The 144,179-nt window shown below is 40.5% G+C and overlaps 8 protein-coding genes across 9 annotated transcripts; 4 read left to right on the forward strand and 4 right to left on the reverse strand.

The window, feature by feature from the left end:
- Nucleotides 1-2,022: 2,022 nt before the first annotated feature.
- Nucleotides 2,023-18,550, forward strand: thrap3b (thyroid hormone receptor associated protein 3b). 2 transcript variants are annotated; one of them, XM_034124274.1, is made up of 11 exons: nucleotides 2,023-2,393; nucleotides 7,328-7,482; nucleotides 10,142-10,990; nucleotides 11,605-12,222; nucleotides 12,544-12,707; nucleotides 12,852-12,963; nucleotides 13,548-13,623; nucleotides 14,236-14,411; nucleotides 15,170-15,461; nucleotides 15,881-16,030; nucleotides 17,124-18,550. In XM_034124274.1, the coding sequence occupies exons 2-11, from the start codon at nucleotides 7,361-7,363 to the stop codon at nucleotides 17,442-17,444; spliced, it is 2,880 nt and encodes a 959-aa protein (XP_033980165.1). In that variant the 5' UTR covers nucleotides 2,023-2,393; nucleotides 7,328-7,360; the 3' UTR covers nucleotides 17,445-18,550. The 2 variants fall into 2 exon arrangements, with proteins under 2 accessions (XP_033980165.1, XP_033980166.1); XM_034124275.1 differs by having other exon boundaries at nucleotides 7,333-7,482.
- A 1,722-nt stretch (nucleotides 18,551-20,272) lies between these two features.
- On the reverse strand, nucleotides 20,273-27,779 carry eva1bb (eva-1 homolog Bb (C. elegans)). Its single transcript, XM_034125447.1, has 3 exons — nucleotides 27,324-27,779; nucleotides 23,080-23,220; nucleotides 20,273-21,764 (listed from the first exon to the last, which is right to left on the reverse strand). Exons 2-3 carry the CDS (start codon nucleotides 23,144-23,146, stop codon nucleotides 21,334-21,336), a joined length of 498 nt encoding a protein of 165 aa, XP_033981338.1. The 5' UTR covers nucleotides 23,147-23,220; nucleotides 27,324-27,779; the 3' UTR covers nucleotides 20,273-21,333.
- A 2,230-nt stretch (nucleotides 27,780-30,009) lies between these two features.
- Nucleotides 30,010-32,500, reverse strand: lsm10 (LSM10, U7 small nuclear RNA associated). The gene is made up of 2 exons (XM_034125474.1): nucleotides 32,258-32,500; nucleotides 30,010-31,279 (listed from the first exon to the last, which is right to left on the reverse strand). The coding sequence occupies exon 2, from the start codon at nucleotides 31,239-31,241 to the stop codon at nucleotides 30,819-30,821; it is 423 nt and encodes a 140-aa protein (XP_033981365.1). The 5' UTR covers nucleotides 31,242-31,279; nucleotides 32,258-32,500; the 3' UTR covers nucleotides 30,010-30,818.
- A 1,401-nt stretch (nucleotides 32,501-33,901) lies between these two features.
- On the reverse strand, nucleotides 33,902-39,273 carry oscp1a (organic solute carrier partner 1a). The gene is made up of 11 exons (XM_034125473.1): nucleotides 39,162-39,273; nucleotides 38,369-38,523; nucleotides 37,577-37,744; nucleotides 37,319-37,399; nucleotides 37,106-37,209; nucleotides 35,980-36,108; nucleotides 35,833-35,887; nucleotides 35,358-35,503; nucleotides 35,216-35,276; nucleotides 34,142-34,425; nucleotides 33,902-34,013 (listed from the first exon to the last, which is right to left on the reverse strand). Exons 1-10 carry the CDS (start codon nucleotides 39,271-39,273, stop codon nucleotides 34,306-34,308), a joined length of 1,131 nt encoding a protein of 376 aa, XP_033981364.1. The 3' UTR covers nucleotides 33,902-34,013; nucleotides 34,142-34,305.
- A 1,367-nt stretch (nucleotides 39,274-40,640) lies between these two features.
- Nucleotides 40,641-46,233, forward strand: LOC117477772 (basic proline-rich protein-like; the record flags this gene model as incomplete). The annotated part of the gene is made up of 2 exons (XM_034124520.1): nucleotides 40,641-40,675; nucleotides 44,004-46,233. Coding segments are annotated over exons 1-2 (2,265 nt in total), but the record flags the coding sequence as incomplete, so codon positions are not given.
- Nucleotides 46,234-49,490: 3,257 nt separating this feature from the next.
- On the forward strand, nucleotides 49,491-58,965 carry si:dkey-206d17.12 (uncharacterized protein LOC563108 homolog). Its single transcript, XM_034125455.1, has 6 exons — nucleotides 49,491-49,591; nucleotides 51,526-52,067; nucleotides 55,470-55,609; nucleotides 56,754-56,988; nucleotides 57,149-57,249; nucleotides 57,379-58,965. Exons 2-6 carry the CDS (start codon nucleotides 51,550-51,552, stop codon nucleotides 58,260-58,262), a joined length of 1,878 nt encoding a protein of 625 aa, XP_033981346.1. The 5' UTR covers nucleotides 49,491-49,591; nucleotides 51,526-51,549; the 3' UTR covers nucleotides 58,263-58,965.
- Nucleotides 58,966-63,475: 4,510 nt separating this feature from the next.
- smim13 (small integral membrane protein 13) lies at nucleotides 63,476-67,805 on the forward strand. Its single transcript, XM_034125335.1, has 2 exons — nucleotides 63,476-63,953; nucleotides 66,631-67,805. The coding sequence occupies exons 1-2, from the start codon at nucleotides 63,878-63,880 to the stop codon at nucleotides 66,819-66,821; spliced, it is 267 nt and encodes an 88-aa protein (XP_033981226.1). The 5' UTR covers nucleotides 63,476-63,877; the 3' UTR covers nucleotides 66,822-67,805.
- An 11,317-nt stretch (nucleotides 67,806-79,122) lies between these two features.
- nedd9 (neural precursor cell expressed, developmentally down-regulated 9) lies at nucleotides 79,123-108,503 on the reverse strand. The gene is given in 8 exon segments (XM_034125244.1): nucleotides 79,123-79,988; nucleotides 79,990-80,109; nucleotides 81,118-81,207; nucleotides 81,571-82,737; nucleotides 83,983-84,108; nucleotides 85,275-85,373; nucleotides 95,098-95,505; nucleotides 108,283-108,503. Coding segments are annotated over 8 exon segments (2,448 nt in total). The 5' UTR covers nucleotides 108,295-108,503; the 3' UTR covers nucleotides 79,123-79,562.
- Between the last annotated feature and the right edge of the window lie 35,676 nt (nucleotides 108,504-144,179).

Genomic DNA, 144,179 nt, shown 5'->3' on the forward strand with positions numbered 1-144,179 from the left:
CAAAGGGAATAGGACAGTGAATAGGAACTGTTTGCATATCTTTGTCGAAGGTCAACGAGGAGTGACTTGACCATGCGTGCCATGAGGAGTTGTAAAAATTCAAACCAGGTCTACTATTCAGGCTGTGGACTAGATGACATGTTATTATCGTGCAGAACGGAGGACACAGTTGCTTTAAGGCTTTGCTGCTACTTCTCTCAGTGCTTGAACTGTGATGACAGCCTTTAGGGTTGTTAAGCACTAGAGTCTCAGTTTTTGTTAAATGGATTATTTGAAAGATGAACTTTGTCCTGCAATCTTTGCAGTAAGAATACACACAATGACTTTATTTATTTGGGGATGAAATTCAACATCAAGTTGATATGACGTAATTTTCAATTTGCACATGTACAGAGTACAAGAACTAAAAGAAACAACAAAAAGGAAAATCAAAGACTGAACACATAAACACATTGAATAGAAAGCAGAAGGTTACAACTAAAAATGGAATAATACACTACAGGTTCTTTCATGTGTGTGGTTGCATTTAAGTTTTAGCGTGTATTTCATAACCAAGGCAAACATAATGTTATGAGTGACAGGTACTAGTACTTTATCAGATTAATACATTTGTATTGTCAATGCACAGAATAAATATACTGAGACAGCTTTTGAGCACCAAAAGTGCAGAGTAATGTGCATTATGTATAAAAAAAACAAGATATGATATGGATACATGGAATATATCAGATATGTGCATGGAGAACAGATTGTAGTTTATCATTGAATTTAATGCTGAAAGAATGACACTGTTACACAGTATGGCTTTAACACAGTGGTTATGAAACATTACTGCACTGCATCAACTTATTATTCTCGCACAATACGCATATGTATTATTGAAAAAACATTTTGTGCATTAATATATTGTTCATTACTCAAGGCAAAACGTTTATTTTTGGAAACTGCAATCTTGTTGCTGAGGATTGATTTCCTCATCACTATGTGGGATTAACAAGTTCCCAGGAGCCAAACAGATGGTGTGCAGATAGTTGATACAGTTTGCAGGAAAGGAAGCCAGTGATTCAGTTTTTATCTATATTTGAAATGCCTTATCTATATTTGAAGGAAAATATGACATACATTCACTAGCTTTGAATAGACACTGACATGTTCCGAACACAGAAAGACATGACTAAACTCCTCAAGTGGAAGGACAGATTCTTACAATATGAAAGAAGTCTTTGTGTAGATCTATTATTTATTTACAACGAACTCTCACACAGCTTCAACCAAAAACAGGTCAGTGAGAAGAGACAGTGTACAACTTCAGTTCCCCCTAGAGTGTATTTGGGTTTGGCTGAGGCCGGATGGACCCTGAGTGGGGTTTAGGGTGGAATCTGTGTCTGTGATAGGAGGCGTTATGTGGCTTTTAGTCTGATAAAAATAGTGCACAGCATTAGAAACAACACAGACCCAACGGACATCAACGTCAAGCTAAAGGACAGCTGTGGGTTTGAGGGTGGAAACCTGTAATGCAGCTTATATTTCCTTAAAGCAGAACTATGGGTTTTTATTTGCTTTTTAATTATACTTAGGCTTACTGTATTTTGTTTAAGTATAAAATATAAATCGGAAATGGGCCTTTCTGCATAGTGAATACTGTTATTACAAAATACACGAGAAATACATTTAGTAGAGCTCTTAAGGTCTTGTATATGACCATAGTCAGATAGCTTTTTGGTTTAGTGTTTGAATCGTTAAATTCATGCTTAGGATTCCTTTCAGTCCATATCATTTATACAAAATGTTGGCTACCATTACAAAGAGATTTAAAAAAAAAAAAATAACTTCTGTCCAGAATGAAGAAAAAAACCTATATTTAATGTCAACTAATGTGAGTCCAAGATAACATGTCAATCAGATGTTTAACATCAATAAAAGCAGAATTTAAAAAGTGTTTTTATTCTAGGGTAATTTACCCCGTGTCCTCCCTGACATCACTTCACGGGACAGAAAGTCTCGCGTGATGTGAGCGTAGTGAGGATAGCATCGTGAGCTAACGGTGTCTGTTTATCGTTAGCTTTCGTTAAATCTAAATTCTGTCAAAAACATACATTTAGCACAATTGACAAACACCTAAAATCCTCCACAGACATGTCTAATGTCGACTGACATGGCAGTACTAGCGCCTGGCCTCTTCTGAAGGCGCAGTGCGTCTGTTTTGGTTGGCCTAGCAGTTGGTTACGGAACCACTGCTAACAAGCTAGCCAGGTTGCTAACATCCGTTAAATTGCTTCAGTAAAACCAGGAAGGAGGGACCAGTCGAGCAGCTCGGCCTCAAAGGTTACTCAACTTCTGCAGCATTTATTCATCAAAACGAGTTTGTACAGACTTGTTTGCACCGGGAAAAGGTAAATGCAATTTAATTGTGTAGCTAAGATGATAGTTGAAGTCTGTATCTGTTTTTCTTATTGTAACGCTGGAGCTCTCAGTATCGATAGCTTCAGTCAGTTTTATCTGACTCTAGTATTGATTACAATGCTGTTACGTTACGTGTAGTAAAGCTCACTTAATTTGTTTACTTTATTAATATGTGTTATATCAGTGTAGTTGTTGGTGTGGTGGCACATGTTCTCTGTGGTGCACAGGTATTACATTATATGCACATAGCCTTAAATGGCAGACATTTACGCAGTTAACTAGCTAAATGTATAACCAAAATGACCACATGAGCCATTAAACCCAGTGGTGTGTGTTGGTGTCACATAGGCCCATTGGGGGGAGAAGTTATCAGATCTAAAATGATCATTACTACAGTGTTAAATGATTACACGTTACAAGTATAAGTCTTGCATCTTGATGTTACTGAAGTAATTTCAGAATACAGAAGCTTATTTGTTTTTCATTATTATTATATACCATTACTGATTTTCTGATCTAATAGATGTTTTATAACTGGTGCTCTTTTGCTTATTGTATGCTTTATTTATAATTATGGTTATTATTATTATCCATGCATTATTACTATTATTTTTTAGTATTATATTAATGGATTAGATACAGTTGCAACTAATAAAGCTGGAGCTATTTTTTTTGTATACGGCTGACTGGTTGTTATCCATAATATATTTTCATTAATTATTGGTTTATGCGTTTTGATGTTGTGAAATAAATGCAGCAAAGTTAAAAGAACATTATCGGCTTCCTATATGTAGTGGAGTAGAAGTATAAAATAGCATGAAAGTGTATTATTTAAGTAAAATGACTTCAAATTGTACTCAAGTTCAATGCATCAGAGTAAAGATCCTTAGTTACATTCCACCACTGGTAGTCAGTGTCTCAGGCCTTTCTGGTTTTGCAAGTTTGACAGATATTTGCCTACCCGGTTATAATATGTTTGTCTTTGAATGGACTATGCACCAAGTCTTCAAATAGCAACCCTCACAACCAGTCCGGCTACTTTGCGGGGTAAACCACAACCACAATTATGAACTGCATCAGAGCACCCAATATGTCTCTCATAATACAGCATTGCATATAATCTAAACGTCACTGGAAATGAAGTTTTATTTTATTAGATATCTAGAAGGTGTAAACTGTGAAGGCTGAAATACCTTTGCCAGTGATGAAATGGAAAAGCCTGAAATGAATTAAGTTTACTTTCACTTCTGTTTTTGTTTGGATGTCAAGGGGAGAGCGAGGCTTTGGTAGCATGCAGTAGATATAGTGTGGAGAAAGTCAACTCACTGATGCACCTCTTTGTAATTATCATTCAGGGCAAGACTGAAGAACAGAAGCATACATGATGCTGAGAATACAAACTCTATCTGTTACCAATAATGCTTATAACATCTTTAGTTGTTTTTAGGCTATTATTTTACTTCACACAGGTCTGCATATGAAACCTGCTTTTCTTAGGATTTGCACCATACAATCATAATAATGTTGACCGTACAATTGAAATAATAAGGGTACCAGAAATAGTGGCAGAGAAAGTGGGGAAGTGTCCATTGGCCCTCCCACTTTACTCCCCTGGCCTGATGTAGCTCTGCGTCTGGTGTTTCTGTGAGGAGAGCATTGTACCGACCAAAAAGGTACGTTGCTTCCCAAACAACAAGCCCTGGATCAATGGGCACATTAAAACCCTCTTGAACAGGAAGAAGAGGGCTTTCATGGCTAGAGACACTGAGAAAGCTAAGACTGTACAGAAGGAGCTGAAAAAAGAGCTACGGGCAGCCAAGGAGAAATACAGAGACAAGTTGGAGAGTCGTCAGGAGGCCAATAGCTCTAGAGAGGTGTGGGGAGGGGTGAGAAAAATCACTGGGTACAAACCCTGAAGGTGTGAATGAGCTAAACCTGTTCTTTAAAGGCCCTGACACACCAGGCCGATATCGGCCGTCTTCGGTTGTCTGGCGACAAAGCGTGCCCTGTCGCCCAAAGTCAATTTGGTGTGTCCCGAACCCTCGGCCGTGACACGCCTTATTTGGCCTTTCACGGTCGACAAATGGCCCGGACACAAGTTATCGGGCCAAGAAACCACTCTGATCAGCTGTTCAGCTAGCAAATGAGAAGCGAAACGGAAGTGAGGGACGTAAACAAACGATTTAAGAAGGCACAGGACAGCAGCTAAACCCCAGCAAGTGATACTTAAAAGACATCAAACATAGCCCTTAAATGTCCTCTCTTACCTCCCACACATAGCAGGGACATCTCTGATATCGGCGGGAGCGTCCCCGGCTGTCCTCTGCTGAGAGCTCCGTGATTTGTTTGGTCAAGTCCGGTTTTTCATCTCATCGGTTTATTTGTCAGTATAAAGTTGCAGGATTAGTCTCAAGTACCTCAACATTGTCCTTAAGTACAGTGTCTAAGTAAATGAGATACTGTCTACTGCTGTTCATTTACCTATTGTGAGTCGCCTCGGATAAAAGCATCACATGGAAATGTAAATTTAGCAAGAAGTGGCCATTATTACATTACATACATTACTACATTGCTGACTCAATAAACTACACACCCGCCAGAACACTGCGATCATCAGATGCAGGTCTATTAACTGTGATTTTATAGTATGTCTGCACTTTATGTGCTCATTTCATCATTCATGTATTTTTATATTCTAAAACATGTTTTCGATGGACGGGAGTGAAAATGGAACGCACACGCTATTTGTTTGTTTATATCAGTCTGTTCTTCTTCTCTGTCTTCCGGTTGTTGCCTATTTTGAATGACGAATACACACTACTGCTGGTAAGGAGAGTTATTGCCACGCACGCATGCGCAGTTCGTACGTGCTCAGCTGAAGTCTTTGCGGTGTGTTCCAGTGCGACACATGGCCAAGACGCAGGAGAACTCGCCGATGCAACAGTCGATGTCGGTGAGTTCTCTGGTGACTGCCTGGTGTGTCAGGGCCTTAACAGGTTTGACCATCCCATCTCCAGCTCAACAGGACAGCAGGGGTTCCCAAACCCTGGCACCACTACTCCCCCTTCTTCTCCAAACACACCCAACACCACTCCAGGGGGGGCATCAGCCACTCCCAGCAGTTTCACACCCCTAATAACCACCACCGGACCAGTTAGGAATCAGCTCTCGAAGATCAACGTGAGGAAGGCAAGGGGGCCAGACAACACCAACCCCCGAGTGCTCAAGGCGTGTGCCGGTCAATTAGCAGGAGTTTTTCAGCACCTCTTCAGTCTCTCCCTGAAGCTGATGAAGGTGCCGGACATCTGGAAGACGTCTTGCATTGTCCCGGTGCCCAAAAAGACACGCCCCAGACAGCCTCCATTTTCACTTTTCACTTGTCACTTTAACTCATTCCGTACTTCATAACTTAGATGACCAAATATGAAAATATATGCTGACAGTTATTTTACTCTTATTTTTACTCATCTCCTATTTCATAGTCTTTTATTATCATTATTATTTTAATTTTTTTCTTGATTTTATTTTTGATTTTATTAATCTGTGTGAATCTTTGCTGTCCTGTTTTTTCACACTTACCCTGTTGCAGCTTTGTACAACTGAATTTCTCCACGGGGATTAATAAAGGTCCATCTTATCTTATCTTGATCCCATTATGAGATGGTCTCTAGTTTAAAAGAGCAATAATTACATTTCAATTATATTTCAGATTGAAAGCACTCTGCAGATATTAAGTGTAATCAATGCATATCTATATTCTATACATGTACAAATGTCCAGTTTAGCCTCATTGGTAACACCTATATCACAAGTTTCATAACATGTTCTTGCCGTGGCATCTTCAGTTGAGAATAATAACAAACGGGAGAATGAAGGCATGCAGTGAGGACTTAATAACTATTGAAGTTTGAGGTTCAGCAAAAGAACAGTGAGGCCTGTTTTAGATGTGTACAAGCAGGGGAAACCCTGTATATTGCATCTAAGGTTTGGCACATAGCAACTGTTGTCCCTTCAAACATGAAAGAAACAGGCATCCCACCGTTTGGTATAAAAACAATCTGGAATAAAAAGCAAACGTTTCTGACTCAAATGAAGTTGGTGTTTCAAACTCAAACTCCCCCTCTGATGCAAACGCAAAGGGTGGATACACTGTTGGCTTTTGGGCATTTGTAATGTGAAATAAGTAGCTTAATGCTTGTGTAGGTGCCGCTGTCCATAGTACTGAAAAGACAGAGCAGAAGAGATTGTGAGACAAACAGGACAATCACAACAAATCCCTGACACAGGCCATGTAATGTGAAAGCCATTCCCCAGCGGAAAAATGCTATTCTTTTTTTCTTCACAACCATCTTGTATTATCAGAATTAATAAGTCACTGTAGGGGCAAAAGCTGTTCCTTGACTCACTGCTCTCCCTGCTCCAGATCTGCTGCTTTGTGAGACATCCTGATCTCCATTTTGTAGAAATATTCTATAATAACATTTCTAGGCCCAAAGCTAGATAGATGCTGCTCAAGTTCATTCTTTAATTTGACTTGGCAGAAACTAGCAAATGTATAAAGAAAACAAATGTGTTCTGAAGCATTTGGTTGAAATAAGTGATTCTATGTTGCACATGTTGTTCTCATTTTCAGTTAGAGTCGGTTCATTAGTCAGCTTTGGGCTTAAGGTCATTGCACTGAAGTTCTGTTTGTTAACCTTAGTGTACCATTTGATCTAAATTACTCACAGATTAATGATAAGCAGTTGGGAAATAGTACAAAAAAAGAAACCTCAGTGGAGGAGTGTGGACACTATTTGCTGGGTACAAAACAATCATTCTAGTTTTTATTACGTAGCTGTCCAATCGTGATGCATATGGAGGATTGATTTTATCCTCATACACTTTGAGTCAAACAAGTAAAATTCACTTCTTTGTTTTCTAGTAAAGGCATATCTAAGCGGTCCTGAGTGCAAAGATGTCCAAGGCTCCGGACTCTCCAGCTCGGTCCCGCTCCAGATCCAGGTCAAGATCCAGATCTTACTCCAGATCTCACTCTCGAAGCCGCTCACGCTCCAGATCCAGAAAACGTCGCTATAGGTAAATGAAGTTTGCTGTGTCTGACTCGAACCTTCATCACTTCCTTGTTCTGCACGGGATGAATAGATCCAGGTTTGCCTCATGGTTTTTGAGTTCATAATATCACATAATCATAAAGCATGTTTTGTGCAGTTCTTAGAAAATAATTTAAAAAGGGATTGAGTCTAGATCTCAGTGTGTAAAAATCACTGAAATGCTACTAAATATGTTGTTTTCTGTGGGTTTAAAGGAATTGAGTGAAAGGAACATATATTAGATTGGATATTAATGTCTGGAAGAATCTGGAAATTGTGGGGTTAGATATCTTAAAAGTGCTTGAATGATAGTCTTCTACAGCTATACAACCCTCAATGACTAAGGTGTTAGTACTCATAGACTTTCACTTGCTGCTTTTATTGCTATTTAATATCTCCCTAAACGGCGACACATTTATAGTTTCCTTCATGGATTTTCTTATATTCAGACTGTGTTTTTTACTCTGTGATACAAGTCAGTGCTGTCAGGAAACACACACACAACCACTAGCTAAGTACACTGATGTTCTTATATCTGTTTGGCTCTGTTTGTAGGGGAGCACACAACAACTACGAAAAGCATAGCTCATGTTTCAGTTGTGTGTTTACTCACCAGTTGCTTCATCATGACAGCCATTTTACTTTAGTGATACAACACTCCTGTCTCTCTTGCAATTAGTCTAATTAAAATGGTGTCCCACCTGTTTTACACAAGGAGAAATATAGGTGATGGGGAATACTATGTGAAAAAAACAGTTGTATGAAGCCTTTGGTGGATTCTAGTACATTTTAAAATGTAACTAGTAGTAAGTCCCTTATTGCCCTCCTTTCTCTAGGCCCCAAGTGTTCAAGGTTAGCTCTGAATTTGCATACATATTCTTCCTGTGTGGGTGACAGGCTGCCAAAGACTCAAACTATTTGCATCAGCTTACATTCTTTCTGGTTAGGAGCCTCCAGTCATCTGGTGTACATTTGTGGCACGTTTTAATGTTGTTTCCTTATTTAAGTGAGGGAGGGCTTCCCACGCTTGTTCTTGTCACTTCATGTTTGTGTTTAGAGCTTGACGGTTAAAGCACTTTCACAGACAGCGAGTTGTTGACTGGATGTTTTCCATTGAAGAGCATTGCTACACTGCATGTCAATGATTGTCCAAAGGGAAAAGGAGTAGAGAGTGAGTACTCTTGGCCCTATTGTATCTCCCTCCCCCTTCACTGCCACCTCCCTCTGTGGATTAGAGCAGGTTGGGCCCTGCGTGTACTCTTTGTCCTACTCATAAATGAAAGCCACACACACTGTCTTGCCTGTGGGAAAACATTGTCTGTTGTCCAGGAGTGCTCTGCTCCAATGAAAAGGCGCAACGGGTAAGTAGTTGGCATGTGCTTGTAAACGTAATGGTTTTGTTACAGGCCATCAGCACAGGTATCGTTTTAAAGGGATAGTTCAGATAGTTTGAACTGGGGTGGTTTGAGGCGCTTGTTCATATCTACAATAGATGACTGCGACACACACTGTGTTTGGAGAAAGGGCAGTAGTACCAGCACGTAAGCAAAGCAATGTAAATAAATATTCGTATTATATTCTTATTTACGTCTTATATATTCCTTACGGCAGACCTTTTTGAAGCTACCCCATTGGTAATTTGTACTTTACAGAACACGCTAGTTGCAGGTCTACTGCCCCCTCTATTGTTTTTGGAATTGTTTGACTGTTGTGAAACAATTTTAGATTTTAAGTGGACCTATTTTTTGATGCATTTGTTTGGTGACTAAAATACATTTTTGTTTGTGTGGCTTTTATTTGTAGTCTTTCATAAGTGAAGCTAAGATTCATTGTTTTGAATGTATTCATTTTTAACTTTATTTTCAATTTCCTGGTGTTAAGTTTGCTATCACAGTCAACTCAATCTTCAGAGTTTTTTGTCCATAGTGTTGCACTGTGCGGTTTTTAGGAATTGTTCATGGTGAAACATGTAGAGTCTTTTTGATCTATGCCTCTCTGAGTGAGACATCGCTGTGCCTAGTGGAGTTATGACTCGGTTATCCGTGAGAATACATCGCCCCCTGTTGACATCTGGGCAGCAGTAGATCTCAGTCTCTTCTCAAGGCTAACCATAAAAGGACAGTTAGGAAAAGTTTGTCTGATATTTGTTCAATTTCAAAGCTTCCTACAATAAGATAGATTTTGGGAAATTGCCGTAACTCTGGTCATATCTGCTTGGTAACTGAATTATCAGTCTTATGTTTCAGCCATTCTCTTGTTAGTGATCAAATATAATAAGGCTGCAACTAACCATTATTTTCTACAAATTAAGGAGTTATTCATTATTTGATTACAGATGACTGATGTCACTGATGTCGCGTTCATTACAGGAAAGACAGGGATGGAATATAACTCCGTATTACATAACGTACATAAAATCAAGTTCTGAACTCTAATACTATGTGACTCACAATTGCAGGACATATTAAGACACAGGACAGCCATGCTTCAAAAATATGATCTTTTAAAACAATTGTCATGTTGCTGATAATTTTCTTTACTTGTAGGCTGCTGACTTGCAAGATGAAACATTGTGTTAGACTACAACACACACTTTACCCTCAATTACATATCTTTTTTCTTCTTCTCCCCCTTCTATCTTCCAGTTCCAGGTCTCGGTCCCGCTCTCGCTCTCACTCTCCGTCCTCCAGAAACTATCCCAGCAGGGACTATCAGAACAACAGAGGGGGCTTCAGAGGCTACAACCGAGGCTACCGGAGGCCCTTCCACTACCGCGGCAGAAACCGAGGCTATTACCAGCGCGGCCATTACCAGAACAGGGGAGGAGGAGGAGGAGGAGGCGGCGGAGGAGGAGGAGGAGGCGGCGGCGGCGGTGGCGGCTACGGATACAAGGCCAACTGGCAGGGTGGTGGAGGCGGTGATGGTGGGCGTGGCGGTGGAGGCGGAGGCTGGCATGATCGCCACCATGACCAGGACCACCACTCCCACAGTCCAAGGAGGGGGCGCTCACGCTCCCGCACACCCAAAAAGCGCTCAGGTAGCCGGAGCCGCTCCCACTACTCTGACCGCTCGTCTTCCAAGGGATCCCGGCGCTCCAGGCACTCCAGCTACTCCTCGCACTCACGGTCCTCGTCGCCACATCATCGCAGCAGCAAGAGCAAGCACGGCTCCAAGGAAACCAAGGACAAGTCAGAAAGTCACCCAGAGAAATCCGGCCAGGCAGCAGACGGCAGCGCCATCGAGAAGGTGTCCGGAGGGAAATGGATCGACGACGACACCAGCCCTAAACGAAGGAGCCCAGAGACTAAAAATGAAGACGCCCCCAGCAGCTCCGAGGGAAAAGGGCCTATGTGGAAAACCGTTGGTAGCGTGACCCCTCCAGCAAAGAGCCCCACAAAGTCCGGACAAACGGCCTCCTTCAGCGGCTTTGGGTTCTTCTCAAAGGAAGAAACCAAATCTGAAGATAAGACGGTGATCTCTGCTGCCTTCAAAAAGTACGTGTGTTACTATTTTCCTCATTTGAATGTAATAACATTTCCTTTTTTTCATTATTCTAACACATGATGAACGTTATTTTTCTTTCAAACATGTGTAGCCTTTATCAAAGAGCCCTGGAGGAATACATGTTACAATGGAAAACACAAGACTCAAGATATTTACTTTTCTGTGCACTGAGAGGAAGTTGTATGAAATCCCACTTACTTAGGCGGCGGTGGTGACGTGAGTTTGATTATTCCAATGTGAGTCCTGATCTTTTACTGTTTCCTTAAGGGATGGGCTTTTTTAAATGTCATATTGATCAAGGCAGAACATTAGACAAGCAACTAGTAGATTGAAAAAAGAATCTTCGCTACAGCCCTGGGAAGTAAACTGATGAGACGGTACTTTAATACTGAGAATATTGTCCCAAATGTTTCCCAAAGAGGAGTTAACAATCCAATAAATAACATAATAAATGTACTTTTACCATGTTCTTGTAAGCTTGCCCATCCCTTTTAGGTATTACAGTTTATGTGCAATGTGTATTTCCCTTTTTAAATTGTGTAACGCATTTTAGTCATGTCCCTGGGGGTGAACGTACTAAAGCGAGATTGGTTCTCTGTTTCAGGTTCTTGGCTGAGAATAAAAACAAAAAGCAGGCTGCAGAGAAGGAGAACGGTCGTGATAAAGAGCAGAGCAACACAGACAGAGAACTAGAGAAAGGAAGCAAGTCCGGAGATCCCTTCAACATCTCGTCCGGTTCTTTCAGCGACTCAAAGGAAGACAAGACCCTGCCCTTCTTTGACGCCGGAGAAGAGGAGTTCCTCAAGTCCCACGGCCTGAAAGAGAGGGACATTGAGGATGACGGGGACGTCAAACCCACCCTCACAGCTCGGGACATTTTCGGCAAATGGGGGGACGAGCCAAGCTACTCAACGTCCTACCCGTCAGCTAAAGAGAAGAGCCGGAGAGATGCTGAAGAGGCAGAGCCCGCGGATCACATGGAGGAGGAGATCTACAGGAGCCGCAAACACAGCTCCAAGAAAGAGGAGAAGGCCAAGAAGAAGGAGAAGAAAGAGAAGGAGAAGTCCAGGAGGAGTCCGTCCCCTCCCGCAGCGTCCAGAGAGAAGGAGCGCCCGCTGTTCCCCGGAGCCTTCCCTCTTCGCGAGGACTCGCCTGTGCGTCACATGTCTGCGTCAAGGGACGACTTTGAACACAAAATTGGTTCCATTGATGAAATGCCCAGGTATGTCCAAATGTCCAACATGGACTTGTTAAGACCTAAACAAAAGATCCTTGTTTTCTCTCTTAATGTAACACGAGACACTTCCATTGAAACAGAATGTAAATCCAACATGAGTGGTGCTCCTCTAACAGTCACATACTCTCTGGCTTAAATCCCATCTCCCAATCATGATGTATGCACTATGATCCTATGAAGAAAATCCAAACATCAACTTTAGCACATTGAAAAGTGTAAAAACATTCCCCACCTTTATTTGAGTCATATGGTAGCTATTTCTTCTTTGTCAATGTACAATGTGGCTCACTCCTTCTCTTCTCTCAGCTCTTCCATGTCTAAAGATCGTGTCATGCCCAGAGAGCTGAACCCCACTAAAAAAGACGCAGAGTTTCGTTCCATTTTCCAGCACGTTCAGTCAGCGCAGCTCCGCCGGAGCCCCTCTGAGCTGTTCGCTCAGCACATAGTCTCAATCGTGCATTACATCAAAGGTAAAGTATGACCTGTGCTGGCTTTGTCCCGCCTCCACAGACTCAGGACGACAGGTGTGAGATCCAGGGTACATTTCATTATATGTCAGTTACCATACTATACTCCTGTATCTGGAATAATAGTTTGTTGTTCTTTATTTGCAGCTCAACACTTCCAATCCTCAGACATGTCTTTAAGTGAGCGCTTTGCCATGTACCAAAGAAAAGCTGCAGAGGTAGAAATGATGAAGCCAAGGAAGAGCCCAGAAATCCACAGGTATACACAACGTCTCACAATCTGACCTGAAGTAATGTACCCTTCTTTTACAGTGTTTTCAGGTTTGTAGGAATGCATACATAACAATCACAAATCCAATTGTTTGCCACTAGAGAGCTATATTATTTGTTATGAGAGCTGATTATCTTAAATCAGCCAACATATTATTTAGAAACTATTAACTCTAAGTTGTATGGATCCGATTTTTTTACTTCTAAAAAATAATACATTTGGAACAGATGGAATTAAAATTAAAATATTTACATATATATGTATATAATTTGAAGAAGTTAATTGAAAAAATGTTTTAAAATTTGATATTTTTGGTATATTCAATATAAATATTTATTTATTTGTTTCTCTCATTTTCAGTGTATACATTAAATGAGAATTGTACAAAAATAATTAATATAAAATGGGTAAGTGAATTAATTCAGCCTTTTTCGGTCAGTATACATTTTTCTTTTGGTCCCTAATTCAAAAGTAATAACATGTTGTGTGTTTTTGAGTTTACAGACTGAACATGAACTGTACATCTGTTGTGTTTTATATATTCACCTTCGGGCTCTTTCCTCCTCTCTCAGGAGAATCGATGTTTCCCCCAGTGCCTTTAAGAGGCACTCTCACCTGTTTGAGGAGATGGAGGAGACGAGCTACAAGGTGACCCGCCATTTTGAAATTTGAAGTATTTGGAACAAGCAAATTTGAGACGATCCTAAGCAGCAGTGTTCAGCTTTGTGCTTTTCTTTCAAAGGATGCATATATCTAAATCAAAAGAGCCCAATTGTGTTTTGTAAGTGCCAAGCAAGCCCCCCAGCCTATGAGATATGGTTATTGATTGGGTATGTACGAACCCAAGCAAAGGCTAAAAGGAAGTGAATTAAGATCCTGAGTCCAAGCCTCTCAAGGGACGCTTATCAGTGCCTTTACCTTGTAAGTATTTTTCTTGAAAAGAAAAAAATCAAGCTACAAAAAATCTGTTCATTTATTTTGATATGCTACATGCATGTTGCTGGTTTCCACAAATATGTTGTATTCCGTTGTGAAAAGACATTCTTTGAACATATTTTTTGTATTGTCAGTATTTTGTCTTAACCACTTGAGCGAACACATTAATATATGTTTAGCATCTTTATTTGTAATGCACTGGTGTTTAATTTCAAGCTGTTTATTTGTATGTTTCCTTTACCAAATCATTTTAAAGCATTTTGAATATGTCCATTAGTTATGCAAACAGCTGGTTCAGTGGCTAATAAACCCACCTTTCTGCAGGATCCAAGTAAAAAGTTCAAAGGCGACGTGATGGACCTCCGTCTGGATATTGAAAGACGTAAGAGGTCTGCGGGAAAGGATTACAAGCGTGAAGGAGGCCGGAGCTCAGGAGGCTCCCGGGGGCCGAGCAGAGAGAGGTCCTCTGAGAAATCTGGGAAACACCACAAGAAATCCAAGTACGTGCCCTCTGTGCTCTCAAATGTTCCAGCACACAGGGAACACAACGTTTGGAGGAGTTACCATTGTTACTAATAATATGTTGCCATGTTGAAAGATGTACAGTGTATAGCAGTAAAGTGAACAATTACCACTTTCAATTTTTTCCTGCACATTCATGATACCAGATTGGTTTGTTGCCAAAAAGGCAAGAAAGGCTGAACAAACAAATTGGGAGAAAGTTACAAAATAAACCCTTTAAAAATCAAGTTATTAATCATTAATAAAAAAATGGAACATACAAAATATAGCAATATAAAACCGAGCTGTACAGTGATTACAGAATTGTAGGTGAAAAGTATTGACTAAAGGTTGTCGAAGTTTTCCAGTATGAAGAATGTAAAAGCTTAATGTGAAATGTTGAATTAGCAATAGCTGTCACCCCGGATAGAGAATAAAGCTACAACAAACAGGTTTCTTTCTGTACCATTAAAGTGCTGGAACTAATCTGTTCAAGCACACAGATTAACGACACCATGACATGAAGAAAACATGACGTTATCTGCCTGTGTGAACTTTGTTTTAAAAGTTATAATTTAAGATGTGTCACTTGTTACTTTTCAGAAAATGCTAAATCTGAGACTGATTGGCTAGTCATCTCTAACTGTAACCTTAGTAACCACTCTGCAAACCAATCTGCTTTTTAAACTTTCAAACTATTTTGATACATTTTATGTCTGTAAACTCTCTGACACTCACATCCATCTTTTCTTGGCAGGAAGGGTAAGAAGAAGCGGGACCGCTCTCCATCCTCCTCTTCCTCCTCCTCCTCTGCCTCCCCTTATCCTCCAGCTTTCAGGGGGAAAGAGTTCATGGGAGGGGAGGGGATGGAGCACTCAGAGGAGGGCTACGCTCACAACCGGTATCCTCCACGGGACTACGGCGGGGGCGGAGACCGGGGGGGCCACGACCGGGGGGGCCATGACCGGGGGGGCCACGACCGGGGGGGCCACGACCGGGGGGGCCACTTTGAGGGCCACAACGCAGAGCGGGGCAGAGGCCGAGGATTCGTAAGTTGCTTTCTGAGCTTTGTTTCTCTCTTCTGCTGTTGAGTCTTTTCCACTGAGGGAAACTGACATCTCATCTTCTTGCAATTGTTTATCCTAACGGCATCACAGTAGACGTTCACTTCTCTGCTCTGTTCCTTCCTCCTAATGCTAAGGAACATAATGTGGATGATGATAATGATGATGTCACTATCATACATATTCCATGCACTGCCTGGCTTTTATTAAGGTAATGTAGCGTAAATATGTGGAACCTCACCCCATCACTAAACAAATGCCTGATACCCATTAATATCTCATCGCGCCTGGGTCCATTATTTGACTAATATTAAACATAACAATAAATATTCTTCCATCTTGTTGTAGAACATGTCTTTGTCCCTTGACTGCGAGTTAAATCCAACTCGTTGTTTTGATTTCAGTTCCCCAGAGTGAGAGGGAGAGGGTGGAACAGGGGAAATTATCCAGGCAACAACAGCAATGGAAACCCCGCCCCTCTGAACCCTGCAGTGCGCCCTCCAGAGGAGGAGTGGGACCCTGAATACACTCCCAAGAGCAGGAAGTATTACCTGGTGAGCCTCTCGTGCTGATGATTTAGTGATGCACCTAAAAACGTAGGGCTTTTAACACTGAAGGCATCACAGTAGAATTTAATTATGATACAATTCAATAATACCTTGACTTAAGACATGTACCTGCTGCATGTTTACCCTCTGTTGTATTGTGCATGCCGGCACAGAGCCCTTTTTAGTGATGTTAGTAACTACTAACATCAAAGTCAACATGTTCCTGTGAAACAAGCCCATCATCCTCATTTTGGAGGGCTTTATTATGACACATAAAAACCAAGGATTTTATTTTTACCCCACAAATAATTACGTTTTGATTTGACTCGGCCCACGGTTTATTCTAACTAAGCAGACTAGTAGGAAAAGGTCTCTGGTCACAGCCCAGGCGTACAGGTGGTGAGGTTTACATCATGCAGATGCTTTCATACTCGTGGTAGAGCACTTTATTGTTACAAAAGGATGGAATGTTTTGTTTTTATGTATAATGGCATACTTCAAAATTCAGTACGTTTTTTCATTTGACTTTGATTTGTTGTCATTGTAATCATCTAACCATGATTGATTAGACGCTGTCTGACAAAATATGGATTATTTGAACAACATTTTATTGGAAAGTATCTGATGAAACAGTGATAAAGAAAACCTTGAAGAAGAATGGTTTGCTTCACAGCAGAACCAACCCTTACCCTCTAAGCGACTCATGTGGACAACAATTGTACAGTATTGAAGGAAAGCACTGCAAGCAATCCTTCTATTTCGAGATGTATAGACAGGGGGAGATTCATGCAGTTGGCTAAATATTCAGCCATGCTAATACAAATGTTTGTGATACTAACACTATCCTCTCTAGCTCGCAATCACGTTTACAGCCTTGTCTTCTGGCCACAAGTCACCTCTCGCGAGATTTCAGAACCCTGAGCGAGACTTGGAGAGACATTAACAAAGAGAAAGGAAAAACAGTTGAAATCACTGAAGGATCAGATTCTTTCAAAACAGTCCGTTTTCTGTCAAACATGGAGGAACAGTTGCTCTTTAGTAATCCTGCTGTGTGAAGGACTTCTGGTTGACCTTTAACCCCACCTGTTTCTCCTTCCAGCACGACGACCGTGATGGCGAGAAGACCTGGGTGGACTCCCGTGGGAGGGGCCGGGGGGCCTTCCCCACACGCCGGGGACGCTTCGTCTACCGTAAGGGGGGCAGCAGCCCGAAGTGGACACACGACATGTACCAGGGCGGGGGCGGGGGCGGGGGCGGGGGGGAGGGGGAAGGGGCGGAGCTAGCCGACGACGGCATGGAATGCCAGCCGGTCATCCGCAAAGAAACCAAGAACGCCGGAGAAGCCCCCCCCCCCGAAGCAGTAGAACCACTCGACCCCCCCCACATCATCACATTTGATGGTTATAAATGTGTTCAGTAAGTTGAGCCTTCTAACAGTTAAAGTGAAGAATCTTTGGAATGAAGAGCACCTTCATTTCAGAGCGTTTTGTTTTTTAAATGTCAAGTGAGTTTTTGTTCTGCAGCTGGTTTCATTGTATCTTTTTAAGGGAGAAAATACTGAGGCAAAAAAATATTCTCTGAAAACATGACAAAGTAAAAAATGTGTGCCTTAGAAAATAAATATTATTACTTGTGTAATCCAGCTATAAGAGGTAGCTGTCCATCAGTGTAGGAAGGTTATAGATGATTTCCATGTTTATGTTGTTGGGGCTGTGATAAATCTTCGATGTTACTGCATGATTCATACCGCGCTCCTCGGGACCAATCAGAAGTGGGCTCACCGCCGTCACGTTTCAGACAGGAAAGGTCAAATATCTTTAATGAACGGTTGATGTTTGTCACTTATACTCTCCAAGCATTTTCATATAGTGCCACTTTACCTGTATTTCTCATTAGGAAGTGAAGACATTTGTATGTGCGTGTGGTTCAGTATATTCTCATTCATTCTGGGTGTTTTCAGTTTTAAAAAAAAAACAAATTGTAAAGAATTTGGCATCAACATCTTCTGATTTTGCTTTAGACAGATAAATATAAAGGTTTCAAACTGTCAAGTTAATTTAGTAAGTGGCTACCTTTTAGTTTAGATGAATAAGTACAAATGTCATAGTTTTACAAAATGCTGTATAGAATTATTCTATTCTATTATTAGACCTACATTATTGTAACCCTAAGGGAGCTAAAATATAAACAGGAAATGGTTCTTTTAAAAAAACAAAACGACCTTAAATCCTCCCACAAAACGAAAAAGAGCAGTTTGAGCTGATAAAGGAAAGAGAGACCCTAAAAAGATTGTGTCGAAGGTGTTGATGGAAGTGTATATTTTTAAGAAGAGTTGCCGCGAACTAGCAGAAGTCGTTCTGTGAATCTCACTGTGCTGCTTCTCACTGTACATGCTGCATGTACCAAACACAACTGTAGGACTTTGTTTTTGTTCAATCTGAAGCCGAAAACTTTTGTACTGTTCTCAAGAGCTTTGGAGTACTTTGTCTTTTAATTTTCAATAAATCTTTCTTTGATTCAGGGCAACGCTGTGAGTGTGATACTTGTTGAGATCTACCAATGGAGAGAGAAATGAGAGTGACAGCCCTCTCTGGTGTTGGTTTGGGGTACCATACTCTCTTTAGCAGTACGCGTGAAACATTTATAGTTTATTGCAATACTAACACATTTAACCATAAAGCATCTCAGGGCTTGCACTATTGATTACATTACATGTTAGCTGCTTTTATCCAAAGTGACTTACATACTCAATACTGTGGACAATCCCCACAGGAGCAATTTGGGGTGAAGTGTCTTGCCCAGGGACACAACGACATCCTGACTGCAGTTGGGTTTGAACCTGTGCTCCCCTCTTCAGAACACCAACGCACTAGCCCACTGCGCCACAGCCTTTACTGTCATTAAAGATACATCTGACCTTTTTTATATTAATCTTTGTGTAAAAACACAAAATAGTTTAAAAGATAATGATGCTGAACACTCTAATGTTAACCCTTTTTCTGAACGTAAACATAACTTTTTATCCAGATAATCCAATCCTGAATCTGTTCTTCTAACATTCACTGCCAGAGGGGGGAGACAAAAGCTCCACACCCCTGCTTAATGTACTATCCACTCATGGCTTTAGGCACTAATTCAATGTGTGTTTTTTTTTATAACTCATATTCTAAAAATCCAATGTCTTCATTGTGATTGTTTCCAGGAATGCCACCACAGACACAGTCCTACTGCAAAAGCAAAGGCTGTTATCAGTGGACCATTAGCTCAATCACCATTGTGTTACTCCCCTATAGGGACATCACAGGCATTTATTTAAATATAAGTCTTCAAGACTATTACTTACAGTTAAATATCTTGATACCACCTCTGCTTTCAGCCTGTGACAGGGTCTTGTTTAATGCAGTGGTGTTTGAAACATATCAGCTAATGAGCAAATCTCTTCAAAGTGGAACAACAAACAAGTAGGAGGGGCCTAAACAAGTGTGAATAAGCCATGTGTCCCAGGTTGATCACACCATCAGGCACCATCAGTTGTGTCTCCTTTTTAGTTAGTATTGAAAAAAATGTCCCTCTGGAAATCATACATTTTTTTCATTCAGTGCTACTTACCGACACTTGACACACACTGCTGCCTTTTCAGAGGCCGTGGAGGAACATTTCAGCCAACAGAAAATAGACTCTTCTTCTGAGGGGGGGGGGGGGGCATCGCTGTGCATTGGTAATATCTACAGTACGGCTGAGGTGAATGGCTCTTTCATAGTCGTGTTCACAGAGAGAGCTGCAGTGTTGTAGCTGACGCTGGGAGGAGGGGGTGGGGGGGGAAGGGTGGTGGGAATTGTGGAAAATGGGAACACAGGAAGTGATGGGGTCAGAGACACAAGTCAAATTAAAGGCTGGGAAAAAGACTGCAGGGTCTCTTTCTGTGGGAAGATCCTCTGCTAACATTTGCCCGAAGCACTTTACACCAGGGCTGCAATTAATTACTGTCTTCTAGATTGAAAATGTCTTATAAGAATAAGAAATGGTGGTCTTTCAAATGTACCATATCACTTAATGTGTTCAAATTGCTAAAATGTTTATTATTGAAAAATAGTCTTAAGTGATTCATTATTTAAGTTATTATCTTTGATTTAAGTCAATATATTTAGGTTTTTGGATTGTAAGTCAGGCTAATCAAACTATTTAGGAATTAAAAATGCATTTTGGATTTGTCAAAAACAATTAGAACATCAATTAGCACAGACAAAAAAAGATAAACATATTCAATTTACTAGGAGACAAAACCAATAATCTTGAGTGTTTACTTTTTCTTACAATCGCCCAAAAAGCAATTGAATGTATGATTGACTTTCAAATAATCACAGATGGACATTGCTACATCTATTGATACATATGTGCTTTTGTTGATTGTAAAAGTGGTTCAACTTTTAATTATTCACATTGCAAAGACATGGTAGAATACAGATGAAGCCAAATATGCTGCAAACTACATCTGTTGTCACAGGCGATATAATACAAAATATATGGAGAAAATATGTTTTCAATATTAAATTACAGAATGAGACTTATACTAATCATGTGAATAAAAAGAGACAATATATAACCCTTTTTAAAATAGTGAAGTAATTCAGCTTTTGCAATGAAACTCAGCTCCAACATTATATCACCTTATTTGATAAATCAATTGATTGGAATTGTTATTTTATTCCAGCAATTTTTTAATTAAAGAAAAGTTCTTATTTTTTTCTCAAAAAGGCCATAGATGAAATTACATTTCATAACATTGAGCTGCATTTTAAAATAAAGTATTGGATTTTGAATGACATCATGACTTTAGTGCATTTATTTACTGTATTTATTCATATGATTATTTCATTTTTTCATAATATCTTATTTAATTAGGGATTGTACGAATGTTTTTAGGGCAGAAAAGAGTTAGGCTATTTTTCTTTTCTTTTCTTGTTGTTGTCCTTATTTTGTATTTTTTAACTTGAAATTGTTTCACTTAAGCAGAATACAACAGTCCTGTCTCTGTATCTTAGTACGTTATATTAATATTTACATTTGTGGTTCACATTAGAAGTTCAGTTAAAATTTAAAATATTGACTCTTGTGACAAGATATCAATGTTTTGTCAATGAATAGGAGTGTTCCACCAATAATGACCCTGCGGAGGGCAAATATAAGGTTCACCACCCCTGCCATTTTACACAGTCTCTTATTTTCATTTTGAACATGGCCCGCCACACAGATCCAAAAGTCTCTTCTGCCTTCTGCAGTCAGGGAGCATATCACAGTCAAAGTGTGTGTTAGTGGTAGTGCACCCGTCCGATGGTCCCCGTCCCCGTGACCAGGATGTCCGGCTGTCCGTTCCTCCAGATCTCCCTGACGATTCGCTCCCTCTCCTCCAGACGGCGCGCCTTCTCCAGCTCCTCGGCGGACGCAAACACGTTGACGCTCCTCAGAGTCCCGTTAGAGCTGCCGTCACCCAGGGGCCCCAGGGTCACTTTAGGGATCTGCGTCGCCTCCTCATCTTCCTCATCAACGCCCCCCTCCTCATCCTCCTCGTCCTCATCTTCCTCCGCGCTGGAGTCCTTCAGCTTCCTCCTCTCTGGGGAGGGGGGAGCCCTGCGGTGGCGGCGGGTCCTGCAGGCGATGGCGGACACCAGGAGGCACAGCGCCATGAGGAGGCCCAGACACACGCCCATCATGAAGTACAGGGCGAAGCTCTCCGGATTGGCTGTGAGAGAAGAGAGGAACACAAGAGCATTTATTAAAGGTCCCCTATTATACTGTTTTTCATCAATATATTATAGGTCTCAGATATATACAAACATGTCTCTGAAGTGTTTGGCTCCAAATACCAAACAGATCATTGTAGCATCCCATAAACCCCTCTGTTTCAGCCCTGTTTCAAAAGTACTGATTCTCTGTCTGTTACTTCAGATGAAAATAAGGAGCCACTCCCCACGCCCCTCTGAGAGATATTTGGTTAAAAAGAACACAATAGCCGCGTTCACACCGGAGTACTTTTCACCGTACTTTTCACGTTTAGTTCCGTTAGTACCCCTTATGTCGCGTTCACACCAAAAAGAGCACTTAATCTCGGGAACTTTTAGCCCCATTTTTAGTGCCTGCTGAGAGATGGTACTTTCCTGGGGGAAAAAAGTGCCCCAACTCCGGGGACTCCGGGTGGCAATATACGCCGTGAAGTTGTTTGCGGCCTGCCAGTAAACCCAAAGTAGAAGAAGACGAAGTGACGTCAGCGGCTCATTTGCGTTATCTTCCCTCAGGGAAAAGTACTCCGGTGTGAACGCGATCTGTACTAAGTGCCCTGGGGTAATAAGTGCCGGGGCACTGAGTGCCGGCACTAAATACGGCAAAGTACTTGGTGTGAACGCGCCTAATGGTGCTCTAGGAGGAGATTCAGGTGATAAGGTGTGGGGGGGGGTTACCTTGGTTGGTGATTGGCTAATCGTTATGACATCATAAAGTGGCCAAAATCTGATCAGCTCATTTTCAGACAGGTTTTTATATAAATGGATCAGGACAAAAAGTGAGGGAATCTTTTCTCCTGAAACTTTCAGAATCTCTTTACACAGAGGGGACACATGCTCATCTATACAATAAATGAAAAGTGGATTTTGCATAATAGGTGACCTTTAAAATAGTGAGCCCCAACGTTATAATCACAAAGATCTTGATTTTGATCTCTTTGGTGATACTGTAGGTGTGTTTGGTGTTATGCAAATTGAATACTTTTACATGCACAAAATCATGTTTTTGCCCTTTTTCCAAAAATACAAATATAAGCTGTTCAAATTGTTAATAACAGTATATATTCCAGAAATATTCCCGATTACAAGCAGCCATTTCCACTTCCGTTTTCCAACTGCATCAAAAAGGTCATAGAAATATTGGAAACTATATTCTAAAAATACTGGCACAATTACGTTATTTTTTCCTGTATATTTCAAATGACCCCAAAGATTCATGCCATGACACATTGATTGAGCCTCGAACCCTGGGTTGAGAACCACAGGGACATGTTTTACCTTTGATGTGAGCGTAGGTGGCCATGCTGTTGCTGAGCAGCTCCATGTCTGTCTTAATGGGCTCCATCCTGCTTCACAGAGGCTTCAAATCTTCATCAGGACTTCCTGTTACACACTGAACTCCAACACCTACCACAGACCCTGGCACAGGAAAAGGAGACAGTGAGTATTTATCACATTATAAAATGATGTCGCTTTTAAACCCATTAAGGAAGCCTGAGCTCATTTAAAGGCTTTCCCCTCTCATTACCTCTGTGATCTACAGCAGAGGTTAGAGGTCAGCAGAGAGGACATTGTGTTCCTCGTAAGTGTTTTACACTCAGCCTGCGGTGAGCACAGAAACATGAGGCCCTCTGTGTCTGATGGGGATGTTTATATTTATGACATCAGTGCCTGAGGAGGCTCTTTTCCGGAGTCGAGCACATGTTTTTTTTGTCCTTTTTTTCCCACAGAAAACAAGTCACATGACTTGGATACTCCCAGCTATTAACAACATGTTATCGCAAAAAAAAACATGTGATTGTTCTGGTTTATTTTGCATTTATTCTGATATGTCTGGTCTCTTTTTCTAATTATGCTGAGGCACTTTTAATGCATTTATTCTCCAAAGTATCTATAATTATGGAGTGGATAATCAAATACAGTATCCAAAAGTAGTAGGGTTTTGGAGAGTGTTCACACTGACAGCACATACAAATCAACTTGTATACAAATATGCTTATTTTGTTGTGTTCCACTATTTTCCAACAATGCAATGCAAAAAGGAAGCAGAGGAGCTGCCCACAGCTGCACACAATTAAAACTAATTGTGGATGGTGGTGAAACAGCCCAAAGGACATCTAAGACAACAAAGAAAAACAAAGAAAATATGTAAAATAAATCTCAATGTCTATTTGTGAGATTTAAATAGTAGTGGCATTTTAAACTCACAGTTAGATACGTATTGTCTGTTTCCTGTTGGCATTTAAAGGTTAAGTATGTTGATTTATTGTAGGCCTACACCACCAGCAAGAACCATCATGATGACAATGCTTTCAGTTGATTGTATGGAGGTGTAATGTTAGGTCAAACATCTGAGTTAAACTTGTTAGCATGTTAGCATGCTATACACTAGCAGCTATACCTACTGGACCTATTGAAAGTATGGTGTCTTCACACGGATGTGTAGGTTATGACAGAATGTGCCTTCAGACATGCAAAATGCTCCACCAGCTCTCCTACCAGAGAGCAAGACACAAAGTCTGTATAGTTGGTAAGGCGCTTCATGCTATTATGTCTTTTTTTGTTCATTTTGAGTTGTTGAGTTGCATTGTAGTAATTTTCATTGTCTTTTTATAGTAATGAAATGTCTCCTTATGTTGCTTTGTAATTGTTTAAAAATATCTTTGCAGTAATTTTGAGTGACTTTGGAAGAATGTTTTGTCTCTTTGTAGTTTACTTTTTTCTCTTTGTGGTGCAGTTGTTTTCATTGTCTTTGTTGGAATTTTGAGTTTTTCCGTAGTCACTTTGAGTTTCTTTGTTATCAGTTGAGTTTCTTCCTGGTTGCTGCGTGTCTTTTTGAGTGATATTTTGTCAGTGAAGGCCCATTCCCTCCTTGGCTACAGGAAATAGGGTAGTTGTCTCCATTAGTAGTATTGACCATTGCCATTCCTGGAGCCAAGCTGCTGGCTAGAAACTGTAACATAGCTTTGGTTCCTCAGATTAGTAGTGCCATTTTCCCTTTGAGGGGTAAAACTGAAAATAAACAATGGGCTACATGCGAAAGCTAACACCTGTTGCATTTTATTGTTTGTTAAAATCCAAAATGTTAATAGGATTCCAAGTTTCCTAACTTTAAATGCCCTAATACTAAAGTCTCCTACTTATAAAAAAAAGAATGTATCTAACAGAAAATGCATTAACTGCAATTTAAATTATAGTAAAAACAGTTATACACAAAAAAATACTTAAATGTTTTTTCTTTCTTTTCCTTTTCAATGATCAATCATTTGAGAGGGATAGACATTGAGATTTATTTGAGGTTAAATGTCACAGATGGTCCCACAGAAAACGTAAAGATTGATGTAAACACGATGACTGATATTCCCACCCCCTCACATTCCCTGTCATTAAAACAACAATGTGCGTGGGAGCCGAATGTTTTTCTTTCTGGTGCTTTCTCTCCGGGGAGAAAACAAAATCATGCCCTGCTGCAATCGCTGCCACTCGGGGGGCTCTCCCGCCCTGATCTTTATCCCGGTGACTCTTGGCAGTCCCTGCGCACTCTCAAAGGCTTTCTTTTGAATTTTTTTAAGGAGTGCAATTACATCCGTGGTCTCTATGTTGGCCGCTGACTCATGGGAACCGGTGGGTCTCAACCAGCGCTGCCCTCTGTTTGCCATTTAACTCCCAGACAGAAGAAGCATGACTCCATCTGCACCCTCAATTTGTGGCCCCCAGACCTTAACAACTTAAGTGGGCAATTAAGTTTCCGCTTGTGCAAAGTCAAACATTGTTTTCTGGCCTTTACACCCAGCACTTCTACATGCCCACCGACCAGACTGTTGATCAAACATTTGTCACACTGCAGATATAATCTTCTTATCAAGTCCGATTTTCTGTAATTTGAGCTACAGGAGTTAGCACCCTGTTAGCTTAGCTTAAGCATAACTTCTGGAAAACAGCTATCTTTACAGAAGAAACTAAACCACCTGCGAGCTCACCGACTAAACTTTCTATCTCGTTTGTTTATTTTGAAAACAGTTAAGGAGTTATGTGCTCAAATATGTCGTGCCAGGCAATGGACCAACAAATATATCAGCAAAAAGCGAATCAGCAAAATGTTGTCTTTACGCTTTGGTTTGTACTGATTAAGCAAACAAGATAAAGGGATGTTAATCAGTGATCTTTAGGAGGTTTGTGCTGCCTTTGGAAGGGGCCAGGCTAGCTGTATCCCCCTCTTTTTATTCTTTATGCTAAGCTAGGCTAACTAGCTACTGGCTGTAGACTTAGATCTCGAAATGGTATTGATTTCCCATCTTAATCTCGCTAGGAAAAGTGGAACAGTCTGCTAGTGGCGAAGGAATATTCATATTCAAATCTGAATCACCTGGTCTGGTTCTAAAATTAAGTTTTGATTTCCTTGATTTCAGTGCATAGACTTGTAGCCTATATATTTTAAGCGCCGACTCTCTTTTCTGGAAACAACAAGTTGATTTATTTTGGAAAGAGTTTGAAAGGATCTGGGAGGCTGTGGCGCAGTGGTTTGGCGCTTTGGTGTTGGGATCAAGGGAGCACAGGTTCAAACCCCACTGCAGTCTGCATGTCGTTGTGTCCCTGGGTAAGACACTTCACCCCAAATTGCTCCTGTGGGGATTGTCCACAGTATTGAGTATGTAAGTCGCTTTGGATAAAAGCGTCTAACAAGTAACATATAATGTAATCTGACTGCACCTGTAGATTATGTTCCTCTTGTTTTAAGAAAGCAGATTATTATTTAAAAAAAAGATTAGCAGCCTATGCCCTCGTAGCACTGTCAAACTCTTCTCTGTTGGCAAATTTACACTCAAATACATGTGTTTTTATATGGAGCTCTACAGAGCTTCCTTCACTGCATGAAGCGGACAGTTTGTGGTGTAGTCTGCCCGAGCTTGAAGCACAAATACCAGAGGGAGACAAATGTCAATTTTACACAGCAGCCGCAGTCTCGGGCAGACAGATTTAACACCTAAGATTTCCAGACAAGTCCAATAACTTCACATGCAAAGCCCGGCAGCTGAAGCTGTTTATGTAACCCTATAAAATGCACTCCCATTCAACCCTCCCACACTTCCTGCTTAGATAATCCTATTTAAGTCAAAAGATGAAATCTGAAACCATTGAATATGAGAATTGTTGTTTTACAGTAGTCCACAAAGAGTCTACTGTCTCAGACAGTCAAACTTTCATTAGCACAGTAGAAAGTGAATGAAAGGGTCTTTAAAAAAGTATTTAAATGCATAAAAAAAGATGGGTTTTTTCTTCTTTGTAGCTACTGGACCTATAAATGTTTTATGGTCTGTGGTATTGTAAAGAACATGGTGCAGGCCCTACTAATAAACTAGTGTGTTGCCTTGTTTATTGCCTGAAAGCAAAGTCACTGCAGTATATTTGGGAACTTTTTGAAAAATCTGAGACAGAATGAGCAATAATAATTGGATTTGTACATAGGCCTACATTTTAAGTATTTTAAGATTAAAAGATAAACATCTGAAGTTATCACTCACCTTGGTCCTGGATGGAAGCTGTCTGCTTGACTTGAACACAAGATTCCAATGGAAAAAGAAAGAACTTAGATCCAATGTTGACCTGGTGTGTCAGCCAACATGTAGATACAATCCCATCATTTGGATGGAGCAGTGAGAGGATGTTGGTCACTCAGTGTTTGTGACAGAAGCTGATGTAGCTGCTTCACAGGGAGCAGCCCTCCACTATGATCCACTCCCTGCCATCCTTTGGAGGAGGACCAGCCAGAAACACTCCTCACATGTGTTGAGAAGGAGGTGTTTCCTCTTCCTGAAAGATAAGTGAAACACAAGTATGTGCCAATGGCATCTGTCTGTAAAATAAAATCCACCAAAAGCAGATAAACCACTAGAGTCCTCACTTTTATAGAAAATAACCTTTTTACTGGAGTTGTTCTGCCTCTGTGCAGATTTGAGCCACACACTGACCAGAGGGAGGTGATCTTTCCTCTGCTGGCCACGAACGCACCACAGTGAGGTCTGTTCACTGTTAAGCCAGGAGGGTGGGACAGGAAATAGCTGCAGGAATCGGCTGACATGGGCACAGGGCCGCGGTGCCTTGAGGGGTTTGTGGATTAATTGAGCTCTTTGTATTTTAATCTAAGCGTCAAGGGAGGGGGGGGAGAAAGACCTCAGCAGTGCAGTTTGTGTCTTTAACTGAGTTTACTAAGCACACAGTGGAGCCAGCACGTGCAGCTGCTGGAAAGTAATACAAGGGGAAAGTTAGACCTTTCTTATGTAGATGTCCAGTCAGTGTTAATGGTTCATTTTGGCAATATAAGCAATACATTCCTTTGTGCGTGGTTTACTGAAGCTGAGTACTTATGCTTGAGAAACCGGCAGTGCCTATGAACCAGGATGCATTGCGCATGAGCTTTTGACACCCAGAGGCCTCACCTCGACCGTACACTCTGGCTTGAATGACTGCGGCTGAATATCAGTCAGCCAAAACACTGTCAAATGTATCCATGTCTATTTTGTTATGCCATTTTTGCATTTAGAAATGTGACTAGTTTGCAATACAAGCAAGAAGAATACGTGTGGATGCAGAGACTAGAAATCCAGGAGGCAGTTTGCTCTTCCTCTTCCAACTATGTCTCTGTCATGTTGTATGAAAGCTCTGGATCCAAGATGAAAACAGATTTTGCAGCAGGAGACTCAACTGTCTCAGTCAGTATAGCACCCATTGAGGAATGTATTGCTTCAATTGACATCATTTACCACAGTGATTGGACATCCACATCAAAGGTTGGGAATTTTTCCTTTAAGTACATTTACTCCTGTACTGAACAAAGGCACCATTTTGAAAGGACCATTTCCATTGAATGCTAATGTTACAAAAAGAACAGGAAGTAGTGGAAGAAATACCCGTCTTTCTTGAGTAAAAGTAGCAGTGAAGAAATACTGTAACATGTAAAACCCGTAGTAACCCGGAGTATTTTTTCCTTGCTGTATTGGACATTTTACTTGAGTACTTCTTTGACCACCGTTGCAGTCAGTGACACTCGGCTACGTCTTGTTAAAGAATTGTTTGTGCGGTTGCGCCTCAGTAAAGTGCTATTCTGAGTTTAGTGAGTGTTGATGTGGCACTCGGTCGTGTTTTTAGCAGAGCAGTAAGCAGTCATTATGTGGGCTGTTGTCATTCACATGCTCCCAATGTCAGTTCTTAAAGCATTCAGGGAAAAATATGTCCCTAAAAAACACACAGAGGCCACAGCTAAAACAATGATCCAACCGCTGAGGGACATTCCTGTGTGTACATTTCTTAATATAATGTAGTTTGCTTGCCAATCCCATCTATCTACAAGTGCAGGGTTATCTGCCCCAGCTGCCTGTGTTATGTCAGGCCTGTCCTCTTCCTGACAGTGTAAGGAATAACATACCCCTTTGCAAATTCCTCAAATTCCCAATCGTATTTGTGCATCGGGAGAACACTGGGACAACAGTTTCCAAAGTGAAACACTCTCTTCCTTTCACTCCGCTCTGCACGTTTCCATTGGCTGAACACAGAATGGCATCCCGGCTCACAGTGAGTGACAGCTCCCTGGTGCCGGCAGCATGTTTGTGAGGCGGAGGCTCTGGAAACATGCCTGCTTGTTTTTCCCTCCACCAGACTGGCATTGATGGTGACTAATGTTTTCGTGCATGTGGGCAGTTATTAAGTCTCTTCACAGCCAGACAGATGGGCTCTGTGGGGCTCAGGAGCAAAACGCTAACAAGTGTTTAAAGTTAGGTTTTCATTATCATCTAAAAACAGCAATACATCTACATCACACAATTAGCCAAATAGTTGTTTTTCTGCTCAAAACCACATTTTGTTCATGAAGTAGCAACTAATGCAAAAATCCCTTCTCAATCAACACACAGCAAAACTAACTCACTATACAATTGTGGTGTAGAGATGTGAAACCCTATTTTACATGTATTTGTTTTTTATTCGACTGTTTAATTTTTCTAAATGTTTTGCATGGTTTGATGTTTTTCCAAAAATGAAAGGAGGTCTGTTGTTTAGCCTTTGGCTTTGTAAACTTTTCTGTCATATTTATTGTATTTTCATCAACTGGATTTGGTAGTCTCACTTGTGTGCAAAGTAATTATGAAAACATTTCAATTTAATTTTAATGAACGAGTCATGTGCTGAAATAGAGAAAACTTTGGCATGGGCAAATGAGTTCATCACAAGCATCTTTATTCATTATTTCTGTCTGTGCTGCGAAAATGTTCTTACTTTTTCAAAATACTGTAAATAAAACCATTTGTGTCAGTTACAACCCCAAGTCCCAACACAGAGATAATATTCAACTCATTAGCTAATCCAGTGGTTCATAAAAATACATATGTTGTGTTAAGAGGCGCAATCATCATCTTATTCCATTGATCAATCCATTTAAAGAAAATTCATCTACAACTTGAAATGTTGAAGTCATTTTTAAAAGCAAAAATACCCCAAAAGAATCTTGTCAAAGCTTTCCTGTCAGTGTAAACTGAATATGTGTGTGTGTTGTTTGGATATAACAGGATATTAGAAGACGTCACTGGGCTCAGGATAATTATAACAATCACTTTCACAGTTTTTGACATTTTGTAGAAAAAGCAAAACAAATTATCTATCATGGTTGCAGTCCTCGAAAAATAAATCCAGTATCATTCATGATATACTGACAGATTGTTCAGCCTGTATCAAACCCATCATTACAGGTGGCGGCCTTTAGTATGCTCATTAAGTGTGAGCAGCTCAAACAAAGAGGGACATCTCAAACAAGGTTTTAGAAGAAAGAAAGTAAAATAATCCAAAACCGAAACTGATTTATTTCTTGCTCTTGTCCCTGCAATCATTTATTTCATCTTCAGGTGGATAACTGCTGGATTGTGATACTTGTCTTAACATTATTGTTGTTGTTGCATGTTGCCTCCAAGTATTTGAAATAGTCTTGCGTAACTCAAAAGTGTTGGTCCTTCTTTGAAAAAGAAAAAGAGTTATTTTGCTTTCTTGGCGTACTCTTTTCTGCCTCCTCCCTTACTGCCAAAGTTGCGCACGCGGTGGATCTTGGCCAGATGGCCCTCGATGGTCTTCATTATGTCCACGTGGTCTGGGATATGGACGTAGCGGATGTTCCTGCCTGTGATAAACATGTCCTGCAGCTGGCTGGATTTACCCCGTCTGTCTTTGTACGTCACATCATCCAGACGCACGTTCATGAAGGCGTCCACGTTGACTACGCGGCCCCGCGCCGAGCTCTCGTTCCTCAGCTCCACCGTGGTCACCTCGCCCTGCAGGCCCTGCAGCAGGACCACCATGCTGTTCTCTGCGATGGAGCGCTCCCTGATGGAGTTGAAGACTTCAGCTACAGGTGCCGAGCCCGAGCCCGAGGGTGGGGAGTCACTCCTCTCTGACTCCATGGACGCTGAAGAAGAGGATCTGCAGAGGCCAGGGACACCTACAGACAAGAAGAAGATTAGACAAACAAATTAGTTGTAAAACTGTGAATTGCATATTATTAAGTAACATGTTCTATTGCCGTTTGCTACAGTATGTATGATTTTTTAGGTGTCACTGTTGCTGTCACTGAAAACTAAACCACTTTACCATGCTCTACAGATAACTCATACAACTGATCCTGAAAACTAATGAAATAAAAAAAAGTGTCTTCTTAAGTGAAGATAACCAAACACTGGGAAATTTGGAACAAATGTGAACATTTATTTTATTTTTAGAGCTGAAAAACTGCAGTTGTATTTTTCCTACTCCTACTTTTTCCAACTAAAGCTTGGATACAGCCTCCACTTGTAGACTTTCTGTTAAGTATTAATACATATACATTAGAATACAGGCCAGGAATTGGAAAGTTAGACGTTAAAATTAATATTTTATTCTCCTAAATTAACCACTTTGATAGAATTGATGCTAGCACTGTCTTTGTCACGTGTAGCCACAAACTTAACAACACACCTGCATTTAATAAAGCACTGATTAAGAGTCAATCAGCAGACATGCACAATAACTGGAACACAAAGAGGCTTATTGTGGGGCTTCAGGACAGAAAAAAGGTAAGATATTATTACTCTTAAATATGAAATGAATACATGTGTTAAATTAGGTTTCCAAACAAATGGCAGAAATTGTCATAGCTCTAAACACATGCACTGTCGTTATTGATACACTATTTACTGGCTAAAAACCAGCCTTTTTGGAAAATATGAATTATTAGAAAACTATCTTAATACCACATATCACTATAAAACATATACCTCAATTTAATGGTCTCTACTCAATATAGGAAGACACATTTATTGACAGAAAAATAATTGAAATGTGAGAATTAACTAGTGTTAGCAGCGACCTGAACAAGTGCGACAGAGCTTCCTCAGAGTACATTTTATATATTATAATACGAGTTTATGTTTGTTAGATTTACCTGGACTTGTTAAATCCTTATTTCACGCGAAAAACCCCCGTTAACAAACATGAAAACAAGTTGAGATTTCCCCGCAACATGTCCAAAGCAGGAAGCGCAGCGTGATGACGTTTCAATTTACGTCGCAGATGTGCGTCAACATAAAACAACATCGCCCCCTGCAGGCGGCTTTAAATCAAACCTCTGCTCCATAAACCAAACTGTAACTATGACTCTGTAAACACGTTATATCATTGTATATTGATAATACTCCCCGATATATTTAAATACATCTATTCAAACAAATTAAGAATGCCAAAATAGTTGTCGCATAAAACAGAGTTTGCAGAACATAAAAGACAGGATTATAAAGCATTGAGTAAAATATAAAAATGAATAATGAAGGATCACAATCAGGGGGAAACGTCAATAAAGATGCTTTGTTGATGAAAAACACACCATTTCTAATAAATAAAAAGAAGGGATTTATACAATAATAAATGTGTCCTCCAATTTGTACTCCTAGGTGGTTAGACTTCTTGTTGTGGTCTCTTATTCCTATCTACACACACATATATGCAGTGGCGTTTTTATATGTACAAAAGTGGTGGGGCACAAAAAACTTAGATGTCTATATATAAGCGTCTGCAGTGACGTGCAGTGAGGTTCATGGCTGCTGAGGCACTGGCACTGACTCTTCAGGTTTACAAATATTATATTTTGACCTAAACCAAAATATAATATTATTTTCAAAAGCTTTTTTTGTCTGATGCTTCGATTAATTTTAAACAGACAGTTCAACAAAAGGATACCCAAAAAATGTAATTTTATCATTTAAATATTGAATTGTTCTCTCTTAGTAAGATCCCATTTTCAATAAAATGGCGGTCTTACCTTGACTTGAAGATGAAGTCCATTTGCCTATCCTTCTGGACAAATATTTCTATAACTTTTTTGTAAAAGTCCTCCTTATCTTGTAGTTTCAAAAGTCTATCATAAATCTAATCCATAGATTTATGATAAAAAAATTATAAAAGTAGGGTAGACATGTGGATGTTATCCGGCTAATCAAAACGTGCATTTATCTAACAGGTACGTTTCCCACAGATCTTATTTCGAGCTATTTTCTAAAATCCTCTGGAGAAATCTCATTGCTTTTTTGTGCTTACTTCCTGGTTTTAGGACGCGTCACTGCAGCTCTCTCGTCTCCTCTTCACACACCACACTTTTCGCGGCACACGTACTTACAGCCAATCAGCTCTGAATGATTTGAGATGACGTATGGTGGGGATGGTAGCTCCGTGCCCCTCTGGTTATTATTTTTTTGCCACACACATTACATTACAAAATACTCTGAGCATGCGCAGTGTAGTTTTTACAGTCATCGTTCACTTCACAGCGAGAGGAAGGGGCATAATCAGGTTTTGTCCCACATGGCTCTAAACAGCTCAATTGGCACACACTGTGACTGTAGACACACTAATTAGAAGAACACAGACTAAAACAGCAATGTACAGACGAATCAGATGATTAAACATGATCTTAAAATATATTTTATATATTTTTTTATTTATTTTTTTGCATTTTTGTAATCATTATTTGTAATACTTTCTGCTGACACTAGGTGGGGCTGTGCCCCACCTGCCCCTAATGACCAGTCGCCACTGCATATATGACATCTTTTAGGACACTTTATGTAACAACCATATTCACCTCAATCGACAGATCCCAAGGCAGTTTTATTAAAACATTTACAATCTATAATCGTCTCATCAATGACTAATTTATATTCTGACATTGTGTTAAATAACAGAAAACAAACAAACAATATTCAGTAAATGCTTTATTGAAAACATAACTATTATAAAGAAAATATATTTTACAATGGAACATATTTTTTTCCAAGTGCTTGTTATTTAAATAAAGTTAAATATAAGTACGTTTTATCAGATGCTACATAATCATTTGATATATTATTACTCTCTAATCTACTTCAGTGTTAAGCAAACATGTCTAGATAAGTCGGGCAGTAGAGTTAAAATGAATCTTGTTGAAACTACACATCAAGGTCAGAGGTCGTCCATCATGGCCAGCAGGTCGTCTCCTTTGCTGCTGCTCAGATTTCCAGGCGGCTCTTCTTCTGCAAACTGTCCGGCGATTCTAGCCAGCTCAGTCGTTACCTGTTCATCCTGAACCAAACAATCCATCAACAGGTCAATCCTTTACAAATGTATAATTAACCAATGAAGAAGATGTTATTAATTGGTTAGCTACAGTCTCTACAGGAAACATGGACATTCATATCATGTAATTAATTAGTTATTGAGGAAAAATTACATTATTAAATAATTATTAAAAATATATATATTAATCTGTAAAAGTATGACACTTCTTCATAATGGGTACAGTATTTTAATAATTTGAAAAAAAACATCTTGTTATGTAATGTTGATCTCATAATAATATGGAATATATTTATATAAATTATATTTTATACTATGCCTATGCTATAAACGTTTTATTATATAATGGTATATTTATTTATTTTAATGTATAAAATATCCTCCATCCCATACTACATTATTCTGTGCTACACGATATTATCTTTAACACAAATGCAAACAGCAACACTGAGTATCAGTACTTAATCATATCGCATACCACTCTGGCGTACGCTGTTTACATTTCCTATACCTTGCTGAATTTGCCTTCTCATTTTATTATTCATTTATCTTGTAAAGTTTAAATGATGGCTTTAAATAAAAAAAATAAGAAAAATACCTAACCTTAATATACAGTAGTATATTGTATTACTTTTTCTATTGGTCTGTAGTTGCTTCTGTCTTTTCTCACATTCATTACAATTAGCATCCGCCTGATAAGGTGTTCCCCCAGTGTATGCATGTTCACATGATTTACAGTAACGTGTTATAACTCAAAGCTGGTTTGTTAACATTGTTGACTATGACATCACCTTACCTGCATCGCTTGAATATTTATCACTTCAAACAAGGGCTCCTCAGCTAGGCCTGAAGCTCCCCTGTTAAACAACATCAGAGTCATATTTGAAACAGTTCATGTTAATTAAATAGCTGAGTATAAGATAAAAAAAAGCACTCACGCCTCCTCCTCCTCTTGGTCCGTGGGGAACAGGTTTATCCAAAAGCCAGTTTCAGCTTTGGGCTCTTTCTCGGCCTTCATGCTGCCCATCAGGCGAGCCAGCAGGTTCAACTCCTCTTTGGCCAGCAGGTTAGGAATGTTATCCGTCTGCAGAAGGTAGGAAGGTTATACATGAACAGAAAGAGGGTCTTAAGCCTGCAGGATACAATATTTGATGCAAAATTATTGGGGAATTGCGCAGTGGTAAAATGGCGACCTTTGAGTGCTTTCTGCAGTGTCTATTAATATGTGCAAGATGGCAAGAACGATATGTTTTCTCTGCTAGATTTAGTGCTTACAACATGTATAATAAGAAATCAATATGAAACATTCAGGAGAAAAAAACACTATTTGGAGTTTTCTACTCTTCATTCAACCTTGTGACCTCCCAAAAAGAAATGCTTGTAGCTTCAGATCTTTAACACTCCTCTTATTACCTGGACAAAGGTATCCTTCGATGTGTGTGTCTCCTCTGGATGGTTCACAGTGTACCTATTTTCATGTAACACAAGGGAGCGTCATGTTCAAACCACTTGCATGTTATTTTCATGTCATCATTAGTACATGTGGTGTACAGTTCATACATGTCCATGCCCAGTCTGATGACTCTGTCTCCATGCAGTTCAAAGCACCCCTCTCTCACAGAGCTGCTGTAACTTCCTCCTGAGGGGAACTCACTCCGTCTCACTTCTCTGCCCTTTCCGTCAAACGTCCTGTAACAGGAAGCAGATGATGAAACCGTGGAATATTGAGATATTACTTTTAAGCTGTCAGAGGGCATTTTCAAGTTAAGACATTTCAGCTTGTCAGAGGAGCCTTGAGACTTGCATCATACAAACGGCTACATGTGCATGGTGCCACCAATGGAGGTGATTGGCTGTGTGGAAATGATACCCAACCACCAGATTAGAAAATAGGCTTGGTGTGTAAAAGTATTTAATATTTAGTTCTGAAACAGTAAAAAATAGTCTTTACGAACCAGTTACCCTGTGTGAAAACATGTTAGTAAGCAAATTGATTCCCTTTTCTTGCCTCGTTACTAGCTCTTTTTATAGGTTTGTCATTTAAAACAAACAAAGAATTGATTCATTAGAAATTAAAGTATCATACTTCTAAGTGACGAATCTGACATTGTTAACTGTGTTTTAAAAGGACAATCTTAACTTTAGAGATAATTGTATTGCTTTTTCTGAGAAGCTGAAACAATTTGTAGAACAATTCTGTTCATTTTATAAGCTTACGGTTTGAAATGTCTTATGTAAGTAGTGACATGCAGTTAAGTGCAGAACGTTTTACAACATGTTACCATCTAGAACACGACCACAAGTCAGAGGATTCCCATAGTCATTGGGAATCATCCTCTGGGGACATTGAATGTCTGCCACACATTTCCTCGCAATTGACCTACATAAGACGTCATCAAATCTTGATAGAATCAATAAAAAAAGAAAGGTGACAGGAGAGATAACTTAATATTCATTAGTTTAATATTTTTCAGTATATTTCAGACTGTAGTATTTGAATGATAATAGAGGTAAACAAAAAGTGATATGACAGCGCTGTGTCACCATTTTCATATTATTGTAAGGACCATGCATAAAATACATACATTCTAAAAAGAGAAGGCATGGTTTATGTCTGATTTAGTATGTAAAAGATAGTTCAACAGACTTCTAAAATCAGAAAACACAATGTTTGTCAGCAGCCTACCTAATGAGCCCTGGGACATCTATCCCATGAGGCACTGGGCCTGATGTTGACAGGGCAAAACGTCCGTTGGGATTTTGGACTAAAATTTTGAGGAAAAGTGACACCTAAGAAGAAAAAACAACATTCAAACAAGGCTATATTCTATTTGACATGTACTGACTGCATTGACTGACATGTAAGGAGAATTGAACAAACAAAAAGCAGAGGACTTACTCGAATATGCATGTCTTGAAAAAATATGAGCAGCGTTTGTCTGAGAAGCTGGAATTCACCTTCGGGTAAAGATGAGTATACCTACAGTATACATAAAGAAAAACAGGCCAGACAGGATACAGCTCTGTTAAAAACTGACAGCTGGAATCCGGACAGTATGCACACGCATGTACAGACACTTGCACATACTGTAGCATGCAGCATAAAACAGTCAATATGATAGTTAAAGGTTGATTTACATAACAGCTCTCAACATACCTCGATGATCTTCCTGTGTGTCTCGTCCACTTGGTTCACAACCACAGGAGTGTCTTTTACAAGTTCCCTGATGGTATCTATGTGATTGTAAGTGATGAGCAGCAGGTCTTTAGGCCTTGGACAAAGGAAGATTTGATATTTGAACGCCATGACCATCAGCTCGTAAAGCTACAAGAGGGAAAAAGGAAGAAGGTATCAACTTTAGGGACATGCCACCACTGCGATCAAACCAAACTACCTTTTAATGCTCTAAGACTGACCATTTTTGACAATTTATTTTGACCCTATTGACACCTTTAGGGGACTTAAACCATTAATAAAACCCTCAGTATTTGACCTGATAAAATCCTGAAAATATAAAACAACAGTAGGCCAGTGTTGGGCAGCCCTTGCGTGGCCAGTAATAACCCTTGATTATACTGTTCTTTACAATTATTTATCATGTATTGCAAGATTTTTGTCTTCGATATGATATGATGTATACAATATGATATATAAAAACATTGTTAAAGCTGGGGTAGGCAATATTTCTTAAATGCTTCATCGACATAGTAGAGAGCCTTGAATATGTTTGTAATCTCTTTTTCCTTTTTTCAAAATGGCCTAACCTGGTTACCATTGAATAACAGTATGCTGACAGGTTGTTATGGAACTTTTGGCCAATGATGACAGAAGTAAACTGCCAACAGTAGTTAAGCACAACTTTTGAATAACAATGTTTGAAATGTAATGTTATGAAATAAAATCACTAAAGTGACATAATGTAATAAATTCCTTTCATCTTGTAAATACCCTGTCCATGCTGGCCGGGTTCAGCCTCATGATGGAGGCGTGTGCTATCCGAGTTAGCACTGTTTTCAGGGTTCGGTGAGAATACAGCTGCTGAGGTTTGAGAAGTTCATCCATAAAGTCTTTACTAAACATGGCCCCCACAATGCCATTCATAACTGTGAGTGACACAGAAACAGAAAGGTGGTTAATTCTTGTTATTTTATGCCCATTGGAGACTTATTAGACAATAGAACCCCATGCTGAGACATGGCCCCACACCAAGTTTCCTACATGGCAAGATACACTTACTTTAAAGTTGTTTAGCCTCTTTTTGTTGTTGTGTTTATCCTTATAATACTACAACGGCTGTGCAAATAGTAAACAAGATAAGGTAAAGCTTTATGTGGCTAGCTAGGCTATATAATTATACAACTCTGCCAAATTATTCATTTTCCTTTAGTCAGTGTATACTACTACACCTCAGTATTGCTAATTTGACTTATCCTAAGTAAAAGGTCTCAATACTTGTTCACCACTAATGCTACAGGGGCACAAGGAACTGACTATCATGTTAAGTATTGCATGAATACCTCTTTTTCTGTCATTTTCTGACCACACTCCTGCATCCGAGTTAGGTTTCCAGGTAAACAAAGAAAGAAAACAGACCTGTCATTTGAGATTGTCAGTGCATGTAAAGCAAATGCTGCACATGGTTAGTTTTCAAGCATCAGCTATACAGCTTGTCAGGAGGAGGGGTGACTGGGAGCTAAACACAGGCACCTCCCAAGCCTGTCATTTCTCTAGCTACCTCTACCTTTCTCTGAATTGTCCTCGGACGTGTTGAGAGCTTGTAGGCGTTGGTCCAGTATGTAAAGCATTTCCCCACCAAGATTAATGAAAACCAGGGGGAGAGTTCTCATAGACATCCTGCAATGACAAACAAGGGATTCACTCGTAGTCAAAAGCTGGTGCACAAGTGGGTGTTGGAAGCAGTTTAGCCCTTCTCAGTTCTAAAGCACTCCTGTCATTTAAAAGGCATTATCTGAGCCTTCCTGTTGTGAATCGCCACTACTAACAAATTGTCCATGTCAAGTCTTATCTGATCGTGCTTCTGCAGATAAACTGTCGCATTAAGATGCAACAGGTGGTGAGGAAGAGGATCAGCAGAAGCCAGACACAAGCTTATTGGCCAGGATAAGGGTGACGTGGCAGCACAGCAAAACCAACCAAAGAAGGCAAATGACTGGGTATATTTTACATTTTTGTTTATTACAACATTGTGCTATAGGCGTGTTGATGGTATGATGCAAACATAAAAGTTAAATCGCCTTATTACACTTCATGGCCAAATGAATGTGGTAACATCAACAGTACAAGTACAAGCATTTAAAGGAATAGTTTGAATTTTAGAAGTAAATGCGAAGCTTAGCTTAGCATAGACTTGAGTCTTTGGTGCTTTATGGCAACCTCAATTGATGACAAGGTTTCAGGAAGTCACTGCGCCCACTCAGAGAAAAGTCCTGTGCGTAACCCCCTTTAAGCTTAAACAAAGAAGATATAACTTCTCTAATTAGTGAGCTTTACAGTTACTGGTAAACTTTTCTTCCCTATGTAAAAAGTAAGGCTACATTTTTCCCTATTCTTGCAGTCTTGCTCTCTGGAGCTTCAAACTTCAAAACTCTCCTCTCAACCTCAGCAAGAAATTGAATATGTGCTTTTCTGATACAATTGCGTACAGATTTATTTAAACAAGGTGTAAATAAACAGTCCTTTACAAAAACTATACAAATGTATGTCAACAAGGGTGGTATTGTATACCTATATTTGTTCCGATACAAGTACATTTCTAAATGAATGTTTTCATTAATGAATTGTACATGTACAGTACATCCAGTGTATAAAGGATATACTGTAGCTAAATTGACTCGTTCCTGAAGACTCATTTTACTAACTGAACTGTTATGATATAATCTGTTCACAATTGTAATGTAGCCCTTAGTCTTTGTGTCTTTCTTTCTCTCTCCCCCTCCTATTCAAATAAAAGATTAGGGAGTAGAAACATGCAAAATAATATTTGATCGTTATGCTCACTGTTACAGCAGCTCACTCACACTCAAACAGTTGAGTTTGTAACAGTCAACTCCACGGGTGGAAGCTTTTCTTGTGAAACATTTTGCATATTGACAATCGGGGAAAATATGTCTTGGAAAGAAAGCGAAACAACATCTGGGAAAGAAAGCTAAAAAAATCCTGATCAAGCTCACTGGAACATCGATTAGTCAAGAAACCGATCATGGAGATCCATCTTTACATCTGGCTTCTCTCTATGTAAGTAGGACCTATAATTGATAATGGTTGGTTTTTGGCAAAAAATGTCCTGTGTAGACAGTTTTTATTTGCCTGTTGTTAAACAACTAGTTCAACTTTCTTCTGCTATTGAAATATTTACACTATCATAATCGTGTCTTCCCCCCATCAGAATAACCGCCTGTTCAGGGAAAGGTTTCAATGATAAAGAAACCCTGGATTCACAATTTCTTAACCTGGACTGGATGAAGTCTATTCCTGACGAGACTCCAGTCTCTGCTATCTCAATTCCTGGAACACACAAAAGCTTGTCACGATATGCATATAACTGTCAAGTTTGGACCTTGAAAGACCAACTTAATGTGGGAATACGATATTTTGATTTGCATGCTGAGACTAGGCTGCGGGATAAAGACAACATTTATATTCTGGATGGAAACATGATGTTTTGGAAACGCATTCGATTTGATGAAGTTCTAACAGAGATTATCAATTTCTTATCAGACCACAGTAGTGAGACTGTGCTGTTGAAAGTGAGTCTCCATCATGCTTTCTTTTACAAATCAAAAGTTGACGAACTGATGAAGAAATTGATTGAAAACTTCCGAAATAATATATTGACTACATCGAAAGCACCAAATATGAAAGAGGCAAGGGGCAGGATTATTTTTCTCCAGAGTAAAACATTTAATGAAGGAACAGTAAATTACAAATCAAAGTTCTTTGAACGTAAAAAGCTAAAGAATGTTGAAGCTCAAATAGAGCACCACAAGGCATACATGTGTGTCGGTTTGATTGTAAGGACAAATTGTGAGGCAAAATGGTGGGCAATTCCTAAAACATTGGTTGAAGACATTAACACGCAGCTTTATGACCTTGTTGTGGAACATAATAGAACCTCCTCTAACCGGGGCTGCTTAGGTGTCATCAGCATGGACTTCCCGAGTGCCGATCTGATTAGACACATCACTAAGCTGAGTCCTTGCAATTGTGGTCAAGGTGAAAAAGGAGGACATGGGGGACAGAGACCTCAAATGACCATCCAGCCACCAATTAAAATGGACATAGAGGCAACCACTGAAGATGAAGACCTTTCTTTTCCATCTTTTGATCCAGAACCTACAACCCAATCTTTAACATACGGTCATATTACAGATTCCTCTAAAACCACACCGCCACTGCCCACAACACCTCCACCAGAGCCAACAACACCTCTACCAGAGCCCACAACACCTCCACCAGAGCCAACAACACCTCCACCAGAGCAAACAACACCTCCACCAGAGCCCACAACACCTACACCAGAGCCCACAACAGAACCTCCACCAGAGCCCACAACACCTCCACCAGAGCCCACAACACCTCCACCAGAGCTCACAACAGAACCTCCACCAGAGCCTACAACACCTCCACCAGAGCCCACAACAGAACCTCCACCAGCGCCAACAACACCTCCACCAGAGCCAACACCACCTCCACCAGAGCCCACAACACATCCACCAGAGCCAACACCACCTCCACCAGAGCCCACAACACCTCCACCAGAGCCAACAACACCTCCACCAGAGCCAACAACACCTCCACCAGAGCCAACAACACCTCCACCAGAGCCAACACCACCTCCACCAGAGCCCACAACACATCCACCAGAGCCCACAACACCTCCACCAGAGCCAACAACACCTCCACCAGAGCCAACAACACCTCCACCAGAGCCAACAACACCTCCACCGGAGCCAACAACACCTCCACCGGAGCCAACAACACCTCCACCGGAGCCAACAACACCTCCACCTCCACTGGAGCCAACAACACCTCCACCAGAGCCAACAACACCTCCACCGGAGCCAACAACACCTCCACCTCCACTGGAGCCAACAACATCTCCACCGGAGCCAACAACACCTCCACCTCCACTGGAGCCAACAACACCTCCACCGGAGCCAACAACACCTCCACCTCCACCGGAGCCCACAACACCTCCACCAGAGCCAACAACACCTCCACCGGAGCCCACAACACCTCCACCAGAGCCAACAACACCTCCACCGGAGCCAACAACACCTCCACCTCCACCAGAGCCCACAACACCTCCACCAGAGCCAACAACACCTCCACCAGAGCCTACAACAGAACCTCCACCAGAGCCCACAACAGAACCTCCACCAGAGCTAACAACACCTCCACCAGAGCCCACAACACCTCCACCAGAGCCAACAACACCTCCACCAGAGCCTACAACAGAACCTCCACCAGCGCCAACAACAGCTCCACCAGAGCCCACAACAAATCCACCAGAGCCAACAACACCTCCACCAGAGCCAACAACACCTCCACCGGAGCCAACAACACCTCCACCTCCACTGGAGCCAACAACACCTCCACCGGAGCCAACAACACCTCCACCTCCACTGGAGCCAACAACACCTCCACCGGAGCCAACAACACCTCCACCTCCACCGGAGCCCACAACACCTCCACCAGAGCCAACAACACCTCCACCGGAGCCCACAACACCTCCACCGGAGCCCACAACACCTCCACCAGAGCCAACAACACCTCCACCGGAGCCCACAACACCTCCACCAGAGCCCACAACACCTCCACCAGAGCCAACAACACCTCCACCAGAGCCCACAACACCTCCACCAGAGCCAACAACACCTCCACCGGAGCCCACAACACCTCCACCAGAGCCCACAACACCTCCATCAGAGCCAACAACACCTCCACCGGAGCCCACAACACCTCCACCAGAGCCAACAACACCTCCACCGGAGCCAACAACACCTCCACCTCCACCAGAGCCCACAACACCTCCACCAGAGCCAACAACACCTCCACCAGAGCCTACAACAGAACCTCCACCAGAGCCCACAACAGAACCTCCACCAGAGCTAACAACACCTCCACCAGAGCCCACAACACCTCCACCAGAGCCAACAACACCTCCACCAGAGCCTACAACAGAACCTCCACCAGCGCCAACAACAGCTCCACCAGAGCCCACAACACCTCCACCAGAGCCAACACCACCTCCACCAGAGCCAACAACACCTCCACCAGAGCCTACAACAGAACCTCCACCAGAGCCCACAACAGAACCTCCACCAGAGCTAACAACACGTCCACCAGAGCCTACAACACCTCCACCAGAGCCCACAACAGAACCTCCACCAGAGCCCACAACACCTCCACCAGAGCCCACAACACCTCCACCAGAGCCCACAACAGAACCTCCACCAGCGCCAACAACAGCTCCACCAGAGCCCACAACAAATCCACCAGAGCCAACACCACCTCCACCAGAGCCCACAACACCTCCACCAGAGCCCACAACAGAACCTCCACCAGAGCCCACAACACCTCCACCAGAGCCCACAACAGAACCTCCACCAGAGCCCACAACACCTCCACCAGAGCCCACAACATCTCCACCAGAACCCACAACAGAACCTCCACCAGAGCTCACAACACCTCCACCAGAGCCCACAACACCTCCACCAGAGCCAACAACACCTCCACCAGAGCCCACAACAGAACCTCCACCAGAGCCCACAACACCTCCACCAGAGCCTACAACACCACCACCAGAGCCCACAACAGAACCTCCACCAGCGCCAACAACAGCTCCACCAGAGCCCACAACACCTCCACCAGAGCCAACACCACCTCCACCTGAGCCCACAACACCTCCACCAGAGCCCACAACACCTCCACTAGAGCCCACAACAGAACCTCCACCAGAGCCAACAACACCTCCACCAGAGCCCACAACACCTCCACCAGAACCCACAACACCTCCACCGGAGCCAACCACACCTCCACCAGAGCCCACAACAGAACCTCCATCAGAGCTAACAACACCTCCACCAGAGCCCACAACACCTCCACCAGAGCCAACAACACCTCCACCAGAGCCTACAACAGAACCTCCACCAGCGCCAACAACAGCTCCACCAGAGCCCACAACACCTCCACCAGAGCCAACACCACCTCCACCAGAGCCAACAACACCTCCACCAGAGCCTACAATAGAACCTCCACCAGAGCCCACAACAGAACCTCCACCAGAGCTAACAACACGTCCACCAGAGCCTACAACACCTCCACCAGAGCCCACAACAGAACCTCCACCAGAGCCCACAACACCTCCACCAGAGCCAACAACACCTCCACCAGAGCCCACAACAGAACCTCCACCAGAGCCCACAACACCTCCACCAGAGCCCACAACACCTCCACCAGAGCCCACAACACCTCCACCAGAGCCCACAACAGAACCTCCACCAGCACCAACAACAGCTCCACCAGAGCCCACAACACCTCCACCAGAGCCAACACCACCTCCACCAGAGCCAACAACACCTCCACCAGAGCCTACAATAGAACCTCCACCAGAGCCCACAACAGAACCTCCACCAGAGCTAACAACACGTCCACCAGAGCCTACAACACCTCCACCAGAGCCCACAACAGAACCTCCACCAGAGCCCACAACACCTCCACCAGAGCCAACAACACCTCCACCAGAGCCCACAACAAATCCACCAGAGCCAACACCACCTCCACCAGAGCCCACAACACCTCCACCAGAGCCCACAACACCTCCACCAGAGCCCACAACACCTCCACCAGAACCCACAACAGAACCTCCACCAGAGCCCACAACACCTCCACCAGAGCCTACAACACCTCCACCAGAGCCCACAACAGAACCTCCACCAGCGCCAACAACAGCTCCACCAGAGCCCACAACACCTCCACCAGAGCCCACAACACCTCCACTAGAGCCCACAACACCTCCACCGGAGCCAACCACACCTCCACCGGAGCCCACAACACCTCCACCAGAGCCCACAACACCTCCACCAGAGCCCACAACACCTCCACCAGAACCCACAACAGAACCTCCACCAGAGCCCACAACACCTCCACCAGAGCCAACAACACCTCCACCAGAGCCAACAACACCTCCACCAGAGCCCACAACAGAACCTCCACCAGAGCCCACAACACCTCCACCAGAGCCCACAACACCTCCACCAGAGCCAACAACACCTCCACCAGAGCCCACAACACCTCCACCAGAGCCTACAACACCTCCACCAGAGCCCACAACAGAACCTCCACCAGCGCCAACAACAGCTCCACCAGAGCCCACAACAGAACCTCCACCAGAGCCCACAACAGAACCTCCACCAGAGCCAACAACACCTCCACCAGAGCCCACAACACCTCCACCAGAACCCACAACACCTCCACCGGAGCCCACAACAGAACCTCCACCAGAGCCCACAACAGAACCTCCACCAGAGCCAACAACACCTCCACCAGAGCCCACAACACCTCCACCAGAACCCACAACACCTCCACCGGAGCCCACAACACCTCCACCGGAGCCAACCACACCTCCACCGGAGCCCACAACACCTCCACCAGAACCTACAACACCTCCACCGGAGCTCACAACACCTGCAGAGCCAACAACACCTTCACCTTCACCTACACCGGAGCCAACAACACCTCCACCTCCACCGGAGCCCACAACACCTCCACCAGAGCCCACAACACCTCCACCGGAGCCCACAACACCTCCACCAGAACCTACAACACCTCCACCAGAGCCAACAACACCTCCACCGGAGCCCACAACACCTCCACCAGAACCTACAACACCTCCACCAGAGCCAACAACACCTCCACCGGAGCCCACAACACCTCCACCGGAGCCTACAAGACCTCCACCGGAGCCAACAACACCTCCACCGGAGCCAACAACACCTCCACCGGAGCCAACAACACCTCCACCGGAGCCAACAACACCTCCACCGGAACCAACAACACCTCCACCGGAGCCCACAACACCTCCACCGGAGCCAACAACACCTCCACCAGAACTCACCACACCTCCACCACCGCCCACAACACCAGAGCCAACACAACCTCCACATCGGATTTATCGACCAACCCCTCTGCCTAATGCATTATATCCAGTTGTGATCCCTATTATCCCCCTTAAAATAGAGCCCAAAACACAGTGGAGAAGGCGTAACTGCCATAGAGGGTAAATCGAGTAAAACAATCCCTAAGGTAAATTATATTTGCTTCTAGAGTTCTGTCCAGGAAGAATGTGGAATTGGAGGAGGATTGGGGCTGTGAGAATAAAACATTGAGTAAAAAGATTATTCTGACCATGTTGATTTTTCTTCTCAGTCCTTTCGGTATTCAAATCATTCAGAATATTTTTTGAAATCCTTCACAAAGTTCTCACTATTTAACTGTTCAACCTAAATTACATAACAGTAACATATAAATGTATGGACAAAATTATGATCTGAATCTTAGCAACATGTCTTAATGAATCTTAAGAATACTCATGGTTTTAATATATAATTTGTCCTCCCTACTGCATGAACATGTCTTAAACAGAGTGATTTATAAGTTAACTAAAGTGAAACCCTTTTGTAGCGTGAAGTATATCATTTTTTTTAAATATGACCTTGTCCCGCTTTGGTGAAAACCGTAAATCAACTGTGGTTTGTGTAAATGTATCTAACAAACAAATACATTGTAACGTTTTGTCATAGATTAAGCTACCCAGCAGTGACAGAAATTACAATTATTATTGATCAAAAAAGTATTCAGATTTACAAGAGATCCTCATGAGTAAAAGGAGAAATCTAAAAAATACTCCATTGTAAAAAAACAGTCCTGAATGCAAATTGTTACTTCAGTAGAAATGAATTAGCACCGGTTATCTGTCAAATGCTGATCAAATATTCAAGGGTTTAGATTTGCAGCATCCCTCACCATTCAAAAAACAATGTTAATCTTTTGAGTAACGAATACAATTTGAACATTTACTAGCCCTTTGGCTGGTGGTGTTGCACCCTTATTGTAAGCTAAATTTATCTTTTGTATCAAAAGTAAAAGTACTCCTAATGCAGAATGGCTTCTCAGTGTTATATTATCACAGAATTATTATAATATTCTGTTCTTATCCATAACGAATGTATGAAAAAGTATTTTAATGTTGGAGCCAATTTTAGATACTTTTCAAGCATTTCATTTTTTTAATGAAAAAATTAAGTGAAAGTGTCGTTTAAATGTAGGAAAATAAACACATATCTTTCGCTAAAATGAAGTGAAGTCTAAAGTAGCATAAAATGGAAATACTCAAGTAAAGTACAAGTATGCCGTACTTAGTAACTTGAGTTAATTGACTTAGTCACTTTCATAAATATTTTCAAAAATAATATATATTATTCCAAAGAGAGCCACTCTGCGATTATTCAGTTGGATGCTAATACTACTTTTCATTTTGTGCTACACACGATTATTTCTACATTTTGGAGGGCAATATGCTACTGTTTTGTCAACTGTATTTATTTGATAACAGTCAGGTACTTTAGCAGATTTAGATTCGAAAAATAATTTATTGATTTAGGTTATTATTAATAATGATCAATTTCTACATTTTTTAAATTATTATTATGTATTAAGAGATCTGGCATACTAAAGTAGGCCTGTAAATTATATCCATTTTGGTAGTACTTTAAATTGTAATTTTAATACACTGTCTTGTAGGTACTTGCAGCCGAGTTTAGGCTAATTCTACATTGTGGTGATGTCACTTTTACTTGCTTTACCTAATTTTCCTCATGCATGCATATGTAATTGATAGAGAACTGCCCTCAGAGGCAGCAGTGGGAAGTAACTAACTACATACTTGTGCTTTACTTGAGTATTTCAATCTAATGCTTCTTTGTAATTCTACTCCACTACAATTCAGAGGTAAATCGTGTACTTTTGCTCCACTACATGTATTTGGTACCTTTCGTTACTTTGCAGATTTGGATTAATGATGGGAAATATAATCAACACTTAAATCAGACTTTAGTTACACCTGGAGTAAATTCACCATCTACCATGCAGTATACAAAGTCATTAAAACTAGCTGCACCTTTACCAGCTTTGATAACACTTTAAAGGTCCCCTATTATACTGTTTTTCATCAATATATTATAGGTCTCAGATATATACAAAACATGTCTCTGAAGTGTTTTGCTCGAAATACCAAACAGATCGTGCATTGTAGCATCCCATAAACCTTTATGTTTCAGCCCTGTTTCAAAAGTGCTGATTCTCTGTCTTTTACTTTAGATGAAAATAAGGAGCCACTTCCCACGCCCCTCAGATATTTGGTTAAAAAGAACACAATGGTGCTCTAGGAGGAGATGCAGGTGATAAGGTGGGGGGGGGGGTCTTACCTTGGTTGGTTATTGGCTAATGGTTACACAAGCCAAAAAAACGTTATGACATCATAAAGTGGCCAAAATCTGATCAGCTCATTTTCCGACAGGTTTTTATATAAATGGATCAGGACAGAAAGTGAGTGAATCTTTTTTCCTGAAACTTTCAGAATCTCTTTACACAGAGGGGACACATGTTTATGTATAAAAGACATGAAAAGTGGATTTTGCATAATAGGTGACCTGTAATGCATCAATAATTATAATCAAAACATATAATACATATTATTCTGAAATTGATCAATTTGCATAATGACTACGTATATTTAGATGCCAATACTTTTCTATTTTTACTTGACTAACATTTTGAATGCAGGAGTTTTACTTGTAACAGAGTATTCCTACTCTGGTACTTCCACTTTTACTCAAGTACAAGATGTGAGCACTTCTCCCACCTCTGCTCGGAGGCAGCAGGTTTATCTGTTTTACTGGTGCTCATGTGACTCGCCCCAACCTGCGCTGTGGTCTCATGTGGAGAGAAGGGAAAACCCGACTTCCTTGTTGCCGGCTCACAGCTCCAGAGAGAGCCGCCTCGTCGACACGTTAGCTCAGCAGCAGCAGATCCTTCACCTGGAAACCTAAGAGGAGATACTCATTCAACAGCTCCTTCGTGTTGTTTAAGGTACGTTTATGTCCGTCCTTTTCGCTAGGTTTGAACAAGCGGAAACAGAAACAGCGACTTTGTAAAACTAAGTTGTTTGACACTCTGTTGCCCTGTGTTTATAAAGTACACACCACTTAAACAGAATATTCAACAATGGTGGAAATAGATATTGTTGTACTAGATGTTATTAGATTCACTATAATGACTCTGTTAAAAGTACTATGCCACAAAGTACCTAGACATCAGGAAAGCCTGCTCGGTTGAAGTCTTTAAAAAAACAAATACTTAAAAAATATTTGTACAATTTTTTGCCTTTTGGAAGCTACCTCCTGTTTCTCAATGCACTCTGATGCATGTTCACCTGTCAGCTGATTTTGTGTTGTATTTGCACTGTCCTCCTGTTAATGCACACTTTTATCGTCGTACCTTTTAATCTACATTTATTTTTTATACGTCTGTTCTATGCTATTTTAAGTTTGTTTTTATGGCTTTTACTGGTAACTGTATTCTATGTGATATCAATTTTCTGTGAGTGTTTTAAGAGATGTCAACTGTCTACTGTCAAGCACTGCAATTATTGTATGACAGGTGCTATAGAAATAAAGATTATTATTATTAATAATAATATTATTATTAATATAATTATATTTTTCCTGCACTCTCTTAAGTAAAAATAAAAACATGATAGCATCAAATATACTTAAAGTAGGCCTTCCAAAAGTAGCCTACTCACTAGAAGGTCTCTTCAGAATAATGTATATGATTACTTTATAAAGTAGAGCTAATTTTAACTGAGCCTACTTAATATGACTGGTGTGCATTTATAATTTAAGTCTAATGTCTTGTTACCTTAATAATAAAAACATTACCTTTTTATATGTTGTAATATTACACTAAATCGGTAAAGTTAAATACATGTAACGGAGCAAAAGGTCCACTATTTGCCTCTGGATTGTAATGACATAGAAGTACAAAATACCAAAGATAACACGTCATGTAAAGTACAATAACCTCAACATATATATACATATGTACATTACTTAAGTAAATATATCTTACTTAGTTACTTTCCACCAATACGTTTTACTCTAGTTTCAGATTCTTAGGGAATGACATAATAATCTGTGGTTATTTCCTCTATCAGTTCTTCTTTTATTTCGCATTTAACTTCCGTCAGATGGGAGGATGACAATATGTTTACACTCAAGCAAAGATATATTTCCCAGGACTGAAAGTTGATTATCTATAGCTAGTTTGATCATATTTTACTCATTTCAGACATTTATCAAACACATAACCTGGTTTTAGCCTTGCAAATGTGAGAATTTAGTTATTTACTTGTATTGTGATACATTTTTGTATTTCTGATTCTGATTGGACAAAGGACACATTTGAAGAGTGGAAAACTGTTATGGGCTTCTTTTATTTATCCATTAAAAATACCTAACAATGACTCGATTAATACAAAAAGAAATAATGTATAATTAAAATAATAAAACGTACATTTGAGAGGTTAAAGCTGTTTTTTAGCTTACTGGAATAAAAAGGCTAGTTAACAATACCAGTACAGAAATACTCTGGTACAAGTTAAAGTCGTACATTCAGAACCTTATTTATGTATTAGCATCAAATTATACTTAAAGTACTAAAAATAAAAGTGACCTGAATTCAGAATACAGTTATCAATTGTCATATAACTGAAATATATTTATTGATGCATCAATGTGTTAAATGCTTGTTAAATCTGGTCTAGTGTGGGCACATTTTTTATATATTTTTCTACATTTCATCTGGTATTTGTTCATTATATTTTGTATTAATAATCTGAACCTGCAAATTAACTTCAGTTGTGAAATCAAGGTAGTTAAGTAAAAAGTTCACTTACGCTTCACAAATTGTATTGCAGTATAAGTATCAGCACAGTATCTTATAATGTGTTTTTTCCCCAACAGGTGGAAGGTGTGCGAGTTGAAGACATGAATGCTGATGTTGCTGTTTTCACATCTGGACCTCCGTGGAGTAAAATCCCAAACATTACGAACCTCCCAGACTCCGGCACTTCTTCATGGACCTTCCCTTCGCTCCTACCGGATCCAAACTCCTCCCATCCCTCCAGTGATAGAATGCTCCCCAGCGGACCCTCTCCCTCCCCGGGCCCCCATTATCCGGATGCCCAGCTGGACTTCTTCCACAAGCTGGGGTACTCCACGGCCCAGGTTCAGGCCGTTCAGCAGAAGTTCGGCCCCAACATGGACACAGACAAACTCCTGGGGGAGCTGGTGAAGATCGGGGCGAGCCAGGAGGCCGGTGGGGGGCCCGAGCAGGGGCCGGTGACCACGATGTCTGTGCTGGTGCCCAGAGGGGAGCCCCAGCCTGCGGGGCCCACCATGCTGCTCCCCCGAGCAGTGTCCTCCCCGCAGAGCAGAGAGGAGATCCCCGAAGAGGACGATGCTCTGAGACCCATCGTTATAGACGGGAGCAACGTGGCCATGAGGTGAGGACCGTGAAATGATGGATTATTCCACTGAAAAACAAAATAATCAGCACCTATTTTGTTAATTACATTTTTTTTTTTTAATTAGGTCTTACTCGTTTAATTCAATTAACCTTATTTTTTTTAAAGAAAACCTTTTCTATTTTATAATAATTTAATCCTTTTTGATTGAAAAAATAAACATTTAAAGACTTCATTTTAGACTTGCTTTTTCCAAAAGACAAAACAATTATTTTTGGAAAGCAATCAACAGATAAATCGATTATGAAAAAGATTATTAGTTGCAGCCTATAATTGTAAGCTGAATATCTTTGATAAAATCACCTCAGGCTTTTATTTCTAGGCTTTATGGACCATGCAAGCCATCGATTGATCAAGAAAATAATCAGCAGATTAAGGAAAATAAAAAGTTAGTTTCATAAAAACGTGTCTCCTGCTCTAACTGTTTCCACACTTGCTCACTGCTCGAGGACAGGGAGGAGTAAAGCACTTGTTAGTGAAGGAAAGCTTTTACGTTGGAGCTATACATTTGTTTTGGGGTCACACACAGCAAAGTCTTTCTTCTAGGCATTGACAGGAACCAGGAGGATATTTCCTTTTACCTCAAGTCACTCTATGATTCAGTCTTGTTTTTAGATAATTTCCTCGTTATTAAGGTGATAAGCCTGATAAGAAACGAGGGGAGCTTCCCAACACTGACTCACATCATTCTGATAGTTTTTATTTGGGTTATAAATAGTGCATAAAGATGAACTGTAGTGGGAGGTTCATGTGATTAAGATTTTATAAACCGAGATAGAGATATGCAGCTTCATGTGAACTTCCACAGGAGTCTGTGGCAAAAAACTGCTAACTGTTTAACCCTTTAACTGCCAGACCAAGAAAAAAGCTATGGAAAAATTATTTGTTTGCATTTTATTTATCAAATGGGCCACAAATAACCACAAACAATTTTATTTTTTTAACTGACCACACAGTTTTGTTTTTATGAGCTTCTACCAACTGGTCGAGCTGGCCTTTTATGGTAAAAGTGCATTTTCAACAATCATCATATACAGTAGAGTATTTGTAAAACACAAACTCAAATACATTTTTTTCTTTTATGGAAAATGAGCAATATTTACAACCAGGTATATTCATAAAAGATAATAAATTATAATTGTAAAAAAAAGAAATGGAAAAAAGTAATGCAAAGTGTTTTTCATAATAAAAAAAGACTTGCTCATCTTACTGTATATGCTGAATTGGCCTAACAGGAAACCACTGGCCTAACAGCAAATGTCTATATCCTGTGTTGGCCTAACTTTCTTTTCCTTTTTTATTCAACAAGATATCAAGACACAAAATGTGCTCTACCAAATGGTGGCGCTGGCTGTTAAAGGGTTAACTGCTAAATGAAAGCAGAATTGACTCGATTTGTTGAATAGGTTGTTCATGTTATTAGCAACATATCTACTATAAAACCTTCTAATATTAATGAAACAGGAGAAGTAATACAACATCTACACTTTCTACATAGTGCTAACGTCAGGGCTGGCAATGGAATTGAAATGTATCTCTATTACATTTCTTATAAAAACTGTAGTCAGTAACCTCATCCAAGACTAACAAAATTAAATTAACGTAACTGAAATACCATCTGTTTCTTTTGGATTATCTCAATACCAGGTAATGGCAACATTTCACAACAAGAAAAAGTTTTTTTTCACCAACGTTAGAGACTATGATTTAATGATAATTACTAATATTACTTAGTTTGTCGGTAATCTAATCACTTATTTACCCTTTTTTGTAACCTAAGTATTTAACCCTTTTCTATGTTGCGGCCCAGGTCTGAGTATTTGAAGCTTGCTAACATGTGACCAGTATACTTGTTTAGCACATTAGCATGCTCACATTTGCTAATAACCACCAAACAAAAAGTACAGCTGAGGCTGACGTAGTTCTGCAAATATTTAGTCATAAACCAAAGTAAATTTGACGTGATAGTGACGGTAGATGAAAAGTCAGAGGATCACAAAAGTAGTTATATTTCATCCTGAGGGGGAAATGAATGTTTGTAGCAAATTCCACGGCAATCCATCCAACAGTTCTCTCACTCAAAAGCACCAAAGTGAACCTCATGGTGCTACTGGCACAGATAATATCATACAAACTAATGATACTTTAGGAGTTCCTGGTGAGTTATGATTGGTGCTTAATGCTGACTCTGTATTTGCATTACGCACGGCCTGAGGGAATGTTAAAGGACTGTTATTACATCCTAGGACAATACAAACATCTACATACAAACATCTACATACATTGTGTGCGCACAAGGGCCCTCACACACACTCTGAAACACATCGGGTCATATATTCCCTCAGTGTCATAGACAATTAGCTACTGTTGTTATCTGCAGTTGTTAGACATATTGCCAGTCATTCTGGGAACTGCCTCAGGGGTACACACAACCTTTTCCTCCTTTCACCTCCTCATACCTCAACCTGCACACACAGTTTAAGGAACTAATGGTGAGAGAGTGCACACGCACACACAGGTTACACACACTGTGTGTCTTCTTGCTGTTTCGGAGTAAACACACCCTTTTATTTTGCATTTTCAAACCGGGCACGCTCGTTCAGGTGAATTGCCGTGAGGCTGCTCAATATGCAAATCAGCACAATGTGACTTTGTTCTTGTTTCCTTAAAGGACAGCACTGCTTATTAAGGAATAAATCATTTCCACATGAACAGGCTCAACAGCATTTCACATCGGCTTTTTTTACCCTCTTATTTCTCTTTATTATTTGACACTGTCAACTGTCGTGTTTTCACATCAAACCTAAAGTAAACGTGTGTACATATATACATTTGAACTATTCTACAGGTAACAATCTGCTAGTTGCTGGTACAGGGTTCTATATACTATATAGGGATGATCATGAATATTCACCTTAAACTCTCTTTGTGCCAATGACAATCAGGTGATTTGTAAATTGATAATAAATCAATCTTTTAATATTCTTTTCTAAACAAAAATCAAGAAATGAGCTGTAACTTGCTTCTTCGACATATCAAACAGTAGGAAGACATTACAATGGGCTTTGAGCGCCTGGGTTGGATATTTCTAAACAATGTAAGACTTATTATAGGCCAAACTGTTCATAGATAAAGAAAATAGGTTGGTTTAATATCTAAGACTTAATTATGAAAGTCAACCTGTTATAGAAAAGTGAGCTTGTTCTCTTAACGAGTCTTTAATTAACACGACAAATAGTGGGGGTTTGATAAGAGCTGTGATGTAGATTGAACATCAAAGAGTGGTATCATAAAAGACACTTCAGCCTTTGTTCTGAACTGGCTGGACATTTGTTTAATTGTTAACGTGTGAATGTTTCCCATCCCTCTTCTTTCGTTCAGCCACGGGAACAAGGAAGTGTTCTCTTGTCTGGGAATCCAGCTGGCTGTGGACTTCTTCATGGACAGAGGTCACAGTGAAGTCACCGTGTTTGTTCCCTCGTGGAGGAAGGAGCAGCCTCGGCCAGATGTTCCCATCACAGGTCAGACGCCTGCCATTTATACCCGTTGTAAAGTTTCTACTTCCTTCTTCGTCTGCCACCGTGCCGACACACAATTACGCCCTCAAGTTTAATTGGATCCAAGGTGTGGTGGTGTTTTTATGACGTATCATTTTTCCTTTTGTTATTAGAGGTTGGGCCTCCTCATTATTAATTTTCTGTAAGCAAAAATGTAAAACATTTACATTTGGTAGCATCTAAAAAGTGTGAATTTGCAGTTTTTAATGTTTTATATCTTTGCAAACTTTTTTATTAAAACTGCTATTCAAATAAAACACATTTTGAATATGTCAGCTACCGAGGTACTTCTCGCTTGGAGGAGGTAATTGGGAAAAAATAAATAATAATAATAATGATTGGATTATTGTTGCAGTCTAATTTGAGGACTTGAATAGACTTTAAAGCAGAATTAAAAACCATTTGATTTGAGCGAGTGAGCTATGCTGCTTACAATGTGGAAATACCCTTTGTAGGTTTGGTTTCTTCCCATTTGCCAGTAAATGATCATTATGTGTAAATAATGTAGATACAATCTCAAAAGATAAAAGTGCAGGGTTTTTCCGCTGGTTTGAGATACCAAAAGATAACCATTTGAGCTGTCAGTGAGTGGCACAGCTTTTGGTTACATCTGAAACCCACCGTACTGCTTGTTTGCTTTATATACAGATTGCTCATGCTGATAAATATTTTATTTTGCACAACGTACTTGTAGGGCCCTTGTTAATATTTAAACGGGTCAAATCTCTCTGCTGGGAAAGAACACAAATGCATTTGTAGTTTCCTGAAATATGGTGGTTATTATTTAGCTTATGATCTGTAATGATTGACTTTAAGTGGCTTCACTCCATATTTGTAAATGACAATGTGAAAGTGGTCTGTTGAATTGATAAATCTACTTTTTTGTACCAGATTGTTATCATGTTTATTTTTGCTGTATGTTTGCATTATAAAATGTGAGTCTATGGAGATTGACCCCGTTTTGGAGACGGCGTCAAGTTAACATTTGAGGAACTGCAGTTTTTGTCATTTTCGTTTGACAGTGACAGGACTTCAAACGGCTGTCTTTGAACTGATGGATGTTTTCAGTTACTACAGGTTTAACTGTGATGTTATGCTTGGTTTACAGATCAGCACATTCTCCGAGACCTGGAGAAAAGGAAGATTGTGGTGTTCACGCCATCGAGACGTGTTGCGGGCAAACGGGTGGTCTGTAACGACGACTGTTTTATCGTCAAGCTGGGCTACGAGTCTGACGGCATCATCGTGTCCAACGACATGTACCGAGACCTTCAGGGAGAGAAGCCTGAGTGGAAACGGTTCATTGAGGAGAGGCTGCTCATGTATTCCTTTGTTAATAACAAGTGAGTTTTGCCTTTTATAGACACTAAGTTCCCTGTCCGCTTTCATATTGAGGTCAAGGGTTCACATTTTGGCTGTAACTTTGATGTATAGTGCAACTTAACTGGTTGGTAGAGGCAGTAATTCTAGGTTTACTAATGTTTTAATTTCCCCCTCACTAAGGTTTATGCCTCCTGATGATCCTCTGGGCCGCTACGGACCGACCCTTGAAAACTTTTTGCGGAGGTTTCCAAAGACTCAGAAAAAACAACTATGTCCTTATGGTGAGAACAATTCTACAACGCATTACTGGTCTTGCTTGGCAGGTGTCACAAATACTTTTTGTTTCATAGCTCAGTATCAGATACAAAAATCATCTGCACTACTAAATATTCTGTTTCATTCTTCCTCAGGGAAGAAGTGCACTTATGGGATTAAATGTAAATTCCACCATCCAGAGCGAGCCAAACAGTCCAACCGCTCTGTTGCCGACGAGCTTCGGGTCAACGCTAAGCACCCGTCCACCGCTCAGAAACAATCCTCCACTCGCTCCAGTCCTGTGCCGGGACAGAGCCTCTCGCTGGTGGAGGACATGGCACGGAAACTGACTTTGGGACCCGAGAGTGGTTCCCTAAAGAAAGATCATAAAAGTCACCGCTCCAGCAAGAAGGCCACATCTAAAAAGGAGAAGCGCTTGACTCCTGACCTCATGTCAGTGCGGCAGAGTGGCTCTTGGGAGCAGCTGGACTCTGGTTTAGGCTCTATAGACAGTCAGCCAATGGAGGCTCCTCAGAGTGTGTGTGATCACCAGTATGCGACGGCGTATGAGAGCCTGCAGAACAGCCACAGTGTGAGACAGCAGTACAGCCCTCCCTGCAGCTGCTGCTCACATGGCCCTTCCTCTGGAGGCACGACGCCTGCTTTCCAGCACCAAAACCAGCATTACAGCATTCCCTACATGCATCAGTACCCCAGCTACAACGAATACCCGGTGAGTGCGTACAGTCAGCCGACAGACTTCCAGCACAGCAGAGCCCACAGCCACCATCAGCAGCAGTACTGGTCCGACCCAATAGGGGCTCATCCTCAGGTGGTCCAGCGCCTGTCGAGGGAGCGCTCTCAGTGGGAGGCTCCTCCGGGGTCCAGACCTGGCGGGCAGGAGAGGGAGGTTGTGAGAAAGAAGCTGCTTGCTATCTTCAGCGTCAACTTGGTAGATGCAGCCATGGATATGTATCCTCAGCTGATGGATCCACAGATGCTGGTAGTGGAGATCCTAAAGCTGCAGAGTCAGAAATAGTCGCTGAGACGAGATCCAGCGATGATGTGAACACATGTTCAGAAAAGTGAAACATGAGTTTGTGTTTTTATGTATTGTGGTATCCACCTTGCTGTAAACTGTACTTGAATGCATTTTTTAGACAATCGTTTAGTCCAGGCATTAGTCCACAGGTATTTCCTACAATTTCTTGTTAACATAGGAACTAAACAATCTCTTAAACTAATGCTTAGACGCCAGTGTGCAAAAGGCCAAAACACATACAAACATTTTTTGTTAAAAGAAATACCTGTGTACAAGTGGACTAGTCCTGTATTTGAGCTTCTTTTTAAAACTGTTAAATTGTAAGTAAGATAAGAGGCAGTATGCTGTTGATACAAATTGTATCTTTGTTTACAAATCTTAAAGGGAGAAGTGGATTTTAATGCCGTTATATGGGATTTAAAACAACACCCTGTTACTGTCAACTCAGAATGTACTCTATTTGTGTACACCTGTAATCGATCCAATATTACTGTCAACTTGTATTATGCCTGTTATGTCTTTTTGTGTCATATTGGCACTGTGCCTGTTATGCTTTTACTAGAGTTGGGCGATAATTCAGATGGATCCACCCTTCAGTTTTTTTTCCTTGTACGATGTGAGGGTCTAAGGACAGAGGGTGTCGTATTGTCATACTGATATTCTGTACAAACTGTGAAGTCCACTGAGACAAATGTAACATTTTTGATATTGGGCTATATAAATAAACATTGATTGATTGATTGATTGATTGATTCAGTAAAAGCTTCTTGTTGATTAAACAATGTGTTGTGTTGTCAATTATTCAGAGCAATTCTTAATATAATTAACAATTCATCTCACTGAAATTGAGATTTAAAACAGAGAAGTGGTTTTATGATGCTAAGTATTCCCTGCTAAGTATTCTTGTTTATTTGCTTTTGCTATGTTTGTTTTTTTACATTATCCACATTTTCAATTTTCCCACATATATTATTTTTTATATAATTATAGTTGTAGTTTCCCCTGTTGTTTTGTAACAGTTGAGCTTTTTGGGATCAGACCCAAGATGATACAGCCATAACTGTAAGTAAAGATTAAGGGGACAGTCAAATGTCACCAATAGCAGGACGAACCTGAATTTGTTTTGTTTTTATGAAGAGCAAAAGTAATGGATGACAGTTAGGAAATAATATCGTAACTAAATATCATGGTGAATTACGACTTGGATATAACTCTTAGGTTGTTCTGCTGGTGTGTGTGTGTGTGTGTGTGTGTGTGTGTGTGTGTGTGTGTGTGTGTGTGTGTGTGTGTGTGTGTGTGTGTGTGTGTGTGTGTGTGTGTGGTGTGTGTGTGTGTGTGTGTGTGTGTGTGTGTGTGTGTGTGTGTGTGTGGTGTGTGTGTGTGTGTGTGTGTGTGTGTGTGTGTGTGTGTGTGTGTGTGTGTGTGTGTGTGTGTGTGTGTGTGTGTGTGTGTGTGTGTGTGTGTGTGTGTGTGTGTGTATACAAGAAAACCTGTTCATCACACCCTTCAACTTTGACTCTAACTTTGCCAAAACTACTTGGACATGTTTCTTTTTCACCAGAAGCGTTTTATGTGCAGCAAAACAAATCTCCTCATTAAAAGATTAACTTTTAGATAATTGGGACAGTAGCATAAAGCCCAGGGTAACATCTTTTATCCTATTACGAAAGAAGATATAAAACCAGGTAAAGCAACAAATATGTGATTAAATGGTAATGAATTATTAGAAATGTATTGGTGTCATCATAGTAGACAATGACCAAATGTGTTTAGAATACTAGGTCCATTAAATCTTGAGTATTTGGGTTTTGTAATTCATCAAGTTTGTTTGTGCAGGTTTATCAGTAATTGTATATACTTTGTTGAATTGCTTTTGCTTACATTTCCCAGATTGCAACGTGACTCAGACAGTTTTGTTGGAGATTCAGTTGTGTTGTGCTTTACAGCAACCTATGGTTCTAAAAAGTGAAGCCAATTGGGAAGTGTCTAAAATGTGCTTTCTTTCACTGGGGGTGAAAACAAGTCTGATTGTATATTGGTAAATGAGAACATGACCCTACACCTCCCTTCATTTATTACCTCAGTTCATATTATTTTTATTATAATAAGTTCGTCGTCTCACTTTCTATTCTCAAGTCTTTTTTAATACACCTTGATATTAACTTTGTAAGCCATAGCCCCAATTAAAGTGAAACTAGACGATAAAGCAGGGCACCTTTTAGGACGTGGCTACCATTTGATTGACAGGTCACCACCATGACGTCTGGGTCGTCCTGTTTGCACTTAAATGTATTTGACGTTTTACACAGAATTATGAACAAATACCTCATATTACATTGAAGCACAGCAAATGTATGTGCTCTGAGGAGAAATATGTATATGCAAAACATGTTTGTTGTCTTTGCACAGCGCTGAGGTCTGTAAGAACATCTCTTCTATGCAGCTAAAACGCATAAATTCAAAAGGTCATCAGCGGTTTGAGTTTAACATTTTTTTATGGGGAACGCTGACATGTCAAAACTTGTTCTGTGACATTAAACCACCTTAAGGTCCAATTAAGGTCAAATTTATTTTCAAGAGTACACAATGATCAGATAACATAAAAAACATCATCCATGATCTCATTCACAGTTACCACATGCTGTGTTGGTCTGACAGGTGTTGAATTTCAACAAGTGTTTGCTTCATTTATTGTTACACAGGGAGGTTTAGCCACGGGCCGCTTAACCGACAAACAAGCTGCTGGAGGAAAGGGAAAGAAGAACAACATTTAAGTGAGATTTATGATTCAATCACGGAAACGGTTTTACATAAATATACTCTGACGGTACTTGCTTGTGCTGAAATTTGATATAACCTACTCACATTTAGGCACATCTGCATGCATAAGTGAAGATGTGTAATGAGGAAATATATACATTTAATATGTGTGCGCATAGGTCACTAAAGCAAAAAGTAGCAAGAAAATAATTACTAATGAAAATCTGGGCAGAGGGCCACATAAACATGCACTTATACATTTTAAAGAAAAATATAAGATTGTGTAGGCCTGCGAAAGGATGCAAGAACAATCTATTTTGAGGTAATTGCACTTCTACAGCACTGTATTTCAGAGGAAAATGTTCAAATACTATCACATGCATTTTATAGTTGAAAAGACGAAAATGAACTTCTTTCACAGGAAGAGGGCAAACCGCGTGTTTATGTTATATCTGATTGACGTTCCAGCTGAACTGTGTGGAACATTTTGTTGCATCAGATAAGATCAGCAGAAACCTTCTTTGAAACCAGGCCAGTGCTTTCTGTTCTTATATAGGCCATTAGCATAGACTGAATGGGAGATAACACACTTTTCTAGTCCCATATTGTCTGCAGAATCCAAATTCAGATTCAAGATTTCTCTTTTTGTCCAGCAAAGAGGCAATACCGCGGCTAGACAAAAGTAAAACAGTATGAATCAAGTGTCAAGCACACGTAAATGAAATAAGAATCCAAGACATATTCAAAGGAAAGATAAGTAGCAGCAGAAAACTGTGAACATATTGACCTTTTAGGCAGATGTAGCAAGATTTTTTAGAAACAAATTAATGATCTACTTGTCCAACAATTACAGAGCTACAAAATCAATTACTCCAAATATTGCTGATTTTAAATCCAGACTAAAAATATCATTATTTAATGAATTAATTAATAATTACAAGCACTGTTAACAATTGTTTTTAAAATGCAAGGCCTTGTTATTATGATTAATATTATTATTATTATTATGCTGAACATTTTCATTTATTCATTTCCTTTCTAATTCTAAATATGTTATACTGTATTATATAAACGTTGTATTGTGTTGTTTTATTCTCTCTGTACAGCTTTAACCTCCCTCTAATGTGCATTCAAAATAAAACTCAGTGGTAAAGCTGTTGGCTAAACATTTCAGTCTCATGTTATGTTTTATTCAAATTCAATCCAAATCCTTAATTAAAAAATCTGGTCGTTAAACCCATTCAGAGAGAAGGCTCCTAAGGCTTTCAGATTCCTGGGCTGGATCCACATACTTTAGTTATACCCAGTGTTCTTCTTACAGGTGTTTAAAATGAAGTCTTGAAGAGTGACTCATGTACTCACCGTGCCTCAGCAGAATATGCAAATACTCATGCTGGCGTACATGCAGGGATGTGCTCCACTGCAAGTCAAGACATGAAGTGCTGTTCCTCAATGTCAGAATGAGGAATGAGGGTGAGTGACAGGCTGAAAACACTTCATTTGCATTCACAATGTGGTACTGGTTTTAGGATCACTTTTGAGATACTTTTGGAACATTATTAAATCAAGACTTTACTTGTAATTGGGTATTTTAAACTTTTACATATTTACACGTTTAAGTACTTCTCCCACCTGATAGCGTTACATCAATACATTTGATTACATATTTTTGAATCTAATCTTATTTAATCTTTTCACAAGATACTTTTGTACTTCTATATTTACCTCAAAGCTTCATTTACATACTGTTTAAATGTTGTAAGAGAAACCAAGCAAAGGTGGGAGCTGACTTGATGAGAACATTTGTGGGAAATATGATGTTGTGTCAGAATATAAGAATACCTCCAACTACAAAACATACTGACACTTGAAAACAAATCACCGGGTTACAGGCGTTTGATGATGACTCCTCCTGCTGGATATGCAAATACAATGCAGTAGTGCTTTCAAATTTCACTCTAAAAGAAGGAAACTTAAGTATAAAGATTGTTCTTCTTTATCCACAATGTTTAAGTTTGAGATAGAATAATGTATATTTGATTTTAACTGATGATTTTGGTCCAACCTTGCTTTGTTAGTTTCTTTTGTGAAGTAATTTTCTTTATCTGACCACAACAGGTTTTCTTTTATCTTCTTGACACCAGAAAAGTTTATAACTGTCATATAGTGTTTGAATAACATGTTTTGTGGTCCATTAGTATGTTTAGACTGCTAAAGTGTGCTTTTCTAATAGTATACAATTATTATTTTAAATAGCTGAGCTGTGGTTTTTCTTGTGAAATGTTTTTTCTAGTTTTTTTACCAAATAAATAATTTGACCTCTCATTTTACTCTGGTTCAAGATTAATACAAAAAGGTTCTAGAAGAAGAAGAAGAAGAAGAAGAAGAAGAAGAAAAATAAGAACTTCACTACCCAGAAGTCAAATAGATCTTGCACATGCGCAGTGTGAATCAATTTCATGACGTTTATTTTGTTGTCTTCTTAGCCAAGTTACTGTAGCTGCTGCACTGTCTCTGTCTGTGATAATAACAACACATGTTGCAGTGATGTAGCACACAGAAGAAGGACTAAACCCTGCTGTGACCAGCTAACGTTAGCTAATGCTAAAATCTGTTTTTTTAAACTAAAGTGGCTCCGTTTGACAACCAGCGAGCTAACTAGCTAGCCAGACAGACGCTACAAGCTGCTGTGCGATGTGCTGCTGTTTGTTTTTCTCCACAGCTAACTAACTCTGCTGCCAGGCGGCTAACAGAGCTAGCTAGCTGCGTGTTTTAGTGTGCGGTGTGGGGCAGAAAACACACCGCAGACAGACCCCTCCTTATGCTGGTGTTGTTACCCAGTGTCCGCTAAGATGTGGCAGAGTGTCGGGCTCACACTGCTGGTCATTGTGGCCACACTGGTGTGTGCGCTGCTCTTCATGCTGTTTGGTGAGTTTAAAGGAAATAACCTTGATCAGTTACTTACATAACAAGCTCACTTTCTGAGCCATACTGTACCTTATGTATCTGTAACAAAACAGCTTTGTTTTTGATAGATAGTGAGGGCACAAAGCTGCTAACTCATAAGGATATGAGTTAGGGTCCTATCATGTTCTTGATATACACATGGTAAGGTATTGTTGGGGCTTCTTAGTTAAAATGAAACACGGATAAAAGGAGGTGGAGCTTTTTAAAATGCAGCTTGAATGGTAGATATCCGTCCTGCTGCTGTGAGATATTACTGTCTGGATGTATCGTTAATGTGTCATAATAAGACGGGTAACAAAGACACGCTGCCCCAATAAGGCTGCAGGAGCGGATTACGCATTGGCTGATCTCCTTAAGGAATATTGGAACATTTTCTGCCCTAATGTCTAACTATTTATGTTAAGTTGTCTTGTATGACAGGTCAGGGTGTATTACATGTCTGGCACGTTTCGATTTCAGTACGGCGTTTCTATTTTTATCACGAGCAGAGCTGAAGTCACAACATAACCCTGCTGCTCCTCTATGGCCTCCAGCAGAGTCTGTTTTTCTATCTCCTCCTCTTCCTCCACCTGATCAGTTTATGTCTCTTAACTGTAACTACAGATCCAGGGCTAAGCAGCTGTTTTCTTGAAAGATAAATACCCTGCCATATTTAAAAAAAACGAACAATAGTTTTGAAAGTATTTCCAGAGTCCCAAAAGAATCCTTTGCCATGGTAGAAGAAGTATACAAATGATCTACTCGAGTAAAGTACCAACACGACACAATTAAAATAGAAATATGAGTAAATGTAATACATTTAAAAAATATTACTTAAGTGTAACTACAGAAGTATTATCAATCAAGTAAAAATAGATTTTATGCAGAATGGCCCTGTTGGTGTTTGTTAAATATATATTTTTGATATTGTTATTATTATTATTGATGTTTTTTAATATGTTGTAGTTGGAGCTAGGGCTGTGCGGTATGACAAACAACTCATATCTCGTTTTTTTTCTAAATTATCACGTTATATCACAATATTCATTTATTTTTCAATGATTGGAAATCTATTTACATGTATACGTTTTGGCCCCACTCAAAACAAATGATCAATGGTGGCCCTTATGAGTCTTATGTGGTGAAGGGATCAGAATGCATGGAACAACTGCAATATGTAAACCATTTTATTGTGCTAACTTTGCGTACCACATAGCAACTTGCAACAAAAGAACTGTTTGAAAATACGCTTTTCAATACTTCTTTATGATTGACCTCCAAACTTAGGTTCAGAATAAAAAGTGCAACTTGATAAACCTTGCTTCACTACACTGACAGTACTCAAGTAAACAAATAAAACTAGTGCAAGTAACTATAGAGACTTTATCAACCGTTTAACACATTTAATACTCAAAATGGCTACAATATGAACACCATAAAGCGCTCTAGCTGAACATTATGTACAGGCTAGCGAGGCTACATTAAGGCTTTGCCAAAGCTTGTTGAGCCCCGAGACATCTCAGACTTTACACATTTTGTAACACCGCAACGGTATTGGGGTATATGAAAAATTCATATCATACGATATAAAGTTCATATATATAAAGTATTCGGTATGAAACGGTTTACCGCCCAGCACTAGTCGGAGCTAAATTCAACCACTTCTTTGCTTTGTTTAAAACCATAATATTATAATTCAGTTGTATTTAAAACATGGATCTGAGAAGAACTTTAAAGAAAGACACTTTTTTTAGTACAGTACTTAAATAAATACACGTGGTTATTTTCCACAGCTGCCCTTCTGTCCATCTTGATGAAAAGTAAATACGATATTGAAATTTCTTTTTGCAAAATAGCCCATTTACCAGCTCTATCTAGTCTGTTGCCTTTAAAAAAATAAAAAATAAACATACTATTAATTTTAAGAATATGAAACAATAAAAATTGAAAAATATTGTGTCAAATAATACTTTTAAATGTTGGTTCATGTTGTACACATCTTGGAAGAGATGTAATTTCTGGCCACCATCTTTTTTTTGGATTGGTTTAAAAATATTCGTTACCACTTTAGAATAAGACTACCCTTATAAAGGGTTTATAATTAGGTTATGAATTAGGTTGTAAACACTTTATTAATCATTAAGAACCATTTATAAACCAGTTCTAACATAGTTTTCATACATCAACACAGGCTCACTATTTGGCAAGATGACTAAACCTTATATTGGCTACTTAGCGAGAATCAAGTCAGTGGACAACAGATACCAAGGATGCTGGCTGATGAAGAAGACAAAGTAAGCTAAGTAGCCAATATAAGGCTTAGCAGTACAGATAAATATGGGCTCACTATTTGGCAAGCAACCGGTCACAGGTGCCCTGTTTATCTCATGTCTTATAAAAGCTTATTAATGATTTATAAAGTGTTCACAACTTAATTAATAAATGAATTACAAACTATTCGTAAACCCTTTATAAGGGTAGTCTTATTGTAAAGTGCTACCAAATATTCGGCTTTATTGGCAAAGTCTGTGTACATTTCTTTGTGTACACTTTCCTCTGTGACTCAGTGTAATGTTACTACATGAGGTTCACCTGTGGTTTTAAGACTGCCTTTTATATGCCAGTAAACATCCTCTCCCCCTGTCTGTTTGCCCCTCAGGTTGGTATGTAGTCTGGCAGCTCTTCCTGTCCAAGTTCAAGTTCCTGCGCGAGCTTCTGGGAGACGCCAGCAGCCCGCAGGTGGAAACGCAGCCGTCCGAACCCAAGAGCGAGCGGACAGCCAGCGCCCCGACGAGGAGTAGACCCCGGAGCGCACGCCAAAGAGTCGCCTTCACAGAAAACACTTCATAAGATCCTCCACACTGCCACTGTTTCCCTCACTCACCACCCCTCACTCTGAACCGCCATGTGTGATCGTCAGAGGCGAGGACATTCAGCCCTCCTCTCCACCAAGACACTTTAAACTGACCAGGCAGATCTCCTGGTTTCAAAGGGAAAAGCCATTACTGTCCATTTCTGCGTGTTCATTCTGGGTAATTATGTTCTGGGGCTCACCTCACGCTCCTCCTCTTATCCTGCAATAGTGACGGCCACGCTGCTTCCTGCCACCCATGTGAAGTATCAGAGGACACCAAGAGATGTGCTCATTTTAATCTACATGTTTTAATCTTGTTTTAGAAAAAAAAGTCTTACTTTGAAAAAAGTAGGCGGTTAAAAATGAGCTTGTCTGCATCATTTCACCAACTGAAGATAACCCGAGGGTGATTTGTACAACTGACGATTTTCTTTTCTTTGAAGAAGTGCAATGAGAGGAATGTGTCTGCTGTTGTTTTGTTGTTTCTTGCAGTGTGCTCTGCGTTTAATGGACAAACATAGAAACTGTCAGTAGATAAGGCCCAACGCCTCCAAGATGAAGATAACAAATAACTTGTTGTGTAAAATGTGAGCTTGCAACTCCTCGTTCTTTAAAAATAAATAGATTTATACGTGAAGAGTCAGGAGAAGATTTGAAGGCAATCTAAGTGTTGAGAATCAACGTTGTTACTTTATCAGTCGGAGCAGCGAGGCTTCCTCTCCTGTTCCCTGTGCCTCGGCTGCACATGTGGCCGTTTAGATGGCATCCACTGTTCGTCACATGACCTCCTTTTTGTATAGCTGACCGGTTTGAATCCATTAGAAATCAGAGCTGACCTAACCAATATCTGTGTGATATTCTCCCTCCAGGTTAAACTCATGTAACTCTTGCACCTTTTGATCAGCAGTGATTCATTTTCTTCTTCAGTGGAGCAGTAGTTTCAAATAAACAATGCCATGAGCACTGACCTGTTTGTTGGACTGTTTGTATGGACATTTGATTTATGGTACCTTTTTTTTTTTATATAGTCTGTAAACATACAAATTACTTCTAACTGTAGAAAGATGACGATTAAGTTGAACAAAAATGTATTCCTCCAGCTATATTAATACCTGATCAATCATTAAGGTTATTTTCTCATCAAAAATGTCAGAAAAAGTAAGAAGGGTTGTCTGTTTTTCTCTGTTTAATATTCTATTAAATTAAACATCTCTTTGTTTTGTACTGACAAAACAAGACAGCCCTTTTGACTTGATGAACTTGGATGGGTATTATTCATTATTTTCTCACATTAAAGGTGGGGTATGTAATTTGACAATAGTGCTTTGACAATAAATACATAACATTTCATCTGTGGAAGCCGTAATACTGTAAAAAGCACGACCAATCATTTTAGCCCGGCTAAAATAACTGGATGGCCTACCTGCCCGTCAGCCTTCCATCTGTGCACAAACTTATCTCGTGCCCTCATTGGTCATGTGCGCGTTCGTGTGTGTTGGAGGAGGGGCTCTGTAAGGAAGTGGCAGATTTTTTCCAGCTGTGTATTTTCAAATTCTAGCGATCTCGAGCTGGTTTCTCCAAAATTACCTACCCCACCTTTAAGAGACCAAATGATCATTCGATAAATCTAGAATAATATCGGCAGATTAATCAGAGACAATTTAAATAGTTAGCTTAATGTTAGCATTATATAATATTTAGTTTCTCCCTTCATGAATCTGGACTCATTACCACAAATCGAAAAATGAGGAAACATGATTTGTGGTCCAATAATTTGATGGAAAACAACAATTGCTCAGAGAATCTAGCTAGTTAGCTATATATGCTAATTTCTTTTTTTTCTATGCACCTTACAAGGATTTGTGATATACCATTATCCCCTTTCCTTTGGTAAAGGAGGGTCCCTATGATGAGCGAGGTCAGATAGGAAGAATTGAAGCACCTTTCCTTAGCAGCCAGCCACCCTGACTGGAGTCCTCACTGATTGGTAAAGACACACATCTGTTTATATAAAGGCCTCAAACCAGCTGCCTGTAACGCTCAGAGGCTTCATTTTGTGGAGGCAGAGCTCTGGGGAAGATCCCAAAAAGAACAGCAGCCTTTGTAACAACTAAGATATTCTTAGTTATAAGGAATCTTCCTTGAGATGACTGCTTGTCTAGACTGGGGATCACTTACAGAAGGATAACCATCACTGACAAATCCTCAGCTAGAGACTAATGAAAGTATTCTTGGAGTTTGAAATAATCCACTTAAGGAATCTCTTAATTTGAAGATGATTTTGCTAAGAGGTGAGATTGGATTGTTTGGCCTCCTTTCCAAGCAACTTGTCAGGAGGATACCAGGCACGGCTCATGACAAAGGGACAAGTCGCCATAACGTGAACCCAGCTAAAGATTGCTGTACAGATTTGAAAATGTCCGGCCTTTGCCGAGCCCCATCCAACCTGACTGAGCTCAAGAGGATCCGCACAGGAGAATGGCAGAACAATCTCCAGATCCAGGTGAGCAAAACTTGTATTTCATCATATAAGAGAATGTAATCTGTGCCAAAGGTGCAGTCTAATGAAATCAATAAATTTGAGATGGTCTGAATAATATAAATCTGTCATTGGTTAGGTTTTCACCAGGTTTTCACATGTTTAACATTGAATTTGCATAACAAAGTAAGAGAAAAGAAAAAGAAAAGCAAGCAAAAAATAAGAAACAATATTGAATAATAAAAGACACAATATGTTTAACAAAAATACTAAACCAAAGAGGGATATTTACAGGTAACTTGTTCCAATCAGAAGGAGCACAAAACAGCGTTGTTTTTTTAAGACATTGTTCTCCAGGCAGACTTGGACCACTTTTGTAAAATAAAATAAACATCTGATTTGTATTATCCTGGAGGACTTTCATTTGAGCTACAGCTCTCCCACCGTCTCCCAGCTCTGTGAAGTCTCCCAGCTCCAGCAGTATGTTCAGCTGTCCTGCCAGCAGATGGCAGTGTGGCACAGATAGAAAACAGACAAACTGTCACAGCCTCAAGGGGAACACTTACATGAGCAACATGCTACATAATACAGTCGATTCACTATTGGCAGTGAGGTTACTTACTAAATCTAATATGTTACAAATTAAGTGATATAATGAGACTTACTTTAAAAACTTATCTCACAAATGTGTAAATTGGGCAATAAAGCTATACAATCCCGAAAGACATCAATCTAAACCAGGCAGTTTAACCCTCACATCACCAGTGCCAAATAAAGATAATCAACATATATATATCATTTTGTATTCTACATAAAGCGTTTAAGCGAAAATAATATATCTGGCTTAAACCCCTTGGAATGAATGACTTTAATTTAATGGTATTTTTCATTAATTTGGTAATTTAAATACATTGCTGTGTTACATGTATTTAGTTGCTATTTGTGAGATAAAATCCATCTACATAGAGAATAAAATCCATCACTTGGATTTTAATCACTTTGACACTTGTTTGAGGATGGTTTCAAACTTAAAACTAGATTTGAATAAACAGTTAATTTGACCTTTCTTAGTTTTGAAGACAGAAATGGATGATAAAACATATCAAGCACCTTCTCCTCTTCTTGTTGTCTCTGCACCCTTTAAGCTGTGGCTGGATTACCATTAATGACTGCCCCTGGAGTCAATGCAGTGAATTCATCTACTATATGCATAATGTCATTTGAGTCAGTCTAGCTTTAAAAGAGCATTTTAGTCTTTGACTAAGCTTAATCCATTTCAGCCCCGGGGGTCATTAGTATTCCTAAAGTGCTTGAGCATAATACAACGCAGGGATGCAATTATTGTGGCGGCAAACATGCAGCACAGTGAGGCCCAAAGGATTCCATTGTCAAAACTGACACTCTTTAAAAGTTCAAATATATTGAATTTCCCCAGAGCTTGTGTCTTTTCTCAGTTAGCTCCTCCAAAACTCAAATGATTATTTTACCCAAGGCTGCAACAACATACTTATCCTCTATCTGCAGTCTTAACTTTATATTTAGGTTGAGGAACTAAAAAAGGAGGTGATGGGAAGTAGCTAAATACATTTACTTTATTAAGTTTTATGTGCTCACTTTACTTTAGGGTTTGCAATTTCTGCTACATTTCAGAGGGAATTATTGTACTATTAACTCTATTAACGTTATCTGACATCTGTAGATAGATAAAAAATGATTTAAAGGACACCTATCATGCTATATTTGAACAATATAGGGCCAGTAGGGCCATACCTATATAAAGTATATAAATATAGTTTTTTTTTCAAAATACCAAACAGATCCTGCATTTTAGCCATGCCTCATTTCGCTCCATTTGCTCTTTCCAGCACTGTTTTTGCAGGGGGCTGATTCTGTGAGCTGCAGCTGACCACGCCCCCCTGCAGGAGAGGGGAGCGTGCTCTGAACAGCTGCTGGGCTGTCAGAAGAGGGAGCAGATCTCCGTCCTCCGTGTTTTATTATATTATTATATAGAGTCGTTATTCATTTGTTTTAAAGCTCAATAAATAACAAAGAAGACCTTTGACCGGCACTTTTCAAATTTTGTCCGGAAGATTTCAACTTTAACGGACATCTTGACCGGCGAAAGAAAACCTAACTGAAACTCTGCCACACGGTCCCCTCGTTCCTTGGAAGAGGCGGAGAGGTGGGTGTTTGTCATCTGCTGGTGGACTAACCGGAGAGAATTACAGTGCTTGCCTCGACGGGGAGGGATTGCATTGAATTAAAGCAGCAGGAGCAAACGCTTGCCTCGGGGAGGGAGAAAAAAAAGCCACAGCGGAGAATAAACAGAAGGGTAACCATGGCAACCATGCGCGGGAAGTCTTCTTCGCTGCTTTTGTGGCCGACTACAGCGCCACTTACAGGCCTGGCATATGTACTACAGCGTCTCCAGCGCTTTTGAGCGGCAATGGCCGGCCGTGGCCCAACCCCACATTCCCCTGATAGGTGGAGAGTTGGCCCAATAGCCGTAGCGCCACTTTCCTGACGTCAGGACAGTGTTCAAATCTGGATCAGTTTTTATCAGATCCGTTGCAGCCCCTTTTTTAGAGATTTGGGTATGGAGGAAAATAGAGAGGGTTGTGTTTTCTGACACTTGGTGAGTTCCCTGGAACACCGGGGGACACATATAAAAGACGTACAAAAGTGCATTTTGCATGATAGGTCCCCTTTAAGATGTATTATTAAAGAACCTGCACCTTATATATTACTTAATTTAGTTTACCAGCTGCAACATTTAAATGAATGCATTAATATATATGCATACATCTAATCCATAATACTTCATTCAGATACAGGCAAATCTTCATGATGAGTTCCATGAAGTACTCAGGTCTTTATAAAGGGCCCTATCATGCTCATTTTTAGGATCACGTTTGTATTTTGTTCATCTTGGACATGCTTTCATGTTCAAAAAGCTCTTTATTTTCCTCATACTGCCTGTGCTGCAGCACCTCTTTTCACCCTCTGTCTGAAACCAGAGCCCAGTCTGCTCTGATTGGTTAGCTGGCTGACTCTGTTGTGATTTGTCAATTGCTTAGAAATGTCCCGCCCTTTAGCCTATCATGTACAATGTGTCTAGCCAATAGAAGGGCGCGTGTTACATAGTGATGTCATTATATTACGAAGTGAACAAAGGACTACAATGGAGGCGTTTCAGGCAGGGGGGGGGGGGAGTGTGTGGGAGAGACACTTTGGGATTTCAGACCATTTACATGCACATAAACCTATACAACACTAGATTGAAGGGAAAAACCCCCAAAGCCTAATAGGGCCTCTTTAAGTAAAAGTGGAAATACCAGTGTAGAAATCCTGTTACAAATACAAGTAAAGCATTTAAAATGTGCATAAAGTTTGAGCATTCAAAAAATACTTCACCTTTGGAATAAATATAGCATATATATCATGATTTTTATCAGATTATTCATATTTTGTATTATAAACCAACATTGTCAAATAAATGTGTGGATTAAAACATATAATATATGCCTCTGTATTGTAGTGAATTGGAAATATAAAGTATCAGAAACTGGAATATTCAAACTAAAAGTAGCCATACCTACAAATTATAGTTAGGTACAGTAGTTGAGTAAATGTACATTCCGCCACTGATTTGTATGGTGATATTTGTATGATTTGTAATTGAGTAATTCTGAACGCATGGCTCTTACTTGTAACGGTATGTATGCACTGTAGTGCTACTGTTGTACTTCATCCATGACTGCCAGCTCTGAGGCGTATCGCTGTGGTATGACTCAGAAGTTGAGCATCCCCTGCATCCATCATCTCCTGGAAACACATGCAGGACATTAAGAAGCCGCCCTTACAGTAAATTGACTTTGAGGCGAACCTTCACTGGTACTTTTATTCATCCTAATGATGCCCCTCTCCCTCACAGTACTTTTCTGCCTGCAGCTGGGGTAGCTTTTCAGAAAAAAAGAGGCCGAGCTACGAAGCTGTAATTTCAGAGCCTGCAAATACTTTACAGGAAATGATTGTGGTGAACCAAGGAAATGACATCCTCTCTCCTCCAACTCTCTCCTCTGTGTAAACAGTCCAGCTCTGCTCCTGCTGTCGGCTGCAGATACTACACATTATCTCCTCCATGACCTCTCCCTGTTTGTTCACTGGCAGACAGGTGAGCAGCTGACTGTTCCCCTGCTTTATGTCACTGCTAAATTTCCATCTCAGCAGTCCCAACACCTGTTAGCTGTTTCACGTCCTGACTAGACGGTATCTCATCGGGGAGCGCGGTGGAGACAGCTGCTCAGGGGATTCAGCAAAATGCAGCTTTAGCTCTGTCTCTGCAGCACCTTACGTAGTTGTTGAATTGTGGCGAAGCAAAGACAGTAATTTATGAGATGCTTGGCACACTGCCCCTGGTGACAGAAGACACAGGAGCAGAGGGACTGAGTGTTCTCCTGGTCTGAGTGCATCTATTACAGCTGCCGGGACTAAAATAACTCATTGATTCAATCCATCCACAGGTCGAAGCATTAATCAGCTAAAAGCTGTTTTTCTCACTTCAGAGCCACAATATGTCCTCATGCTGTGGTGGAAGATCGATTCCCTTCCCTTTTGGAAGTAAATGTCCTGCGAATACTAATATATATCAAAAATATATTTTAAGTAGGCCTAGCCTAAAAAAAGTAAAAGTATCCATGATGCAGGATGATCCATTTGAGAAAAAAAGGATTAGATATCTGGATTACAATTATTGACTAAATGCTGTTGCACCTGGTAAAGGTGGGTTTAATTTTACTGCTTGCTAGCTAATCCTAATACAGTATATTGTAGTGCCGAGAGAAGGGAGACGGAGGCGGTGCATCGAAGGTGCAAATCTCTCTTTATTGGGGAGCAGAAATCGACGTGCTGTCGGGTTGCAGGAAAGAGGAGAAGAGAAAGTGAAAGGGACACACACACTGTAGGTACCCCGGAGGTACCGTCAACATATATGTCCGGGCGGAAACAATACCCCCAACCCGTAGTTCCATGCGTGAATTATGTACCCTAGTTAAATAGTGGTCACCACACAAGCCCCCCCAGAATTCAACCATGGACACAATCCTCGCGTCCGGGAGGAAGCACCACAGGGGCCGAGGAGGGCGGGCCATGGAACGGGCCGTCGACAGGGGGCCGCAGGAGAGGGTAGGGGCCCCAACGAAGGCGAGGGCATTCCCACCGGAGGGCGGGTGGCGGGCCGGAACGGGCCGACGTCAGGGGGCCGCAGAAAGCAGGGTCGCTGTGTCGAGACGTGGGGACGAGCGCGAAAAACCCGGAGGTCCCCATCAGGGAGGAGCGCTGCCCAGCCGCAGGCGAAGGCACAGCGGCGGCGGGCACGAAGTCCTCAGGAGGAAGGAGCCGTGGACAGGGGAGAGGCCAGACGGGGCGCCGTCGAGGCGAACCGTGAGCCGCGGTTAGAGGTGAGGCCAGGCAGGGTCCCGAAGCGCGCCACCCACGGGCCGATGAAGGCATGGGCGACGTCCGGAACCGCCGAGGCGAGGGAAGAGGCGAGACGGGGTCCAGAAGCGCGCCACTGTGTGACGACCGAAACCGCCGTCGAGGTGGTGATAAAGCGAGAGGGTCCACACGAGGCCAAACCTCCTCTCAAGCACCAGAAAAAGCTCAAAAATGGTCGTCCCGTCCACGAACAAAAACAGGTGGGCGAAATAGCGAGAGGATCCACGCGAGGCCGACCAGACTTGATCGAACCTCCTCTCCGGCACCACAAAAAACCAAAAATAAAAATAAAAAACAGTCGGATGTCAGCCGCTAGCTGCTGTGGCTAGCCGTTGTTAGCTGTTGCCAGCTGCTAGCCGTCAGCAGTCGTGGCTAGCTGATCTCGGCGGCCGTTAGTCGCTGGCCGGACATGCAGCCGCATGTCCCGAACCAACCCGGCACGGTCGCGTACCGGCCCCATGGAAGGCTTGCCGTCCCCCAGAGCCGAAAAGCCGTGGAAATGGCGAGCGTCGTCCGCGTCCATTCCGTGGGGCGCACCGAGCCACAGTCCGAGCGCACGTGGCAGTTACGGAGGTCTCCAAAAATCCCCGGCATTTCGAGAAAAAACAAGAGTTTTTTTGCCGTGTTCGGTTCAGTCTCGGAACCTTCGCGAGACTTATGTCAGGGTCACCAATGTAGTGCCGAGAGAAGGGAGACGGAGGCGGTGCATCGAAGGTGCAAATCTCTCTTTATTGGGGAGCAGAAATCGACGTGCTGTCGGGTTGCAGGAAAGAGGAGAAGAGAAAGTGAAAGGGACACACACACTGTGGGTGTTTCTCAATCGCGAGTAAAGCTGCTTCAGAGCCACTATTTCAAGCATACTACGTCATCGAGTGCCGCCGAAGTACTGTTCCAATCTCCAGTATACTTGGAAATCTACCGAGCCCGGCGTACTCCGTTTGGAGAAATATCAAGTGTGCACATGAGTAGACTTCGCGGTCTTAAAATCCCCACAATGCTTTGCGCACGGACCAATTTCCCCAAATCTGTGGCGGAAGATGTAAGGCGGGGCCTCTCATATGACGCACACCTGCACACTTGCTAGCGTGTTCCTCTCTTTGTTTTCCGAATGTCAGGAAGTATTCTTGACTCGCTTCTGAAGCAAGATGCTCGGCAGACATGTGCTACCAAGCAAGCATACTCGCGATTGAGAAACACCCTGTAGGTACCCCGGAGGTACCGTCAACATATATGTCCGGGCGGAAACAATACCCCCAACCCGTAGTTCCATGCGTGAATTATGTACCCTAGTTAAATAGTGGTCACCACAATATGGTACTTTATTAGTTTAGTCTATATTTGCGAAGAAATTAGTAAAGCTAAATAAATGTAGTCAAAAAAGCACATTTGTCTATAACTGTTGACTCTAGTCACATGATCTTTTGATGAAATATCAGCCTAAATATTACACAAGTTTCTATGTGTTTTCTCAAAAAGATCATCAAGGAAGCATCCTCAACTACAAAACTAGTGCTTATAATTTGCTAATAATAGGCTAACCAATCAGAGCAGACTGGGCTCTGGTTTCCGACAGAGGGAGTAGATAGCTATATTAAGTATAGACATAGAAAAACAGGTCAGAGTTGAGTTTAAAGCATGAACAATCAATTAAAAGAAGATAGGAAACAAGGCTTTTGATCAATGGCCTCAGTGTCCATGTTTAAGGCCTTTTGCAGATTATTCATGTATAAGGTGCACTCTAACTGAATTCAATATTTGCCATACAGTAAGCCAGCTTTAAAACTTTTCTAAACTTCACTGCTTCTGTAGTTTCTCCTCTGTTGGCAGGGAATGTCAAAAACAGACTTGTAAAAATGGGCCTGACGTCTCCTGATTTACCGTGTCTGTGTGCAGTTTGTTAAATGGGAACCCTTTCTAAAGTCATCGCAAATTCCTTTCTTCCTCATCTCCCCGGAGAGCTCCGAGTGGGATGCAGCGAATAATAAAAGCAGTTGGATTGCTTGTAAGTGTCAGCCTTTTGTGAGCCCGAAGGATTTTTAATGAGGTTTTGTGATTGGGAGCTGAAGCCTCACTGCAGTCATCTCTTTACTCCCCCATCTATCTATAAAGCAGCTTCTTCTCCACAGGCAGAGACTATATTTCACTCGGCTTATAATAAAAGAGGGGCAGGTGAACACAAAGGCTGCATGGAGTTATATCCTATAGCCAGTTACTGTACACACACATCAGGCCTCAAACTCAAATGTTCCCAAGAGGCAGTGTCTGAACATTTGATCAATTCACTACACTTTGAACCAGAGAAAATGCTTTGCAGCTGATTGGAAAAAACATGTTTCCCACCGTCCAGGGAACATACCTCATTATTCTCCATGTGTCATATCTAATGTTCTTAAACAACGTGAAGAATTATTTGGCAGAGGCACATCATCCAGCAGCCATCTTAGCCGGACCCCTTTCTTAAAGGTCCCATGTCATGGCCATTTCTACTGATCATAATTCCATTGTTGAGGTCTATGGTCACGTCACTGTACCCAGGAAGAAAAAGAGAAATCTCCAACGAGGCGTTCTGGGCAGCATAGACAGGTCTTTTCTGTGTTAGAGTTTTACTCGCTACAGGGTGTACTTTGAGGGTTTGTGACTCTGCAGACCGTTTACATGCAGAAAAACCTTCATAACACACAAGGGGACGGGTAATAACCGGAAAAGCATGACATGGGACCTTTAAGATTATTGGGTACAGCTTACCCTGATCAGATTTGACTTGAAATCAAAAACATCCCGCAGGCGTCCACCATGATGTGATTGAGTTTGACAAGACGTTGGGTTGCTACAGTTGCATAAAACCCCTAAAACCGGCAACATTTGATTTGCTTTGGATACATTTACTGTTCTTGTAAATTCAGTTTATGAAATCTTGCCATCATACAAACTTAAAAAGCTAACTCAAGGTCCAAGTTTCACTTTTTTGCAAGAGCCTAAAACAACAACTGGAGCTTTAATGTTCAAATAGAAATGCATTATGTTTGAATCTTTCTGAATCTCATGGTCTTCATTACTACAGATAGTTTCATGCCAAGCTCCAGAGGAAAAATAAATATTATTAATATTTTCTTTTCACAAGAAATACTTTGACGCTCACATATAGCATAGCATAGCATAGCATAGCATAGCATAGCATAGCATAGCATAGCATAGCATACATGCCTGTATGTGTAATTGTTATGGTTCCACCAACAACTTGTGGCCAACAAATGGCAGCAAGCTGGTGAAGACCACAAGCATTAAAGTTCGTTCTTTACCTTGGAAATAGAAATCTCAAGGTCCAATTACTAGATTTTCTTCCAACAGGGCTTTATATGAAAACTGAGAAAAAGCCGTCTGCCGATGAAGCCCATGAAATGATATTGATAGCTCCAAAAAACAATACTTGTATATTTTACATTTATATTTCTGTGTTAAATGTAATACATGGCAAATAAGCAGCCACTACCCAATGATGAAAACCATGATTTATGCTTAAGTAGATCTTTAGTTGTTAGTTTTGATTTCAGTGTCCAGTGATATCCTTCATTGTGTTTACAAGATGTTCACACTGTTACATATTTTATTGATTAGAGTCATTAATATTTCATTAGTATCGCCTGGTGGCTTCATCTGAAAAGTAATATATAAGGTGCAGGTTCTTTAATAATACATCTTAAAGGGGACCTATCATGCAAAATGCACTTTTGTACGTCTTTTACACATGAATATGTGTCCCCGGTGTTCCAGGGAACTCACCAAGTGTCAGAAAACACAACCCTCTCTATTTTCCTCCATACCCAAATCTCTAAAAAAGGGGCTGCAACGGATCTGATAAAAACTGATCCAGATTTGAACAGTGGCGCTACGGCTATTGGGCCAACTCCACCAATCAGGAGGAGACAGCCACGGCCATTGCCGTTCGAAAGCGCTGGAGACGCTGTAGTACATATGCCAGGCCTGTAGGTGGTGCTGTTCTCACAGAATCAGCCCTTGCAAAAACAGAGCTAAACATTTTCAAATTGAGCAAAATGAGGCATGGCTAAAATGCATGATCTGTTTGGTATTTTGAAAAAAAAAAAGTATAAATATGCCTTATATAGGTATGGTCCTACACTATATTATTCAAATATAGCATGATAGGTCCACTTTAAATCACGAAAGGCCAAAGGACCTTGACCTTTCCTGACATCCCGCTGAGTAAACCATAAATAATCCCTTCCTCTGAAATATTCTTCTCTTGCTAAATTCTCTTTTACTGTAAATAATCTGTTCTGTCAGAGATATTGAAGACACAGTCACATGGTTAAGAAGTCTTTACTTTGTGGAGAGCTCCACACACACACACACACACACAGACACACAGACAGACACATCAACATTAACATGGTTTAAAAGCAGATTTACTGTCACACCAGCAGGAAGACACATCAACAACACTACAGGCAGAAAATGAAAAACACAGAACATCTCATAAGGTGCTTCATAATATGCGACAGGAATGTTATGAAAAACGTCTACATAATCCTGCGGAGACACCAATACTGCATCTACATATATATATATATATTCATACCATTATATAAAACAAATCTACACAAAAATAGAGCAAATATTTACAGAACACAGACTTATTTACAACATCCAAAACGTAAAGATGAAGAGCAATATATATATATAATGTAAATATATATATTTATGAGAATATTAATGTACACAAAGTCTGTTAAGTGGTTGAAAGTCACAAGTTGGCCAGTTGCATCAGCTGTTCTTTGAACTTCTGCGCGTCATGCGACAGGTCGGTGACTCGGTCCACCATCTCCTGGATGGCGGCCGTGTTGGGGTAGTTCAGAGCGGCCGTTTTGGTCGCCGACACCACCGTCTTTAGCAAGTCGCACAGCACGTTACTGGAGTTCATCACCCTGTTGGCCACCTCGGGCGCCGACGCCTGCCTGGACAGGGTGTCTCCGATGAAGACGAGTTTGTGCGCGCTGAGGATGACGAACTTGCTGTGCGCCACGAAGATGCGGGGAGGCTGACCGGCGCTCACGCAGCCGAAGAAGGCGTCCACGGCGCTGAGCAGCGGCACGAAGTGCTGCTCGCACTGCTCCGAGTAGAAGGCCAGCAGCTGGCGGTCCCGAACGCACACGTGGGGGGAGGGGGGGGAGGGAGGAGGAAGAAGAGTCCGGGGGGGAGGCCGAGGTCATGTCCGAGTGTGAGATCCACTGCGTGACGTCGTTCTCCACGGGTCTGCTCACATCCTGCTCCAGCTTCTTGAACTGATTGATCTGTGAAGGACACAGGATCCAGATTATTGTCTGAGATTGTGAACATGTACAGAGGAGGAAGTACTCAGATCGTTTACTGATGCAAAGGAGCTACGATGAAAATTCTTCAACTTTACTTAAAATTTCCTTTTTCTTTTAATGTCATGTTATTGTTTTTATTATGTGTTGTTCTGTTGGTTTGCCATCTCTATTGAATTCATATTTTCTATCATATTTCTCTTAAGGATTGTGAATTTTAATATTCTTTAGGTGGATGCTAACGCTCTTCCTGCATTATATATGATCCTTTATGTATTTCGTGTGCAAAAGAATAAAAAAAAACAAAAATCCACAATGATCCATTTTACATTCTGTTTTTGTACATTTAGTAACATTAAAAGTACCTTGCCTCCAAAAAGTGGAGTAGAAGTATAAATTGATATATATATTTAAAGTCCATGTAAACCGGCATATTTCACAGAAAGTCCTATGAGGCCATGCTCTGCAGAAATGCATCTAAGATTAAAACTCTACCCCTCGCTATTGGACAGACAAACATAGAAACTCGCTTCTAGTTATTATTTGATTAATTATAATTTTCAAGCAAAGATGCCACATTTTTTCTGGCTAACGACGATTTGATACACATTTCTTTTGTTGTAATCCTTGGTGAAATAAAACAAGCAATTGAAAGACACCACTTTAGTCACTGTGAGGTTGTGATGTCTTTTAAAAACACTTTTTGTATGTTTAAAATGAGCACTTAACAGAGAAATTGCATATTATTTATAATACAAATAACCTTTAGTTGCAACGGTCAATTACAATGATTTGAAGTATTTGAAATGAAGTAAATATTACAGCAATCCAAGTGTGTTTAGTTATTTTTCTCTGTGTAAAGCCATATGGCTGCAGATGCTGAAAGGTCAACAGCTGTGTGTATCTGCTGGTATGAATATATAAATATGCACAGCTGATCAGCCACAATCCGGTGCACAAAGGTCTTGTGAAGAGGAGAAAGAGCCTCACCTGCTCCTGGCCCAGCTGGACCTGACTCTGTTTGATGATGTTTTCTTTGTCCAACAGCTCCTTCTGCTGACGTTCAAAGTCTTCTTTGCCCTGTGGAGGAAGAGGAGCAGATGATGAGAGGCATTCAAAGGTACTCACACAGCCTGGCTTTAACTTCCTACATGAGGTCAATGGAATCGATGCTTTTACAGGAATGAAACTACTCTTCAAAAGACATGGATGGATTACAAATGATCTTTAACTTGGTGGCTATTTGAGGTGTAAATATACTCATGACTATCACAGAAACAGACGATAAATTAAAACCACTTTGTACAGTTTTGAAACATTTCTGACTTTTGGTGACCTCTAGTCACAATAACCCTAAATGGACCAGAACCTAAGGCTGTTAAAATGAATGGTCTAAACGCAACACTTGGACTTAAGTGGCTAGACTGGTTCTTGAAGATTTACCTGGAGATGTACATAGTCGTAGTCCTCCATCCAGCTTTTGACACACTTCTCGCTGATGTTCATGTTGTCTTTGTCTTGGCTGGAGGGCACGGGGAAGGGCTTGGTGGGTCCTCCGTAGTTGTCGTTATCGGAGGAGGGGGAGGTGAGCGGGTGGATCATGTTCTCGTCAGGCGAGCTCCCGATGGAGAGGGACCCGTCCATGTGCGTCCTCCTGAACAGCAGCTCAGCACTGCTGCCTATCGTGGAGGCCAGCTGCTTGGCGTCGTCGGGCACCGTCCTGGAGACCATGACGAAGCGATCCAGGTCGTCGCTCTTGTTGTGGTGCTTTGCTGAGGCCGCCAGGGCGTTCAGGGCCCAGCTGCAGTTCTCCAGGACCTGGTAGATCTGCAGGAGGATCTGCTGCGAGTCCTCCAGGCGTCCCAGCTGCCGCCTCAGCTTACAGTGCAGGCTGGAGTCCGACAGGGCCGTGGCGTTGGCCGCAGCGCCTCTGCCGAAGACCACAAAGTCCCCCAGGGCCGCCCGGACCCTGTCCAGCACGGTGCGGACGTCGTTGGCGTGGCGCTCCATGAAGGGAAAAGTCCTCCAGTGAGGGGAGGCTGACATTGAATGCAGCGCCCCGACGGAGGCCTCCACGCCCTGCTGCAGGCGGCACAACCTCTGCACCGCCGTGTCCACGTCCAGCGCCAGGCGGCCCTCGGAGTGGGAGCCGGCCGAGGACGAGGACGTGGACATGCTGCTGCGCGTGCTGCCGGTGCTGGAGAAGGACAGGCGGTTCACCCCGTCCGTCACGTCCCCCACCGCCCGAGCGTCCTGAGCGGGGATGTCGTAGATCCCTTTGCTGTCGTTGGGCGAGGTTCTGTGCTGGGGGGGCGGCATGCCCCGGGGGATGTCGTATATGTCCCTGTGAGACCCCGCCCCCGTGTGAAGGGCGGGCGGAGGCACGTCGTAAATGCCCTCGTTGCCGTTGGTACTCGGGTGTTGGTGATGGGCAGGAGGCTCCACCGTGGGGGGGAAATCGTAATGTGACTGGGGGCTCTGTGATGGCTTGGTGAGGGCAGGTGGGGGTACGTCGTAGATGCCTTCCTGTTTCTGTTTGAGAGGCTGCGGGAAGTCGTAGTTTCCCTCCTCGACAGCGGGGTTAGTCCTGCAGGGAGGCACCGAGTACACCTGAGGGCGAGGAGGGTCATTAGTGCAAATTCACAAGCAGGTAGCACATCGCTGTGTTTATGACACAGACATTTTATTTGACAAACATTTGTATTTCATTAACATTGTTTTTTTGTCTTTACGTTCTTCATCTGCAGTCCTTTTTAATTGTAGAAAGCCAGTTAAACGCCCACACAAAATGTTAGATTTTCCAGGAGAGGTCTCGCTTGGGAAATCAGGTTTCTCTTCTCCCTTACCATCATCAGGAAAACCAGTTCACATGACATTTAAGAAATCAGCTCACTGAAAGAAGTGGACCATAAACTAAACGGCACTAAATGTCAGTGGGTTTTCCTCGGATAGAGTTTGCACTGCAGTTAGAGGTTGAGGGAATGAAATACCTCCTGGCTCTCTGTAGATGCAGTGTTTGAAACCTCAACTCTTCTGCCTGTAATCCTTCATCTGATGCTGAGTACAACAAGCCTTTAAGCAGTAGAGGAACATTACTAAGGACCCTTACTCAAGTATTGTACTAAAGTACATTTTCAGGTTCTTGAGTTTTCCATTTTCCAACTCAGATAGTTAATCTGATTCTGATTCTGATACTACATTTCATATGGAAATATTGTATATTGTTCATGAATATTTTTAACAGCAGGGTAAGGGTTAGGCTAACCCTTACCCTAACCCTAACCCTAGTATCACTGGTTACTCTTACTTAAGTATTTCTCCAATGTCTGGCTTTAGGCTCCCACTAAGTTGCCCTAGCAGAGTGTATGAGGTATATGGCACAAAGCATGATGGGAGCTCAGTGGGGGTGAATAAAAACAGTGGCCTGTAAGTGATTTCCATCAGCCTCCAAACGCACTATTTACAGCCAGACGAGGCAGCCCAAAACTATAATTAAGAACGATGCAAATAACCGGTCCCGGCATATTTCAGGTTATTGCAAACAAACTGATGGCTGTCCGCCTGCACGCCTCTGGGAGTCTGCTGAAATCTTAGAGGGCCTGGAAAGAGAGGAGTTATGTCCTTGACACATAGCGGCTCGTGGAGCTTTTGGTTAAACTCTCCTGGCAGGCAAAGCTTTCATTAAGTACCGCCGCAAGCATGTCATAAATATGACATTTACGGTTTTTTCCATTTTTTTTTAAATTAAGAGAAATTGTAGGAGCTGTATCAATAAATAACTTAAGCAGCTACCACTTCCTTAATTCAGACTCGAGTCTCTGACTGATCACTGTGGTAATAGAAATGTTGTCTCACCCCTTGTGAAGAGGGAGGGACGTCGTACACGCCCTGTGATCTGGCGTCCATTTGAGACGGAGGAACATCGTACACTCCTTGGTTTCTGGCTCCTGGAAACATCTGACCAGGCGGAATATCATACACCTGAAATATAAAAAGTATTAAGGTTAACATATATAAAACCTCATACAAAGAGACTTAGCACATAGTGAGATAGAGAACATGGATTACGTTTGTAAAGTACTGAACATGGAGTATATTTTTGTTATTACTAAGTGGTATAATAAATATTTTGGGAACGATTTTGATGAAATATCTTACATTTTGCAATCAGCTTTTATATACCTTTTGAATATATTTATCATTACAGTTTTAATTTCTCTTTTCAGTTTTTATTTATACTGTAATTTGATCACAGAGAACAAAGTACATGCATGGATTAAATTAGTGTATAAATTAAAAGGACATAAAGAAACATAAAGAGGGGTACTTCAAGTTTAATATAATGAATATAATAATATCATTTAAGAAGACATTTTTGATGTTTGATTAAGGTGAATTGCAGCCTTTAATTGTTATGAACCTACTCTTGATTTGTGTTTAATAATGCAACATGCTATAAAACAGAAGGAGTCATCAGCTGACGGGGAGATGACAGGACAAAATCTATTACTGTCAGAGATCCTGTGTGAGGAAAGGGGGTCACTGCAGAGAACAGGACATGTGCTCCATCAAATACAGAACAGACTGAACATCAAAGGAGCTGCGTCGCAGTTCAGACCAATCCAAACCACTGCTTAGATTCTTGCTATGGTGACTACTGACCGTTTTGTTTGTTTTAAATGATAGATGTATCATTCTATTTAATGATCATGATGAGGTGACACTCCTTTTTCTATCACCATAACAATGACTGGTTTGATTTAAAAATACAATTTAAAGAGCCATATCAGTGTGGAACTCTATGGAAGCCCTAAAATGTAAAAAGAAATGCATTTAAAAACATAGCACAATGGGTGGCTGTTATATAAATCTGAGGTTTGTACTACAATTTGGAGAAACACTGTTATGATTGATCAAATTAAAAGCAAAACTGATTTTGAACATTTTCTTCATGTGCAGTTTTGCATATTTCATGCAAAATCTTGACTTTAAAAGTTATTCAATTATATGTGATGGTACATTTCAGGTAGAATTACGATACCTTTGTAATCAATCTGAAAGTACACTGGTACTTTTTAATTATAAGTGTCAGTTTTCACAATATGTAGTACTAGTACACTGTACATGAGGGAACACGAGACACCTACCCCCTGGGATCTACTGGGGGGGACATCATAGAGGTCCTGCTGGTTGTGCTGGCCGGGGCTGAAGGTGTAGGACTGGCCCACTCTGGTCGGGGTCACCACCTGTCCATCAGAGAGGGGGGGGGGGAGACAAACGGTCAGAGCTGCTCAACACAAATACTGTGAATCACTAATTACAAATACAGTCCTCCTGCTGTTTCTGGGACCATTTCGTGTCAATTCTATGCTGTATAATTACAAGTAAAGGCAAAAAATGACAATGAAAATGTATTGATTCAACAGCCTTGTATCAAACAATTAAATTCCCAGAATTTATTTTTTTTATCCGAGCCCAAAGTGAAGTCTTTAAAATATCTTGTCTGAAACCGACAGACCTTAGCCAAAAACATTAAATCTACAAAATAGAGCCGAAAGTGTTCCCTGCGAATAAACAACTATAAACTGGTTGGTCATATTTCAGCTAGGTAATAAAATCTGAATCCTGCAGTTCAACTAATAAAACACAAATGTGGTAAAAATTCAGCATAACTCTGAGAAAAACAAATGGAAGGCCTTTATCTGAATAGTTTAATGATTTATGATTCAAATGGTTTATGAGAGCGAGTTTTATCGTAGTCCTGGCTGGATTGTGAGCTTTTAAACTTGGTGAAGTAGTCATAAGGTCACTGGTATTGATTCACAACCCTGGCAGTTTGTGTTTGTGGATTTAACACACCTTTAAAATATTTAACACCGAGGCGCAGACAGGCTACAGAATAATAGTGTGATTACTGCGTGGAAAAAAAACACAGACCAACCATGACATTTTAGCTCCCGTTAACTTGTTTTACCACATTTTCCCTACTCTTTTCCCCTCGGTGCTAATCATTCCCTCCACACCTCCTAATCCCAGAGTTTCCATCCCCCTCCCCCAGCGCCGTCGTCCCCCTAAAAGCAGAGCTCCTTGCTGCGTCAGACACACAGGAATGCTGGGAATGTCCTTCCCTGAGCCCCTTTGCTCCTCATCTGCCCCCCCGCACCACTATCGCCACACTCATTAACGGGGGTTTGAAAATAGGAACCATACGCATGGCTTCCTGGCAGAGGGGATCGTCTCCAGGGAGGTTTTAAAGTTAACTCCCAGAATCCACAGAGTCCCCGAGTAAATATCCTAATATAATCTCTGGTTCTGAGCAGTAGGAGCCAACTGAGAACGGGATTAATGTTTCTGAGGAAGCAGAAGCAGAGGGTTGGGGGATTTGTCAAAGAGAGTTATGAAAAAAGGTAACAGAGGCGGAAAGTGAGAGTAACGGAAAATGAGAGCGCGTCGCCTAGTATGGGAAGGAATGCCATTCATCTGACTAACAGTAGTCCACATGGTTCTCATAAGCACAACCTGAACGAGCCCCGGGTGAATTAACGCGTCCATTGTTGGCATTCCTGTCCCTGTATACATCATCCCGCAGGGCCTGTGGGGTCAGGGCTGAAACGTACACCGTTGGCTTTAAAACCACGTCGTCTGAAATAAACCAGCGGAGGAATAAATAGCCTGCTTTTGGATCTTCTCACGCACTGTTGCTCGCACACTTCAGGCGGTTTGAACTGGGGGGAAAGATACTGTGCAGTGCAGAGATGGAAACCCCGTTGATATCCTGGATCTAACATCTGGCTGTATAGCTCTATGAAAACATGAATTATTGGCGATTAATTCGGAGAACTGCCACCCCTCCCATGACTCTTATTACCGTCAAAAATGTATGCAGTGTAAAGTTAATATGAATGTTTTTGTAAAATGTATATTTATTTTCGTATTATTTACAGCGCTCCTACGCCGTTATGATGAGGGGACAATTAATCAAGTTCCCATATTCTGGGGGCTTTAGGAGTTTGAAACGGGTAGTTATTTACCGGAGCGTGAGCCCTTTTTTTCAAAGCCTATATTTTCTTAATTAAAACAATTTATTTTACAAGGAACGTATGCCGAATTTGCAATTAAGGACCCCTGTTTGTACAGTGTCCAGATGTAAGTACAAATGGCTATAACTGGGTTACTTTGAGACTGAAGAAAATCTTAAAACGTGATTCTTCTCAAGCAAGTTAAGGACCTATGTGAGCTACATACTGATAGACGATAATGGTTTTCTGAGGGAGTGACTGATATTTCTCGGAGAAAGAGTGCAAAAAGTAATGCAAATTATGTTATTCGACCAAATTATAGTCATTTGAATGTAAAGTAGTTGATTTAGTTTCATTTGCAAGCCTTGAGAGCTTTGGTACTGATTGTAAAGCAACATAAACATCTGATTTAATTTTTTTTTTTAAAAAGCCGTTTCCAGCCAATTTGACCAGAGCATGTGAGCCTTTCACTGAGTAACAACAAAGTGCTGCCTGGTAAAAGGTCACTTTAGCCCGGCTGCTGTCCCTGTGGGTTAGGCCTGTGTGCTGATGATAGAGAGAGAGAGGGGGGGGGGGGTGGGTGGCCTCAGCTGTCACATGCAGATGGCAGCGAGGTGTCTGTCAAAGACCTCGGTGACCTTTATCACAGGTACATGTCATTGCTTTGAGCAGCACTCATCCCAACAGTGTCTCCTCTCAGCCGCTGCCATATGCACACCGCTCATTTATTTCCCATCTCCACCCTCTGTTGACCCAGCAGGCTGTTGCTCCGAGGCCGCACGGCGCTGCTATAATTGCCGGTGGGTAAATATTTACCGCGTTCATTGGTGCTTGCTCGGCAGCGGTGGCAGGGCCTTTTACGTGGAGCGATGACATCATGAAGAGCTGCGGCGACTGAGCAAACATTTGTTCCCACTCAGGTGATAGGTTCTTAGCATTCCTTAACGGAGGAGGCCGAGCAAACGGAGGGACTAAAGAGGGATCCAGTTTAAACTAGTGCCCCGAGGAGCCAAATAGATGCCTTGTTAGCGCTCCTACGCCGTTATGATGAGTGACTCATGGCTCTCTCAGCGATATTGTGTTTACTTAGCATCCTGGCTGGCTCAGGTTTTGGCAAGAAGGACTTTTAAGCTTTATTTCAGTCATTTGAGAGGCGTCGTCATTACGTCAACATGACTTTGTTTTGTTTTACACATTCTATGAAATGATGGGCAGTTTATCACAATAAAGATGTTTATTTTAGGCTCATTATGATTAATGGACAAAATAGTTATTTTTTCAGATTATTTTTGGGGAATTCCCTCTTTTTTTGGACAGTTGAAAGTGTAGAAGTGGAGAGAAGATACGTGTATAAATACATGATCTGCTGCTACGTGATAAACGTTTCATCTTGGCTTGGTTTACTATCCTCAAAGTCAAATCTTAACGTGACAAGACAGGATGTTTTCATGCAACATGTACTTGCATGAAACCTGCAGACAAATGAAGTTCTGTTCCAAACCTTAGGCCTTGTTTGCCAAATGTCATATTTGGGACTACTCATTCAGTCACTTTTAAACATCCAGTAGAATCGTATTCTTCTACATTTTATTCTCCGCTCGAGATCCTATTTATATGTGAGAGATTGTTTTCATACTGTTGTCTGTGTGTGAGTTTATTCACTTTGTCTATGGGGCAAGGTTTAACAGGAAATCATCATTTCACACCTTTTCATTGGTTGCATACACACACCACTTCCCCCCCCTGCTCTAAGCCTGGTGACACAAATCAACAACCCTAACGAGACTTTTCTCTAAAGGCTGGCTCATAAAAGAGGGTGACAACAAAGGCATTGCGGTCAAAGTGGCACTTTATTGAATTCCAACCATCCATCTCCTTATTCACGCCTCCTCATCCCCTCTCTTGTACTCTTATCCATCCATCTGGATGTTGACAATGTCGACCTCCAGCCGTTTTTCCACCCTTAGCTCTGTCAGCACCGGTTCACCTTTTAATGAGTGCCACCCAAGGGCACCAATCGAACCATGCTATCACTCATATATTAGCATATATGACTGCAACTCCTAAATGTAGGGTGTGTTTCTGCTCTGAAGTGATCTGCTTGTTTCCGCTCAAAGCACAAAGATGTCTCTCGCAGAGTTGTGGGCCAGAACGGCTCGATAACGTTCCCCTCAGCCACTCTGAGCTGCACCAGCCTATTAAAGTGCCAAACTAATTAATGCAGGCAATTAACTGGTGAATCCTGTGAGGCTTTCAGCCGTCCCCTCCGTAACACGTCCAAGTGGCTAAATCCAAACAGACAGCAGGCTTAATGAGGAGCATTAAAAAGAGAACACACCGATTTTATCGCTAATAAGCATCGTCATTCATCCTCTCTGATCAAAGCGGATTCTTAATCCGGTGGAATGAGTATCTGAAGAGAAGACATGTTAAAAGATGTGTCTGACATTTGGGTTCCTAAGAAAACTGTATCATGAGACAGTTCTTAGAAAAGAAGAGGATAATGTCAAATGAGACCGAACCGAATGAACTTGAAGCAATAAGCTGAGTAGGGAGTGCAACTTAAGACACGCTAGCAGCTCTGTAGGCTTAACATCTGCATGGAAGACGCTTTTGCTAGCATGGAAAAATAATCTTCACCCTGTTCACAGTCTTATTTGAGCAAAGTGGCATGCACATTTTTGCTAAAAAGCACAAAAAACGAAGTAATGCTGAGGCTAGGTTTAGTGGTATAGTAAAGTGTTGGACAAACTGAAAAATGGACCTTATAAAGGCACCAAAGGAAGAGTCATGGGGTGCTCCTATTTACTATGATTTATCGTCGGTAGGTCATGAATGTTGAACCGAAATTCATGGCAATCCATCCAATGGTTGTCAGGATATTCATGTCTGTATTCAAGTCGTGGAGATCTCACCGTGTGGCTAAAATTCCTCTGCTTGTGTTTTTTAAAATTTGAATATTTCCTAATCTCCTTTGTTTAATTTAGGGTGGAACTGATTCCTTTTCAGCTTTTCAACAGTTGGTTGGATAAAAAAAAGGAAGATTAAAGGTGGGTAAGTTTGAGAAACCGGCTCGAGATCGCTAGAATTTGAAAATACACAGCCGGAAAAAATCTGCCACTTCCTTACAGAGCCCCTCCTCCAACACACACGAACGCGCACATGACCAATGAGGGCACGAGATAAGTTTGTGCACAGATGGAAGGCTGACAGGCAGGTAGGCCATCCAGTTATTTTAGCCGGGCCGGCTAAAATGATTGGTCGTGCTTTTTACAGTACTACGGCTTCCACAGATGACATTTTTTTATGGATTTTTTGTCAAAGCACGTAAGATATTCATTGCTATCGGGATGTTAAGAGCATTCCATGGAATATAACAAAAAGTGTATCTCGAGCCGGTTTCTCAAACTTACCTACCCTACCTTTAACTAAAACTTCAGCTTTGGTAGTTTGCATCTTTACTAGGTTTGCAACAATGAGTTGTCTTGTGGTTTAGTTGACCGACTGGAATAAAATCGACAACCTTCTTAAGTTTTTCAAGCACAAAATTGAAAAGTATTCTTATTTCAGCCCATTCAAAGACTCTCAAAGCCTCCTGCTTGATATCATATTCAACATCTTCGGGTTTTGCACTGACAAAAAATAAAGTTTGACCAAAGCTCCTACTTCTGCTATCACATCTGCTGCTTTAAAACTTTCAAGGAGAGAAAGTCCTTTTTTAGTATGCACACACAGAAGAGCACATTACTTTTGGTACAACTGATTTATGACCTTGCTCCCTCCGATCAAACCTCATGGGCCAGCGATTCATCACATATGCGACAATGGCGAACAGACGGGCGTCTGAAGGAGCTTGGCCCACTGCAGGAAGAAATAACTCACTTATCTGGAGCTGAGATTGTCCTGCGCATGATTAGGCAGAGTAAATACGTCCCAGGCAAACAAACAAGCCATTCATTGTATATAACCTGGTTACTTCCAAAGGGGGACTTTTACCAAGGTAGATGGCACGCCCTTACAGTCCATAAACAGCCATTGGAGCACTTCCTTGAGTTGTGTGGGAGTTTATGAATCCTATTGTTGCACCTCTACCTCTTTATGGCACCAATGAGCTGATTGGATCTATGGGTATGACACAGTGAATGGAGGAAATGCCCTTACAAGGAACAGACCTCATGAAGTCAGGAAGTGAGGAATGAAAAGGCCGTCTGGTGGGAGCAGATAAGGAACTAGGCGGAGATCTTTGAACTCTGAACCCAACCCATCTTTGAACACAGTGACCTCAGCGCCTGAGTCAGAGGAAACTGGGGAGAAACTGACGGCGTGAAACAGACACACCTTTCAGAGCCCAAGAAAAGATCAGGAGCAGCACATTGAGATGAAAAACGGGCCTCTGAGAGCAGGATGATAAAAGACGGTACAAGGCTTCTCCATGTGAGGAGGCTCTTTGTGTGGCCGAGAGCTCGAGGCACACGGTCCCAGCTCTGAAGCCGTGAGAGGGGGGGGGGGGGGTAAGGAGGGTCAACCAAGGACAAGGCTACAGCATCAAACGGATACAGAAGAAGAGGAAGAGAGCGCCAAAACCTCAGTGTGCCTTTTATATACCAGAGAACCGAACCACATGAAGGGAAAACAGACATTCGCCAATCTGGATTTGCACTGCTGGGTTGGCATGCAAATCAGAGAGGAGCCCATGCATGCACTCTACACACACATGGCGAAGGACATGAAGGAGCCGCGCTCTGCTGGAGGCCTTACAGTAACATGATAGGGGATTATCCAGTGTAGGGTCCTGGTATTAGTCTCCATAATCATTTGGGAAGGAAGTGAGTGTCACTTGAAGACAAGAAAAAGTCTGTTTTCCCTTCAGCTCCATTGCCTCTTAGCACATTGACTATGCATGAGACAACGCTCCGCTGCCTGTCATCAATACCGCTGCAGCAGTACACCAAACTGATTTGGTGTTTGGATTTCACGTAGACAAAAATGATCTCAACAAATACTATGAGACTTGTAAAGTTTCAAATTGGAAAGAGCCTCTTTAAAGTCTCTTAGATAATTCTAATGTTTTTTTATATTGTGACCATTTCACAGTTTGGTGAACTTAATAGCTCAAAATGACTAGCAGTTGCAATAAAGAATAAGATACAATGAATAGCAAGAGTCATTAAAAAACGAAACCTCTTTGTTAACTTTACCAACATTTAATAGCACAACTTTTCTCCAACATACCATGCTTTATGTCCCAGATGTTTTCAACAATCATTAGGACTTCAAAGGGTTACATTTGTTCCCGAAAAACGAGATTTTGTTTTAATGAACTTTAATTAAAAGGGGGTTGAGGTTGACTTGACTTGCAAAAGGCTGAAACAAATCAAATTGGTAATTTTCTGATTAAGACTTGTTGAGTTCAAACGTGTTGGTTTCCATTTATCCAATTAAATCATTTTAAACTTAAATGAAACTGCTTCCAATGCTTTTCTGCCGTGGACCATAGACTAGATGAACCATCATAGTTCTTTTCTTTTTTGCCATTATCTTTTGAAAAATGAAGACTTGATTACACATTAATGAGTTTAGAGATGAAATATTATAATTCAAAAGAAATTATATATATTTTGGTTGATATATATTTAATATCAACCAACTAGTATTGAAGCTTAAACTGGTCATATCAAAATAAATATTGTGGATGATAATGGCTATTATCCGCTCCTTATGTTTTTATATGCATCTTTGACTTTTTACCCAGGACAATGCCCTGTTCATTTCTTATACTGATGATTCATCCAGTTTAATTTCCATCCAAGCAGCTAAAATGGGACTTTTTGAACTCTGAAAGCCCAAAATAACTCCTTCAACTTCCTCTCTATAAATCTTTCCCTCTAGTTTGGCTTTAACAGGACAACTGTGGCTACAGATACAAATGGTGATTGGGTCAAACGTCAATGGAAAACAACAGAGCCTTGTCTGAACTCCGGCAATGCTCCGAGTAAAAAATCGCTCTCTTCATTAGACAGGAACAACCGCTGGAAATTGAACCATTTTGACAACCACAGATTGGAGGGAAAGTGAAACGTCCAAGAGTTAATTTGATCTCTCCAATAAAATGATTACAGCACAATACGCACTCTCATTAGAAGCACATTTCATTTTCCATCTTATCACCAAAGCCTTTTTTAATACCGTTCATCACGTAAGCCTTGAGGCCTGTTTGTGTTAGTGTTGGTTGGCAGTTTGCAGGTTGATTGACAGGTCTCTCCTCTCAGAATGACTTTATCACACAGTCAATCACACAAAGTCCTCGAAGCCTTGGGCGCCTGCTGCCTATTTACCTTCTGAAAATGCACACCTTAGCTCATTTCTATGATGGCTGGAGCTGATTTGTAAAACAAAAATCACCCTAGGGATTTCAAAAGCTCATCCAGCATATAATTAATATCCGTCTCCTGAAGGGATGATCTGGTCTGAGGTGCTAAAACTAGTTAAGCGGTTGAATAAACAGGAAGGTTTTTCCCTCCTGTTGAAGCACACACCTGGATAATCACCATTTTTAATGGAGAATCACTGGGCTCGCTTGTGTTCATCTGGAGCCATTTCTGTAATACTGAGACCAAGTTAAATGTTGAAAAAAACGACTGGATAAGCAAAATGGCTCGGTAATAAGGAATAAAGCAATACAGCTTTATTTATGTATTCCTTACATCACCTTTACCAACGTTATTCAATCTGGTTCTGTGTGCAATAATAACCTGATATGTTTTCCAGGACAGCTTGAGATATAAGCTTTAAATAATATACTAAACGGCCAGTAAAACAACAAATATGCACAATGGACACACTGCTTTTTGTGTACATATATCTAAACTGTGAGAGGACCATGCCAGGTGTAATGGGTTTGCCAGCCGCCCGCTTACAGCATTTAAATGCAGCTGGGCTCCACCGAAATCCAAAAAACAGCTCTGTTCTGTTTGCTTTTCCACGAGTTATTCCCATATTCACTGCCCTTCTGTGGCTTAGACTGGCTCGGCTACACACAGTGTGCCAATATACATATAAAGCCAAATGGGAGCTCTGCACAAAAACACTACCCTGCTCTGTGGTGAGCACCAGGCCCGGCACACCCTGTGCACATTTTCACATCACAGACCCACAATCTCTCCGGCCTCTCTGCTCTCTGTGTGTAATCACATTGATGGGAGTCGTGGCAGGCTGGCAGGATAACAGGTCACGGTGCGAATGCCTTCTCCTTTCACATCTAATACCAGTGAAGGCCACGCCCACCAGAGTGGATGTTTTAAATCCGCTCTGATCCTCAAGGACTGTCTCCAGAGATCAGTCTCCCTTTTCTCTAAACCCACTTCATCATTTTCAATTGTTCAATGCTTTCATCCCCCACTATACAGTTGTATCTGAAAAATATAAGATGAGTACATAATTGGCATTGGGTTTCTTAAAATGTGTATTTCACTACTTTGCGACTATGTTAAAACCCAATGAAATATAATCAAATGAATAATGGAAGCCAAATTCCTTTGGACATTTTGGGGCTAAAACATTTGACAATTGACATTTATCGAGAAAAATACCCCAAAAATCTCCATTTCAGATCTAACCCTAACCCAAATGTTGCTTCTTTATTTAAGTGAATATATGAATGTGCTAACACAAGCTATTGGAAGTTATGACAAAGTGTGATGAATTGTTTTTCTACACCACTTTATTGATTTATTAGAGAGCCAGAAGTCCACAGCTTCCAACCAATCACTTCAAGAGGTGGCTTCACTGATGAGTTCCTCCGCTACACTTAAAGGAACTTTAATCAGCTGGTCCATGGTGCATGATTGGATTAAATGATTCATCAAAATTGTAATTGACAGACTCACTGATATTTAAGATGGTCATTAGTTGCAACCCTAGGGAAACGTAATCAACTATCTTCATGTCTTACCTTGCTGGGGGTGTTATCAGCTGCTAGAGTACTCCTGGGTGGGACTTGGTAGATGTCTTGTGCCGGGGGAACTTGGTAGATGCTCTGCTGACTCTGTGGACTCTGGAGGGAGGGGGGCACCTGGTAGATGCCCTGAGCCCCCACTGAGCCAGCCTTCTGCTGATAGGCCGAGCTCTGAGGGGGGGACTGGGCAGCGGCGGCCGGCGACTGGGCCTCGAACATGGGTCCGATCAGCAGCTTCAGGCGGTTGCCAGGGGCGATGCCTTGGCGGCCGTGCAGGGAGCAGAGCCACCAGCCCTCCAGCCCCCCCGTGTTCTGCTCGATGACCGTCAGGATGTCCCCTTTACGGAAGGCCAGTTCCTCGGGGGACTCCGGCATGTTGTCGTACAATGCTTTGGCCATCAGGTTCTGCGGAAATAAGGGCACACGTTGTTCTTTAGACAAAGTTCATGGCTTCTTTTTCCATTCTAATAAACATAAATGCATTTTAGGAAATCAACTCATTAACTTTCTTGCTTAGACTTGGATTAGATCAATTCCATTCTCATTCCTATACTTTAAGTTAGAAGCTTCCGCCTGTAGCAAGTTAGCTTATAGCTTAGCACCAAGAGTTAAAAACAGGGGGAAATAGTTGGCCTGACTCTGGCCATCGCCTCTAGAGCTCAATAAAGAACACGTCTTTTTTGTTTAATTTGTACAGAACAAATGTGTAAAAGCATCAAGTGAGGTTTTGTTGTCTCAAGGTGACTATGCAACTTCAGGAAATGGCTGATCGTGGACAAAGAAAGTTTACAGCTAATTTCTTTATAAGTGATAAACCCACAACTTATAATGTATTTGGATCTGGGTCTATAGAGGTGCCACAAGGCCAATTTTGTTTCTTGTAGACAAGATAGCGTTTGCCCCCATTTTCCAGATTGTATGCTAAACTAAACCAATCATCTACTATCTGTAGTTTTTTAAGCATACAAAAACAAGTTGTTCCAAACCCCACACTTAATGCCAAAGTATTCTTTGAAAACACTGTAGTTTACTTTCTTTCACAATACTTCTCCGGCAGTTTTCAACCATTTTGGTGAATGAAATGCTGGTGAACTTTTCTTCAAATTACCATGGAGGATCCCATTAGCCCCCAGCTCCACGCCAGATGTCTTTCAAACCAATGTGAACTTGATGGGATTTTATCAGCCGGCTCTCTGCTCGAGGGTACAGTTATCTAAAGGGCCAGCGCAGGGCGGAGGGATAATGACTCTGAACCACAGATTTTGGAGATAGGAAAACCCCTAGAGTGTGCCACTTCTGTCTGAAAGAGGCATTTTAAGCCTAATTGCCTCAGTAAATGCATCAGTCCTTTTCCTTTAGCTTGTATTCATCCATGGAAGGAGTTAACTGAGTATGAACACTCCTTTTCAGCTGCTTCATAATCGCTCGATAACAAACTTGAACTCTTGGGAGATGCCCAGCACAACAACAGTCCTGTGCTTAAACTCTGTAAGCTCCATAAATACAATTAGCGATTAAGTGCCTTGCTCAAGGGCAACTAAACTGAAGGAGAGGAGGGTGTTTGTTTGGTTTTCCCAGCTTGACTGTATTTTGTGCAAACAACATCACTTAATTTAATTGTTGCAACCCACTACGTAAGTGAAACATGTTGTTTGTTTTATGTATCGCCTTTTCTTCTGTAATCAAGTCAAATATATATTTATAATGATGACAAACCTACAGAGGGTTGAAACCAGACGGCTGCCGACGTTAAACCTTTATAAACTCATCCTGCAGTTTGTATTAAACCCATTTGTATCAGAATAAATGAGCTGCGTAGGAGATATAATCTGATTCCTAATCTAATTTCAAACTACATGCACATTTGGATTAGAAACAAATATTTGTACAGAGGGAGGATTATTAGAAAAGTGCAAGCAAGAAACAGGGACTAACTGCTTACACACCCAAATATAGCTTCTGAAAGGGAAATCCAGTTTCACTTATCTTTCTAGTACCTTTTTTTAACAGTGTGGGAATCAGGAAGCGCAATTTGAGGCTTTCTTGAAACCTCTTTGGCCTTCCTCTTTCCTACCCGGCCTGATTCAGGCAGTTCCCATGTGAAACTCTTTCTGCTGCCGACATCGTTATCTCTCACTGCGGGCCTGGCCTCTCTGGCTATTGTCTAAGTTTGCTGTCAGGGCCATTAGCCAGGAACACCTGTCGCACTATTACATCCCCACAATCAACCCCCTGCCACCAGCTAGCTGAAACAAGTTTTGATTGTGACCTCCCGAGGTCGAATTAGCCCAATGGGAGTAGACCTGGATGTTCATGCTCATTGCAATAATGTCATCAATGCTGGCATCCATGAGGAAACCAAATGCTGATGACTGTGATTACAACTGTAGCTCCAGCCAGAGTTTGAATAATTTCAAACATGCAAGAACATTTTTGTATTATCATAAACCTCCCTCTCTGTCTGATGTTCATTTGTACGAATCAGACTCACCAAACCCTTTATTCGTCTTCGAACTGCACACATTTGTTGTAGAGTGCTTGTTTAAGCCTCATGAATGTCAATTGCCCGATTTTGAGATTTAATTATTAGCATATTCAAGACCTTTTAAATGCGCCATATCATTTGACTTTCTCTTTTCTGTTTGAGGGCCAAGTTTCATCTACAGAATAAATTCACACCAAAAGGTCATGCAGACACAAAGGTAACAGAATTGGCAGATGTATTACTATTGTTGTTAAGGGAATCAAAATAATCCCAAATAATCCAATTCTAGCACTGAAGGACAGGTCAGGTAAGGATAGCAGAATAACAGATTGACAGAAAGTCTATGCTGTCATGCTGAAATATGCCCAAAAATATATAAATCCAAACTAAAATGGCTCCATTAATCGAAAAAAGTAATTAAGATATTCAGGTAAAAGATTAGAAATGATGGCATCATGATTCTTACATTTTAATCACTTTTCCCCCCCCTGCGGAGAATGGCAGACTACTGGAATGACAAGTCTGGACAGATACAAGATAATTGGTGAATTCCATCATTTTGCTGAAATGCCGCATCAGAACTGTTTGTACAAGTCGTTCCTGCATTAGGTCCATGCTGTGGTAAACTGCTTCGTGTTCAGAAGTAATTAAATTACCTCACAGAGCACAGAACTGCACGTAGCACACGCTGCTTTGAGAGAATGCCACATGCACACAATCACAAACCAATGTGTACACATACAAAAGTGGCTAAAAGTTTCCAATACTCTTAGAGCTTATATTTGTCCTTCATTCAAAAAAGAGGAAAACTATCTCAAGCTTTTATTTAGTTTTGCAGTGTCGTTTATTTTTTCATTCGATACATTGAGTACATAAAGCTAATGTCAACTAAATATAAATGATATATACTGTACCATGATTTCCTTTATACCATGAAGGTCATTTCACATCGATAGAACGCTTAAACTTTAGTATTTGCTGGCAGTACATCGCATTAAAAGATCGGAACACGTACGGCATGGTGTGTTGAGGTGAGTGTGGCGAGTGGGAAACATGTTCACACACTTAACCCTCACACTCACTGTGGTTTCGCTTTATTGGAGCAGAGCTTTTGGGGAGGTACACATACAGACAATATAAATGAAAATCATGACCACTTGAATAGCACCTCGACCAATAAAGATTGAGTCATACATGAGCCAGAGAAGATATGTGAAACAGAAAATATCACCCCTTATCATTTTGAACAAACCTGTTGTTAGCTGTAATGGCTAACAGCTACATGCAGATCCTTTTTTTTAAGTGATGCTCCTGTTTTTGTTTGTGTTTGCTTCACTGCATCACTGTAATCGCAGCAGGTGAAACTGAGTATTAAAGCGGGCGTCAGATCTCTGCTATAAACATTGGTTAGTCACAACACGGTGACTGCACCGCTCGCCATTGATCTTCCTATAAACACATGTGTTTGTCATTTGTCAGTGGGCAGGCAGGGAGGGCCCCTTCTGCTTCACCCACTGACGACCAGCTTCCAGGAAGTTATGTGTTATAAGTCAGTGAGGCGTTCTGCTGCTTCCTAATGTAAACACAAAGCTTTTCTGGTCCTGCCATTTAAATATTGATGTAATAACAGAGGTTAGAGGGGGTGTTCAGAGTGGGTTAGAAGGCAAGAGCTTATCTCAAAATAAGCCGAAAGGTCTTTTAATGGTTTGGCTCATTGCTATTTTTCAAACCTTTTTGGGCCCACTATGTCTTAAGCACGTCAAAGGAAACAAGGCAGTCTAACCTGGTATCCTTTTACATTTCCCCTTATATAACGTTTATGAAAAAGTTAACCCTGATTTTAATTTTAGATTTTTAACTGGATTTTGTTATACCGTATTTCTATGTAACCTCCTAAGGTTATTTATCAGTTATTTGCATAATCTAAGGCTTCTACCATTTGTTCAAATGTAGAGCTACATGAATCCATTATTAGTTTGACAAAGAAGTCATCTGCAACTATTTCTAAGCATCCATTCATCATTGAAAAAGTGTCTTTAAATATTCTTTGATTTTAGCTTCTTAAATGTGATAATATGCTACTTTTCTTTGTCACATCTGATAGTTGTCTAAATATTTTAGAGCTGATGGTCGAATAAAATAACAAACACATTAATGTTCAATAGATCTAATAATTCCTTATTTGAAATATGTATTGGTCTATGAAATGTCAAACAATAATGGAAAAAATGGCCACGGTGTTGATTCAGAATCTTTTTTCCTCCGAATTATAGTGCAAACCCCAAAACATGCAGTTTACAATTATATAAAACTGAGAAAATATTGTTGGGCTATTCCTTTTAAAAGTGACTGAAATGTTTACCTGTAACTATTTGGTTAAGGATGAAGCTTGACAAACATTGGCATGATTGCTGAAGAACGTATCTGTTCCAGATAAAAGGAGGTACGAAACTTGTGTACACATGTATTTTATTTATTATTGGGGGTTTCCCATGTCTAATGCCGCCCTCTACAACATCTGGTTTCAGGGGCGTTCTCACAGCCTTGTATGTTTTCGTCATTAGAAAACGAGGAATTGTGCAAATCTGAGCCGTCCAGATTCCCACCTGGAGCTGCACATACAGCCTGAAGACCCAGCTGTCTGAGCCCCTCCACTCTGACTCACAAACCTTTACATCAACAAGGCTTTTTTTTCCACCAGCGTCTCGCCTGAGCACAAACAGTGTAAACGTCCCGTGTGAGTAAAAGCCTTCGCTGACCATCTGAAAATAAAACCTTACGTAACTGTACTGCTTACTGAAAGGGCCCCACCTTTGCTTTCAGTCAGTACTCTCTGGGTGGTTTTGGCTCTGCCTCTCTGGGGTAGACATCAATCTACTAATAATCAAGGTGGCTTTGGCTAAACAAGCTCACAAATACTTAAATTCCTCTGCTTCTGCAGCCAAAAACCCAACCACAGCACCCAGCAGTAACATAGCGTCCCCACAGCAACGAGAGCTGTTCGTCTTTCAAAGAGAAAAGGATGTTTTCAACCAAGAATAACAACAACCTGCTCCAAAAAAAGTGGTACGCTCCAACTGTGAAAACCTATTGGTGTGAAAATTAGGACCGTACCAACTGCAACAAGACCCGGGTTGGTTCGCGGAAGAGGGCGAACCAGCACACTCATTTGGCCTCATTTCACATGGTTAAATATAGAAAATAATTATAGTAATGACGGTAATGAGGACCTGATGACTTTTACAAGCCGTTCCTCAGAGTGCGGGTGAGCGCCAGTTCAAATAAATGGGCCGTGTGAAGGGTTCTGGGTAGAAAGGGCTCATGGGAAGCGGTTCAGAGCTCAGACCACATGGTAATTTCTTCATTTGGACATTTTCAGGAAGGTTGACCCTCTGATTACAGCCTAAGCCAGTGGGCCGCCATTAACATAATTACACAGCAGCCTCGGTGAAACTTCACCTCCGCTATTTCGGAAAAAGTCTTGTGGAAAATGACACAACTTTTGTAGCTTTTATTTTAAGCCAGGGAAATGTGATCCAATACATGCACTGCTGCCACACAGGGACTGATTGATATGTTATGCAAGCAGCTGTAAATCAATATGACACAGTTACAGTGGCATCGATAGAGCTAACAATCAATGGTTTATTCCATGTGTGGCCTCCATCATGGTCATCAGCCAAATTGGTTTCCAATACTTGTTGGTCTGAGGCACCCAAACAGCCATGACATGTTATGACTTTATGTACTATTGACTGAATGTAGGTTCCAAATAAATAGTACTATTCATTATATTATTAAATTTGTTCTACAATTGAACCATCCACATTTAGTTTGGTTAGTTCAGCAATAGTACACTATTATTATACTAGTACCACGACTCTCAGTTGCATTAGTGACAGTAACTACAATCTTTTCTTAAACATAACCAAATTAAGAGTTGTGTTGCCTAAACCCAACTTCCCGTGAAGAGGGAAGTTCAATTTGAAATGACACTGTAACAAGCAGCACTTGAATGAGGTTATTGACAGAGACACTACAGGGGTACCTGTTGGTTATCAGAAAGAAAACTTTTTATATGGTTATTTCTACCATTTTGTCACGACTTTTAGCTACGTGTTTTAACCTCTGTGCTGGCATGTTAACTCTTATATTGACTCCACAATCTTTCCACGTACTACCTGGCAACTGCAGAAGTTCCCCCTGGGGTAATTCCCCACTGTGAAATCACTGTTATTGGACAGAAATAACGTCATTGGCTTATTCATTAGTCCATTTTCCCCCAACATCTGAATAGCATGATTTTGTGACTTGATTTGTGACTGTGTAATGATTTTCAGAGGACCACAGACATCAAGACACAGCACACCAAGCTCCTCCAGGCTGATAGAACAGGCTCTATTCATCCTGCATAAAAGACGACTGTATCCCCAGTGTAAATATGACACCCACCACCTTCCCTCTTCTCCTATTTGTGATTCACAAGCTGTTGCAGCACTGCAAGGAAATCTCCACACCCCAACACTTCTAAACAGCAACAGTGTGGTGACTGTCTCTCTTAGACAGGATGTGATGTGCAGTTTTTTGTCTAACCACACTGCAAGCTGTGACCACTGAAGCTTGAAACATCTATGTTTGAGAGCTGACATATTTGTTTAGTCAGTCGATATGCATCGCTAAAACTGTGTCAAAGACATGGCATTTACCCAGAAACAAGAATAAGGACATTTTGTCTTTGTTTGGCTTTTTCGCCATATGTATGTTAGTACCAAGAATAAAAAGAGGTATCTATCGAAAACATAATGGTTGGACATATTTATAATGAAAATGATCATTAGTTGCATATTCCTACCATTCTGATTGTTAAACTGTGGCAACCTTTTTGCAAGTTACAGCTTTGAAACTCGTGATGCAACACAAAGTATGCCGTCAGCCACATCTTGCTTTAGTCACAGGAAGTGATTTGAGTAACTTCTTGGTTAAATGACAGTTCTCTTCCGAACTCTATCCATTCATCATAGGTGTTTTATTTGTTTACTGTCACATAAACTACAAGGTAACTTCTTAGCCTGCAGCACTTCCAGGCTTCCTTCCACTGACCTCGACTTATCACTTCACATCTTGGACTCCTCCTCGCTAGTCTTAAACACTAACCTATAATTAGATGAAAAGCTACACTGGAGATGTTCTCTCTAAAAAGTGTATTGAATTCTGTGAACTGTAATGTCTGCTTGGCAAACATTGTGCAACTTTGCTTCTCATATTCCGCCAAATCGTTCCAGGACTGTGTGAATGGTGCAGCAGGAAGAGAAAGTGTCATTCAATTTGAGAACCCAAGTTGGCATGTTGTTGTCGTTGAGCAAAGCTATGAATCTTTTCACGCTCTAAAGGCTTTGTTCGGTTGGCGACACCCTCTGACCTACAATAGACAATTTTCCGCACCTCCTAGGGGTCAAAAACGTAAAGTAAAAACAACAGTATGGATGGTATTTATGGGGCCCATGCCAAGAGGCGCTGAGTGTTGGCAGAGCGGAGACGTGGATTGCTTCCAAGCTCGACATTGATGCCAAAAGAGGGTACATGAGTGCATCGTGGTAACCCCCGGAGACGAGAGCTAATCCCTCCAGGGGGCATTAGCCGAGTTGTGAAATATGTTTCATGGCATCTCCGCAGGGCCACATTGAATGGTTTTTACATATAGGAATAGCCAATGAGATGGAGATTCACTTCAGTGTCCTCCCGATTTCACGCCACGGAAAGATCTCACAGACAAAAAAAGACAAACAACTGAAGCTGCCATCTTCCCCCTTTCAAACATGAAGGGCATCTGAGATAAAAGGAGCATCTTTTGTTTATTATTTCACCATTTTTAACAATTTAGAGCTTTTGAACACATCTACTGAGGATGTGCTTTCAGTTTGAGTATTTTATTTCCCTGTCAGAGGTTGGCACTCTTTCGTTCATTATATATTCATATGTCAAGTATTTTTTATGTTTTCTGTTGGATTTTTTTTTTTTTAAATGCCCATGAGAAGCACTTAGGACCCAAGTTGATATGTTAAAACTCTTTTGTCTAACAAACAGTCCTAAGCCAATAGATATTCAACTCTTGTGTCTTACAACAACATTCTGACATTTAAGAAGGATAGGAGAGCTTTTTGCAATTATTGGCCTCTTCAAATGGTTTCATCCAACCAAACAGTCAAAGAGCCAAAGATATTCAGTTGTCATATATGACAAAGAAAAACATGAAATTGTCACATTTTAGGAGCTGGAACTGGAGTGTTGCTGTCTTGACTTGAAAAATAACCAGCTATTGATTTATTATCAAAGGTACATGTCCAGCCAGCTAAAACAACTCTGCAGCATTAAGAAATCCATCTCGTGGCTTCTCTGAGTACTCAAACTACAGAATGAACCAATTCAGTGCAGTGGCATTAAACACTTTTCTCATCTGTCACGCTGACTCTTATCTGCCAAGAGGACGGACTCTCCACAGGGTCGAACCTGGCCAACAGTGGCTTGCTACATCTTGAGAGATGACCCTGCAAAATAGTTGGCATTCCTCTGGAGGAAGGAAGGGGCTGGCGGGAATGATTTCCGCCAAAGGTCAAACATGGAAATGATTATCTGCATTGTTGCTGATATTGGGTAGTTTCTCTCTCTCTCGTTGGCTGGAATGAGCACACAATGCAGTCTATCTGCTTCAGACGTTTTTTTGAATATTTAATACTGGCTCACGGTGCGAGGGGCGCAGCATGGAGGGGGTTTAGGGGGGTTGGGCGACTGCTTTTGAGTCTCATTGGGGGAGAAGCTCTTCACGCTTACTTAAAAAATCTTGAGCAAACTTGAAGTCATTCTGCATTAAAATGTTCAGAAAACTGGACGTCACAGCATAAAAATACCCTGACTTTTTAACAGCCTGAGAGTAAATTATGATAGAGAGTCTGTGCAAAAGCTATTTCACTACTTGAACGTGAGCATAGAACTTGCAGGTTTTCTCAAAACGAATTGTTTGCCTGGTTTCCTTTCAGGAGAACACAAATGTCTCTAGACAAAGAGTAGACTGTGTATCCCGGTACTGCCAGACTCATTTACAATGTAAAGGGGCACCTTGAAACAAATCATGTGCATCTTCCGAAACAACCTTCCCACGCACGATCGCCTGGAATGCTCTCATTCTCACGGGGCACTTCTCGACCTCCAGGCTCCCATCCCCCCCCATCCAACAACCACCGAATACATCCAACTGTTTGCCCTCTCTTTCCCCCCACAACTTCCTCTTTCTTTTATTTTCTGCAGGCCCTTTCAGCATCACAAATCCTCCTCCTCCTCCTCCCTCTCAGAACAATGTCTGCTCTGCTCTCCTCAAAACCTCTTTGCTGTTGGACCAGTGCCTGGAGCCTGAACCCATAAAAAAGAAACACCAAAGACACACAAGCACACACACATATTGGCTAGAGTATGGGTCCACCTAATCATTCCTCACTGTGGTTGTGAAGCTATTTCTGCAACAGTTACGTCAGCTACCAAGGAATGAGTTTAAGGTTGTGGAGGTATTTGGGTGAGAAGATGGGGGAGGTATTTGAAAAGCTAACTCCAGAAAATAGTTTAGTGAAGCATTAAAGGAATAGTTTAACATTTTGGGAAATACACTTATTCTGGCGGAGAGTTAGACCATTACAGTTATATCACTGACGTGTCTGAAAAGTCAACAAAGCTATAGATAGAGAGTTAGCTTAGCATAAAGACTGCCTGTGACCAAAGGTTAGGATTCAACCTATAGCTGCACCGCACAAGCTCAATAATTAACATTTCCAATTGTGGTTAATCTGTATGAAACTCAAATAGTTAAAACAAATATGTTGTTTTTCAATGAAAGTTAAACTTTAAATGGTAGGTTACCTGGCTCTACTCTTATATTATTGGATAGTAGTGGTTAACAACAAGAAAAAAATATATAGTTGCGATAAATGTCACTGACATTGGAATAACAATATGATTCATTGTATTGGAGGGAATTAAGTGTGTATATAATACAACTTGCAGGCTGGGATATCTATAGCACTCCAATGCTTTCATTCTGAATGATATTTTGAAAAATGTTAACAAATGTTGTGCATTCTTATTAAAAGGGCTAGTCCATATTGCAACTTCGATGAAATCTAAATAGTAGTTCCTGCCTACCGGAAAGTCCAAACCTTACCATTTTTGTACACAAGGAATCAGCCTTTATGCTAAGCTAAGCTAACTAGCTCTGGCCTTATACTAACTATACAGACATGAGAGTGGTGTTGACTATCTCATCTAACTCTCCAACCAGAAAGTGAAAGTGTAATTCCCAAAGTGTTGGTACTCCTCCTGAATTTGAAACCTGTGGGCCTCACTGACGCTGTTAGAAATCTCTCTGTTTGCGGACCCATCAGGGGGATTATACGCATAAAATGACCTATGGAAGACAAGCCTTCCCTTCACACCTGAGCACAAATGGGAAACCAGGAGGGGAGGGGAGGGGAGGGGGGGGGAGGCTGTGGCACCTCACCTCAGGCCATGAGACGGGGCGCCAGACGCTCGTTAGGCTGGTGTTGAATACCGCTCTGCGAGGAAAATAGCTCTTAATATAGCTGTGAATAATTCATCGCGGCTGAGATCAAGAGCAGAGATTTGATAGGGGACATAGTTAACTTTGGCACTATTTAACAGATTTAAAGATGGACACAGTGACGCAAAATGTGTAATCTGATTTTCCAACCTTTCTTATGTCTGCCTACCTGCCACACTACTTTTCATCTAGCAGTGTTGCATAATCCAGATATGTTTATCATAAGCAAATAGCACTCTGCTTGATTTCTGTACTCTCCTTATCTCGCCTCAGTCAAACAAAGAAGCACCGTTTTACGTCAGAGATCCCCTTTTGCTTGGAAACACTGTTGTTGATCGCAATAACATTATCTTCCACTGATCTCCAGGAGGAGTTTTCTGAGGCTGAAGTCCTTGTCACATTCACTGGCCTCGATCTGAAAACCCATCATCAATACGATTGCTCCGGCTCTCTCCGGGTATGTGAGCTATGTAACTAACTGGACAATGACTCAGTCTGGACCATGACGCAGACACACAGCCTGCACCACCCTCCAATCACAACCCCACCCTGCTAAACATTGACACAGCCCAGTAGACGCTGGGGAAAATGGATCCAAAACTGTGTCAAGTCAATAGTCTGAGCCAACACGGCTACTTCACACTTCACAAAACAGCCACTGCCCTCGAAAACCTCTGAATCATCCAAACACTTTGCACAGTTTTTGCTTCCCTAATATGGTGAGGCAGAATTCTCACTGAAAGAGGGGATGACATTTAAATACAACAGTTCAGTAACCAAGGTTCTTGCTAAATACCCATTGTTTTAAAACAGTGCTAAAAGCTCAAAGGCATTCACACAGCAGAGCTCCAGTAAGACCATGACATGTTAACATCCAGCAACAGTTCATAATGTAATTTAGATGGGCCTGAAGTCGAGCTGTCCATCACAAAGTAAAATCCTAAAATAATAATATTGACAGACATAACAAAGACTCTGATTGGCTAAAGGGAAGAGTAATATGAGAGCATTGAGGACCTTTCATGCAGACACGATTCATTTTATAGTGAAAGCACCAAACAATCTCAGCAAGAAGCGGAAAATACAGTTAATGATATTAATTAGTCAACTGAAAATATGTGTTGTGCCAGTGTGGCAGCTTTCCCTGTAACACCTCCACTATTAGGTTACAGGAACCCAAAGATTTTCTCAAAGGAATATTTGGCGAGTTAACAGTTTGGCCAATTTCAACAAATAAGTCTACTGACTAAATGGTTATCTGGCAATGACAATCCATTCATACTTCAAGATATTTTAACAAGAAAGCCAAACAGTTTTTGGTTCCAGCAGTTTTGATGATCTCATATATCGTTGGATGTACAGATATATGTTTGAGTTTATGGTATAGTTATAGATCATGAAAGACTGTTTTAGGTGAAACCCAAATATAACAGTTTTAAATTGAGTTACAAATAAATTAAGACATCATTCTTTGAGGATGATATCCATATTGCCCAGCTAAATAAAACGATAACCAAACAAAGTCCAACACCAACAAAAAGGTGGTGATCAAATAGCACATAATTGAATGTAAAGTGGAATAACGTGCTTTTTTTGGCAATCTGACTTTCAAAAGTCACTATATTTAGGACACTGGTAGGGGAATAATAGTTGAAATTATGAACAGAACATGACAACATATTTCAGATCCCTTTTTGAAGGGGGGAGGAGGGTACGCTTTTCCTCTATTTACGCCCCTGTGATCGCAATAAATGTAGCCCGAAGGCATAGATAAAACAACTGAATGCTGTAGCCTCAAATGAGACATCCACACACACACCACACACACTTTCACACATAGACCAGACATTTCTAACAAAAGTGACAGCATCTTCTCAGCAGTTTCCCTTTTATAACCTGATGATTCTTTTTTAAACAAACCCGGATGCACTCATTTAAACAACTTATAATTACCGCGTTAATGCCAACAGTGGAAAAGTTGTACAATCATCCACGTCGACTCTTCTGACAAAACCAGCTTTGTAAATAAGTATTTCTTTAACATACATAATGACAAACGAGAAAGTGCTGTTCCAATCCAAGTCGCATTACTTACTTTGTATTTCATTTTGCAGAGGTCTCTTCTGTGACTCCAGTAAAAAGTGAGTTAAATATCCGCTTTATCGCATTCAAAGAGCGCACATGAGTGAGTGCAGGGCCTGAAGAGTTTTCTGTGTGGTTAACCAGCCATCCAGAGCTTCAGAGACGGAGAAACACTCTCTCTGTGGATCCTGCACCGCTTCTTTCTGCTCCTCCAGAGCCAGACTACTCTTCATCACATTGACGCTGCGAGAGGCTCATTTGAGTAGAACGCCGCTGATTGGTCGGTGGAAACATTCTAGTCCCGCCTCCCTCCCCCCGCGCGAACTGCGGAACTGCTCTGTTACAAACCTGACCTCGTTATTACAATAATAACAGATATATAATTATACAGATAGAACACATGTTTCAAAAGGTGTTCAGTAATGTCAAGTATTAAAAAAGTGCAATACAAAATGTAAATGTTAATATAGCCTACTTCACTTTTCCTAGGTCTTCTTACGTTTCTTTTTTCTTAACCTTCTATTTGACCCCACACTGTATGCCAAATTAGCTTTAAGCACTTCCTGTTTCCATTGTAGCAATGTTTAAATCTAAATTGGGATGATTCTCATTGAAGTTCTGCAATATTGTCAGAAACCTTTTTTCTATGATTTCTTCTATGATTTAGCCGATTTATCAACTTAAGTCAAAATCAATCATCATTATTTATATCCTCAGAAAGTATTAGTCCCATTAAATGGCAAAAATCAGTGTATCATGTCTCTGTGTTTAAATCTGAGCCGAGAAATTACTCTAAGAAGAACACATTTTGACGTAAAATGAGACAATCTGGCAATAGGTTTTAGTATCATGAATGTAATCATTTTTATTCTGCCCCTCGGGTATTGTGGGGCTTTTTAGATGTTTCAAACAAAAGTTCATTTAAATAACTGTAAAAAAAACATGTTGTTACTGATAATCAAACCCTACACCTTGTATCGCTTCGCTAGCTAGCAATAGCTAATAGTCAAGTTTTTATCTAATTTGATTGCATGACTGTATGCTACTGACCAAACTTCAATATGACTCATATTTAAATATTTTGTGTCCCCCCTCCTGCATGTTGTAATTTTAGTTACTTGAGTTATACTTGTTATGTATATCAAAATAAATATGAATATTAAAATAAATGTAGGCTATATTGTTTAAATTACAAAAATAAAGCCTCATTTATACTTATTTGTCTACAGTACACAATTGAACAGATTAAGAGGAAGTTCTTGCCCTGTTGCAGTGTTGGCTGTTTTTCTGAGAACAGTGTAACACTGAGTTGGGAGGAAGTGCGATTATGTAGCATCTTCTTCTGCATAGTAATGTGTCCATTGGTTCAGAAGAAAATTACAACACCCAGTTACACAGCGCTGCCTGTGCATCATCCTGCTCTTCAATGAATAAATAAATACATAAACTAATCTGTTTTCTCTCCGAGCTGTAGTGAACACTTCAACATCAGCTTCAGTTTACATGATTGAAAACACTGGCTGCACAAAATAATCGTTTTTGTATGTTCTCTTGGTCAATTCACCTTTTTTTGGAATACTAGATTAAGAGATTTGTTTTTTTAGAAATACTATCATTGATGCACCTTACTGCTCCACCTCGTAGGACTATTCTGCAAAACTGAGTTATTTTACTTTGTTTGTGCTTATATTTATTGTATGTAGAGCTACTTTTAGTGTTGATGCAGAACTTATTAGTAGTAATACATTAAGTAGACACTTAGTTGTGTTAGTATTTTTAACAGAGTATTATTCCAACTTAAATTAGTATTTTAACAGAGTATTATTCCAACTTAAATATCTGATTACTTTTTCTAACACTGGTTGAAACTGACCATGAAGGGGTTTCCAACTATTTAAAAATGACAATCGCTGTTAACAAATTGACTGACTTTTTCAACGACCACATATTACCTGGAACTGTCACCCTCTTGATTGAATTAATTTTAAGAAATGAACAAGGAAGTTAAAATATCTGAAGAATCTCCATCTTTCTATACAAAATACAAAGACTTTCCTGACATAATACTTAACTTATTCTTTCTTGGGAACATGTACAGGTTGTTTGACATACATTTACAAATTATTTTACGGTACTTTAAAGGTTATCTTTAGTGCTCACCCTGACTTGAGTGAAGATAGACGACAGCGTAGATATCAGCTCAGTGTCTAATGGAGGTGACAAGGAAACACCCAAGCTGATCTCTGAACTAGCAGGAAATCCTTCTTCTCTCTGCATCACCCTGCTAACACATCCTCACAGCCCATCTCTGCAAAGTATGCATTATTGTTCTCAAGATCTGCATGTCATGTAACAGTGAAAAACAAAGCAACAGAAGTTATTCTGAACATCTTGCAGGCCTGATGTGGCCTGCAAGATGTCTGTTCATTATAGACTGTTTTCTCTAAATGGGTAAATCTTCTGTAATTAGCTTTGCCTCTCATGTGTTTCCGAATGCTCAAATGTGTGTAAGCTCATTTATCACAATCACAGGGACCCTATCGGATCTCATTGTCCCCCTCTGTACAGTCATATCCTCAGATGAATGCCTCTTGTAAAGGCACTCAAAACGTGTGTGTGTGTGTGGTGTGGTGCTGTGGTGTGTGTGTGTGTGTGTGTGTGTGTGTGTGTGTGTGTGTGTGTGTGTGTGTGTGTGTGTGTGTGTGTGTGTGTGTGTGTGTGTGTGTGTGTGTGTGTGTGTGTGTGTGTGTGTGTGTGTGTGTGTGTGTGTGTGTGTGTGTGTGTGTGTGTGTGTGTGTGTGTGTGTGTGTGTGTGTGTGTGTGTGTGTGTGTGTGTGTGTGTGTGTGTGTGTGTGTGTGTGTGTGTGTGTGTGTGTGTGTGTGTGTGTGTGTGTGTGTGTGTGTGTGTGTGTGTGTGTCATACACCAGGCCCAGCTGGTGCCCTTTCTCTGAGCCACAAGTGGGTACTGGGGGGCTATTCTTTTCTGTGTATGCCATGTGATTATGTGCATGTGAGCACCTGTTTCCTATGACAAACACAAGTCAATTACCCATCTGTTTGTATCAGCGCTGTGTAAAAAAAACAGCCTGAAATAATAAGCCCAAAAAAAGGTTGTTTATCCCATTTTTCAACACATTTGGCTGAGGTTGAATGAGTCCATTCGATTTCCATCTCTAGTGGCGTGTCATTTCCGCTGGTTTCAACTCGAGCTTTATCAGCTTGTCGCTGGTAGAAATGAGGGATTTACTGTAGAGAGCCTCTTGAGTTACAGCCCCAAAATCCTTCTTTTGATTCTCAGTTGCCCGAGGGAGATTTGTATTGGCATCCGAGCGTCGAGCCCGGTCACCATGACGACTGCAGTATTTGTGGTCTCACACCTACTGTATTACACGAGCAGAAAGGCCTCCAGAGGTCTTTCAGTGCTATTATGGCGCATTTCAGCACGGAAATGACCGGTAATAGTGCGAGTGAAAAATGAGCCTCCTGCCTTTCATCTCCGCCAGGTGCCTGTGATGTTTGGGTTACATAAGCGCCCCTGCAGATCTGACCCCAGGTTTAACAGAGGGCACCGCAGCCATACATCTTCCATAAGTGGAGATCACAGGGCTCTGTTGCCTCCAGCAGGGCTTCTTGCTGCTGTATGGTGGATGGACAGAGGCAGGAGGCGTCAGACTGACAACATCCCCTCTGTGAGGCCGGGCGGAGGTGGCCCCTCACTGCTGCCTGTGAAACACCGTCCCTCAATCTCTCGCAAACCAACTCAGGCAGATTTATGGGACCACCACCCTAAGTCCACAGACAGCGCTCTGACAGGCTAGGCCCCCCACTCTTCCTCTGTGTCTCCCTCTTTGTGCCCCGTGACCTTGTGCAGCCTTGTGGCTCGGCAGCAACGGAGAGGAATGCACAAAACTCACAAGAGAAGAAGAAGAAGAGTGAGAACATTCGAGTCTGACACACAGTTGGGGTCATGATGTTTTTCTGCTATTTGTACCGTAAACTTTGAGAATGGTCTGCTATGGCTTTAAGGAAAAGCACCCCCACAAAATTACAAATCCAGTGTCAAATATACTACCCGTGTGACCTTGAATTCTCAAAGGGAATTTGTTTTTTTCTCTCATACCGACACAGTAAACCAAAAATCCAAGAACAAAAATACATGCTTTTTTGCTAAAACCTTATTATTCTGTCACTACCACTTATATACTGTTTATTCAGAATAGTTCTAAAAAGTAAAATTTTAGCAAAATACATGTGTATGAGAAAAAGCTAGTTGTTTTTTGCAAATTCAAGGTAACAGAGGGTGACTTATTGTTTTACAAATTGTCATTTATTCTTTAAAGATTTTCTTTAGATGGTAATTTTGTCCAATGACACTGTCTAATGACTTAGATGGCTATAATTGTTTAACTTCACCACACAAGTATCTCAAGTATATCATTTTGATGTACTTCAACATTTCTTAACCAACAATGTAAGAGAGTAGACACAACAACTGGATGTTTTAAAATTAACACTATTTTACTTAAACAATAATGAAAACAAAGTAAATGAAATCTGTTTTTTTGTTCAACTTTGCTAAGTTCAACGTTAGGGAAGGTTGTGGTTTTACTTAGTACTATGTTAGAATAATTCAACACATTACATGAACTCCACACCTTACACACACACGACTTCCTGTGTAAGCTCTACATCAGGGCTATTCAATTGGCGGCCCGCGGGCCAAATCCGGCCCCGGGGTGATATTTACTGGCCCTTTGAGTATAATGTTAAAATGTATAATGTTATAATGTTGTGCCATAGTGCCTTTATTCCAGAGAGGGTGTTACATTGAGAGATAGAGGGGTAGACAATGCCTGAAAACTTCGACGGGCTCGGGTTTCGAACCCACCTACTATACTGTAGTGACAACTCCTGTCATTGATTGCATCTCTGCGTGAATGATTAGATCATTTCACCTAAATGAAATCAAATGAAACATGTAGGCCTACTGAGTTCTGAACTTGCCATTTAGATCTATAAAGGCCTTGGGGCTATGTTGTTTGATTGAATTAAACACAATATATGCACTCCACTATGCTGTTGTAGTATTTACTGTATCTGAAGCTCTTAAATATGATTGCTCATATTTCAAGCCATCTTTTTCCCGGCCCCTTGCTTTGGATTATTTTCATCAACCGGCCCCCATTCCAAACTAATTGAATAGCCCTGCTCTACATGTTCGCATAGACATACATTGCCATTTTTCTCAATGCTGTTTTTTAAATATATTTTGGGTGAATAACCCTAGTATACTGGGAAAACAGTAAATCTTAACCTGTACCGTCGACATTTGGAGTAGATACATTCTGGGAGTAGTCTGATCCTTCCTCGTATTGTTTACTTTTCCTCCTCTCATAAAAACGGAGTACTTATGACGAAACTGTAGGTTTACAATCAAGATGGCGGCAAAGATAACTAAAAGGGATTTAATAATCTCATATTCAGACTAACTTTTGAGGATCAAAATACTCAGTATACACCCGGCAAATATATAAATTTGTCAAAAATACCTTCCCCGACTCTAAAGCTTACTGATTAACAGATTTTATCTTATTTGTTTAGTCGATAACATTTTAATTTTGTCTTAAATGTTTGTTTGGCTCCTGTCTTGCAAATGGTATTGATGAATTCAAGTCGGCAAACTTGAAACAAAATAAGTCAACTTGTCACAAAAATTGACAGAGATCCTTAGAATTTCAGTCATATGCAAGATAATGTCCAGCAGTCAAAAACTCTTCAAGTGTCAATACGTTTTTGGGAAAGTTGAGAAGTTTTATTGAATTATACAATTTTAATGCTGCTTTTCTTACATGATACTTCAACATTTGCATTCATATATTTTATGAAAATACTGTTTAGAAATACTTGTACTGAACTCGATGACTGAAACTGGCGATCGACTGAAACGATTACATTTAAATGATTTGATCATTTCCAAGCTGCTCGCTCTGCTCTCAATATGTGCGCTGCTTAACGTCTCCAGTCACTGTGCTCAAACATTACAGTAGATTGATTTCCCTCTGCGTCATTAACTGAATCCACCACAGATCAGAGGAGACAGTCGCAGCACTATGAGCTCTGTAGCCTTTAGCAACACACTCCAAGGCTCCAGTTTGGCCAACCTCACTAACATGAACGGGTTCATTTACCTCTGATTGTCACAGTTGTATTTCAATGACCTGAATAGCTCCTTGTGCGCGGCTAAAGGCTTTGCTTTATTTGGCCTTCAGCTTGGCAGTGATATAAGTTATCCACGCTCGCTGAAAAACAAGGCTATAAAGTCTGAATCAGACTCAGATTGTGCTGCACACGTACACGCTCGCTGTGAACGTGAATTACTCTTAACTGGGCACCAAGGCAATCTTTTAAAATCCAGAGTTCAATGTGCACTGTTTTTCTATCCCTCTCACTTGTTCATTCTCCGTACATTGCCCGGGCACACCTTCCCCTGTGAGTAATTTGCTTCTGGATTGCTCTTGTATTCTGCTGCACAGCCAACTGTTCATCATCCTGTCACCAGTTACCGCAGGATAATGCTTCAGTGTCAAGAACACTTTTAAAATTCAGACGACATACAGCTCCCTGCACACAGCAGAGCTGTATTAGTGGAAACAAGAGAGGTGAAAAATACCCTTTTTCCACTTTAAAACGCAAGGACACAGAAGTCATATATATGATCTCGGCACAGTGTAGGACTAGGTCTCGCTCCCAATCATCCACTCCACTGAACAATAAGCCTATATATATGTCACTCAATCCGCAGCAGGAGACTACTTCTCATCTCTAACAGCAGGGGTAATCTTTAGTTAGACATTGGGGGGATTTTGAAAGACACTATTCACCTTGCAAAATGTATTAAATTCTATAATACGTATATACAGTAAGGTCATAACAATAGAACATTCAAAATACTTCTATGGAACTCAGATTGAGGGGATTATATTTACAATAACTATTGATTTGCTACCAGTTTTCTTTATACATTTAAAATAATATACTACTAAATTGTGAGGAATGTGTCTTATAAATAGATTTTTGACTACCCGGGAACATTTTTAAAAGAATCCTGACTGAATATCCTGACTGAATATTTGTATTTTCATAACCTCCAACGGTCTTTATATGCCAACATATTAAACAACATCCAGCTAATCAATCCAAATCGACCCACTATGAACATGATGGCAGCTGTGGATGAAGGTGCTTGAGTTTTCTCTGTAAGGGGCTGTGGGATGATGTCCGTCAGTAAAGGGTGAAGAAGCTCTGGTATAGGATTTAGAGTCTGTGCTGTGATTTGAGGGTGATGATGCCTGATAACGTGTTGACACTCACATTTCTGCAGCGAGATATTCCGCCGCCTGGTTGGAAGCCTGATAAGAGCTCCTGTTGGCAAGGTGACAGACGGAGCGTATTGACCCCCTCTGCTCTGTCTGATTGGAGAATTGTGTGTGTGTCGGTGTTTACAGTATTTGGTGTGTTACATGGATGTGTGAGTAGAGGCAGCTTTAATCAGGCCACTAATCCCAGGGCGCTTTAAAGCTGCAGCATTGTGGGAGTGAAATGAGACACTTTAAGCTGAGCATGAGACGATGACGTTGTTTTTGTGTGTCTCAACCTTTTAAAAGGGGCCGCAACTAACTGTTATTTTCTGTGTTTTGATGAATATTCAAGAAAATGGTTAGTTTATTGTTATGACCTCAGATTCATATAGGAGTTGGGTACACACCTACATTAAACCCCATTGAAACCAGAGGCATTGGATTGCTTAGTAAATTAATATTTATTTTATGAAATACAGGAGCTTCGTAAAGTAATAATTGAGGATCTTTTAGCAATTATTGCCCGGTTGTTGTTTTTTTTCACTGATCAGTGAGAGTGAATCAAAACACTGACAATTTGGGCTGTTTATCTGTTTAAAACAACGAGCTAAAAGGGGATTACAAACTAAACAACCAAAACAAATGGAAAGTGGAACATAGAAATAAGTGAAATACCCAAAGATTTAGATACAACAACAACAATTATCGTAAAACAGGAGAAATCAGATAGAAACAAATGTTAATATTCCTCTGCAGAGACATAACCTTTTCATCTAAAGTATTCAAAATTGAAAAAAACATTTCAATCCAATTTTAAAACTCAGCGTTATATGACATTTTATTCACAATAGCAGATAATTCTCTCTTTCCTTCTCCGGGGTTTTATTTCATCACGTTGTTTTATGTCATAATGGCACTCCATTTCCGAATCTGCAACGGTGCAGAGCCAGGTATTATCTACTCTTGGTTAGGTCTATTTTGTGTGTATTTATTCATTGAATACTAATTTCACTTAACTCGAACAAAAGATCCAAAAGCCCTATTTCAATACTTGTTTTTGTTCCATCTAACAAAGTAAAACTACTTTATGTTGAATAACCTAAAACAATGAATCCTTTGTTATAATTGTGTCCCTAATTTTGTGTTGATGGATTTTCATCACTGATTCAAAGATGTTTCGGATGATTAGACTCCTATCCCATTCATAACAAACCAGCCACGACACATCGCATCAACACGTATTCTTTGTTTACAATCTCATGTGCGGACAAGTTGGTCTAATCTGATCATATTTCCGCCTGTCTTCTTCTCCTCTATCTTACAATATCCTGCGCTTTTATTTTTCCCTTTATTCAAATGTGTGCCAAAGATTTATCGGCCCATGTGATGGATCCAGCACATTTGGACAGCTCCTTTCTGCCTTTCTGGAGTGAGCTGTCCCCGGGCTTTGAAACAAAGCATGGAGAGAAAAACATAGTGGTTTTGGCTTTGCTCTGCTGGTTATTTATGGAGAGGATCCATCCATCCTTTTTGTGCTCTGCGGGCAGGGGCGATGCGGGTGGGAATTCTGGGAATTGAAGCATCTCAACAAGGTTACAACCCCCCCAACAAAACATGCCGGTGGACGAGGAGGACCTCCAATGCCTCCGGCTTTTGAAATACTGTGCTCCAGAGTACACTCACGGTTAAATATGCAAAAACAACAATATTTTAAGAGGGATTCCTGACCTTTAACTCCCCCGATCTTGTTACTCACCTTTTTGTTGCCAGGGTATCGTTTCTCCACCACCTGACCTACTTTCAGCCCATTCTTCCTGCACTGTAAACATTAACCTTTTCTACACTTCTTAAGTTTCTATGGCTTTTTCATACCTGCATGTTAATGTTTTCCTAACTTAATCCAACCAACACACAGAGCTCAATCATACCAGATGGGGTTGAGAAAACATGTGAATGTGCAGGAAGGAAAGTCGCTGATACAATGCAAGCCATCCGTGCTGGGGTCTTTGTGTGAGTGTGCCTTTGGTATGGCTGGCGGTGTATTGGAAATGCTGTTCTGGTTTCCTGCATACCCTGCTGACTGATGAATGGGAGTAGTGTGGGTAGTTTCTTAATGAACTCATAGCAGGGTGTAGTCTGGGCTGGCGGATTGCTCAACAGAAAGTCTGGAGCGCAACAAATCTAATTGTGGCTATTGAGAACGGAGCTGATTCCTCTGATTGCTTTCTGGTTGCTGTTGTCAGGACAAGGAGCTCTGCCCGGGATCTGTGGTTAAAAAGTAAAGTGAGCACTTGGCTTACCTCTGGATTTGGTGTTGGCGCGGGATGAGACGTGATGGGGCATATCTGGTGTTGACGAAGCTGTGTTAGTTCAATATGAAATGGAAACAAACAGATTACATCAGGCTGTAGGCTCTGAAAGCATGTCTGGCAACACCATGGAGGTCACACAACAACAGTTATCTGTAAAACAACAAAAATGGGAAAAAGAAAGTTGCCAGAATTCAAGATTACAAGTCTGCAACCATCAGTGGTGGAATTAAATTACACAAGTACTGAGATACTTTTATGCTTTTATTCCAGGACTATTCAGAGGAACATAATGTACTTTTTACTACAATACATTTATATGATAACTTTAGTTACCCTACATTGTAATAGTTATATTTATACACTGTAGTATTACTACTTTCAGTCAAGCAAATTATCGGAATACTCTTCTTACCACTGATAGTTGATCTCCGTCAAAGGCTTAGCTAAATGCTAGCATGCTAAAATTAAGCAGGCATATTACATCAAATATTTACAATCTTAGTTTAGCGTGTCAGTGTACTAACATGTGGGGAGTCAACAGAAAAATACCTCTTGTCGTTTAGGCACAAGAACGTGTTGCATTGTTCATGTAGCCTATGTAGCTAGCAAGAAACGAAGACGATATGAAGATTCTTTCTCTAATCGGGGAAACAGTTGACCTTTCAAGGGTCCTTTAATGCATTTCACTCCGCACACCCCGTCAGTTGTTTGTTGCATTAGCATTGAAACTCAGAAAAAAAAAACATTTTAATCCTTTTTGTTGGAAAACATACCCTGACTAACTCAATAATGTTAAAAACAGACAACAAAGGAATGCATACCCTGCATCTTCATTTTATTCAAGGATGATATTTCATGCATGTTCTATTTCTGACCCCCTTTCTGATTATTTAGCGAGTGACTGCCATGACAATAATCATCTTCAAGCCACTAGCACATTAGCTAGCATACAAAACAGATGTTTACAACAAGGCGGCCATTGTTAGCCAACAATAGTCTATCTGATGTTTCAGCGAGGAAAATCTCAGCGTCTGTGCAGATATAAAACATGGCTTTTCATGATGGCTGGGTTTTATATTTAGAAAAGTGAATCAACTGAAGGCCTACAATATGTCTCCCATCACCTGAAAGTCCTCTGCTTTCTGTCTCTCTCTGTTTGAAGCACAATCACAGCACAACTTGTGGTCAGCAGTCTGATCCAGTTTCTGCTCTAGGCCATCCGGAGCGGTTTCATCTCAATATCACTTCCCCCCATTCAGTCAGAGTCAATCTGAATACAGTAAGCCACACATAGAGTAGTTATACACAAGGTTTTATACTGAGTATAGGCTATCTGTTTTTCCTTCAGAAGTGATCAATGCTGCTGCTCTGCAAAACTAAAATACATCCAGCACCAGTGACTTCATGTCACCCAAAAACATCAGGTGTGTTAGTATAAGAAGTACTAGGATTTCCCTAAAAAAATATAACATCAACAAATGTATTTGGCAGTGTCTGTATCTACAGAGACCCTGCAGCCCACTGCCTATATTTTCCTATCAAGCCGTGTTCAGCACATTTCTGGGCATCAAACCTTATTATGACGGAACAACCAGGTGCCATATTTATAAGAACCAATTATACAGGAAGCTACGGATATGGCTAATACAGTGTAGGAAAAAAGCAAAGCTAGCAAGCAAAACACAAAGCAGACAAAGCTTGTTGCAAAACTAAAGTGAATCTACGGTTGGCTTTCATTCGCTGGCAAACTTCGTAAGCAAGGTAAGTGTTAGCATCAATAGCAAGAGGGCAAAGAACTTTGGTTCTTCAGATGCCATAGAGATCAATCGTGTAGAATCAAGTCTCGTAGAAACAGTTGCATATAGAAATGCATGATTGTCTACCTGGACAAAAACAGTGCTTCTCTTTTAGTTTTTTTTGTCTTATATTGTTTAATCCCTCCTCCTTTATTTTTAACTTATTTTGATTGTAAATGTTTTTATATGTCAAATGTCTGTCCAGTTTAATCCATTTCCAGTACATTCTGTTTTTCAAGAGTCACTTTATGGATGCCTTTTATGCATTACGGATGTGTGTGTGGTGTTTGTGGCTTGAGCATTAAGATTCATCATTTTGAGAGTTAAAAGCCTGATGAAGGTTTAGGACAGAAATGTTGCTTTAAAACAAAATCTTGAAACGTTCACAGTGGCATGACATATTCTTTATGCGAGTGCACTTAAAATCATTACCAAAAAAAAAAAGAAAGAAGGTTTTTATAGCATAATAAGTCACCATAATCACTATTTTTGTAATATCTTTCCCGTATGAAATGAAATTCCAAACTCTCCATTTAGAGAATGAATGCTCTGCTCCCTGACATGAAAGAAACCTTTCCCAGGAACTGTTACCACCTCAGATTAATGCTGTATTCAGATTTCCAAGCAACAGATGCAGAAGAAGAGACAAAGAAACAGATGAAAAACCCATTTGGTGAAAGAATGTGCAGAGAGGCTCAGTGCCAGACTTAACCAGCCATTTGTTTTTGCTATTGAGTTCATCTGGGCGCAGGAACTCTAAGTGATGTTTATATCTGTATTCCTCTGGCTCGCTGGAGTTTTAATGTGGCTGAAAAATGTGCCTCAACTGTAAATCATTTCATATTCAAGTCACGGACGAAACAACAGGAGCTTGAGTCAGAGTGCTGTGATCCTGGGAAATGCTGTTTTGTGTGTGGAAATATAAATCTTCTGCCATTTTAGTCTGCGTTCCTAACCCACAATAAATTCTGTTTTTACTATCAGAGATACTAAAAATTACAGTTTTTTGGAATAAAAAAGCTGCTTTAAAGACACAGAAGGAACAAAAAGCCAACCATTTGTCTGAGCCATATACCTATGTTTATTTTTCACCGCTGATGCTGGGGTTATTTCCATATTTAGCTGAAAACATGGATTCCTCATGCACGGCTACCTAAACCAATTCCACCAATCTCCGATCAGACGTCTGATTAAAAACAGTGCAGGATACCGTCCGCTGCAGGGGATCCAGCTCCAATCCTGACCTGATATAACCCGCCTGCATGAAGCCCCCCCCCGAGGCTTAACTGTTGCTAAACCGAGCCTGGCATCCCGGCTTCACCCACTTCAACCACATTTCATCTTGTTACACACACAAACTGTGGGGAGGCAGCGTTGCGCTTAAAGCAAGGATGTTTGTTTGTTTGCGAAAAGAGTCACGAGGCCACGCTAATGAAATCCCTAGAGAACCGTAAGATGTTTGGATTTCAAAGACTAGAAGCTATATTTACTGTATGTGTTTTTTTATTTGATCGTATGAGACGATTCAGCTTGTTAATGTAAACTCCTTTTAAGAATTCCAAGCCTGCTTTCTTCATCTTGTACTTGGAAAATAGAGCATACTGTTAGTTCAGGCATTAGCTGAGTGCTGCTACATTCATGCCTCACAATCACCGTCTTATTCTTCTGCGGCTTGGCCTCCAGCTGATTTTTTACCATCCAATCATGTACAATCAGATTCCTAGAAAGCAGTCTGGAATCACCAAATGGCATATTAATAGCATGTACATTTGTTTTAAAGTCATTTGTCTGGCATAGCTACGGATTTAAAAAAAAATGTTTATGCCGCAGCATTGTTGGATGGTCATACCAAGTGCTGTCAGTTGAAGTTGCACACAAAGCATGATAGTCTGCGAAGTGAGGACCACGGATTTCTTGGCGTCTAACACGGCTTGTTTATCTGGTAACAGGTTTGTTAAGTAAATTAGGTTATGTAAGTGTGTACATAACTTAATTTTGACTGGACCTATGATTTATATTATGTTGAGTTGTGTAGCAACATTATATCAAAGATTTCTGACAATCTCAAACGTAGCCAAATGTTTTTTTTAAACAAGGAAATGTTCATTTTCATTGGTTGCCTGAGATTGGGTCTTATTGTCTTTGTGCAAATTTCAGCATTTGATTGTCTGCCAGAAGCTGTCATACATTGACTCTATCCAGCTTTAAGACACATTTTCACTATAAACTTATTAGAACATTATGAACATATATATTAACTGGATGAAAGATTTTAGTCCTCAGACATCTGGATCTTAGGTTATTTCATGTACATCTTGAACTGTTCCTAAACCTAAACGCGTCCATCTTTGATGTTGAAATGATAATGAGGACTTCAATGACACGCAAAAGGATTGACTTTTTCCTAATACACACCTTGCTATACCCATCTCCTGAAGCCAGTGTTGTTGTTTTGACTTGCCGGTGGTCAAACCCATGTTGTGTTTTTTTGTTGGTCTGCTGGGAACAATGAACCAGCAGAATTTCCCATTCTCAAATAAGGCCATTCTGCAGCTGGTTGTGTGACCGCGTCCTGTTAAAACAACAAGTCTGGTGAAGGCGTTCTCTCACTTATCACTGCCATCCTTCGCCTGTTTCCAGCCTGCAGGGGCGTTTTCTGTAAATCACTGTCACACTGAGGCTGGCTTCCTCTGTCATTTGGGATACAACATTCCCATTATGAAATGACCTGATTCTGTTCAGAGCTATGAATATGATTTAAGTTTGTCGACCGCAGGCCTTTTTTTTTGTCTGAACTATAATCCATGTTGGGTTTGAGGACAAAAAACAACAAAGCCTTTATTTTAGGATCTGTTTTGTCTTTTCTCTCAGACTGGTTCTTATCAGCCTCCTCAGTGCTGCCATCTCTTCTTTCTTTTGGTTTCTGTGTGCGTTGTATTTCATGCTGACAGCTCTGTGGAGTACAGTTATACCACCACGCCCTGCAGTTAGCTCAGCCCTTCCCAACAAAAGACCTCCGTTTAGGGATTATACTGTACAGGATGTAGTTGACTCCAAACAACAGGGATAGCCTTTCACTCACCTTGTTTGTTTGCCGTACTACGTCTCTGGTGAATGAACACAAGGGCAACTTGAGCCCTTTTATTACCGGGCTCCACCGTAATGTTTAAGTGGATCTCAAAGAAACTCTATCGGGGGAGGGGAGGACATTTGCAGGAAACACAAAGTGCTGTTTGGATGCTTGCAGAAATATGAGACAAAACAAAACAAGACAAACAAATCATTAACAAAAGTTTTATTCACTTGTTTATAATCTGGTATGAGATGACGGGGATAAAATACATGAGAAAACCTCTGCTGGTGTCAGTTTTTCAGTATTCCCACACTGGGTAATTGCCTGTGATTGCTTTCAAATGTAACATGACTGGTTGTGTTTCTCATTTGCCCCACAAAAAAAGCAGGAATGTTGAGGTTAACTGGATCTGTAGGAGACATTTTTTACAAGAATGTTTGTCTAATGATGTATTCAGACACCAGGAGCTTAAGGTTCAGGTGTGTGTGAGGAAAAGCTGTTGAGAAAAGAAAATGTTCTCTTGTTTTATTACGGCTTCTTATAAGTTAAGCCATGTAGGATACATTGGAGCAGACTTTTTAATTTAACGAATGCACCTTTTGTGAAGAAATCAGAAATGCTTTAGTTATCACTTGGGGGGGAATTGAGTTATGTTACAGTTGCTCTATGTATTAGCGAAGAGAAGAGCAAGAACAATAGAATCATAATTAAGTTGCTAGGTAGCTTAATTTATACATAATCATTTATTTGTTGATTTTTCAATTGTTTTAATTGCGTAAATCCTTAACCTAGCTAAAGCTATGGAATCAAATGTATTAATCTATAGGAGTAGAAGTAAAGACTGCAGGATTGTGTCCTAAAAGCCGAAAATGAGTTAGCATTTTAGCACGTACTTCGTTTCAGTCAATCAGTATTTGGATCAATCTCTAACATAGTAATTTAATTTAACACGTAAACATATATTAAGTAATATATATGTGTAAGTAAATCCCCCAATTTCGAAGCTTTTTAAATACGCGGTTAGCTAACAAGAGGCTAACTGAGTCTTTACGTTAGCTTGGACAGTTTACCTTTATTTTAAGCGGTGGTCAAGTTGAAATCACACAACAGTGGTGTAGTTTGTTTATGGCTTTAAGATCTTAACAATGGTGTTGATTCGTAAAAAAAAAAGTCTTGCTGAGCAAAACCAATCTAGTATCATATGTGTTTCTTTGCCACCAAGTTTATTTTCTTCATGATCCAAAATACAATGGAACAATCCCATTGGCTTTTTAACAGCGGGCAAGGACCATGCTAACTTCCGGGTCGACCTAAAACATTATGTCAGCCCTGTAGCAATCTATTCTGTAAAGCAAAATGGAATTAAATACAGAACTTCACATGTACTCATGTACCTTCCATCAATGTTTATAGTATACCTTAGCTTCAACTGCCCTTTATGTGCAACCACTTTTTTGTCCAAACTGTAATAGATCATAAAGATAAACTCACAATGGACATCATCTTATACTCAGAGCTCCACACGCAGCAGAGAAGTGGGTCATGGCCGCTGCTTCCTAAACCAGACTGCAAAGCCCAGCCAGACTGAATCCCACCGGCACGACAACCTCAAGTCTTTTACCACCGCTGCTACATTTAGGTTAGAGCTCTGAGGAAAGGATGTCTTTGAAACCCATTCTCTGCCTTGTCACAGATATCAATGAAATATTGGTCAGAGATTTAACAGGCGAGAGCAGAGCGAGTGCGCGAGGCCTGCGGGGATTCATACCTGCTCCCCTGCGGCTTCACATCCGTCTCTGCAGAAGAACAGATGCAGCTTTGTTTCACTGAGCTGTCTCAGCATCAGACGCACCATTTCAAGCATTGTTCTTCACCTTTCGACTATTCAAGTCTGTCTACCATCAGTTTGCTGTCGTCTGAATCTGTTGCTGTAGCAGGTTTTTCAAAAATTAACATATCTTATCTATATTTGCGTCAAACCGAGCCTGAAATTAGCTTCTTGTTCAAGCAAAACAAAGACCACCACATTTTCATCACATATTCTGGTAGGGGCTTTGTGTGGGAAGCAGTTGATTGACAGCAAACAGAGTGAAACATAATGAAGAGATATAACAATGTAACTTGGGCACAATGAGAACCAGACGATAAAGAAAAAAGTAATCATCATGTTTATTGTAAAGAATTAAGGAAATTGTATTGGGTATAAAAATAACTGGCTGTCTGCAACTGTTATTTTCAATATCAATTCATCCGATGATAATCTCATCTTCTTTTGTCTGACCAATTGAACAACACGTAAAGATATTTATTTGTGTTATGACAATCATCATTATCTAGTAGCTTATCAGGAAATAGTTAACACTTTGTTACAACTAAGTCTGATTATTGGAAAAATGCAGCTGAAAATACCAGATTTTTACCCGATTTGAGATGCTGAAACCCCTGTTGGAGTTGGATTCCTACTTGGTCATCCTTCGTGCTTGGACCCACGTGTCCTGAAGACATAATAAATGTGTGTTGTGAACTCAGAGGGATCACACCATTGTTTATATACTGACTTGGAAATCCCTGCAGCCTCGGGGCCGATGGCTGAGGTCAGTGGCCCGGCTTTCCATGGTGCTCAGTCTTTATCCCAGACAGCATGAAGAGCACCCTGGGGAGAACTGAGGTCAACAAACACGTTTTCACTGTCAACAAACTGACGGTGACTGCTTCTTCTGGTCGCAACATACAGCTGATATCAATATTTAAAGATTTGAATGACAAATGGGGTTCTATAAGTCAGGATACAATGTTTCATCATGCAACATAGCACTTTTTTCCGGATTATAATAATAAATCCCCTGTCCGTTTAGCCCCATTTTGAGATTATAGTAGAGCTGCTGCCCTCCCTGTTACCTTTGGAGCGTCTATGACCGTGATATTTAGGAAACATCCCAAAGCCTGTTTCAGTGTAAACTCAGCAGCCAGACTTAATTTTTTTTATGTCCTGGTCACATATTTATCATCCAGACCCCAAACTCACCTTGACCTTTTAGATAAAGACACGAGAACAGATTTGTAGTCGGTTCTGTCACGTATAACGTCACATATAAATCAGTTTGTAGGAAGGCATTTGGAAAAACAGACACTTCTCATTAACACTGACTGTATCACACTTTGCTGTCAACAAATTGTGTTTTGACAAGCCAACACTTGTTTTTGCGATGTTCCTCCCAGTATTTCAAGGCCATCTCCCAGCGCCCTCACGTTGGTCCTCAAATGTAATCATCGGATCCGGATTTGTCTGGCGTCATCCAGTTTGTCAGAACATCTACGTATGAAACATAATCTACACAGTACAGAACTTTTAAATCAATCTGACATCCATACATGGCAACCCCGGTTCAACAGGTCGGGTCAGCTAACGTAACTTAGCCGTTAGCATAGCTGCTGTCAAAATGGCAGGGCAGGACGATGTTCCTCCGAAGAAATAAAAAAGATCTAATTATGCGAGAGTTGGACTGAACAGTTTCTATTCATATAAGCTATTGATATTTTTGCTGCAGTCTTGCTGTGATAAAGTGATCTGTACATATGAAATACATGGACCAAATGCCACAGTAAAGTACTGTTCACACTGAAGAATGTGCTTCATTGAGTGGTTGGTTTTACTGCACATCAAAACCAAAGATGCTGGTTTTTGTTTTTGCCACCCTTTGTCTGTATGAGAAAATCCCATATAACTGCTGTAAATTGAATTAACAAGCTTGTTTCCCATGTTCTCCTCCGTCCTCCCAGCAGTAGGAACAATAAGTACTTGAAGAGGGAAACCAGGAATCCTTATGTTCATCCAGAATGAGTTCATGATGGAAACCAGTTTGTAGCTTTTGAGTTGCAAAGTAATCCATGGCAGGGCTTTGTGCCTGGCGGTTTGAGTGTGTGGTATCAATGTTTTTAAAGGAGGACAGAATAGCTGTAGAGCCCCGCCGAGCAATTTAAGCCTTTTAGTTTTTGATATGTTTAAGATTTGGATAAAATCTTATAAAAATAATGCTTATTTTCAATTAGTCCCCATGAAGAACTGATTGCAAAAATGCGATTTTGTTCCAGTACGGTTTTGCTCTTGTGGCTTTACTGATGCACTGCTGTTGAATACAATTCAAGAAATATTTAAATTCAGGACTTTGCTATGAGGATAAACTTTCCAACAACATAGAATAGAGAACATATGATGTGGTATATGATCACCTGATTATTTGTTCTTTTTTTTAAATAATGGTTTTTAATCCATTCTAAATTAAGCTGCATTTCATTGTGCAATCCCGTATATTTGAAGGATAATAAAACCTTGAACTATATTCGTGCCTAATATTAGACAGCTAACATAATGCCAGTTTGCACAACACACCAGGTACAGCTAAGGTTGATGGAAATGGCAATACTCTGTGAAAAAAAATGTAACTTACATTTTGATCTGATGATGGAGGGAGTGGAAAACTCAGGGGATATTTTTGTAGACCAACTCTGCAGTTAGCATCACACCGGTTCCCTCGACAAAAAGCTAATGGATTTTTTGTATTAATGCAGAAAATAAGCTCTGTATGATACTTGGACATTTTGTTTTAAAAGATAATCTTTACAATTGAACACCGCTTCTCTGATTTTTGAAGCTTACATGTAAATGCAATTGCCAGAAATAAAAAGCTAATGTTGGATTATGAACAAACTAGGCAGTCTATAGTCTCTTTTGAGACACATACAAGTGGGGTATTCACTAATGTACTTTATTTGTTAAAAAAAAAAAGGTTAAGCAAAAAGGGAACAATAAGTGCAAAAATGCTGACTTATTTTGTAGTTTCTGGACTCGTTCCTTCAACCCTTTATGAGTTAACCAACAGACTGACATTACACAAAGTAAAGCGTCATTTAACCTTTGTCCGGTAAGACACTCTCTGATCTGTGACAGTAACACACAGATCACCGGGTCACAGACTTTCATGTTGGTGTTAAACATTCACTTCCAGAAATCCCCTTACTTAACACAAGTCATGTTTCTGGTGCGGCATCTGGTGTTAGTGTTGCCAACACCTGTGAATGTATGCATAAGCGCACACACACAAGAAACCCACACACACCCTGCGTATGCATCTCCACCGGAAAAATAAAACATCCCCATTGTGCTGAAGCATAAGATTCCTGCTTTATTTCAGGAACCAGACTTTTGGTGTGATGCCAGAGGGGCGTTACATCTGAAAAAAGTTGCAGAGTGGAGGTTGTAAATCCACTACATGCAATGTCAGCAGAGATGTAATGGGAAACAAAAAGGTGGCTAATTTATTAGCAGCGCAGTTCTGATGATCATGAACTAAAGCTTACAAATAAAAACCAGATACTGTAAAAATACTCTGTGCAATAAAAACTCCTACAGTACATTCAACAAAAAGTACAGAAAAGTACCTGCAAGATCTACTTTCAAGCTATATTGAAAATACCTATTATGTAGAATTTCCCCTTGCAGAATGGTAAATGGTAAAGATTTTTTCGTGACTTAAGGGTCCCTCATTTTACTATTTATTTATAACACATTTGTAAGAATATGTGGGGTCTTTCATCTGCAACAACGCATCATTTGAAAAGTTGAGTATATGTTTTGAATGTAAAATAAATGAATCAATCATTTAGAGGAGTTAAACATACAATATTTACCTCCACAGAAAGTAACATAACTTGATAACGCTGTTGTTACTATCTGGCACTGATGCAAGGAGAACTAAGCATCTTTCAAGTGGACCAAAAGCTTTTGTGGAGCTTTTTCTTCAATTATTTAGTTTAGAATTGTCCCTGCAGATGGAGGCTGAAGAGTTTTCAAAGGCTGAAACCCAGCAGTGTGTTGTAGAGACTGTGATGTCTGATGGTAAAAACACCTGTTGAACCATGACAAGCCAAACTGAGCTAAAGGCCAGCTGTGTGTCAGACAAGAAAACCATTTATTTTTGACTGGTTTTGTTTGTATTTAGAGGTTTCCAAAGACATAATAATACCATAACAATCGTATTTAATACATGTACATTTTAGAATTCCAGATGATTACACTTTTGAAGCTTGAAAGTTGTGCATTACAACACATTAAAGTGTCACTAGCTTTGACTTAGACCAACGGCAAACCAATGACTACGTTAGAATATGCTGGTCAACAGCACCTAACACTACCTTTCCATTTTGCAACGACATAAGAAATAATCTTGATTGACAGATATTTTTTAGAATGTTTAAAATAAATCCCTAGTAATGACATCGGCTGCAATGTAGTAGCTCCTGTGATCTTATGATTTGAGTATTTTGGTGATGGGCATTTATGTCTTCGTTGCACCTTTCTGTTGGATCTCCCTCTAATCTATCGAACACACCTCAGAAATGTGTATGAGATGAAGACAGGTCATTATGGGGTGTGAATTAAACTACCTGAGGTGCTCAAGCTGAATCTACAGTAGAGTGCTGACAAGACTAAACCTGGCGTGTTCTCTCAGGTCAACCTCTAGTCAGACGTGGGAGCTGAAAGATGATCCATCTGCGTGCTTCAATCTCCTCAGCCTGGATTGAGGAGTGTCTGGTTTCCACTGAGGACAGAACGTTTCTGTGGGAAATTGCCTCACCACCAGCAGAGAGTGAAACTTGAGAGTTAACCACTTACAGCACCAGAGAGATCAGGTATTCCCCAGCCTTGTTAAAAAAAGTCCTCGGGGACAATGGAGGACACACAAAGAATGAGAAAGACATATGTCACCATGCTGCTCAATGAGATGTTGACTCACAAGGCCTAAAGACAGAGAAGAGGAGTGTTTAGGTGACATCTCTTGATGACTCATTTACACTGACACACAGATATAGCTATGGAGCATGGTGATCATAGGTGGGTTACTGAATAGGATTACTGGTCACAGGCATTGAGAAGTCACTGAGCTGCAGGAGTACAACAAAGAGACAACTAGACACCCACATAGAGACATAACAAGAGAAAGAAAGTTGCAGAATTACACCAAATGTGTGCAAAACCACCAACAAAGTGAACCAAAAAGAACACTGAAAGACGCAAAACGACAGACACAAAAGAAATACAAATGATGCTAACTTAATAAAAAGACACACATACCTACAGAGATGCAAAAAGAACACAGTCACAAAATACATTTGAAGAATGAATGCAAAGAGATGCAAAATGACCACAGATAAATGTAAAACAAAATGATACCAGAAGGTACAATGGCCACAAAGTACTGTAGAATGTCCCATATGGACACACTATTATAGAGACCCCAACAAAGGCAAACAGACACACTATGGTGACACAGAGACGAAAGGTTTACTCAACAAGAAGCAAAATGGATCCAAGTGGCAAAACAACAACACAGATATGTAAAGCAATCACACAAACATATAAAACGAATATCTTGCAAAATTACAACACAAGGAGAGGCAAACAGACCAAAGAGAGCGGGAAAATAATCACACAATGACCAAAAAGAAGCACAAAACGAATGCACAGTCTAGTTGTCGAAGGGGTGTGAGCCTTTGAGCTGTTTGTACTCAGGGGTCAGTCTCATAATCCAGTCCTGATCATGATACACACAACACAGATTGTCATTCATCACCTCTGACTTTATTGTCCATGAATAAAACAGCTTGCCCTCGACACTGTTAACATGTCTGCAGGTTCGCATGACTGAATGTGTGGCGTCTGCGAGGCAGCACTAGTGTATATAGTTTACATTTAAAGAGCCAAACTTTGCAGGCCCCTGCGACCTCCGACCTTTGCACTCGTCACGTATCTCACGCTCATCTCGTCTTCCGGACAATCCCCGGGGATTCATCCACAGACGGGCTGACAGCTCGACGTGTTCTCAGAGCTGCTGAGGGACGCTGAGCTGACAGCGAGTGTTTTGTTAAGGGAACGTCTCCTGTTTAAAAAAAACCACCACATTTGTTCTTTCTGCGCCTCAGGAGGATTCAGTCGATACTTGTGAACATGCACCAGGCTGAAAGCTAGACACCAGACCACTAACCCTTTGCTCCAACGTCACTGAGATGTAAAATCTGGCACTGCCGTGTTGATGATGAATGGAGGCCAATGTTTGTTTACTCATGAGGTTTTTATTTTTCCAGCACCCAAAATGACGTTTAAACATTTTTTTAAATGTTTTTCCCATGGCGAAGTTCAGCAGAAGCACAAGAAAGAGATTGATGGAACAGATTATTTATGCTTTCGCTCTCTCTTTTGCTTTTTCCAATCAAAGGTCAGCATATCAATAGGATTATGGTTATGTTTTCTCTCAATACTTTAAACGCTACACTTCACGATATCAGCTTAACATGGCACTAAGGGATAACAGCTTGTGAAATGTAACTTAACACCAACAGATACTGTAAAACTGCAAACTTCACGTTCACCTAATCAGCGCTGTTGCAATGCTTCAAGCCGGGGATATACTTTTAAATGGAGAGTTGTGTTGAAATATTTGCTTTCTAAAGCTAGATGAGACTGTTGGGCGATTAGCCTAGCTGAGCATAAAGACTGGAATCGGCATCCTCACAAGTAAAACTAAACTACAGAAACACAACTCTTGAAATAACTGATTCACAGGTTATTTCTTATTTGGGTAATCGACACACAAACAGTAACAGTTGTGACCACAAGCGTTCAGAAAGAAACACCAAATTACAACAAGGAGAAACAGAGAAATCATGAGATGTGAAAAAAACACAAATAAATGCAACACAACCAAAAAAGACAGAAAATAACCTCAAAGAGGGATAAACAACCATGATGAGAAAAAAAGCAACAAAAACCCAGAGAGATGCTAAACAAACAGGAAGAAACAAAAAGGAGAGACACATTTTTAAGAGAGAGAAACGAGTCCTTAAACGCGGTATAACTTTTTTACCTCTTCCGGTTCCCTCATCTTGAAGTGAACATGTTTGTGGTTAGAAGTCTGAAATAAGGTCTATAGTTATCACAATCTGAAGAGATTTTCACTACGATATGAAATAATGTCTGTAATTACCCAACTGGTCAATGTCCGGAGCTTCATAATAACAAGTGACTTAATGAGACTGACACAAGACCGCCTTTAGCTTAGCGGTGGTGATGCGCAGCCATGCGACCGTGATGTTGTTTGTTTCATAGCCTTTTACTTCTACTGTTTAAATTCACGCTTCAAAAATCGTATTGTCATGAATGTGTGTTTGCCACCAAGCTTATTTTCTGCAATATTTCTAAATCCAATGGGGAAATCCCATTGCTTTTTGGAGAGGAACCCCATAGCGATGCTAATTTATGGGTCAGCTTACAAAATACGTCATCAATGCACCAATCTATTGGGATGACGATTACTTTTATGTTAATTGATTGAAATGTTGATTCACAGTTTTAATTTATACACATTAAACTATTGCTAGTTACACTGTGTTGCTTAAATAAAGCAAGGCAGAAACCTGAACTAACTTTTCCTGTGATACAGCTAGCTGTGACAGATGATCAAAGTGTCGTTGCTGTTAATGACAGTCTGATCATAGTGAAAGCTTCAGCGGGACGCAGCAGTCTCAGCTCTCGGACAGGTCTTTTGGTTCCTTTCATACAATAACTGTACAGACAAGCATTACCTCATCATGGAGCCTTTGGTCCAGTGCTCACAGACTGCCACTTACTCCAGGAGACATTACATGTGAGCAGTTCATCATTTGACAAGAGGCTAGCCAACCCGTCAGTTAAAGATTTACTGAGTCTAGGTTTTTGTCATCAGGGATTCAACATGGAGCAAGATGTGCGTGGAAACAGCAGCGAGCCCTGTGGGGTAACTGATGGAAATATTTTCTGTTGGAAGACGGTCAGGAGATGAAAAAAGATTATCGAAAGGCTCATGCCTTTTTTCTTTATTTGTTGTGGTCCACACAAAAAGCTCTTGAAATACTGACATGCACTGGACCTGTTGGGTCGCACTAACTATTCTTAAATCCATTTCTAGGTTTGTGTGAAAGTGCTTAGGGCTACTTTCAGGAAAAATCAGGTTGCACCGTTAAACCTTTGAACTGTCTTCAAGACAGCCTAACGTGTAAATTGTGGGCTAGGAAATGTCTATAGCTACTTCCAAGCTAAAATAATCACCAATGTATGACTGTCATTCATGATTTTATACATTAGGGATTATTTCTCCAATCAATTGTCAGAAGGTACTCGAAAATATCCATCACAGTTTCTCAGAGAAAAAATGTATTTTTTGTTTGTAGATAAAAAGTTTAATTGTGTAGATGACTGCGAATCCATCCAACATAACTGACATTATTTGGTCGTGTAGGCTAATCTAATTGGTTTAATGTTTTGTAATTTGGGATATGTTTGGGTTATTTCGTGAAATTTAATTAAATGTTTTAGCTCACATTGCAATCTGACGTGTGGTAGACTTAATCTTAATCACCGGCGTTCTTTGGCCCACAATTTAGACTTAGTTTTTTTAGTAAAGGAGGCTTCTGGTAAAAACATTTATAAGACCCTTACAACCAAGGATGACCAATAAAATCATCCTAAGAATCATAAAGAATAAAACAATACACAGAATTTGAGAAAACACCAAAAGGTCAGAGAGGGCTTCACTGCGAGGCCGATATTAGGATGAGTTTTAAAGCTGGGTCTGAGGAGATGTATTGATAATGGTCAGCGGCAGGAAAGGAAGCAGCGGTGTGTTCAGGAGCCTCCGTCTCCGTCTGACCTCGGAGACTGTCTGTGGCTCCACCTGAAATAGCAAAAAGCAACCATTAGCTTTACAGCTACACTGTGAGGAGCCTGTCCAAACACAGACAGAGGTTCATCTCCGTCATCAGCTGACACATGTCGGCTCCGGTAGTAGTTTCAGTGAAAGTGGAGACGTAGTATCTGTGATAGACAACTGTAAGAATTTCATTTCTATTATAAAACAAAACATTTTTAGGGTATGGCTGTATAATTAATCAAATTATCAAACTGTTCAAAACTCTTAAACTGACCCTAACTTGTATTAAATAAAGCATATAAGTATATGTACGTTGTGTGGGAGGATTTTCTTTAGTTTCGTTTATTTTTGGGAGTGATCCTTTAACAGTAATATATACAATTACCTAATTTTGGATTTCAAATATTTTTATACCATTCCTGGTTAAATACCTTCATTTAGGGCAGACTAAAATATGGTATATATATTATTTATTATTATATATTATTATTATTTAGTAACATATTAATCACTTTGGTGGGTCTAAGGACAGAGGGTGTCGTTTTCTCTGATATTCTGTACAAACTGCTGTTGTATTTGTTGTAAAAGTGTCTTCATTGTAAGGTGTTTTTATTGTATGTACAGCACTTTGGCTCAACCAAAAATCGTTTTAAAAATGTACTATATAAATAAAACTTTGATTTGATTTGGTGGAAAAAAAACTAACGGTGCATTTATTACATTTTTCAGAGATCTTATTGTGGTGGACAGAATTTGTTTCTATAATAGAACTAAACATATTATTTAACAATATTATCAACATCACACCTTGCCACTGCAACATTATCATTTGTCAAATCAGTAAACTTTCCTTATGTATAATTATTGTTGTTTTCAATTTTTTAATTACTAAAATGCCTCCACGAGATTCCTTTATATGATTTTTTTTGATTTATCTGTGATTACAGCTAATGAGATGCTAACATCTGTTGAGAGCAGTCTGCAATCTTTAATTTTCACACCAATCTGTTAACCCTCCTGTGACTCACAAGGCTTAATCTGACAAAGGCAGGATAATGACTAGTTAATGAGCTTTCCTCGTTGAGTAAACAAATGTATCTCTGAGCAAGAAGCACAAAAACTAGAATAAAAAAAGACAAAGAAAGAATCGGAGAAATGGGATGGATAAAGAATAAATTCTCCATCCTATTTCTTCTGGATGGCGCCATTAGGCAAACGGAGCTGAATTGTCACTGTGCAGCCAAGTGATAATTGTTTCTACGATTTGCATTGGAAATGTAATTCCATCCGATGGAAGACGGCGGGATAATAACATGCAAATGAGCTCATCAGAGTGAGAGAAGAAGTAAAACCCATGATGAGAAACAGATAGCAGACATTTTCTTTTCGGCACTGCAGATCATTTGGAAGACTGATGAGTTTATTTTAGTGCTGCGGATGGAGACAAAAGAGAGTTCCCATCCAAATTCTAATATAAAAACATTTTTGGAATAAGTAAATAAGTAATTAAGTTGTTTTTTCACTGTTCTTCACTTTTTTCTTTAAAATTACATCCCCAAAATATATCTGCTTTATGAGATAAGGGCGATGAATTTTGACAGTAATGTTTTTACCCGCCCATAACCTTATCACATAGACTATATTTGTATTAGATGGTAGATTTAATGTTGGAAAGAGCTTGGTGTGTTTACTCTTTTACCATACTTTTTTGCCTAGGGAGCTTGAACATGAAGATAACATTTCGACTGCTTATTTCTGTTTTTCTGTTTCAGTCACACACCAGTGTTTTATTGACTTTTTCTTGCAAAATAAATGAATGCAAATGGAATCACTGCAATCAGTAAATCTTTTCAGAGAGATGTTGGTATGAAGTTCAGCTACTGTGAGCATTTGCTAGTTTGTGGAGCTTGCAGTTTATGGTGCTGTTGAATTATATTGTTTTAAATACTCACAGGTGTTTGCATGGTTAACTCATATGGTATGAGTTAGACACACCTCTCAGTATGATGCCCTGTTATGCAAATGTTCAGGCTCATATTTGTATTGTGTCCCTCTAATTTGACATTTTAGCATGCTTTAATGTTCAGAAAGCTCTTTATTTTTCCTCATACTGCCTGTGCTGCAGCACCCCTTTTCACCCTCTGTCTGAAACCAGAGCCCAGCCTGCTCTGATTGGTTAGCTGGCCGGCTCTGTTGTGATTGGCTTAGAGATGTCCCGCCCCTTAGCCTATCAAGTATGATGTGTTGGAGTGCTAGCCAATACATGAACATTCATTTGCAGAACATTCACATGCACAAAAACCTATATAACACACTACAGGAAAGGGGAAACCCAACCCAAGCATCATTAAAATTGTATTTTTGACTGTATTAGATTGTATTACCTTTAACTATGTGTACCGAAAAGCATGGCAACCACTTGTATATTCCCCTGCTGAATCCATTTAGATCTAGGGTTTAAAAAAGAGCAACATTTTCTTTCTGTATAGCTTTCCGTGCACACTTGCACCGCAGGCAGTCACAAAGATGATGTCAGCCGGTTGCACATTCAAACAGGAACAAACGCACTAATGATTGGCCTTTAATTGAAAATCAAGCAGGGGCAGGCTCAGGTTAGAGCATAGATGACGTGCGAGCACACGACCCAGTTTGCTGTAACACAAGTCACCTGCTCTCTGCAGACTGAAATAGCTCAGGCAGGCAGTCAGGGCTGGATAATTAGGCCTGTTTTTAATAAACAGTGACTGAGGATGGCACTGCTGCCTGGCCTGCTCTACATGGATAAATGTATTTTTTCCATCTTCTGTGAGACTCTGTGCAGACCCTGCAGAGCTTCCAGGAACACAATGTGCCCTGCAGATCAGACCCAGCCACCACACTGCTGGAGAAAACCTCACTGCCTGCCTCTCGTCACATCACCACCGGGCTCTGAACGAACCTGGTTTGAGGCTTTGCTGTGTGTTTATCCAATCATATTCCCCCACCATGACCACAAAGCTGGGCTTCCTCGCCGTGTCCAGTTTAATATTTCCATGGGGCCTCACTGGTGGAGGCTCTGTGGCTTGGGGTTCAGGAGTGTCATGGAGTAAAGATGTGCTGCCGGGATGGTGAGCCACGAGGCGGGATCCATCTCTGAATCTAAAGAAAAGAGGGGGCCATTTGTGATGGGAACCCTGTTATTATGGGCATCTGGGTACATAGTTACTGCACTGGTGCTGTGTTAAACATGGCACTGTTGCCATGTGAAACATCTGAGGTTCAAAGATTTAGTTGGCATTTTCTTTTGTTTTTATTACTGACCAAAGTTTGGAAGTTGTTTCACTTTTGTTCCTGTATTCTGAGGGTTCTGATTATGATCATCACTTTTGGGAACTACTGTCATTCTTTGATTTTGGCTTTAGATGTGCATATACAGTATAAATATACATGTCTCTTAAAGATATTTAAGGAAAAGGCTGACTTTATTGTGCATTTGTCTTGTTGGCATCACATCCCATGAAAGACCAAAAACCAACCATGTCTCTAAATACTTCCTAACAAAGTAAACCAAACCCGTTAGTTTGCTCAATATTTTTAACACAAAAATCCAGTTATTCTATAACAAAAATAAAAAAGACTACATCATTTCATAAAATAGCCAGCCACTGCAGTTTTTGCCAAATTGTTCTATAACAGGAGTAAAAACACAGATTATTACACATTCAGTGAGTATTAACAGCAAAAGAAGGCTCTATGTGGATTAAAATACAGATACAAATACTGTACAGTACCCAGGTTCACTGTAATAAAAGAACACATAACATTTTTTATTTTAATTGGACAATAGAAAATGGCCAGACTTATCATTAAAAGCTTGAAGAGTGTTGTGTTTTAGGGTGAGATTGCTTGATTGATTGGCATATCAAGTTCTGTACGCCACTTTGGTTTCTTGTTCATTCTTTTGGTATTTTCCACTGTTCTTAGTTGTTTCTTTAACCTTGTGTTCACCACTGATTTTTGTTTATTTAATTATTTTTTGTGGTTTATGATGTTTGCAAGAATCAAAGGTTTCATCAGCAGCTAATACCGTTCTATGCTCTGTTGATGGATCAACTTTTCCTCATTTGACAAAGAAGGCACTTCTGTAACTGTGCAAAAAGCAGCTTAAAGACCTCCAGGGGGGCTTGTTGATTGTGTCCCACCAGCTGATCTCTCGCTTTGTGAGAATGAATAAAACCAAATACCTCAGATCCTGAGTCACTCTTGCTCTGGTCCGCCTGACTCAGAAGTGGCAGCCATGCAGAGCGAAGACAAACCAGAAGACACATAAACATCAATGCCACGCACTCACGGTGTCTTCTTCTCTCGTCTCGGCTGCCATCCACATCAGCTTTTAAGTGTGGCGACCCTGGGATCAGGCCTGCATGCCTCTGCTAAACAAATCAGATGGTGAAGCATGGTGTTTTATGCCCAGGAATTTCTCAATTCTCACACATATACACCCAAAGAAAAAAATCATTTTCCAACCCTGTTTTAGGCCCTGGTATGCTGCCTCCTGTCCAAACCCGATCAAAAAGCCTGTGGGGTTCTAATACTCTCTGAGGGAGACTGTAAAAGCCCAGTATGGCATGTCCTTTGTGTGTACACCCATTATGTCCTCCAGTTAAGGCTGAGGTATCCATGAAGGTACTTTGTGCTCTTTGCTGATGAAAGACGCCGAGGGGTCTGTGAGTTTTGGATCAGCCACAAGAGACACAGGTAAGGCAGATGGAAGAAGCAGCCATCCTTGCCAGGCCTCCCCTTCCTCATCATTTGAAGCTCCACCGCTGAACTGTGACCCATCAAGTCCTGCAGACAACATGGATAATGACACCAAAACCCAGGCTATACTGCCACATGCATGTAAATAAAGGGCAAAGTGAGAAGGGGCATCTCCTGTATCTGAACCTGTTATAAATATTTGAAGAAATTCACAAAGATGATTTTTCCTCTGATGAAAGTTGAGTGACATTTATCGTGTGTAAACTGTTGTGCAGCTTAGGGCAGCAGATAGTAAATGTTTTCTAAACACAGGATTACAAAAGAAGCCTCAGGGGGAAAAAAGCAAGTAGGACATTGGACACATCCCACATATTGTCTATCTTTTCAACCTTCATTGAACCAGGTAAATATTGTGGTTGGAAACCAGACTTGGCCAAAACAGCAGCCTATAAAGTGGCAGACAAAATAGAAAAAGAGATAGAGACAGGGAAAACAATTCTACAAACAACTAATGATGATTAAATGTGGTTATACGAGTGGAGCAGGACCAGATGAGAGCATAGTCCTAAACTAGATCCAGATGTTTGAATGTGAAAAATACCTAAGCCATGTTGTAGCTCAGGAAACTGACACATATCTCTGTCACTCTATTAACACTCAACAACAACAACAGTTTATTACTGAACGTGTGTTATGAAATACTCAGACTGCTATTCATAGCACTTGGGAGACATTACAACTATAAATAGCACTTTTACTTCTGTTAATGTTCCTTTTTTTGGCAAAAACATTGTTTTCATGCACTGGTCAATTTCGAGAGTGTGCTACTTTCTCTCAATGGAAAGAAAACGACCACAAGACACATTTAGGTGATTATTTTTGCGTAATGTGTATATTATCTGTAGAGCTCTCTTAACATTATTTGCATTTCTATAAATAATATTTTCTGAAAACTTAGAACAGAAATGCATTGTCCTAATAGAAGTAACAGCTGGGAAGGTTTCATGGTGGTATAAGTTACATTATATCTGCCCTAAATTGTTCATTTATCAGTCATAGCCTGATTTATAGAACATTTTGTTCCTTAACACATTGGATAAATTGTATTTTCTTATGGCTGTTGACAGTATTTTCTGATTCCTAAAGAGATACAAAGAAATATCCAAGACATCCTTTCTAAAAAACCTTTTACCCTTTTACCTATTGTAAAATGTATGAAACAGATAATCCTGGGTTCATCTAAAATGTTATATTCAGATGACTTAAAGTGTACTGTATGCCTCATTTGCATCCTAAACACAGCGTTTAGAAAACTTGTGAAGTTTGAGAAAGAAACTGAAAATAAATCCACCCTCAACAGACAGCGATGCATCCAACGTCAACATTGTTTATTGTTTGTCCCTGCAGTGTATCTATGTTAGCAAGTGTTGTTGGTGATGCCCTGTAATTTTCACCACTCAGCGCCCAATGACATCAGCTTCCTGGGCACGAAATCCCAAATAAGAACAGTGTTTAACTAGGAGCAGTCGCTCATTCGTCACCACAAAGACAAATACAATGGAAACGTGTTCTTACTTCTTCTCCTTACTGTTTGTTCAGGTATTGGGCAATTCTGGGATTAGCTGTGTTGTGCAATGAAGTTTGTATAGCAGCCTTTTATGGAGGTACCGGTGGTGGTTGTTTGTCCAGTTAGTACATGCCTCTCAGGGATTTCAGGGAAAACACTGGTGAATTGAGGTTTTGAACAAAGAAGCCTACTGTAGTGAGATCTTTCAGTTTTGTTATCTCTATAAATGCCCTCAAGTCTCATACAATCCAGGTAAAGATGTAATTTAACCTCAGAAGTAGACACCTTACTCAGAAACAAAAATCATAACAGCCTTAATATGATCTATCTATTCCAGAAAATACACATTAGTGGTTCATACATTTTACCTCCTCAATCTCAGGTTTCTTTTACTCAGAATCAATGAAGCGTTTGTGTGAATCAACTCTTGGTACCTAATGTGATTTTAAGATTAAAGTCAGCATGGATTAATTTCCCATTATTTATTCTGATGTGTTGACACATTTCAACATCAATTTATCACATCTACAATAAATCTTTACCGACATCCAAACCATGCTGTTTTGTTCTGTCTTCTTAAATTGTATTTAATAATAAATAGGAGTACTTTCCTGGTTCGTGCTTGAACAAATCTTCTTCTCACCTGGAATTACACACTGCACCTGCCCCCACACTCTCCTTTTGATTAAACTGGCCAGGCATGAAACAGAAACTGATCAGAGGTCTGTAAAGGAAATTACAGTCATAGGAATATTTCCCTGCCAGCACATCTGTTTTGATACGAAAGTAAAACTAGTCTGTTTCTGTGAAATAGATGTTTTGTTTATCCTGAGGCAAAAGCTTACGTAATGATCTCAGCACACACCTGTGGCCATTATTCCTAGGAACTCTGCATTACAGCAACAAGCAGTGTCTCATCTCTAACCAATGAGTTACGATTGTACTGTTCCAGCTTTAGCTAGCTAAAGTATGCTAATGCTAACGGCAGAATCCTGTCAGTTTGAAAGCTCATGTCTACCTTATTTTTTCAATGTTTTCAACGGATTGTTTTTAAAGTAAAGACCAGTAAAGGGTCTTAAATAAGTATATGTTGGCCAAAACACAGTCCAATGAAGAAAGATCGAAGCTAATTGTAACATCTGTCACTAGCCGATGACCTTTTTAGAAGCCACAATGAGAAGCAGCATCAGACATTGTTCCTCGGCCACATTATATTATAATACATTACGTTCTATATATTTTTTAATAAACGGCACTATTAATTGTTCTAACATTTAAAAGCTTATCAGAGAAAACATTTTTTGTTTTTAAATGCAACACAAAGCTTTTTTATAATATAGCATATGCTTTGATGTTCATATTTTTAATGTTTTACATTTGCAAGAGAAAATGGTTTGAAAATGAGCTTGGCTTACGTTTACCGATATGCTATTGTTAAGTTGTTGTCAAGGGGGTACATGTTCTTATTATTCTGAAAAATCACTAGGTTAGCCAACCAGGTTACTTTATTCCTTTACCTTTTAGCCAGTTAGCCTGGGGAAGCTATTGTTTTACCGTAGGCTATAGTTAAAACACACTACATTCAATATTCTTACAAGTTTGCTCTTTTTGGCTTTGCAAAGGTTATCAAAATACACAACCAACATTCCAGTAAGTGTCAGACAGTTGCTAAACTAGAATTGGGAACATCGCTGTTGGGGGGACAGGGTTAGCATGTTTTTAATTGGGTGTTGTTTCATCTGGGGCTTTTCCGATGGATTTCACAGAGAAAAGCAATAATGTTCATGTAAGGTTATTGATTTGATCCATGTATTTTAGGAATGAATGGAGCAGATTATGGGAATAGTGACACACAGATACCTCAGGAGGATCAAGGTCTCCACTCAGAGCTCTGAGGAATAACATAAATGTTGTTTAGTCTAACCGCTGCTGGCTTTAAGGATGACTCATTTAAGGCAGCTAAGTATAAATATTTGCATGGAGTCATACATTATACTCTAAGAAAGCTACACACCCACAGTAAAAAAAAATAGAAAAGCCACTCTTAAAGGGACACACTCTTCCTCTTGTTGTAAAATGCAGACAGGATGTGGTGGAGTTGTATCTCTGTGAGGATAGGCTTATCAGTGGAAATGGCATTTCGGAGATGAGTGACCCCGTCTGTCACATTAGCAAGATAGAACATATAAAACAGGGACTTGCAACATTTTTGCAAAAACATATACAAAAGTATAAAGCAGTTTGCCTTCAATAACCTAAATCCCGGGGTGAAACCCATGTATTTATCAGTACATTGCATATAGGTTTAAGTAAAAACAATTAATCAGATGGACTCAATTAGCTATATTTCACTGTTCATAACTCTTCATCATCTGTTTTTCTTTCTTGCAGATCTACAGCAGATTAAGTCTAGACAGGAGCTTGTGTTTGTGATAAAGATATTTTAGTCTTGTCAAAGAAGGAACACAACAGCATCAAACTGCTCACAACATCTCAGAAATACCTTTATTTGTCTAGAGTCCATTGAGTCTATCCAGTTGATACGACTCTGACACATACTAAACTGATGATACAGATGCTGCTACAGAGGTATTTGTAGTCAGGAGGTATTTGTAGTCAAAATCATTCTCATCTTCTCTCCTACATCAACAACATAAGGGCTCTTATCTCAGTAGAGGTCTTTGCTGGTTATTCAAGAGCTTTTGTCCCAATTTGTATAGACGTCTAATCAGCGGAAATCACAAATGCCTTTTCATCATTTGTTGTGCAGTGAGTACCGCCAGTGTTAAGCTGACACAGTCCGTTGCATTTTTAAGTTTACCTGGACTGTGATGGAAACAGCCCATTGTCTTGATAGCCTAAGTATAATGTAGACAGCCGTTTTATATGGGTCATTATGTTCCCCCCTCCTAAAGATCCCAGACGCTGATATGTCTGTTGGGAGTGGATGGTTTTTGGCTGCTTGACTGACTCAAAACGTGCCGGGAACATTTATGCTTCTGGAAAGTGCAGTGTTAAGCTTGTCTGCATCACCCACATACTGCTGGCATCTGTCCCTTTTCCCTTTCCCCCACCCCTCTCCAGACAAATTATAGTGACCCTGGGATGGATATGGGCCTCTAGGGGAGAGTTCAGTTAGAATAAGTGAAGTTTCAGATTTTGCCTGCTTTTCTGGCTACACTGCAGTTTATATGACAGAAACAGACCATGCAGTAGTAGTTTTTTTGAAACATGAGTTTTTATTAAACCTTTGCCCTGCATTGAGGCATTTTTTTACAGCCCTGCCATCTTTTTTTAAATGTTCAGATTTTCAGTCAGTTCACGGCTTTAGTCAACATCTATTAGATGGATGACCATTATATATTGTACATACATTCATGTTTCAAAAGAGGCTGATCAACACTGACCTCGGTGATACTCTTCCTTCGTCATGAGTTTGACAATCTTATTTGTTAGTGTCATTTCTCATGAAGTAGCAAATGTAAGCAAACTCAACTACCACTTTCAAAATACCATAGATGTAAGATCATCCTAACATAGAAACTTGTGTGACAGTGCATTCTCAATGTTGCTGGTTTTGTTCGATTGTTGGTAACATATTTTCTACATACATTAATTTTTCCTAGAGGATGAATTCTCATGACATCAGGGATCGCCTGTGGCCCCATCTTGAGGTTGACTTTTTTTCTTTGTATCTTGGGACAAACATTCATGTGTCACCAAACATCCCCCTACCAAAATATGTTCTGCTTTTAGCCTCCTTTCAAAGATATTTCAGCAGTTTAAACTCCATTTTCCTCTTTTTGCCTTCACAACAATGTGGTCTTGTTGTTCCACTTCAAATATCAAAGTTAAACATTATTAATGCAGACAGGTAAATAACACCTCATCATAAATGAATAACTCCTTGTTCTGACATTGACCAAAACAGAAAATCTGTGCCCTGAGGTAAAGTTTCTCTCAATGAAAGACTTGATCCACCCACGTGCAGCAACATGAAGCAGCATGTCCTCCCCGTATTGACTCATCCACGCTGCTCCAGTCTTGAGCCTTAACTAAACACTAGGCAGTAAGTTGTCTTTCATCAGTATGACATTGCCTGAAGCAATATGGACCTCGCTCCAGGTTTCCCACAGCAGCATCAGTGGTCACTCAACACTTGTTTTCATGTAACCCTTCAAAGGGACATGATCCCTATAATCACATAAACCCTTAGTTTTACCACTCGCGGCAATAAAGTACCAATACTGTTAATCATTAGTGTAATTTTGTTGTAATTTCCCAGGATACTAGAAGGAACTGAAAACACAAATATGTCAAA

This window comes from Trematomus bernacchii, unplaced genomic scaffold (genome assembly GCF_902827165.1).
Source record: "Trematomus bernacchii unplaced genomic scaffold, fTreBer1.1, whole genome shotgun sequence".
Taxonomy (NCBI): domain Eukaryota; kingdom Metazoa; phylum Chordata; class Actinopteri; order Perciformes; family Nototheniidae; genus Trematomus; species Trematomus bernacchii.

Excerpts from the sequence above, each read along its gene's own strand:
- thrap3b (XM_034124274.1), top strand. The coding sequence starts at position 7,361 with ATGTCCAAGGCTCCGGACTCTCCAGCTCGGTCCCGCTCCAGATCCAGG. Across the intron at positions 12,708-12,851 it reads AATCGTGCATTACATCAAAG|CTCAACACTTCCAATCCTCA; the intron begins GTAAAGTATGAC and ends CTTTATTTGCAG. Across the intron at positions 14,412-15,169 it reads AAACACCACAAGAAATCCAA|GAAGGGTAAGAAGAAGCGGG; the intron begins GTACGTGCCCTC and ends TTTTCTTGGCAG.
- eva1bb (XM_034125447.1), bottom strand. The coding sequence starts at position 23,146 with ATGGAGCCCATTAAGACAGACATGGAGCTGCTCAGCAACAGCATGGCC. Across the intron at positions 21,765-23,079 it reads CACCTACGCTCACATCAAAG|CCAATCCGGAGAGCTTCGCC; the intron begins GTAAAACATGTC and ends CTTCTCTCACAG.
- lsm10 (XM_034125474.1), bottom strand. The coding sequence starts at position 31,241 with ATGGAGTCAGAGAGGAGTGACTCCCCACCCTCGGGCTCGGGCTCGGCA.
- oscp1a (XM_034125473.1), bottom strand. The coding sequence starts at position 39,273 with ATGTCTATGAGAACTCTCCCCCTGGTTTTCATTAATCTTGGTGGGGAA. Across the intron at positions 36,109-37,105 it reads GATGTCCCAGGGCTCATTAG|GACGTTTGACGGAAAGGGCA; the intron begins GTAGGCTGCTGA and ends TTCCTGTTACAG. Across the intron at positions 35,888-35,979 it reads ATCAGACTGGGCATGGACAT|GTACACTGTGAACCATCCAG; the intron begins GTATGAACTGTA and ends ACATGAAAATAG.
- si:dkey-206d17.12 (XM_034125455.1), top strand. The coding sequence starts at position 51,550 with ATGAATGCTGATGTTGCTGTTTTCACATCTGGACCTCCGTGGAGTAAA. Across the intron at positions 52,068-55,469 it reads GGGAGCAACGTGGCCATGAG|CCACGGGAACAAGGAAGTGT; the intron begins GTGAGGACCGTG and ends TCTTTCGTTCAG. Across the intron at positions 56,989-57,148 it reads TATTCCTTTGTTAATAACAA|GTTTATGCCTCCTGATGATC; the intron begins GTGAGTTTTGCC and ends CCCCTCACTAAG.
- smim13 (XM_034125335.1), top strand. The coding sequence starts at position 63,878 with ATGTGGCAGAGTGTCGGGCTCACACTGCTGGTCATTGTGGCCACACTG. Across the intron at positions 63,954-66,630 it reads GCTGCTCTTCATGCTGTTTG|GTTGGTATGTAGTCTGGCAG; the intron begins GTGAGTTTAAAG and ends TTTGCCCCTCAG.